Here is a 105,069-nt window from a genome sequence, read left to right as displayed (position 1 = left end):
GAGCCGTCACAGAAGGGTGCCCCACAACAGAAAGGGCCATTTCTGGAAAGAATAGGGAGCCAGAAGGGATTCCTCCCAGCAGCACAGCTCAGCCAGCCAAAGCAGCGCCGACCTGACACCTTTTGCAATGGGAAGGAACCCAAAAATTCTTTCCTTCCTCTCTGGCAGTACCTTTACCCCGATGAGAGCAGCTGCACATCACCTGTTATCGAGAGGGTGGTTGCTGGCCAAGAGACCTGTGTTACTCGCTCCTGGTTTTTAAGTTTTAATTTTCACCTGCTGTGGAGAGATAAAATGCGTTCCAGTTTAGCTTGACGATCCTGCCTGCACAGGTGTGCTGTAAGAATGCCACTGTGGTGTTCAGCTGGGGGAATGTTTTGGATGACTACAGTAATTATCAAAAGTACTGGTTTTAGTTCTGCCTCCCCTCCCCCGCTTTAATCTGGATCAGATTTGCCAAATAGTTTCAGCTGACTTTTTTCCGTAGGTAAATAAAGCTGGAGGAGGAAAAGGAAGGGCTTATGCCTCCTTTGATGCAGTACCTGGCACTTGAACGATGCAGAAGACGGGAGCTGTGTATTCAAGGCCTTCCCCTTCATGAGGTTATTCGAATTCAGATTTTTAATTTCCTACCTAAATTAGTCCTCTAATTATCATGTTATTAGCTTTTTCCTGGGTGGGGTCACCAGTCCCTGATACTGGTGTATTTTGGGTATGTAATTAAACATCCAGGGTGGAGCAGCTCCTCGGTGAGCAGGGCAGTGGGGAGGTCGGGAGGAGCTCCAGGTCATCACCCTGAAGGTTGGTGTCCAGCTACAGGCTCTTCTGCCCGCCTCTGCTGCGGAAGGGAGGCGGGAGCCGCTGCCTCTCCTTCTCTGCCATCTTTTGTCTCCCTTTGCTCCTTTAGCAGAGAACAAAAATGTGAGGGTCAGAAAGGGGTTGGTGCCTTATAGGGATGTGCACAGACCTAATATTTGTTATGTGTTTTATACAGAAGTAGGATGGAAGAGCTGCAGCAGGAGAGACTGAGGGAGAACCAGCTCTGAAGAATCTGTCTCCCGAGGCTGGAGGATCTCTCCAAATTTAACGCAGGTTAAATTGGTGGGTGCATCTTGGTGGGTGCAGCGGCACCGCCGTGTAGGTGTTCAGCAGGGGGAACCCCCAGCTCCTGATTTCTGTGAACTGAGCCCTTTGATCCCTCTTGTTCTACCTACCTCTAAATAAAATAGCTACTTTGCTGTCAAAGGGAACAGCTTATTCAAATTGGGAATTTTTCAGTTTTTCTCTTCATCATGAAAAATGGAAAAAAAATTATTTTGGGTCAGTCTAAACAAATTTTATTTAACTTTTCAGTTTAGCAACTGATCCAAAAACATAATTTGCACATTTCTAGTTCCACTGTTATCACTCAACAGGTTCTATAAATATAGACATTAATTTGCACTCTAAAATGAGTTAGTGCAGAAAAAAACCCCTAGGATACAGAAGTACACCTAGATGATTTCTCTCTGTGTTAGTACCAGCTGTGTCAGTCAAATTAGGCCATCTGTAACATGCTTGTAATCTACAGTTTTTAAATTCCCATCCAGCTACGCTTACGCCACTCCTTTGTTTTCAGTAGCATTAGACAGGATTAGCTGAAGAAGGAATCGAGTCTTCAAAGTTAATTAAAATGATGTTAATGATGACCAGGAAGGCACGCTTAGAAGCTATAGGTAAAGAGATTTAGATGCTCAACGTGGGGTAGTTGTGCCCAGGCTTTCAAGCTCCTGATCTACGGAAGAAAAATGCCTCTGGTTTCTGGCGGCGGTGAACCTGCCAGCTAAACGCCGAGTGAAGTATAGCTGCTTTGGCTTCCCCCAGAGGCTCCCGTCTTCTCCTTCCTCTGGAGGCCCCATCTTCTCAGTCCGGTGCTGTTACATCTTTAATAAGATCAATAATCTTTCTTGGTTTTAGCAGCTTCATGAATTCTGATTAAGCTCCATGACAGTGGCTGTGTATTAAGAATAATAGGCAAGAAGAAGACTTTAGTGTCTCAATCCATGAGGCATGATAGTTTCTTCTTAAGGCAAACTGTTATTGATTTGATCTGGGTTCTCTCAGCGTGGCCTCTGTAAATAAAGTGCTGGTACACAGTACGCTTACTGTACGGCTCCTCTTCCCTGCAGACCAGTTCTTTCTGATGAAGGCTCACTTTAATTGTTCCATGACTACTAATCTGTTTAATTAAGGCTCACGTGGCTAGGTCTTCGGTGAGAAGATTTGACGTGCTTACAAAATTAATATAGTAAGAAATCACAGCTACAATCGTGAGCGAAAAATCAGAATGGTCTCTAGCACTGCCTTTCCACCAAACACTGGTGAGAGAGCTTCTGCACAACATTAAAATTCAATTAAATATTTTGGGGAAAAAAGCGTGCACTGACAGGATACGTCACCTGACCACAGGAAGCTGTGCTGACAAAAATTCATAAAGTGGAAATTGGAAACCCATACTCTGAAGCTTTCCTGTATTAACAGTTTAATGTCCAACTATGTAATATATAATTCATGAGAATTCTTTAATGTTAACCAGCATATTTTGCAATTTATTATTCTTATTTAGAAAGAAGTGAAGACCAAGCTACTCTCTCTGATTTCTGAAGCCATATTTTATCATTTTTAATATAAAAGTCTCATGATAATTTTCCGCAGACTCCACTTTGCAAACCCCTATTTTCAGTCCTCATTAGTGTGCTCATTTGGATTCACTTCTTGGCCACTGTTTTCCTTTTGAAAACGGAAAAATTTCAGGGAATTAGACAATGAGGGGTGGGGAATGATGCAATTGTGTAGAAACGTGGATAGAACTATATTGCTGCTTCACAGTTTTTTATGAAAGTGTCCTCTAAATGCAGTTCTGGAATGACTCCTATGGTCAACGTTTGGGATTTGATCTAACCAAAACCATCCGCAAATCCTCTTTCCATATGCTGAATGTTGTGTTTTCTATGGTCTTCTATATACTTTGTATTTTAAAAGTGGATTTCTTTGTTTCTTTTGGTCCTTTCCTGACTACAGTAGTACCTAAGCATCTTGGTTTAATGACTTCATGGGTTTTGTGTCTTTAAACCCTTTCATTTCTGCTACCTTCTCTGAAATGGATTATGTGGAAGAACGTTCCGTAAAACTGCTTTGTAAATCCCATTTTTGTTTTTTAATATCTGCTACTAGTTGTGAGTATCCACTCCATTGGGAGCCTCAAGAGACATGATAGATGCCAAAAGTACCGTGTTTGGGAGTGAGCCTACAGTGGAACAAGAAAAAAAAATATATCATTAACGTGCTTTATTCGGGAAGGAATCTGGGGCCTTTAAGAAACAGAAAGGGAGAAGAGAGGCCGCAGAGTATGAAAGTATTGACAAGGCTAAAAGGCAGTACCCTCCAGTTCGAAAATATGCAGACATGCCAGGAGAAGGGGCAGGCAGTGAACCCTTCGGTAGCTGCCATGGTAAAGGTGACCGTGCCCTTCAGAGCAGTTACCTCTGCCGTTAGATTGGAAAGCAGATATCCACAGCCCCAGGGAATAGCTTGCGGCAGGATAAATGTGCCACAAAGATGAAGCTAGGGGAAATTGAATCCAGAAACGGGGAAACTAAAATTACATGGAAAAGACTCTGATAAGGAAAAGTGAAAGAATAATCAGTGCACGGAGACTAAAAGAGAGATTTTTTTCAAAGCTGTTTCAAGACGCAAATCTTCCTCCACTAGTTCTTAGTTGCATTTTAAAATAGTTAGATATCTTGGACTCGAGGTATCTAGAAGAGGACTAACCTGCTTCGGGTCAGTTCAAAGGTGACATAGAAGAGTATTCAAAACATGTTTGTTAAAAAAGTAAATTTCACTAAAGTTTACTTTAAACTTTCCCCATACTGTTGCTCCAAGAACTGTCTGAGATTACTGTAACTGAAAAATAGAGGGAGGGAGAAAGCTCAGTTTTACAGTACTTAATATTATATGTGTAAGAATATTCATGTTGCTTTTTTTTTTTAATAAAAACACACCCATTGATTGTCTGGGTCTTTCATACAGCAATGAGGAAGAAAAAGAAATGTTTAAAAAATTAATTGTACAAGCCTGAGTACTTAACGTTACTTTGTAGTCACATTAGAACAGACCAACTCTCAACTGAGGGCATTCTTACAGATCCCAGTATGACAACAAGGCGGAAAGCACCAAAAAAAGGTCTATAACAATACCACAGAAAAAGATCAGGACCTAAATCTGACCAGCACACCACTAACTTCAGTTCACCGTTACTCCCAAGCACTCGGTTTCTGTTGTTTGAGTTTTTTCTTCACCAATTCCATATGTAGAGACACAAGAGCTTTGCCAGTTATTCCATAAAGGAAATTTCCTTCTCTGTCTTTTGTAACGATTCCTGTGTTTCCAGCCTTATCTATCTGGCACTGCTGTACGTGTGCAACAAGGTTTAATTACATAGAAGCCAAGATGAAACTGGAGGAGCCCAGTAACCATGGAGATCAGTGATCAATAATATAATACTATTTGTTTATAAATTATCCATAGCCCATATATCCCTTTGTAAAAGGCAAACAGGCAAGCGAGATCCAGGCAGCGCGTTCAATTCATTATGATTTTCTAAAATCAAATGTGATTATGCTTTCTGTGGGTGACTGCCTTCCCATAAATGATGTTATTTTTCAAATTGTTCGATACAGTATGGATTAGGGGAGGTGACTGTTTGGAGGAGAAATATAAAGCTCCTCAATATAGGAGTCATATAAAGCTACATATATATATATATATATGAGTCATATAAAGCTACGTCTGAAGGCTGTATATTGAAAAGTGGCTGCTTCTTTCAACCGAAGCTCTCAGTAGGCACTACGAGGCCGTGTTACATCTCATGCTGTGATTAGGAAAAAAGTTATGAAAGCACATGCACCATACACAAAACACAATTCACATCCTTATTTCCTTTTCCAGTTAAAAAATCCTCATCACGAAGCTCACTAATGGTGGCAAATCATAATTTGAAGGCTGTCTTAGATAATGATGATGAAGAACCTGGAGGAGGCTTTAAAATCTTATAGTTGCTTTGGATAGCTTAAGGCACGTTCCGACTAAGCATTGTTTATATTCCTTCTTACTTTTAAAGAAGCAACTAATCAGTTTTACTGAGAATATTTTCCACCGGAAAGTCAATAGTCATCAAAATTTAAAGTCTTCACGTGCTTCACTATTCTGGTAATTTTCTACTTGGAAGGAAAAGAAGAGTTTTTCATTAATATCTGTTTCAATGTTTTGTGTTAGTTTGTTTTGAAAATTTCTTTGCCAAAAAATAATATTAAAAGTGGAAAAGATTATTTTTCAGTTTTAAGTAATGCAAACCCATAAGTGACCTCTTTTGTGACTGCATAATGGATTTATTTCCTTTCAATTGGGAATAATTGAATTTTTTTTTTTAAATCTTCCAAAAAATACAAAATCTGTCCCCCCAACAGTTATGTGTACAAAGGGCAAAGCACGGAGAATTAAGGGCAATTTCAGAATAATTTATTGTAGTATTTTAGTATATCCAGAGCGTGAATGGAAATAGGAAATTGGGTATTCTGGAATCAAAATATAGTTGTCTGATCTTCATCGAGAGGGTAAGAGGAGAACTGATTTTATGACAAATCCCACTTTTCTAGCAATTACATAATAATTATATAATTGCCGTAACAAATCCCTGTTTTGTGACTTCACAAGAACATTCAGCAGTTCTTCAGCTCGATACCGTGCTCGCGGAGCTCTTGCAGTGAAGTCCTATTTAAATACAAGGGGTGCACAGATGTTGGCGTTTCCACTTGGGAGTCCCATCTCCGGATCATCCCAACTTACCATGTTCCCGTTTGAATCACGGAGCCATCTCGCAGCAAGCGGCTTTCCTTCTGAATGCAACTAAACCAGAAGATGTGCTTCGGAGTCCAGGGAACATTAGGCCCGTGGGACAAGAGCAACAGTAGCCTAAACTAGAAATGCTTGTAAGTGCGGGTGTTAGACCCTCAGTTGTTTTTTTTTCACTTTATGGGGTAAAGGATTTTTTTTTTTACTTTACAGATCATAGAATCACAGAATGGTTTGGGTTGGAAGGGACCTTAAAGATCATCTAGTTCCAACCCCCTGCCATGGGCAGGGACATCTCCCGCTAGATCCACTCCTCTTGGGCTGCACTACTTGCTGTAGCACGGGCAAGGCTAAAGAAAAGTCTTAATGCTCTGGGTATTAACAAAGCATAGTACCCAGAGTATCATCTTAAACCAATGTCTGTTTAAGAGAATGGATGGATTTTCAGAAAACCTCTCATCCTGCACAGGTGTGACCATCCTGTATCCATTTCAAACCCGGCTATTCCATTACTTGCTGCTTCCACTGCATCCTCGCTCAGCACGTTAAGAAATTGCGATTACACCGTGTCCACTGTGAGACAGCTTGCAGGTTGCCCCAGTAAGCAGCAGATTGATTTTAAGTTGGCTTTGCCTAATAGAGATGGTCCTAGAGGGATGCGAATGTTTGCCTGAGCACCTCCGGCCAAGGAGCGATGCTTCCACAGAGTTGAGATGGCACTGGTCCGCCTGAGGCACCAAGGGAGCCCTGATGTTGCTGTGGTGGACCCAAGCGTGTAGAACTTGTTTGGCCATGACATCAGGCTTAGTTCATCCTTCATTCCAAGCAACACCTGGAAACATTTGTTTTCCAATGGTATTTTATTTTGACTGTGAACAGACTGTACTCGAATGATCCTTCTCAGAATGTTTTTCTTAAAACCTTCTGTTCGTTATAGCCAGCCTCTAAAGGTAGAACACACACACCCCTGCTTGACACAGAGGAGGAAGGCGAGGATTTAACCCCGAGGGTCAAGAGACCCTCGTGAAAGCCGTCAGACTGCTGCCGAATGTGAACTTTGGGAAGGGGTGCTCTGGGATGCGGGATGCTGTGTCCTGCAGCCCTGGATCTCTGATGGTCCGGATGGGGATCTGCTGAAATGCACCACAGCTCCTCCTCTACCCACACACATTCCTTCCAAATGAAGGCAACGTGGGGAAAAAATAGCAGACGCCACGGCCTTGTCTTGATGAGCACCCAGGATAAAATTTGGGTGTGTATCTGAGGCAAGAAGTCTTTCTGACCCCTGAATTAGACGTATAATTACTAGCAACTGTGAAGAAGGAGTCCGTGTCCATGAGAAGCAGGGATCAGAACTGGCAGGACCTTGGAAATGGGAGCAACAACCAGTCACAGGAGCAAAAAAAGCCCCTGGCTCCCAATTGATCTCCTTGCTTCCCCTGAGATCAACGATCGCTCTGTCTCCAGCAACAGCAGGTGAACCCGGCGAGGGGCTGCAGGCTCCAATCTGGGTCAGCGAGATGGGCAATTAGCCGAACGTGCTGGCCCACAAAGCACAGCTCCCACGTCGGCCGCCTTTGAGGAACCCTGCGCTAACAGCCACTTTGCTGAGTTTCTGGAAAACGCTCCAGACGCAGACTGTTCCCCCCAAAGCCGCAGAATTCCCATGCTTAGCTTTGCAATCCTAATGCTCTTTTGGATGAGAATTTCTGTGGCTGAAATTGTCTAGATTTAAATAAGAAAAAACAACCCCAGGACGGTGTGAACCCCCCCTTTCCCCGAAATCCATTACTTTGTCTCGAACTGCCGCCCCACCTGGGCCATCAGCAGCGCTGGGGTTCAGCTGTCTCACCGGACTGGGAGCTGAAACCATCACAATAAAAGCAGAGAAGACTGTACCGGTGAATTTCTCAGATATCTGCTGAGGGCAGGGAAAAGGTGAGACAGAGTTCCCTAAAACTGGAGATGGGATGCAGTTGCCGGGCGAGGGCTGTTGCCTGGAACACACAAGATGCAGACGGGCTCCTTGGCGGGAATCGCACACACAAACAGCGCGATTTAAAAAAAAAGCATGGAAGGCAGCCACGTTTTAATAGACTTTCTCCCCATCCTTTTTTTAATCCTATTTCAAAGAAGAGGTCACCAGAATTCCTTTTCCCCGAGCCTCATTCTTGGAAATACCTAAGTGACTTAGATTTTTTAAAAAAAAAAAAAAGTAAGAAAATGTAGACTAGAAAAAATGAGCTGGATCCCCTACCAAGAGGGATCACTGTTCTTGACCAGATTCTGCCAGCTCTTTCATCATGAGGATTTTCTCCACATTTGACACTTAAAAATCAGACACTGGGAGAGGGATGGAGAAGGGGAGTGAAGGGAAGGGAGCAATCAAAATAATAAACAATTTGGTTCCTGCTAGAGAACGTGTTCTTCTTTAAATGACAAGAAAAAGATAATAACGTATTTTCTTCTGTGTTCATGAAATCAAGTATTTTCATACTAAGTCAGTATTTAAACCATACAACCAGGTTTGTAGTTAAGATGGGAAAACATTTTAAATTGGAAATGTGAATTTAATCCCCTCAATTAAATGTAAAATATTTAAATACTTAACCTGATTGCTGCCAACTGCAATTTCCTATAATAAGGAATTATGAGGATAGAGAGTTGTTCTTAAAGGCACATGGTTTGCATGAAACCAGCAAAGATTCAGGTCTAGAAATTGCAACCTCATATAGGTATATCGACACTTTGCCCCTTCGCGCAAGTTACAATTGGGAAAATTTTAAGTACTATTTTTTATGGGGCATCAAAAAACCAAAAGAACACTTTTCTTTTTTTCTTCTTCTTCACGTGGTAACTGCGTTATTAACAGCGGGTATTGCAAAACGACACAGGTTTCCAGCCAGTAAAGTCAGTAAAGCAGCTGACATCTGAATTAAAGGACATAAGAAAATTGTTCTGCAGAAACTGAAGACCAATCTCACACAATGTATCTCTTTGTGAATAATCGTCTTGTATATCTATCTATACCTACACATATACACACACACATAATATATATCTACATTCTCTCTATGTACCTGAGTTTATGACACATTTCTGTTGGCCAAACTTTTTACATTAATTTTCCTACAGCCTCTAGGGCAAATCCTGTTCGCGCTTACGATGATCTAAATGATAACAACTTTGCTGAAACCCAAGCTTGTGCAAAAATCTCTTTTTCCTATCAGAACTGCTATTTCTGTGTATGCGTACAATACCTCGATGCTGAGGAGATGATGTAGGCACCAACTGGCCACTGACCCTCGTGAAAAGTTACGTGGACTCACAAGGCCATTTTCTCACACATTTGGAGAAAGCAGCAGATGACTGAAAAATGCCGGTTGCTGGCCTACAACTACGCAGTATATTCTGAATTCCACTTAGATCCACTTTAGGAAGTGGTCATTATAAATGAACTTCCTCTATATCCCTCTGCTTTGAACTGCTGTTCACTTCATAGTTAAAACTGTATCTACGGAATGAAGTTTTATTTTTATCTGACTTTTCCCTTAAATGCTGCATATTCTAATTTCCTCCTCCTCCCTCCATGGCTGGCAGCAGACCAGCTCTTTCATTATATCTGGAGCAAAGAAACAGCCCACTGAACCTTTCCCAGACCACATTGTCAGGACTTAAACACTTTGAACAAATCAAAATAATTATTTAAAAGTAAATGAATTCCTATTTGTAATACAGCCTTCCACCGCTAACGACAGGTCTGATCTCTGCAGCAATAATTCGTTGGGAAAGAAGTAGGACAAAAAAAGGCAGAGATGGATAAATTGGTCCCATTTCCAGGCACTTTGCTGGAGCCGTCTCTGGCGGCAGCAGTCACTCTTGGCTCCTTGTGTAGGGAAGGGAGGACAAGCCAGAGGGTGATTCTCATCTTAACGTCGGCCAAAGAGCTCCTCTTCCCCTGCCCTCCTGCGAGCAGATAGAAACTAGGATCACTGGGACTGTAATTAAGCACATCGGCATGGAGGAAGCAGAGAAGAGAGAAGACTTGCATCTCAGAAATTCCCCGCTTGGACCTTCAGTCCTGGCCTGAGCCAGCATAACCACCAGGCACTTACGAAAGGCACCTACAGGTCCAGGTTGGATGTACCCGGGACAAAAGGTTCAAGGGAGGAAATTTTCAGATAAGAATCGTCCCTCTTCTCTGTCTACCCCAAATTTCCTCATCTTAATAATGTAATAAACACTGTAGAAGAGGCTTTCTCTGGGTCAGAGGAGTTTTAAGACCAATAGATATATACAGGGGGAAAAAGTAACCAGAGGAAGCCAAGTGTTGCCGTGTTCTCAACACCATTTCTGTCAGCTATTACAAAGTAGACTCTCAGGATTTTTAAAAATACGAGCAAAGTGCCAAGCAGCCACCTCTTTTTTCCCCCTTTTTTGTGTATGTGTAGCATATTCTAATTTCTGATGTCACCAGTTTAGATTAAATCCCATTGAGGCCATGCCTTCTCTCGTCTTCTAACGCTCTGGCAATGCCTAAGCTGATCCAGTTTGCTGAGATGGTTTTGCACAGATCACCTGTTCTGAGACCAGTTTTGGAGTGAGTCCTAAAAGAGGGTGGACTGTCTTCTTGGAGACTGACAAATTACTGGGTCATGATTTCCAGACTAAAGTGATATATCAGAAGCGAACAGTGTCTCAAAGGAGAACTTTTTCAGCATTATCGTCATAGTTTGTTCCTTTGGGGAAGCAGAATATTGGTCTGTGTAAGAGCCAAAATAACTCTTTGAAGGAAGATGAGGCAGAAGGCGCCAGAAAGGCCGTGTTCAGTTAATTGCAATTTCTCTAAAAACACAATAATCTATTTGCAAATTTCCAAGAAAGATTTTATCCTTCATTTGAATTACCTCATCTGTGTAAGAAGGGTGTACTAGTTGGCTTTTATTCTTCCTAACTAACAATTATTTTTATTTTGGAGACAATGGTCTTTGTACAGCTAGGTTGCTGTTGCAGTGGACACACTAGGAGCACTTTTCCTACTCTGTGCCAGGAAGACAAGGATATGCAAACCAATCTAATGCCAAAAAGTGATTTTTTAGTCACTATGCACATATTCTTATAAACAGGGAGAGACTTCCATTGCTACAGGAGATCCTCGCAGAGCAAGTCTTATCTGACTTCTTTTTGATGTCTACGGTGAAGAGATCATTCTTGGGATGACTTCCTCTGCTAGGAGACAGCCTTTAGCGTCTTGGCCTAAATCTCCCCTTTTGGTCTAAGCAGGGCGAAACGGCCCAGGCAATCTGCTGAGATTGGTGGATCACCAGAAGATGATCTTGCTCGGTTCAAAGTTTTTAAAGGCAAGTTGTTTTCCAAGGAGACGGAGCAGGACGTGAGCACCACTTGCATGCTTAGAGCAATTGTGTCAGGTCTCTGTCACTGCGTGGCTAGTCATGTAGGAGATAGGAATGGAAGTTGGTCAAGACTGCATTGATTTTACCCACAGGGCATTGATGTGCAGCATCATTTTCTTTAAGGACTATCACCCTTGAAATGCCGTTCTACCAGGAGATGCCCCATCCCAGAAGCAAAGCATCTGTCAGGACCCACCTGGACGGAGCAGAGTAACCCCCAGGACGCATCAGACTGATGTTTCTAAAATAGGGAGCAACTTTCTTCTGAAGGAGAGACAGCCAGTGGGGGTGGGGGTGAAGAAGGTTGGTTTGAGAAGACTTAGAGGTCTTAAATATGAAGGGGAACAATTTTGGACAAAGCCTATCACCCCGGAAAGTGGCTTTATTTGTAGAGACTCTCTTAGATTTGTGCAAATCAATAGCTAGAACAACGATCTGCCGTACAGAATTTTTTATGGAAATAACTGCAACATGAATAATTTTGTGAGCTAGCCTCTAAGTAAACAAAAGGACATCAGCGACCTTTGTTCACTCACTTTATTTTTTTACAGCTGTCCTAAGATTTGTCTTCAATTTAATTTATGATATTAAAATTGAAGATGAATCTTAACGCTGATTTCTACTGTAAAGCATTCTGGAGATCTGCAGCAAGGCACTACATTTCCAACCAACAGCCTCGTATTTGATGCCATTTAAAAACCCGATGGCGACTTCCAGCTTTGAAGCAGTTATTTTAACTGTACCCCTGAGTGGATGCATGTACTGCACACTCCATGCAGCAAACCCCTAAAAAGGAGGTAATTTTAAATCCCTGTATTAATCCAGTATCAATTGCCAACATGACACCTTCCCACTTTGCCTGCTCCCAAAAACGTGAGTTAATTTACAACATGAGTTGAACTGCATCGAAAGACAGAGAATATTTTAACCCTGGATGTCCAAGTTTAGCCATAATAATACTAAGACTGATAAGTAATATCTGAACATACTGTAATAGTACTTGAAATAAAATTTGGCAATCCTTTCTGGGATAAATTTACTGCACGTGTTTTGTTCCACCCTGTCAAGCAGATGGAGAAGTGTAAATGTGTTTTATTTGAGAGAGAACTGAAGTTGAACTAACCAAACTGCAAAAGATATAAAAGTCAAATAGCAACAAAAAGATCCTTTGAATCAATTGGTAAGATAAAGCCTTTGACAAAAGCCCTTTCGAAACATATAATGGACAAAATCAGAGTTACAGGGATCTAAAAATGTCTTTAAGAGCAGAGTAAGCCAAGCAGCTGCACCAGTAGTTTCTAAAAACAGCTGAAAAAGGAAATTACAGTACAGTTTCAAAAAACATCACACATTGCTTAATTTTCTTAAGGAAAACAGACAAATAGCAGATCTCTGCATAAAAAGGGTGACACAGTGGTCAGACTAAAGTCCCAAAGTCTTTGTCAGTTCTAACGAGTATCAGTTGCTGTAAATAAGTCATTCCCTTCTCACCCTGATGCTCCATTTCACCTGAGCCTCTTTTTTCTCAGCCCATCTGCTTCAGACTTCTTTTGCAGCGGGATTCAGATGGATGCCCAAAGCTGACCTCTGGGAACAGTCACACGAACATTTGGACGTGAGTGGCTACTCTAACCATAATGCTGGTAGCCACAAACAGTTGGAGGAGGGATGTTTATAATTGAGGCTCATCTTTTTTTTGTTTGCTTGTGAGCAGTTTCTTTTATGTTCTGTTATTGAAGTGCATGTGTCGACTGACTTAAGAGGACAGCCTTGTAAATGAGATCTTTGATCTCAAGAGTTTATTTTATCTTTGCAGCAAGGAAAAGTGAATTGAATTGGCTGGCAGAACTAAGCCCTCTCTTGTCTCTGTTCTACAGCTGCTGCATCCTTCTGGGGTCATCGTAACTTCCACTTCGACCGCTAGATACTCTCTTTTGCCACAGAATTAAAAAAAGGCTTCTCCAACATCTCACCAGAACCTGCAGTACAACGCTGAAAGCTTCACAGCTCCCGCTTTATTGTATGAGCCCTGCAGCGTGCTCGGACTGGTTTGCTTCTGCAGAAGGGATGGATTTGAGGAACCACTGAGCTGCGATACAGCAGAGCTCTTCGAGCTACCCTGATACCTCATCAGAAACCAAACTTTAATAGAATATTCACTGACTTTTTTTTTTTGGAGTAAAACAGTCCAGAGAGACTTGTACACGGAAGGCTGCAGACTAAAAAGCAGTATCTGCTCTGAGATCTGGAAAAGAGTATGTAGTCCGTCGTTACTCTCCCATTATTTATGTTAAGGTACAGCGGCATTAGCAGAGGGACTGTTGTGCTGTCTACTACATCTACACACAAAAAAGACACTATGGGGCACAATCCTGATCTACTTCCTGATCCAGATCACCGGTGTGATAGTGTCATCGTATTCCTACCACCTGCACTTCATTTAGTTTCCACATTTTCATTACAGCCAATGTTAGCTACTACAGAAATAATGTTCAATGAAAACTGCTTTACATGTGTGTGTCCCCTCCCCTTTAGTTTGATGTAATTCTACTATGAATTTTTCCTTCTATACAATTAAAAGAAATAACGAACACACGAGAACGCTGCTGTTTCACGGTAGGTAGATATCTGTAAAAAACCAATAATTTTGAATGGCCTCTAAGTAATTGCATGTAGAACAGCCAGGCTTAGTCAAGATCTATAGCGTTCACCGTAAAGGTAGAAAAGCTTTCCATTAATATGTCTCAGAAAATAAAGTTCAAAATGTTATTTTTTAGGAATTCTATTGAATGCTTAAATATATTTATACACGGAGGAGAATTAAGTTCTGCACCCAGAAAAGAAAGCCCTGCACACAGAGTTTGCTTCCTAAGGACAGCACCCACAGAGGTCAAAGTAGTGCTTTGGATCTTACTGCTTTTTAGTTGATTCAGCCGGCCCGGCAGCGCGTGCAGGAGAATTAAAACAGTCTTACTTATTACCAACAGATAGTGCAAAGAGAAACATCGCATACTTGTACATAGAACTTAAAATTTGTGCTCCAGAACCAAACAGACAGTGAGATGCCGTGCCCAGAGGATCAAGTTTACTTCTTACGCTCCTGGCATCTGAAAAGGATGAAATTCTGAACCGACAAAAATGTCAGTTTGGTTCTATGGGCAGTAATGCTTTCACGTTAACCGACTGTCAATGCAACGGGAACAAGGTAGCGGCTTTCCTCCCCCTCCAGTCAGCACGAATACTTACATTTCTTCTTTTGGATGGTTGTGATTCAGACAGAAGGAGGATTCAGACAGAAAGTGTCTACGGGAACAGATCCCTTTTGCAGAATGAAGCCCATCTCGTCTCTGTGAATGATGTTGAAAAGAAAAAGGTAGTTCTCTAGGAGACTCAAAGGACGTAAATATATAACTGGTAGAGAAAGGACATGGTCTCAAAGGAGGATACAGGGAGATCAGTAATTTTCCTTAATTTAAGGAATCTGACATATTTATGGGAAGAAATCGGGCTGAATGTACCTATTTCTAACTTTGCAAGCTTGCTACAGAATGCCAAGCTTAATGCTGATGAAGAGCTGCAGCACAGCAGATGGGCCGAACGAACACAACTTGGCTTATTAAACCTTCTTCTTCCCATGGCACTTAACAGGAGCCTACCTTTGGAATTTAAGGAGGATTTTCTACCTCTTTGTTGCCGTAACAGACACTCTTCGGTTTCGAAAGGAAATCTGGTTAATCTGGAATTGCCCTGTCATCAGTAGAAGAGTTGCAATTACTTAAGAAGGGAATGACTTACCCCTAGGAGTTGCACTTCTGGTTCCTCCCCATGCTCACTAGGCTGAGTGGAGAAAACCCAAAGCAAGATGATTTATCGTGTCGTAACAAGAGGGTGGTGGTGGGGAGGAGGAGAGCGGTTTCTCACGCGCCAAGTTTTATGCTATTGTTCAGAACAACCCACTCGTCTTGCCCAGGAGGCTGCTCTAGTGCTTTCGTGAAATAACAAGTTCTCCAGCTAAAAATGCAAGAAACCGTGCGTTATTTTGAGATACTGTAATTACCGCAGCGAATATGCTCTTTGCGTTTTTCCTTTATTTGCTCTAGGGTCAAAACCTCTCAGCTGTGAGCACACAAGTGCGTATTTGCCAGCTGCAGTACTGTAGCGTGAGGGTTTGGATCATAATTTATGGAAAACATGAGAAACTGCATCTGTAACCACCTCCTCGACTGACCTGCTGGACACGGCATTGCCTGGTTCCACTTCTGACTTTGCCACCACGGAGTCGTCTGTAGGGACCAGCTCCCGATCAGTCTTCTGTTGGGTTGCTCTGGATGCAATTATTCTTTGATTTACTTTTCAACATGTGGGCTTCGCTCCCCTTTTTCTACCTTTAAAATTAGACTTTTCCAGAACCTGTATTTACAACTTTTCCAGAGGAAATAAGAAGAGTCTTGTTATGTTTGATTTATTAGAAAGTTCCATAAGGAAGCTATCACACAACGCAGAGTACATCTCTTGCAAGGCAACCGTAGAGAACTGCAAATGAAACTCAGAATCTCCCGTGAACCAAACTAACTCGAAATAAACTATTTAATCAAGGAGTGCAGGCCTGCCAGTGTGTCCACTAATGGCAGTGACAAAGCTCCCACTGATAGCACTTGACTGGCACAGGATCACACCTCAGCCTTTCATTATTAGTTCTGGAGTCGATAACCTGTCTTAATTCTGACGTTAATGGCATCAGCTATGAAATACCTTTCAGTTCTGTCTAAATAATTTACATACATATTCTTAACACAGAGCAAAGAATTCTATTCAAGTTCGCATTTTTACATACAGAATACACAGAAAGGACAGCCAGGGATGTTTACTATTTTGATGTCAATATTGATTATATTTTAATAGCTTTAAATTTTTAAAAAATTAACTATATTCCTTCATCGGTAGTCAAATGTTTGAATGACAATGTATAGAACCATTTGTATTTGTTGACAGTGACAGATACACATATATTCTGTGCAATAATCACTTAGTGTATGATGTTAAACATATCTTACACGAACAATTCACATTCTTATATGCACTAAGACTCTGTGAAATCTTTAATTCTTCAAAGATTTTGTGCCATCTTCATGTTATTAGTGGGCAAATAGTAATATAAATAAATCTTACTAATTCATAACAGTTTAAGTGTATTTTTTTCTTATCCCAGTGGGAAGAAATTCACCTTTGCTGTCTGGATACCATTAGGCTTCAATCCACTTTTTATGGATGATCCCAAGCAAAGGGAGAGGTTTGTGCCCCAGCCCTTGCTAAAGAGAGGGCAGTCAGGAGACACGTTCCCAGAACCCTTGCTCATTACTAGTATTCTTGCTAGGTGTAAATTTTACCCTTTACGGAACACGATTAAGGATGAAGGCCAAATGTTCAACCTACCGTCCACATTTCTCATCGTGGGTGAGTACAACCTCCTCTCTACTCTCCTTTGCCTCTCCTTTTCTTTTGAAAGGATGCTTGTGAGTGTAACAGAGCGCGATTTTGACAAGATCTAATTATTTTAGATAAATTATCTAACTTTAAGCAAAAAATGAATGCAAAAAACTATATGCCAAGTCAGCTAGCAAGGGAAGAACAAGTACTGTGGGTTTGTTTGGTCTTCAACAGTGTTTTGCAGTTCTGCTTCTAGACCAGCTGAGCTGCAGAAACATTTCAGATGTAAGATGGACAACTTGAATGGAAACGTGCGATTTGCAGAATGGTTAATTTTTAACAATTAAATATAAAACAATCATGAAAATTAAAATTAGTGCTACAGGTTATGTGTTAACTAGGAAACTCAGCACACAAACCAGTTCTAAACAACTTGGTCAAATTAATTCTTCCTTTTAAGAGGTCTGAGTACTTCCCAGCTCCCGGCCATACTAACCTCAGAGCAGCGTCATAGATGCCACCTAAACCACTGCAAGTCCCCAACATAGCACACAGAATACATCAGATGAAAGTGTGATATTTTTCATTAGAAGGACCTCGATTTTTAAATAACGCTGAGAAGATTTCCAAATTGAATTTCCAGGTTCAAGCTCCCATGAAGTCTGAATGGTCACAGCTACAGTATACAATACAGGTGAAGCCAAGCAATTACTCTCACACATAAAAAATAATTCAATGTTAATTAGCTTTTTTATTTATTGGAGTGCAGCACAGATATTTTCCCTGAAACAATAACTTCAAAACATTTACAAACATAGCTTTCAAAAATATTAAATACTTACATTTTAAAAAAAAAAAATCTAAACCACAATTATTTAACAACCTAAGACATATTCGCAATGTAATTTTTCCATCATTTACAGTATTTATCTCAAATACTGTAAGAGGATGCAAGTCTGAAAATATATGTATTTTAAGCTATCACAGAGCATAGAAAATATATGAAAATATCCACTGACATTTGGCAAAATATAAATATTCTACTCCAAGAGAGAAAACAAGTGTAGCCTTTTGTGTCCCACAGATCATTATTCATCACAAATCGTGATGTTACATGAGCGCGCTGTTGCTCACGCAACGGCAGCTCTGGTTTTAGTCGGGCAAAACATACTCTGAAGTTTGTGAGCAGGGGACGCAGTGGTCTGTGAGAACGCATGTTTAGGTACTTAGCCATTTAATTTAGCTGGATAAGAAACAATGTAATGTTTTCCTGTTGTTAAACATTGCCATCTGTATCTCTGGCACACAAATTAAAAAAAGAAGGGTGTGACCATTAAAAGTACGTGTCCTGAGATTTCCTTCTTCAGGGGGCAAAGAGGTTAAAATGGAAAAGCTGATCCGTGTATAAATCAGGAACACATGTGGTACTGAGAACAAACAGCAGCCAACAGGCAGGCGGGGAGGACTTCTCCAGGCACAAAGCGAGAGGGACAAAAATACCATCTACTGGAAAGGGAGCGGAGCAACTCAGTTTCACATTGAAATTGGTAAGTTTAACCAATTCTATTACGTCTCCATAATTATCTAAGTACTTATAATTAACTCTGAGTTTTAAAACTTGGTTCAACTGGAAAGCTGTCTGTCCAGTAGTGCAAAGCAGCATTGCTTTAGCATTAATACTAGTTTCTATCTGTAGGAAATCAGAGGTGATCTTAAAGAAACACGTGTAACAGGATCTATGTGTTTGAGTGAAATAACAAAATAGTGCAGATGTGCGTAGACTTCATCTTGAAGTTATGAAATGTTTGTGTCTGCAGCCTACCTACTGGAAGTAGATACCAACAGCCAGTCTCCTATTCAGGCTGAAACAGTTTTGCTTGATTTCTTTGGAGATAAACAGAATGTTTAACATAGTAAGTTACAGTCCACGTAAAGCTAAGAAATATAACACAGTAATAATCCTTTTGATCCAATGCATCTGATGTACCAGTGGCAGGCCCCCAAAATATCAAGTCAATTAAAATAAGTCTTTATCTTCATCTTATGACTTCTTCCTTGACATAAACAGAAGAAATAAAAAACCCCAAAACATTAAGGATCACAAAGCACTGAATTTTCAAGCGTAAAGTCATACCAAAATCTTGATAAATTATCATTGATGTCGTAGGTGAGCAATCGGTCAGGAACGTCATTATGGGTGCCCTGTACTGCTAACACATGTGGTGCTAGGGCAAAGGGTACGTCACTCAGAAGATCTGACATGAAAGGGCTGCTTTCCAAATTTTGACTCCTTTCATTTCCCACCTCTGCACTTGATACAGTCAACTGCGATCGGTGCCCTGTATTTACCTAAAGAGAACAGAAGAACAGAAATTTAGACACTACGAATCAGGCAGCTAAGGCTTTCTACTTAGAACCATCATGACCTATTAATAAATGAAAACAAAAAAATAAATTAAAAAACAAAATCAGTTTCAGATTTTGGATCAGGCAGATATAAAATAGCAATTCTTAATGCATCTCGATATAATTCTTTGGGTCAGATTGACTTGACTTAAGGCTAAAGCAACATTAGATATTTTTGAATGATTAGTGTGATTTCTCCACCTAATGTTACTCTGCATTTATGAAATCCATAAGGCTGGTAGGACCTTTTTGTCATTACGTCCAGGCCTGTTTAGGGGAAATTACTTCATGTAATTCCTTTCATAAACTGATGAAGTTCCATCTTTTGTTCCCCCTGTGCCTTTTCAGAAGTTGTCCAACAAAGGCATGACTTTGACGATTAAAAAACACTCCTATCCCACTTATTTCGTAGTGTTTCTGATGTTGCTTTCAAATTTGAAATGGAATTGTATGACTGGCTGGTGAGGTCTATTATATGGCAATATATACATTGCCAAATATGTGTTTTGTAAGAAAAAAAGTTATCAAAACTTACAAAAAAACCTAAAAAAAACCCCTGAACCAAAACCAACAATGAAATAAAAAACACCGCCGTACAGAAGAAATCAATATAATTTACAGAAAATGCCAGGAGATAGGATGCCGGACCAGACAGACTTGCAAGCTTTGATTATTGGCCCACCAATATGACCTTATTAAGTGTCTATCCTAAAACTTGTACTGTTTAAAAAAAAAAAAAAGAAAATACTATTTACTCTGCCTCTAGAAATCAAATCTAACTTGTTTTACTATTTATAGCAATAAAATGCTATGCAAACTGATAGCTCTCATATCATCTCTAGAAATAAGATGTTTGTTATATGGATTTCTATTTTGTATAAGCACACATACAGAAATATTCAATAATTTGTTCAAAAGTGCTTAACAAGTCATGTCAGAGCCAGGAACATTAGACATGAATTTCTAATTGCAGTCCTGACTTCTTCCTTTCAACCTCCACACTCAGTGCACAGCCAGAAAAGTCCAAAGCTTACACTGTCATTAGGAAAGGGGGAGCACTGAAAGATTTAAAAGCTGATTTCATGTTCAACCGATCATGAGTTAAATGGATCTGGTTTTATGGAGGTCGCTTTCATCCTAAATCATTCCATTTTTAGGGCAGCTGTGCTGCTCAAGATCTGACCTGTGTTGGAGTTGAATGTTACAGGTCGTGGTCGTTATGGAGAACCTGAGGTTGTGGCTGTTTGACAGAAGGACAGTTTGGGTGGTGGGGTGGGGTTGTTTTCTAGCCTGGGAGTATGTGACACAGCCAAGCATTTATCCAGGTAAAAGGCCCTCCATCTCCTTCTCAAAGGAAGGACCGGATTTGACTTGAACACAATCTGAGCGCTACTCATTCCTTACACAGCCCAACATTTCATCTAGTAGGACAGATAAACAAACATTAAACCTTCTATTAAACTATGAACAATGAAACAGATAATCTTGCCAATCTAAGTCAGTTCAGAGTCAGTACTTCTCTTAGGTGATGGAGGAAGCTTGCTCCTCCGTAAGCTACTGGGACAGAAGGGGTTAGTGGCGCTGCATGCTCTGAAATGGACCCTCTTTTGGAAAATTTCGTTTACGCTCATGACGATTAGAAACCTAAAGCTTAAGATAAACTTCACAAGATCCGTTCTATTATGTCACAGGATAATAATGTAAAATTTCCTAAGGTTAAGAAGTTTTATTAAAAGGAACGACTGCTAGATAGAACTACTAAACTTACTGGTTATGATCCAAAACAGAAGAGGAGCGAATGAGCTCCAAAGGAGGCAAGTGAGGAAAGCACCTTCCTACTGAGCTCCTGGGATTCACTTCCCAGTATACATCCTGTTTGATTTTTTTCCCCTCCTCTTTCAGAACACCTTCTGGCTAATTGGTATAAGACATTTTCTTTCATAGGTATCAAAAAGGAAAGAGTAGTCTCATTTTGTCTGTTCGTCTAGGCCACTTCAGAGCCTTCTGGAGATAGACAGGTTATGGCACTGTGTTTCTCCTGCTGTAGCAATATTCCCTGAGCTATTGTAATACTGACATGTCTGGACTACAGAATTCCTACAGCTACAGTTTACTGATATTTCTTCTTGTTCTCCATTTCCCTTAGCTTTCCTCTTCTCAGTTGTCTATTCTTATTAGTAGCTGACAGCTCTTCAGAAAGCTACGTGCAACAGCAGAGGCAAGAGCTGATAAAGAAGATTTCTTTTAGCTTTCCTTACTGATGCTGGTATCTTTAGAGGGCAGGGAAAATAGGAAAGCTAGCAGAGAAGTTAGGAATACAGCCTGCATAGTTCTCTTACTGCAGCTTTCCAAGCTCTGAGCCATAAACCACAAGCAACAGCACCATAAATCTATAAGTTCAGGAAAAATCCTAAAACCTCTTGTCTGTTCTAACCAGCACAGTTATCTTCAAGTCGAAGGTCAGCAGCTCTCACTTTAAAAGGAATCTTAGTTTCTATAGCTGCTAATTGATAACGCTTACAGAAGTCTTCCTTCTTGTCACGCCCAAATAAGCTCAAGGTGTGCATCGCAATAAAATTCATAAACATCTGCTATAGACATGTTCTCTTGCTATGAACACTGCCAAACACACAGAACATTTATTGATGTTAATGATATTTATCTGAGAAAAAAAAACAACACCCCACAATAATTTAAATAAGTACTTAAATTGGGAGCTGCTGTAAACTTAAAAACTTGCCTTAATTTCTACTCTGCACAAATTTGTTACATTCCCTCTTGAAAGAAATAACCTGCGGGGCGTTTATTGAGGTGCTGGTATTTGCTTATATTACATCAGTCCCGTATTCTGAAGGGGAGAGTGGAGCCAGAAACCCCAAATGAAAAACAGGAAAAGGTTACATCTAGGAATCAATTAAACAAGATCTTCAAAGACCCTTCTGCCTCTCCCCACTCCCACATTCCGGGGAAAAATGATCCCTCGCTCGCTGTCCTATTCCCATAGCTCAGATGATAATCAGAAATCCCTAAAATCTAATGTTTATTTTGTTTGGCAAATTATAACTTTATGAACACCTGTTTATATCTTAATTGTCCCACAAGCTGGATGAACTTTATTTACAATGCAAATTAGACTGTCATGTGGCAAAACTAACTTCAAAGAGGAAAAAAAAAAAAATAATCGGAAAGCACAAACTAGCTTGGATTTTCTTTTTTCCTCCAGAAACCTTACATTTCTTAGATGGGTGCCAAATGGGCAGCCCCAGAAACTAAAACCCTTTCTGCACGCGGCAGATACTGTGTATTGACAAGGACAGAGCAAGAACCAGGTTTCCTCACTCTCAAGTCCCGCTCCACGTTTCAAAGCAATACTGCAGTAAGGAAGGATGAATTACATCAGAATTATTTTACTGTTAAACATCATTTTACCATACTCAATCTCTGCATATTGTCAGGGAGGTTCTTAATAGTCTATAGATACTGATACTATTTGAATAGTCAAAACAGTACCATAAATAAAGCCCGAAATGGCCGGGAGCAACATAGTACAAATAAGTCGGGAGCAACATAGTACAAATAAGTCAGGAGCAAAGAAAAGTGTCACATCAGTATAACAAATGCCACACTCTGATCTCAGATCCAATGGTCTTTGGGTCCCAGTCTACCCAGCCCCTCATGGGAAGGTCTTGGGTCCAATATGACAAGACCAGTTCACAGCAGAAATGAGAAAAGTACTCGAGATTTCCTATTTTAGTTTCACACATAAACCACTACTGTCTCTCCCATGAAAACGGCTATTTTTCACTATCTTAAAATGTTCACACTCACTTTTTCATTTATAGCAAGTCGCATGTTACGTCACTATTATTGGACTGATGTCCCAACAAATTATGCAATGGGAAAAATACAAAACCCCGGGAGGACAATTCTTTAACGAAGTATGCAAAACCCAAACATGGTAGAAAAACGCTGGTCAAAGTTAACCTGGAGAGTTAACTGAAGATATGCTGATGGAAAATTCTGTCACATTTGCAGTTTAACTCCTTGAATACTGTGGAATCCATCCTTTTATCTGGTACACAGTGTGTCATATGTATTATGGCATATATTGTATTATCTATGTATCATATCGACTACTAGGTATCTACATACAAAGAAAAAAAGTTTCTGTATATAAAATTTTCTCAGCATTTCAGGTCGCAAGAAGTAATTTTTCAATTCTGCCTAGTGCAGTCATTACAGGCAATCATTGCCCTTTGCTATTCAGAATTGTTTCTGAGCGTTCCTGCAGTGATACTTAAATAATGGCCTCATGTGCAAGATCTTATCAAGCTAGACATATTTTTGTGCTTCCAAATCATAAAGACATCCTTTAAGGGGGCTAAGACATATTTCACTCATATGCTGGAGAATCCACATCAGTGAAAAGACCTTGACGAAGCCAACCTGACCAGCAGGCTTTTATAGCGACTGTGGTAATGTAATGAAGAACTGGACACTCTACTAAAGAACATCAATCACCCATCAATGCTGAGATCGCCCAAGCTGGTTCCAATGCAAACACCAGCACAAAGCTATGTGATGCAATCAAAGCCAAGGTTATGAAATGGCTTATGTTTTCACGTATGCATTCTTCAAGCATATATAGAACTGCAAGTCCTACAGAATTTGATATCCCACATTAGTCACACTGGTTCCTACTTAAATGCCTAACTTATTTATCCAGAATACAATCTATTCAGAGCATATTCTCTAGACATTAGCTAAACAAAGCACTGCCAAATGCTATGACACACAATCCTGCTATGAGAAATATTAATTGAATGCACTGCGAAGATCACCAAACAATTTACATTTCACCAAACACCAGGGAGTCAAAAAATCAGTTAAAATTACGGAAGATATGGTAATCAAATTTAATTCAAATAAGCAAGGTGCCTTCTTCATTCTTGGTTTGCAATCCAAATGAACAGGGATAAAAGAAACAGTGTGTAAATATATATGGTAGCTGGCCACCAGATACTTATTGTGCTCTGACAACAAGGGTGTTATGTGTTATTTCAAAACTAACTAACTACAAAATTGTCCTCTATGGTAAATTTTTCCTTTTTTTTTTTTAGATCTTTCTCGGCTGCCTTTAAAAACATCTAATTTGCTGCATCTCTGTGTGCTAACCATAAAGTCTGCCAAGAGTCTCGTAAGGAAGAAAAAATGCATAGTTTATAATGTACTGAGAAGCTGGATTTACAGTGCTCTGAAGAAAAATCAAAGATCAGTACTATCATCCAAATTGTTCAACAAGGTTTTCTAGTAAAAAGTGATTCATTTCAAGAAATTTGTACTTTCTGTAAAAAAATAAAGGTTTGGGGTTTTTTCCAGAAGGCCCATTTTCCTTAAAAAGACAGCCTTGAGGAACACACTGTATGTTCATTCTTCCAGAATATTTAGTAAGTATCCAGCAATATCATAATTATGACAGAGACCTGCAACACTATTGATCATTTAGAAATATTATCTTTATTTCAGGCAATTTTGCAGTATTACAGCAAATAGTGTACCATAATGTATCTCAGAATTTATGTAGCACTGTGAAGTTATTTCTCACATATCTAGAAATGGAAATTGTCTTAAGGGATTGTTCTTCCAATTGTGTTTCAATTGATGCTTTCTTTTTAGGCCTTTTTAGAAAACTTGTAGGAATTCCAGAGCGAGTATTGATGACAACGATCCACATTTCAAGTAAGATCAGTAATGGCAAAGAGGAACAGAGGGGAAGAGAAGAATTACTCACAAGGCGCTCTGAATGTTTAGTACTTTGTATTAAAAAAATTAAGCTAGGAGAAAAGGATCAGTAAAACCTTGCTGGAGGGGGCAAAAGCGTTCATGACACGACAGTTTTTAAATGTCACAAAAAACCCAACCCAAAAAAATCAACAGCAAAACACCCCCACGCTCAACACAGCAATAAGTATGTGAGCTTACAGAATTGTAAGAAAGGAAGAAACCCACCCGGACAAGCACAATACGGATGCCCCTGAGATGGTTCAGAAAACCTCACGTGAATCATGAGAGCTGCTATTCTTTCAAGGCTCACTCAAAAGTTTAGTCAGCATTCCCTCCAGGGACTCAAGAAAAAAAGTTATTTCTAACTGTGAGAACAAAAGTAAATGGAAGAAAAAGTGCTGGAGACCTTGCAGTAGCTCATCGCCATATCCAAATGGCTTCTGGTCACTTCATTTCTTTCTTAACAGAACTGCAGTGAATGGGATTGTAATACTAGCCTAAGATTGGTGTTGTCAGTGGTTGTGACAGGGCAGACTTCCATGCTGAAAGCTTCGGGCTAAGATCAAGTCCTTGGAGAGGCTTTTAGAAGCAACAATGGCTGTCAATGGAAATCAGCTTTCCCATTTGCTTTGGGCTCTTGTTTCCCAGCTTCTTATGACTCTCATTCGGCAACACAGCAGTGATTTGTCTTTCTTAAGGAGCTCCTGCTACCTGTACAAATTTTGTGTGATTAGTAGGCAGCATGTTTTTTCTCCATTTGTCACTAATGCTGTTCAGAGTAAAACAGAACCAGATTTTAAAATAAGCATTTAAGTATATTTTTACTGATTTGTGACACAAATTTTAGTTATTCTTCTTTTTCATTTTCCACTTTAAAGCATGCTTTTCAGCCATTCCTTAGACTACAATGGAATCAAGGTCAAGTTAATGTTGCTGAAATCTTAAATAAAAAAAATTCTAAAGAAACAGTGAAAAGTACCTGTGACATTCTACAGTTTTTCATTATTATAGCAAAGCTCCCCACCGAGTATCCTGGCTTGCAATGAACAGTAGGGGAATCTTTGCTAAACCACACTTTCAGTATCAATAACGATGTACATTTGTACATCCTTATTGACATTAAAGCAATTAGAAAAGTGCAATTATTTAGAACTAGCTTTTTCTTTAATGTAGGAACAATTTGATAGTTTAAATGCAGAATGAACTTTCTGTAATTAGTCCTTGCTCTCTCAAACACATAAAACTGTTAATCTCTGCAGAGGGGGAGATTTGCGAGGTTGCCATTTGAACTCTGGATATTCCAAATGTTCCACAATGAAAGAGTGTTAGTTTAGTTATCCTAGTAGATACTAGAGATGCCTGTGAGTTTCATTTATGAAACACTTGTAAAACACAATTCTACCCTGAAAAGTATTCTTAAGTACCACAAATGACTGCGTAACTACTGCCTAAACCAACTATCTCATTTGTTCATCCTGTAAGAAAAAAATTCTTTTTCTTTCCTAACAGTTTTGCAAACTCAAACCAGAACAAGATTAAGGTTCTGGTTTCAGTCAATCCCCTATAATAACAATTAGGCACAGAAAATATTTGGAGGGGGGATGGTGATAAATTCAGCAAGTATATTGAACTTAATGTAACTGAAATTGTATAATGATATTTTTATTCCTAATTCCTATTATTTAATTATTTCATTCAATAATTGTTTAAAGACAGAGAACCATAACATCTCAAACGTGGGCATCTATAATGACAAACTATAAAATTGTGAACAAACAGGGGTAAGATGCAACATGAAGAAAGACTGTAGAATTAAGGGAAAGCAGAAATAAGAAGCAAGCAGAAATAAGAAGCAAGCAGAAAAGGATTCTAAATCTTTATTAAAATTCTAAGTCTTAATTTCCCACCATCATGAAAATAATTATTTGCTTATTTTTCCTTCTATCCCAACCGATTTTAGCACTTTTGAATCTGACAACTGAAGAGGTGTATCAGCATTTATACCCCCTCAGTAGCAGAGTTCCTGTTCTTGCTGCCTCCCTCTGCCTCTCCGGAGGAGGGCCCCCAGCTTAGGGCACTGTCCTAACAGCTGAATTTTGCACAATAGTCTCCTCTGCAACATGAATATTTTGATAAGAATTATCTTAGAAGAAAGGGAGAGACGTGGGTTCAGTAAGGAATGGTTTATCAAGTTCCCTGTTCCTTCGAAGTACTATGCAAGCTATTCATAGAAAAGATCTCATACATTATAATAAGCAACATGAACAATATTCAGCACGTTGTGCTTCTGCCAGTGCCAGGAAACGTTACTAACTAGGCCAGATTTTATTTTTTCTGTAGCACGCGTGTTCAAAGATTAAAAAAGTTCATGCAAATTACTACAGTAAGTAAACTGCAAGCCAGAAGAACTGTAATTGAAAATGCAGGCAGCTCTAGACATCCAGCAATGCATTCCGCAGCCACAAATCAGAACTGAAGGACAAGTCAATATATTATAAAATGAATAGATAAGTCTGATAAATGCTGATAATGGATTTGTTCTGTAACTTCAGTGTCATCCAAAAGCACAAAGTACTCACATTTATTTTGCCACCACCTGAACTCCTAATGTAATACAAAATTCAGTTATTAACTGTTCAGATTCCGTTATCTATTGAAGCAAATCGGAACAACTGGCAAAAGCTGCGTAAATCAGAAGTTATTGTTTTGAGAAGAAAAGGAAATCTCTCCTTGAGTAATTGAGGTAGTCAGCAACATTCGTGAAATGTCTCCCTAGAACATTAATATCAGCGAGAGGAAAAAGACAGAGGGATAACAATTTCCACCCACAACAAGAGGAAAGGAAAAGGAAATGATCTTGGATTTGGTTTTCAGAAAAAAGCTAATTAAGTACAGTGAACACAAAAGAATTACTAGTCTGAACCCAGGTGAAGATTCCTCCAGTGATACCTGCCAACAACGTCCTCAGCGGTGCTTTCAGAAGTTTCATTAGGTAGCTAAACCCCTGGATCTTCCTAATGGTCTCTCTCCTCTATCTTGAAGAACATGAAGGGGTTCTCAGGGAGATGTGTGAATAAAAATTACTGTACTAAGTGACTTATTCTGAAGGTTTTATTGCGCTGCTTAAAATCCAGACATGTGTCCAAGACTAGCAATGTGTCCTATTTACAAATTTAAAATATTCTAATGCTGAAAAACTGAGTTAGGCAAGTATCTCCTAATCCAGCTTTCCAACTGCTCTCTCCATAGAGATTCAAGTCAATAAGAGAAAGCAAGGATGGATACTTGACCTTAAGTTCCTCCATACACAGTGTGTAGCTGGAGCGCTTGTCAACAGCCCCTTCAGCAAACAGCTTACCGGGAGCCAGAGTGTAAAGCTTCAATCCACAACCAGTAACAAGACTGAGTTGTCCTCAACACCTACTGCTTAGGCTTTTGGGATGCAGGAATAAAAGTACAATGACTTTTAAAGCAGTAAAGGACCAAATAATTAATAAAATAAATAAAAGGAAACAAATATTGGTCATCTCGTTCAATCAAGGTGGCCTCTTTCAGCCACCTGGTTCGCTATGGAAGGAAGATAATTGGACGATAATGAACAGGAAGAAAAGTACTTTATTGGCTTTTAAAATAGATTATTTTTTTTATCAAGCAGGTCTATTAATTGCATTACAGCACTAGAAAAGTATTCTTAAAATTTGTTATACTGTGGAAGGAAAGAAAAGAAATTTGCAAACAAATAATTTCCATTTTATCTTGTATTTTTAAAAAGGGCTTTAGAACAAAATTTGACTATGTGCTACCCAATGCACCGTCTTTCACAAGTCTGATTCAACTAAGGAGTAGTGAAGTTTGGGGGATTTTTTTAAGGCAGAAATTACCGCAGCAGCACATTATGGTGAAAGGCTCAAAGCACACTGATGGCAAGTACAGGTAAAACACATTCCTGTCTTATCAGTATTAGCACTTTAGACTGAAACGAGACAGTTTTCACGTTGTATTTCCTTTCCATTAATATGCACTGTCCACTGTTGTCTGCACTTTTTGGGTTTTTCTGCTGAAAGTGGCAGTGAAACTAACCTATAGACATTGTTGTCTTCCATACTTGGTGTTTAGAGTAATTATTAATAAGCTGCCCTATACTAATCTTTCAGACACCATTTTACACTAATGCATCATGTTGTAAATATCACTGTACCATCAGGCTGTATTAGCACTCAGTCTCATCAAGTGATGTATTATCTACATTGCATTTTAGATCAATTTTAATATTTGGAAAGCCCAGAAGGGCTGCTCCCAGAGGCAGGATGAGTGACCAATCAATTTGTTGACAGCAGCAAAGTGAACCAGCATTACTGGCTTTTAGTCTAACCTCATGGGTTTGGGCAAGAGATATAGGATAATCAGTAGTTTTATCTGGGGTTAAGCTAGTCAGAAGATCCCCAAATTAGAGAAAGGCTAAAAAATGCAATGGGAACACCTGGGCACCCAATTTGAGCATCTCCTGCTACAAATAACCATCCAATGTAAGTGAATAAGCATGCAATTAAGTCAAGCATGCAGTGACTCTCTGCCCAAACTAAATAGGGAGGTATGCAAACTGTGCTTTTGGATACATGTGCTTGGTCACAAAATGAATTGCCAATCAATCAGGCCAATTTTACTATTTTATAGACTTTTTACATGTGGATATGCACATTGCTATTTATACACCCTAAACGATGAAAATACACCATACTTGTGTGCTATTCTTTCCCTGCGGGAAGTGGTTTTGCCTTCTGTTGCTCAAACCTCACCAGTCCTACAGCCTGACCACAGCACTGACTCCGGACTCCACAGGCAGGGCTGTGGGAGGGAGAGATGCTCCAGTCAACCCAGTTGCTGTGTTTACATGTATTTTCTGGCCAGACAGAATATTGAGCTCCCATTCTAAAAGACTGTAAGGCTTCCTTAGTTCTTGTTGTAATGAAATCTCAGCTGAAGTTAAACAAAGGGTTTAAAAGTATCTCACACTTAAGAAGTGCTATAGAAAAACTCTTTGTAAGAGTGAGCTGCATTACTTTTTTTGAAAATTAACTGTTTTCTAAGTTCAGAGAGGAAGTTGGTGACAACCGCTTTAATTCACATCTCTCAACTCCCGCTCCAGTTCCCTGTATCTAAAAATATAATACTTCCCTTTAAGAAAAAGACAATTGACATAGCATTCTTGATGTTACTGTGATTACTAAATATCTGAAATGACCTCAGCTGTGTATCATGTTACACAGATAAAAAGTCTAACTAGTCACTTTTAGAATTGAGAAAAACCCTACAAGGTGATAGTCCTACAAGACCCCCCCGGGTCTTACTGGTTGACCCTGGGTCAACAGATCGCAGAAATCAGAGTTCATAAAATGTTGTTTGTGAGGCCATAGTAACTTATCCATTGTGTCGTGCAGAAGCAGACTTTCTTATGAATGATCATGTTTGCTTAAATTTTACACGAGTGTGTACATACACCTAATATATTTATATATAATATGTACATCCACTGTCCCCCGCAAGTTGCTCAACTGTTGAAGGCAGACAGAAGTCCACTGATTCATACATCCTGGAGGTCTTCCGAATATGAAAAGACCTCTCAAATATTTTGGTCAGTTATCGAACAGAGAGCAATATGAACATTACAATATAATGAAGTTTTATAAAGTAAATATACTATTGCATAGTAATAGTTGTAATGTGTAACGTGTGATAGTTGTTCACTTTTTTTTAGCTGACTGGGCTATTTACCTTCGTTCTCAGTAAGATCACAACCATGCACAACCCTTATCATATGGCAGCTCTACTTCATACACACTTTCAATCTGTGGCTGCACATGGATGCCCCACAGAACTGCCAGCTATTTACTATACATGCAAAGGATGAAGGGAACTAAGAAAGGTGATCTCCATTGCAGCTGCCAACACCAAAAACTAGTCATCCTTCTTTAAAGGTAATGTTAAAACTTCACTTCCTATAGCTTATGATCATACACAATAGTTGAGGAAAACATAAGATCTTTCTTCTGACAGTACCAGCATTCAGAGAAAAGAACGTGCTTGATGACCTGACGCAGACTTATTCCAGTCCCTTCTAAGACTGGATAATTTCATTAAGTGATTATTGCTTACATACCCAATTAAGAAGACAGAAAATATGGAACAACATGCTTTAAGGGCTTTGTAGGTGAAAAAGAAGATCTTGAAGTTAATATGACATATGACAAGCAATTAGTCTTACCAGGCCATGACTAGAATTCTAGCTTATGACAGCTTAAAAAACCAAAAAGACAATTTAAGCAGCAACATTTTCTGTAGAAACTATATTTTGTCAAAATGAAGCAAATTAATCACAAACATTGGCCAATAATTCTGAAATATAAACCCCCTTCTCTAAGGCAAATGTAGGGAATTTAAAATGGTGCAGTAAATCTATCCCAGAACAGCCTTCTCGAGATTTTAAATATGGGTCCCTCTGAACCATAAACTAAGAGTTGAGTGACTGAACAGAGACATGATCAGTAATAGCTCCTTTTCCAGTAACGTGTAAAAATAATCCAGTCAGCTAAGTTTTAGTAAAAACTGGGCAATTATAGGTCTGGAAGAACCAATTAATTTTAATGTTATCTTTTTTTTTTCTTAAAAAAAAATATTTAAATTATCATTATTCATACCCTGGAATTATATCAGGTGATCTGCTCTAAAGGATATCTTAATAGTCTTCAGCAATACTTGCTAATTTCTCTACATGAGTAAAAAGAAAATTAAATTAATTTTTCCCCTACTCCATGCACTCACACCTACCATTATCTCTTCCTTGATATTTTATATCTCATAGTATTTCTGTCTTTCCAATTGACTAATATGACCCCTAACCAGATGCCTAGGAAACTCTTATTTACATCTATTCAGAATCCTTATATAGCAGCTTTACAAAGGATCAATTTAATGAGGATATTATCTTCCAATTCAGATATAAAAATATTTTTTCTAATTTATTTAGATACTTGCCCAAAACAGTGCACACCACTATCTATATGCAGAAAACCATACACGATTTTAAATTTAGTTCAGGAAACAGGGACTTTCTATCTGCTATGTTCTCAGTTTATAGTAGCAAATTATGAAAAGAAAGGGCACAAGAACCATAACAGAACTATTGCAATTCATAAAGAAAACTATGTCCTATGACGATAAGTATCACAGCAAGGTATATAATTAAGAGTGGCTATAACAACAACATATAAATTAGATAATTATGGATTAAGCAATCCCTTGGGGGATTCTCTCTTGCCCTAGAAAACATGCACACAACAAAACAAGCTCCTTAGATAGAAGGCAATAACTATTAAGTGTTTGAGGGAGAAATAGGACTATAAAGAAAAACAAAACAAAACAAAAGAACACACAGCAAGAGAAAAATCTTAATTTACAATCTAAAGACAGCTCTCATTTTTTGGTAGTTAATTTTAATACACTTACTGGTACAGTTTTCACCCATTAAATCTGCTGGTATCAGTTGGCTAAAAAGCACGTCAGATTATCAAAATGTGCAATATCAAATCAACACGAGCTGCTTCTTAAGGTGACAGTAGGGAGACACAAAACACTGCAGCTATTACCAGAAATGTAATTTTTTTTGTTGTTGTTTCTTACATCAATTTAATAATCCCAGGTGTCCTGGACACCAGACATACAATAATCTTCATAAATCCTAATTCACAGCCATACCATCTGTCAAAAATATTTATGTCTCCTAATAGATATGCTACATAATTGCTCTCACAGTAGGACAAAAATACATGGTTGCACTAATTTGCTTCACCAATGGAATAGCTCATTATCAAAAATAACCCCACCACATTTCTAGGGTTTCTAGCACTCTTCATATATCAAAACTAACCTTTCCATTATGCTATTTTCTATAACCTTAAATTCCCAGTGAAAGCAGATAAAGATTGAATTATCTGAAAAATTGTACTATAATAATGGAAAACTCGCAAGCATGATAAAATAAAACATAATATCTCTTTCTATTATGATGGTGTTGCAGTTAAAATTAGAAGCTTTGTATTTCAGCGTCACAAAGAGACTAATTTAAGTTCTTGGCCCTGCAGAGCGCTAAGTATTCTGGCCCCAATCCAGAAAAGCACTTAAATGTGCGTATGACTTAGTTCATGAGCCTGAAGCAACTTCAGCAGGATCATACATGCCTGATTAGGTCCAGAGCACTCATTACCATGCCGGACAATGCATCTCACTAGGACTGACTCGGCACTGGGAGATGACCCTCCCAAACCTCCATCCATACCTGCCGAGATGGAGATGATACTCCACATGGGATTGGTCAAAGCAGGAGCTTCTGTTCCAACTCTCTGCAGCAGAAGATGAAAAGTTTTGACTAAAGTTGGCCTTTGGGAACACCCTTCCTCCAACAAATTTCTAAATTTCTGCAGTTCCTCTAACATGCATGCAATATCAAAACCTCTTAAAATAATGCAGACTGCAGGTATGGCAGTTGTTACAAGAGGTTCTGTTACATATTGCTAGTGGCAGCAAGCTGATCTTGGTGTAAACTTTTACTTGTGCATTAGGTTAAATAATTTATGTGCAATTACACAAAAATACGTGCTTGAGAATTCAGTAATTGTACAGCAAACAAATCCAATAGTACCTAAGCAAATGGGAAATTCCAAAGATGACGACAGTTACTAAAAAATACTCCGGAAGATACTTACTTCAAAAAATCAAACTCAACCTCATTTCCCTTTTGAATAAGGAAGTGACCCATGAACAACGTATTACTTCATTCTTCTTTAAATCACATTTTTAAAAGCCCTTTTCATGTTCCAAAAAGTCTGTATCTAATAAGTTGTAAAATAGTTTATATTTAAAAATAAAAGCAAGTTCCCAGCAACTGAAAGATGCAGTTGAAGAACTCAACATCTTCTGTTCAACTTTGCATGACAAATATCTGATACTACTTTGCAGCTTAACAAATATCTTTTAACATGCTGTACTATGTTTATGAAGTATTCTTGTTTTAATGCTAAGTTTATTATTTCAATTAACGTTCTATGTCTCGATGACATATTGAACATGTAATACAATGCTTTTCCAGTTTCACTAAATTGGTAGAATTCTTCCACGAATTTATAAAAATATACTCACCACTGCAAATAGGAATATTGCTTTCCTAATGGCCGGAATTATCCATTTAATTCCCATGATCCTCAGTTACTCTATTTAATTTGAGAAACTGAGAATTCCTTCAAGTAAATGTGAAGTCAAAATACCAAAATCTAGACTGGAATTAATAACTTAGATACTACCAAATGCTGTGTCATAATTTAACTGTTGCTGTCGCAAGCCAGTTCATACCAGTATTTTTGTGTCAGATAAGTTTTTTAATAGAAAAGTTAAAATAAATCTGTGTTTCATTTTCACTGTAATGTCTGCTATTTTATTTTGAAAGCTTTGCTTCTTTCCTCTAACTCATAAACACTTAAAATCTACACAAGTTCCTATTTTCCTGAAATTCCACAGAATTGAACAAACCACTGACGCTACAATAACTGGCGGTTCACAACACCTAGCAAGAACATCACATTAAGAGAAACTATGTTTGTGCAATAGGTAACCACAACATCAATGCATTATACTGCCTCAAAACTGCAGGACTTCGGTTGCAAAACACCCTGGCTCAGATGCGCACGGATCCAGAAGTCAGACTAAAATTTTGCAATTAATTGTAACAAATTCATACTCCCACGTTATCAGAAGGCAAACCACTCATTACTTACAATGAATTAAAGATTTATGTATCAGATACAGTTTTTAATTTGAAATTAAAAAAGGAGACTACTGATCACACACATGTTGACCAGTCTTCAGGATGCAACATTATCTGGTATGCAACAACTCTGATATACCAAGGGACTTAGCAATAATAAATATTAAAATGTCATTGGGAAGAGAGAGAGAGAGAGAGACAGTTAGTTCCAAGGCTAGATATGAGAAAGAGACAGAGAAAGTATAGGTTAAGCAAAAACAAAATCACCACAAAAGCACAAAAAGTCCAAGCAAAATGTCTCACAGTTATCTTGCAAATATCTAAAACTATATGGCAAGGGAAAAAAGGCTCATACTCCTTGCAAAATCATTTTCAGAGGAGGTGGAGAAGAAAATATGTGCACATCATATGCAGAAATATTCTGAAAAGCCCTCTTTGGTAACATGGATTAAATATTAAATAAACCAGAAGAAGAAAAAGAAGATTTATAGCCACACAGTACTGAGACAGAAAGCAAACACACAATGAAGACAGTCTATTATACTCACACGTTTACAACATGTTACTTATAATGGTAGCTGTGGAAATAAATGACCTATGTAAATGTTTGACATTTTCCATTACTACTCACTACGCTAATGCTTCTATGCAATTCATTAACATTCCAGCTACAGTTTCATGCTTGCACGTCTCAAGTATAAAAATAAGATACTCAGCAATACCATACACAGCCCAGCCTTCTTAGTCTTCCTTTTTCAAATCAATATCGGTGGCCTTGATAATATTGCCCTCTAATTACTAGCAATGCTTCTTTTTTGACAGATGACAATGAAGGCTGAGTAGGCACTCATTCTATGGAAGATGTGAGTGTGTTGAAATTGTCTCCTGCAGGACATTCATGCTTCTTAAATGAGCCGCTATGGAAGTTTCATCATGTGTGCATAAAGAAATAGTCTCTTACCTGTGGAGGTTGGTTGTACATCTGTCTGGTCTCTGGAAATGAAGTTTTATCCTTTGATTCTCTACTTTGATCATCAATTGTCTCTCCTAGCAAAGTAAAAAAATACCTATTAAATCACTGAAATCCTTCATATTTTATATGGAATAAGAAAAACTCTTGAGTCTTCCTAAAATCAAATTATACAGTTCCCTGGGAATGGAGGAATTCTGTTGTCAAATTTATATTTTATAATTTTGAACGCAAGGAAAGAGAAAAATATTGAGAAGCGGTCTGCAAAACCTGTGAATAAATCTGTGCCAACTGGTTAAAGGGAAAAACTCAGAGGAAAAAAAAGAAAAAGAAAAAAAGCAAGGCCCCTATTTTTGCACACTTCAGGACCATTAAGTTCTAATACTGGCAAAGTGTCAAACAAAGGAGACATAGCAGTATGAGTTTCTCAGACATTGCAAAACAAATATCCACCTAACCTATTTTCTCCAATCTTCTTTGTCGGTGGGAGGTTGTAGGAGAAGTTGTAAAGATTTTGTGGATTATCTCCTTCTGCTGTTAGTGCTACTCAGCAAAAAGTTTGTAAGAGGAGACAACTTAGAAAGACAAAAGATTTAGTCACAAAATTCTGACTTTATCTTTATTTGAACTGATACTGCTTTCTGTAATGGAGTGTTTTGAAAGTCTGTATCCTTAAAGAGTCCTGCAGCAACAATTCCAAATGAAAGGGTTCAAGTTACTGTAGTTTAACTCCTTTGCTAAGCCTGTGTTTTTGCCTTTCCTGTTCCATTTTCTCCAGAGGTTTAGTTAGAGCCGGTGCACCTGGCAGAAGCTGTCGGGAACAGCAGCCAGCTTCTGCCCGTGCCCAGTTAGCCTGGAAGCCAATGACACCCAGGTCCACGCATGCTTGCTCCACGCTGTCATCAGACTCCAAGGACTGACTAGTCAGGTCCCTCAGGTACAATGCAGTATTTGGTAACGTATCTTATGAAAACAAGCAGTAATATTTAGTCATCGGGCATGCTTTTTAATCCCCAAATATCCCCTAAAAGTGTATTCTGAGAATCATCAATAAATTATCTTTGTTATAGGTCATTAATGCCTATTAATTCCATTAGTGTCTACACTTTTCAAGATCTCTTCTGGAGTTGAAAAACGCTTCTCAATAAACTAGTAATTCGCTACATAAAATACTCCAAAGCATTTGTATTCACACCTTCTCTTAAGAAAAAAGGGGGGGGGGGGGACACAGACCAAAGGAGATGGGGAGTCATTTCATCTTCAATTCCACCCCACGATACTGTGAAAAACAAAATTTACAAGCACCTATAAGATAATGAGGTAACAGCCATGAAAATAAATTATGTCAAACCAGTAGTCTCCATTTGTAATGAAGTAAAGAGGCCTGCAAAGAAAAATTATTAGAGGTCTTGTAAATGCGCTCTGCAGTGAAAGACTGCACAAACTTGGGGAGGCATGAAAATGGTTAACAGATATATGAAGAGGACAGTAAGACATATCTTGGGTACGTTTGCTGTGGATGAGAGTGCAAACAAGTTTAAATAGTACCAAATTTAGCTAGATCAGTCTCTCCAGGAGTAAGGCTACTTAAGCACTTGAAACAACCTATGGAAATGGTCTCTTTAAACATCGGTCCATCTCCAAAAGATTTCAGAGGTAGGTTGAAGAAACATCTATCGTGAAGGGTTTCAATCCTGCCAAGAGAAGGAACATGAATGACCTTTTCTGTTCCCTTCTAGTCCTACATTCCATGACGGATGCAGGAGGAAAGACTCCACAGGATACCCGTCCCTAAAATCAGTATTTCTCAAGGGAACTTATGCTGGCTGCCCAGAGACTTGTGAAGATGCAAGTCGGCTGCAGTGAGCTGGACAAGGACTCATCAAGCGTGTAAGAGAAGAGCTGCAAAGCCAGTCAGTAGCAAAGGGACAGCTAGTTGAAGTCAGTGAGATGACTCATACTGGGTAAAGTTGGGTGTATGCATAAACATACTGAAAGAGAGTTACGCTGGAGACCTAAGAAACACAGGAACCAACTTTTTATTCCTTGTCTTTAAATACTGCTCCTGAGACAGTATTTGGAAGTTTTTATATGCAAAAAGCAAAAGACCAAATTCATGTGTGTTAATGCTATCCGGAATATACTTTTTTCCTGTGATTAGTTTTCCTTAAGATGAAAAGAAATCTTTGTTTGAAATCAGGACCAAGAGGTCAAACATGTAAAACTCTTCACAGTAAAGGAAGAATAAGAACAGCTCATTTGGAAAGAAATGAAATTTTTTGACTTAGAATTTTCACATCCAACTCCCAGAGGTCATAAGTTCTTAAGGAGGCCAAAATGTAGCAATATCTATAGTGTTTCACAACTCTAATTGCCTTTGTAAACTGAACTTTAATGAAGAGCTCCTCTTTGTTTAAAAAAAAAAAAAGAAAGAGCAAATGGGAAAACCCCAACATCTTGCCAAATTTTCAGGCGTACGGTCCTGCAAGGATAAGCCATGAATCTGTGTATGGACTGTTATTATTTCAGTTGCCCAAGATGTCTGCTAGGACAGAATAGTTTTCCAGAGAAATCAGTATTTTCAGTGTACTGGTTTCACCAGTTCCTATCTCAAATATTCAAACAGATTAGTCATCCTTATTTCTAGTAGCCCAAATAACGAATTAACTCTCACATACTTCCCCAGCTCCACCAGTTCCCAATCTTATCAAGTTTGCCATAGCTGACCCATCTTGTTTAGCCACTCCCAAATTTTTTTTGTTCACCTTGCCTTGGTTTCCCGTTGACCTAAAGTGGAAGTTACAGTTTCTCTCCCCTCTCCAGGTTCAGCCTTTCAAATGCCTCCCTCTAATCTGGCTTTTCCTCTTCTCCACTGCAACCCTGCAATCTCCTCTTCCCATCTACCTACATGTTAGGAAGGCAGACGAAAGTAAACACCGAATGGACAAACATTCCATGAGAGCACAGACCTTTGGGAGCAGGAACTAATGTGCATTCTTTTGACCATTTTACACGTTTTGGTTGATAGTTTTTTGACTGAGGAAAAAAAAGGCAACCAACAAAATCACTCTTCCCCCCCAAATGCTCCGAAAAAAAACCCAAATTCAAACAATTCCCCTTACACAATCTTGACGGAAATAGGTACATAATTACAGTTTTGCCAAACTAAGCTACTGAAATCTGTCTCTGAAAAAATCACAAACACGTTACCTTAGTAGGAAGCGCTACCAAATACCCACCACCACTCCCCCAAAAAGTCTTTCATCAGAACTGAACAGCAAATACATTCATAGATGAGGCCAGAGGGACCACCGTAATCATATAGCCTAACCTCCGGTATAAATATAGGCCATATTTCTTGAATTAATTTGTTTGAACTAGAGCAAGTTTAAAGCTGTATTTTAACCAAGAGATAACAGACAAAATGATTAATCTTACAAAACAATTAGATTCTGGATCATATATCCCTTGGTTTAAAAGCATTATGCAATATTTTAGTCATAAACTTCCTATTAAAAAAAAAAAACCTAACTCATATATCTAAAAATGTCATATAATACTTAGATACTGTAAGAATTAGAAACGAAGGGTGCTCCATGCAGTGTAATATGGTTTAAACATCAGCAGCATAATTTGTAATACACACAACATTACTGGGAAAATTTATCAGGAAAAATTAATCATGCTTATTGCTGTAAAATATTCCCTTACTTATCAACAGAAAAATATTTTCAAGTTTGAAAAGAGAGCACTAGATCCTACTGTCCAGATAAGCCCATATTTCAAATCCTCTGTCCTGGGAGGCTGTTTTTAAGTTATAGTAAGCCTCTTCCAGGCCCAAATGAATGGCATCGCACTCAAAGGTCAGACAAACGCTTCTCCTTTCACTGAGCTGGTGCTGGATTTACACCAACATTCCCCAAGTTCCACTGGTATCTTCTTTTTCCAAGAGCTCCAGCCAGGTGTTGCACAGGAAAGAAATACGCAGTCCAGTCTTCAGTATGCACTATGTCCATCCTCCCTCAGACCTCAGAATTTTTTGGTTTTTTTTCAGAAATCTGTATTCGGCTGCCTATCTGGACCTCAGCAAACTCTCATAGAGAAAGGTTCAACCACAAGTTTGGCTTCTACTCAACAAGGAAGTGGGGTTTCTATTTATACTCTTCCCTCTTCCAGCACTTTGTTATCCTCAAGCTGTGTAGTCTCTTGATCGACAGAAAACATTTAAAAGCCTGTCCCACCCTCAGTTTAAAAAATTAAAACCAATTTTAAGTGTATTTTAGAGTCTTCTATAACTTAGATTGCCATTTGTCCTGGTCTGTGCAAGAGCCCTGTGAGACAGTGAAGCATATGCAACACAGCAAGTAGTAACCAGTTATCAAATACATGGATTTTAAAATCTCACCTTCAGCTTCAAAAGGAAGACAGCTATTTTGCATTATATTGCAAAATAGCTGTTAGTTGCTTAACTCCTTGTTGCCTGTCATTATCTTCTTTATCCTGCATAGAAATGGCAAGAACGAAGTGTATTCAGGCTTCTACTTGGAAGCAAAAAGACAAAAAGTTTTAAGAGAGGAAACCCAACGCAGTAGGATCTGAAAACAGGAAAGGCTGAATCTGTGGAAGCATCAAGGTTTTACTGCAGTTTCTTGCCTCTCTTTCTTACTTGTAAATCTTCCTCTCTCTCCCTGAGACAAGGAAGAAAACCAGGCTAGATACGCCAATTTTAAGTCACCCTGCTCCAGAATTAACTAACAGAACTTCAGGCTTCAGTCCATCGATAGTGGCAACGCTTTCAGCCTAGGGAGGTATTCAAGAAGTACTGTAATTCCCCCTCCCCTCTGAACGTCTGAGTCTCAGGAGTCCCTACAATCGCACTTGCATGTAAAGGGGTTTGATAGTATCACTTTTCTGAGTCCTGCTCTTCCCAGCCTTATTTAAATAGCCTCCGGCTCCTTCAGCAGGGATGAAATGTGTTTCTGCTCAGTCTCTCCCCAGCCCTGCTTGTTTCTCCAGCACCCACTGCCACAGCTTCCATTTACTTCCAGCACCACTGCAAGCTTATTAGTAAAAAGTTCTTTTCCTTTCTTTGTGCGTACAGCAGACAGGCAATCAGCAATGGATGTCAAGTGGTGGCTGCTGTTCTCCTCACTGACACTTCTATCCTTGAGCCTCATCTCATTCACCCTGGTTTCTTTCAAGAAGAGTCCATCGTTACATTTAGTACCACAGAAGAGTGCTGAGTTGCCAATCCAGAAGATCAGTCAAATATGTTTACCAGCCAATTCCTACCCAATGAGTGACCCGGGGACTCCAGTGGGGTGGTACCAGGGAACACTGATGGCAGTACCCAGAACACAAAATTGTGCTGGCTTTATGGAATCAAGACAATTAACAGAAGACAAAGGGAAGAACTTTAGAAATCTTTGCTAATGAGCATAGAATCACAACATGGTTTGGTTTGGAAAGGATCTTTAATCTAGTCCAACCCCCCTGAACGTATATTACACAATTATAGCAAAATACAATAAGCTGTAAGTAATTTGACAGTTCCCGTTGGTGATTAACAGACCACTCAATGATCCATCTGAATGAAATAAGGTACTGGCCAGTTGCTGTCCTGTTCAATGGGAGAGATGGCGCATTGACGGATAGCTGGTTCTTCTCTTTGCTTAGAAGTGGGACTACCATTCTATCTGGCATTAATGTTATAAAACCTACACATTAATCCTCATTAGTGTCCATGTGCACTTGGCCAAGACATAATAGCCTTATAACAATACATATAGTTGGCAAAACAATGAAATCATCCTAGTTTCAGGTCACCTCATCCTGGTTTCATATTAAAGCTTTTCGTATCAACAGCAGTTTCATTTCAACACGCTAATAATACCCTCTAAAAATCCAATATATCAGCAAAAAGATTCTCCACAGCTGCAAGTTTCAGCAAAACAAGAGTTTAAGAGTTTATGCTGCATAAGGGTGAATGAGAAGGAAGTCGTGTAAACTCGTGTAAGCCCATGCTAAGGCAGAGGTCTGTGTTAACCTAAGCAGGCACATGGTAAGTCTTTAGCAGCCTTATATTGAGTTTCCAGTGTTTTCATAGCTGGGTATTAAGGGGTCCTACAAAAAAATCTTTGATCAGGAGTAGAACTTACCAGTATCTTCTCTAATTATCCTGACAAATCATTAGAAAAATCTATATAAACCCTGCAGAGTGAGGACTCTGAAAGACTGATTTCTTCAAACTTGTAAAAGGGAGGGGGGAACTCCCCCCCGTAACAAGGTAAACATTATCCCAACTGGTTTTGCATTTACAGACATGAAGCAAGAAGGTTCAGTCCTTTCCCAATTAAGGGGGACAGCAAATCCAACTACAGCACATGCCACTGAAGATTATGGGAGTGGCACTCCAAATTGCCACCCATTGTTTTGGTATCCCAACCTTCTGCAGGTGATCTTAATGCAGAATCTCCATTTTCCTAAACAATTCTGTCAGGGTCTTCTCAACCTGCAGCCCACTATCAAGATAGCAGCAAAAGCACAGATTAAAAACTCCCCTACAGAAACCTTTTTTTCCCCCACAAATGAGAACTTTTAGGAAGATGACAACAGAAAAACAATATGAGAGGATTAGAGGCTCCTGTAGAGTTCCAGTATCCCGTTTCTACATACTTTTAAGTTTCCAAAAAGCTTTTTATTTCTGTGCTTTTTCATATTTCCAACTTCTTAAAAGTTTGACTTCTTTCAAAGCTTTCCTGGATCCTAAAACAAAAGACCCTTAGAGTTTAAATCCAATTCCATCTCCAACCACTTCACTGAGGCTAAATCATTCCAACTCCCCTGACACCCATTTATATGGCTTGCTTTTAAGAGGTGCCCAACTCCTTATGAAAGCTGCTGATGATCAAAAGCCAAAGTTTCACAGGAAAATTTTGGTTGGAAGAAATCCCTGGAGGTCACACTAGTCCAACCTCCAGATCAGCACAGGGCTAACTTCAAAGTGGAAACTATGTTCCTCGGGTGCTTGTCCAGCTGAATTTGGAGTCTTCAAAGATGGAGATTCCACAGCCCCTCTCATCTCTCATTTATATCTATCACTCTACTATTTGTTACCTCAAGGTCCACAGTCACAGTCAAAGAAAGCTGTAGAATTCTCTCATCCATGAGCCAGGAACCCCTATGACGAAATGTTATTTTACTTTGGTTTTAACTTATGATGCTTTCATGTCACGCATAAAGAAATGCTGAGGATCAATCTCATTCTCTTTTACTGATGTGATGCATCCATGCAAGTACTTTCTCCTCAATTATACGCGCATACCAGCCTTTCTAAGTAGCTCACAAAAACACTGAATCCCCTCACCACAGCCTATCTTTCAGTAGATCTCACTTTTCCGTTTTGTTATTTGGAAATACCATTCTAGAGTTCATTACCCTAGATGCTGCCGCACCTTTCTTATCTAGTTTTGCTGTCAGAATGAGCAGGTGATATGACTTACCAGACACTCAATACATCCTTAGTACTGAAGCAACCAACATAGTACAGATCCAAGTAAGGGCTTATGACACATTCAATCATTTTACAAGAAAGAAGTTGAAAGCAAAAGCTACCCAAGAGAAGTGTACATCCTCTAAATCTTCTGACCAAACAATTGTGCTTACCTGGGCATGTGTGCCCATGCCTCAGGGAGAACCTCAAAACTATTCACTCCTCTTCCTTTGTTTAACTGATACTGCTCTGCGGATAAGCCCCCAGCATATCTATTACATGTTAGCATTTACCATTAACACTGTCCCTAAAAAAAAAATAATCTGCAAAACTGCCTGGAAGGCATAGATTAGATGCCATAGGCCAGTCTCTACATGCATTAAGATGCAGTTCTTGACATTCCTAGAGAACTTTTAAATCTTCCCGTCATTCACTTTATTTCTCAATTAAGCCCCTCCCCTTTGTATCAAAACAAATGCAACCTTCCAAGCCCAAATGAATCATACTTTTCTGAGGAAGTAAAGCATTTCATCTACTTTTTTGAAAAAGAAAACTTTTATAAAATGATTACTTCTTTTTTTTTTAAGATTTATCATTTACATAATCACTGAGTGTTAGCTTATTGTCATGGTCATCTAGAGCAGCTCAATCATCCCACAGAATAAGTATATTGTTTTCAGGTTAAGAATAAAACAAGAAGTCCCTTAAATTTTTAGACATTTGGAGAAGTTTAGTGTTAATTTATATAATCTCTTTCCTTTCCACTTCACCCTCAAATCTGCTTCCTGGGTAACGAAAGATGTCTACACTTAGAATAATCCAACTTCGACATATGGATGGATTGGTACACAGCAAGTGCAAAAGAAGCTGCAGTTTGAAAGCTAGATTTTCTTCCATGGTTACAGTCTCACCGTAGATCCTTTTTGCTTTTCCAAAGGATAAAGACAATATTATTTGCCTCTATTTGCTCTGTTTCTCTGTTTCTCTTGCCTAACTTTGTCTTCTTTACCTTTGATGAGAATACGACAGTCATGATCTTCACAATCCTTCCTGCATTTTCTTATTCTGCTTGGAAGGATGATAAAAAATTTAATCTCAAAAGAATAAAAGTCTTTACCTCTTCCATTCCTGACAAGCGGTAAAAAGCTTTGGGGAAACATTAGTAACAACATCAAACTCAGTTGAAGACAATAGTACAGCTCACACAGAGTACTGCTGGCAAGCAACCTCCCCTTAAACACATTTTAGCAGTTATTAATTTTCTTGTCACTAGTTAAACCAATCTATAAAACTTATCTCAGATTACAGGATCAGGTGTTGTTCAAAAGGTAAATATTTCTTATAACACTGAACTTTCACTATGAAATTAAGATTATTTCACTATCCTCATTTAACTATGGGATTAGGACTCTCCTCCTCCCGTTTTATTAACGATGTGGTTCCAAAGGCAATCCTGTCCAGAATGAAAACAGCACATTGAAGCCCACTTTGACGAGGACAGAGATTTTCCTAGCACTTAAAAAGATGCAGTGTGGTCTGCCTGCTCAACCTCTTGGTTACGCTGTGTAACTTGCATGCCAGTAGGTCCAGCATGCATTAAAATTATTTGCCTGTCAAAAACTGAGGTGCTGCTAGCCTAATATTTGCATATGAAGCTTGCTACATAAATGCAAATCAAACAAATAATGCAAATTTAAGATGGTTTCCTAAGGAATTAGATTTACATGACCAATCTTCTGTCCCTGATAACGCAGGAAAACATTGCCAAATGTGGTTGAAACTGGCACAGATATAGAAGACTCAAAGATGTTTACAGAATATAATCATCTGTAGCTGGGTAGTAAAAAGAGACCACGAGTAATGACCCTGCTGAAGGAAAAAAACATTGCTCTCTGTTCTTCTTGGCCAGCTAGCAGGTCAACTGGCAAATATTGCTGTGGTTGGCCACTGGGAATGAAGGCAAAGGAGGCCACTATAATAATGTAGGGAAATAGCCAGGGCTATTGTGGCAGGATAGAAGAACTAGGAGATCCTCAAGAAGGTCCTTGAGAAACTGGACTTCGTCTTTTCTCCTATTCCAGGGAATGCTGTGTTTTATTCTATCTTGATAACATTTTAGGCATGTTTAAACAAGAAAAAAGTTTTACGTAATGAAAAAATAGGGAAAATCCCTCTGAAAAACGTGTAAATCAATCATTCAGTCTACTCATATTAGGGCCACTTGCATCTCTGTGCCACTAGCTGCTGTGGGATGGCATCATATACAACCTCATCCCAGTAACTAGGCTTCCTGCGTGAGCAGCTGCCTACGACGCTCATGTTAGTTATTAAAAATGGTTTTTCTCACATCTAGAAACTCTGAAAGTACCAGAAAGATGAGTTAATACTTTGTGGGAGAAGAATTAATGCATAGGACAGAACACTCATTTAAGGTAACTTTTATGTGACGTAATTATAAGAGATCTTCTCCAAAGTAATAATCATTTCATAGTTAAAAGTGCTACCATACTCTCAGAGGCATGGAAGCCCCCACTCAATTCTGAAACAAAGTTAAGCAGAATTAATTTAAAACACAAACACCACACACAGTTATATAGACACACTCATACACAGCTTACATGTGTCTGTGTGACATGCAGGCACCGATATATCTAATGCAGAGAGTTAAATCACAGTATCTAAGCTTACAAACATCGTGGCTCAAAAAGCTTCCCTCCCCGCATTTTTCTGAAGGTTATTTTCTAGACCACAGCCTGGCAATCTTATGTCACCGTGACAATGTAGACAATGTCAATTCTGAGGAGAGAACCTTATGTTACATCCAATGCTGCTTTTGCATTTGTGACACATGCTCGCAGAGTATTTCTGAATACAGCATATTTTGTTTTCCTCTAAACAGAAGTATAAATTCTCTGTTTGGATTTTGTGTAGTAACAAGTACAAGTTTATAAACATACCTAAAATTGTTACACAAATGTTCTGAATATCAAAGAAAGAAAAACCTACATCCAAAAGCAATCTCAACAAATAATTCAATAAACCAAATGAAATATCCCTGCCTCCAAAACTCCTTGAAATATTACTTTTGGTTTACACTGTTAATTCTACTGTATTACGACCGTCTTCTGATCTACCTCAGTCTTAGCAAGGGGATCTAAAACTAAAAAACAACCAAACAAAACAGTTTAAGAAGTAGGTAGTCTCCTCACAAAATAAAACATACATCCATTTAATCTGTCCTCAAAAATGGCAAAAATCAGCACAGTAGCTTATCTTTGGATCAGACCTCTCTCATGAATAACCAGTTCCACACAGATGATTAAAGAACTACATAATTTTATTTATTTATTTATTTATTAGAGCACATAGGTCAATAATGTGGATTAACAAGGATTAAAGTGTTATTTTCCGATTACCTTTGTGCTTTAAGCTGGTTTAGTAGTTCTAGGAACTTTATTTTAAAGCCAGCTTTGTAGAAGAAACTACACTATAGAACTTCTTGTTTACTTTTGACTTGTGTGTAAACAACATGGAAATGTTCCCTTCAACATATTACTGTTAAATTGTTTGATTTTAAAGGCAAAGAGATAAATGGCATTAAATATTCACAGATTTTTAGTGTTTCTGGCGTTGGTACATTAAAGCTTTTCTAACCGTTGTTTGAACCTTCAATTGCATTTTCATATTACACAAACCTGGTAGTGGAGATGTGTTAGGAAAAAAATTGAAGTATCATCACAAAAAAGCACTAGCAGAATTCTTTAAAAGTATCCAAAGTGGAGGGCAGGAGTTATTTTGGGGGGGAAAAGAGACGAATGAGAATTTCTGAATAGAGGTATTTAGTTTAAAAAGTCTAAAAGAGCATCACCATGTTAAAATATCTATTTATAAAGATATGAGGGCAACGGATGTAAAAGTCCAGTTGATATGGTTTTGGCTGCACCTTTTAATGAAATGTCCAAATGTTTGCGTGTGCATCAAAAAGTGACATTAACACTGCTCACAAAACAACCAGAAAAAAAATAAAATTGTGCAGTACTTGAATAATTAGGTAAAAAACCTAAAACCCGCCAGGACCATATTCTTACCATACATGGAAAAAATGAAGAAAGGTTACAGCCGGCTGTAACTTTTATCCTCAGCTGTTAATGGTGTGGAACTGTCTGTGGGCTACAATCATTTATGCCTACATTGTACATCAGTCCCTTCCCTAAACACTGCACAGAAATGGCAGTTTCCAGCTGAAACCAAAACATTTAAATTTGTCAAAAAAAAACCAACAACAAAACACCCACATAGGATCACACCAGCTTCAAGAGCACAAAGGCAGACAAGCAGTTTTCAAAAAAAGAACATTTCTTGTTTCCTGAGATGGCAACCACCCGCTTCCCCAGGGGCCGTGGGGAGCCAGCGGGGTGAGCTGCGGTGGGTTTCAAACTCTGCGGCCAGGGTTTCAAGGGAACTCCAGGCTTATGGGCACTCATGATCCATGGTGAAGTGTCAGCTATGTTAACAGGGGCTACCAGATCTTCCAAGAAAAACTTCCTGATGTTCAAAGGTGAAGGACCGCTCTCTGTCTCAGGCTTTCAAGCTTGCAACGTTCAGCAGACCAGAAGTAGAAAGGTTTCTGAATTCCCCAGAATACAACAGGCAGATTGTCCCAGAAGCTGCAGTACAAATTTTTGCAGGTTCTGTGGCTCCTTACCAACTTGCTCAACGTGAAGTTCCCAGACAGGTCCGCCCTGCACATGTAATTTTTCTGCAGTGCTTTTTCATGCAATAACACAATTAGAATAGAATAAGTATCTGTTTCAAAACACAACACACCAAAAACAGACAAGGCCACCCTACAAAAACAAACCACGCACATCTGGTAACTCCCTTCTGGCTACTATTTGAAGAACCGTCAGTCAACTTGTAGTGTGAACACTGTTACCTAAGGGTGAGTTTTCACAACATGGCTGAGTCAGGCTAACAGCATGGTGCTGCCAAAAGGAACAGTCCTGCCTCTCCTCCTAGCCCTGGTGCTCCTGCTCTTTCCTTTGTCGTGGTTTCCAGAGTCTCCTGAGGTTTTGCCAAGCCACCTGAGCTCACTGAACTGCTTAAAAAAGATAAATACATATTCCATTTCTTGCTGTGTTAGTTTTCTGGCAGTTGAGTGAGCTAAATCACAGACGTCAAATGAGCCCCAGAGCTGGCACAAGGATGGTGGAAAATAATTCTGCTTCCAGATGCAAGAAGCAGGATGATCCATTCTTGAGATAGTTAAGTGGCTCAGTTGTCCTGTGGAAATATACCCTACCACAGCAACAGTCTTGCCTTCCATTGTGGAAAAAAAAAGGCAGTATTTCAGACCTAAAGGTAGACTCCACTCTAGACATTATAGAAATCAAAATGGGACGTTTCAAAAGTGTGCTAGCACTCACATATCAAAACCATTACGAACTTCTTAAACATACCCCAAAACCAAAACAATTTATTATATTAGGAAATGCTCCTTTTTGTTATTATCAGTAGGGTGCAGGAAACTAGAGATTAATACCTGGTTTTAGTTTTCTTCCTTTTCTTCCTAAGGGGTCAACAGTGCAACAACCAGCTTTCTGTCTTCTGCTTGCTCCTCACAAGAAACTTGTTTTCACTTTTACTTTGGCAGCCCCAGAGAATCAGACAAGTGAACACCCACTACACAAAGCTGAACTGCTGTGTCCAAGGAGCCATCTCTGGAAGCAAACAGCATTAGTCTGGATAAACTGGCTTTAATAATTACCATGGCAAAATAATTTTATGAAAACTCTGAAATTTTACTTGATCAACGCCAAGAATCCAGCCAAGTATTTAATTTCTTGTGGGTATAGCAGTAAAAAAGTAGGTAAGGTCACACAATTTTTATGAATTCTGTTTAAGATGCACTTAGATGAACCCTGAACATGAGGGATTTTGCGAAGACAAGACCTGAAACAATCATATTGATATTCTTTCCCATTTCTAGCCACATTCCTTACAACCTCCATTTTCAACTCAGTACTTGGAGAAAAGCACAGACCAACAATGTCACCCTGCTGTCTCCCTATAAAACAAGCCAACGAACCAACCCATCCCATGCACAAAGGGCAGTGTTACCAGATACCTATTCAACTGGTTGAAAACTGGCAGATGAAATTCTAGGTCACAAAGACCTGAACTCCTGTATCTGATAGGCAGCTACTACGGTAGATTAATGATTTTCACAAAACAAGAGAGAATTCAGTTTCCATGATGCAGTTACTGCTTTACGTGTGCTCTACTTGGAAATGTGTCCTATATTCAGAACCTGAATTCCTCAGGATCTGCCCACAATCATTATGCAGCCTGATGTGCAGAAAAACTAGAAGGAAAAAAAAATCCAGGGCCATGAACGCAAAATTACACCACTTTCTTCCCCAAAGACACTGCCTCTGTCTGGAAGAAAACTGATTTTGTACCTCCTTTGAGAAGAGGCGAGGATCACAGGCTTCATGCTTCGAGGTTTATGCACACGAGCACTGCAGTGGGACAGATACCGTACATGGCTACCATCGGACCAACTCAATGCTGCCAAAATGGGTGGATCCGTCTCTCCTCTCTGCTCTGAGCTGTTTGCTCCTGCCATTCCCCTCATCTGTTCTGAGGCTAGCCTGGCTCCTCAGGGCGTTAGCTCAGCTCTCTAATGCAGAACTGTTTCAGCTGGCCGAATTTGCTCTTACCTTGGTAAGGAGACCTGGCTCCCCCTCAGGTATCTAAATAGTACTGAGTGATGAGACACTAAGAGGCAATTGAGCAGCTTGCCAATGCCCAAGGTTGTGTTTCCATTCACATCTCCCATTTCTGTCTTCCCTCTTACCTTATCTGGCTCCATCACTCAACCCCTTCGAACCAACTCACCTTACCAGAACAGCACAACATGAATCCAAAGAAAGTTCACAAAATTGCAGAAAATTAAATGGAAAGAGTGTAGAGTCTGAAGTGGGATGAAAGAACTGGCCCTCCCTCAGGGGGGCAAAGGATCGGCCCAGCTGCATGCAGAGCTAGCCTAAGATGGGGTGACTTTCTCAACAGAGCAACTATTTCTGCATGCAGTATGATCAATCATCCTTAATCACCTGAATGACGGTGATGTTGCACGAGACCACACGAGCTCACTGCCATTAAGGAGGGGAATTCCTCTTCCTCTCACTCGAAGGCCCAGCCCTTGCACTGACTCTGACAAACATCAGACTTTGCGCTTATTAACCCATCTTTTTCTGGGAATTCAGCTGATTCACAAAGTCCAGCAAACACTGGAGATGGGGCAAAGTAAGATTCACTGAAGCGGAGGAAAGTAGCACCTTTGCTTTTGGGTGGCAGCAATCTGATAAAATCAAATTATCCTCTCTCCCAAAACCACTACTGGCCAAACACCTCTTAGATGAGTAAGACCAGACATGGGAGAAGTCAGCATACAGGATTTTGCCTTTCAGATATTCCACACCACTTAACTTTAAAGCTTTTGTGGTTAGAAAAAAACTGCTGTGCTTTACTGTCCTGCCCCAAAGGGATTAATTAGGAATGAAGGCCTCAAAACCAACCAGTCTCAAACTTTCTAAGCAACATGGAGGTTAGAAGACTGTGCCTGTTTTGAGTTTGTTAAAATGTAGGTGTGGTGTACAAATGCACAAAATGTTTTGGGGCTAATTTACTGGGGAAGGGGAACAGCTGTAACATAGACCCCTGAATTAAGAGATTAGACTCCCCGCACAGCCATTGCTAAGAGGCTTCCCCAAAAAGTGACCAGGAGGCACCTATGTTAAACACCTGCTCCGTATGCAGAGAAGCATCTTTCCATCCAATGACTAAATGGGAACAATTGCTCCCAGAGGAAGACATCTGAAGTCAAACACTTCTATAAGCAACCTAATCCATGATTTCTACACCATTCTCCAACATGAAGGGCTGGAGCTCTCTGAAAGGTTACAATAAGAAGAAAAGCACTGCTACAGTGAGCAGAGTTTCATATATGGGATGTGAGCATGCCTCTAAGAGCATCTCAGCAACTGAAGTGATTTGGGGAGGAAGAAAATGCTCTGGCCCAAGACACACTTTGACCCCCTTCTAGTTACCTGAGGTCCATACCATATTGCAGCCACCCCACATATTTTTTTTTTTTTTTTGCATCCGTGCAGGTGAAATGATTCCTGCAGTGAAGGAATGAAGTGAGAACAGGGGTCTTTGCCTTAACCATGGGAAGATCCAAGCCAGAAACACCAGGGGACAGGAGTCTCCTGGACTTCAGTGTATATGTTGAATTAAGGTTTAAGAGAGAGATACTGAGTCTCTTTGCTTGAATTTGTTTCTAAATTAATAAAAAACATTGTAAAAAGTAAATGGACTACGAGTGGGTTCTAAAGCTGTTTCCTTCTCCCCATCTGCTGCTTTAATCAATTTACAGTTATAGTTGCAATCAAAAGTAATGAAAATACAATACATCTTAGAATTAGTGTCTCTTTATTACTGTGCCAGAATCACAACTTAAAAGCTCAGGACAGACCATAGAAACATTACTGCTGTATTAGTACCCAATCAAACCTTTTCAAAACTTTGTCACAAGAGGTCTCGGATTTTAGAACGGGGCTCTCAGTTGCACAGACATGCAAATAATGATGTTCTTCCACCACGTTGCTTCTAATGCGTGGGTGTCAGGTGAGCATATCCAAAGTTCAAATCCCCAGCAGCACATCAGAGAATGGAGTTCAGAAAACAACCTCACCACCTTTTGATCTACTACATGTGAGTTTAAAATATCCCAGCCCTACCAACATTTTCACAGTTTCCAGGGGTCCAGCAGGAAAACAGGATTATTTTCTTATCTCAACCCACACGGCATGGATTTATTCACCTGTATTAACCTGAGACCAGGCTGTTCTCATCTGAGGTCTGCATTACCTACCGTCCTCCCAGCTTGCTTCCCACAAAACTAAGTGTCATTTGTGCTAATCGGTGCTAAGTGAACCAGAAATGAGAGAATGGCAGGGATCCAGCTGACTCATTAATACAGTGTAATGGATTAACCCTTTTACATTGTCTTTCTCCCCCCCCTCAATTAGTCAGCATCAAAGAGGTTTGAGACTGCACACATCGGAAACATAAAATGGGACAAAGTGTTTGAAAACAAAGGAGAACATCTAGGAGCAATATCATATTCCGCCACAAGGACCGTTATTTTCATATTACTTGGGAACAGTTGGGGTTTTTTTTTTAAGTTAAGCTAAACTTTATGTAAAAGGCAGCAAGAGAATGGAATGGCCTGTCTGGAGAGAGCAAAACATTCTAATCTGTGTAATTAATCCATAACAAACTTGTCATGTATATAAAGAATGTATAGTTCAGCATGAAACATACAACTAGGCAATCCAAGTTCAAAATAGTTATTAACTGTGACTATAAAATTACTACAAAATGTTAAAACTCAGCCTTTTTTTTTTTTTAACATATGGCCAGCACTTTCTGATTTGTGATACAAAAGAAGATATTTTTGGTGTAGTCAAACACTGCTATTTAGAAAAATACCTTCTAAAACAAACTGTCAGTCTGAGGTTTTACATTATACAAGATGGAGCACTTATTTCCCCAACAGTTACCTGCTTTAAAAAGTTTTTCTAAATGTGTAACTGCCATAACTGCCACCAAAGATTAATGACTCCTCTCGGTGCCTCTGGTAGGTTTCTATTTCATTTGATAAAATACAGGCATCTATTTCTTAAAATAGGCATATGTACGAACATGTCACATGTATACCTACAATCAGACAAACAATGCATCCCAGACAATTTAAGAAAGAGACCTCAACTGTATTTGTAATAATGTTTTTGGAAAAATGGGCATTTCTCCTTATGCAGTTACGTACACACTTCACCAAAACCCGGATTATTGCACTGTATAACATGAATGCTAATGCTGAACTTAAACCCTGTTTTATGCAATGTATGTAAGAACAGCTCTATACATAAGATGTTTCATTGTGTAGTAAATTCTTGCCTGTATAAATGCTTCTCATCTTTTTAAAAATTCAGCTACAGTTTAGTGAATATTTTGCTTTTAAGACATCCATCCAGCATTTATATTTGCTTCACATAGTCTGTCTCAATTATACTACAGCTGTCTCACAGGGCATAGCTGGCCATCTCCATCACGAACAACCACCATAGAATCTGAAGTTCTTGATTAAAAAGCAAATGGTTTTGTGAGCCAAGCTAAAACTACCGCAGCTGCTCCATTTCACAAACCAAGCGCCATTCAGCTGGGAAGAATGGCACCGACTCTGAATTGTTCTTCCTGAGAGTTTTCACAATAAAAACAAACCACACGACTTCCAAATTTTCAAAGACTTTAAAAAAAAAAAAAAAAAGTCTTCACTATTCTGGAAACAAGTGTTTTCTTTTTACTCCGAGCTTTTGATTTCTACGTCAGTGTTCCTCTATGAATAAAAAACAAAACCAAAACCAACCCCTCCCCCAAGCATACACACACCACATGGGTTCCTGTAGATACTTTTAATGGCCATCTACAGCAAGTCTGCAGATGTATTAAATAGAACCTGCAATTCTTAACTTTAAAAAACCCAACAAACTGAGATATGGCTCATCAGCTGATCACTGCTGAAGCTATTAAATATCATATTCAGTGACAGGATAACTCATACAAATTATTATTATTTTTATTGTTATACATTAACACAATGATAGAAAAAATTGTAATTTCCTTCATCGAGATAAAATATCAATCAACTCCTGATGACCTGCTCTCCAAGACCATCCATTTCTTATATGAAATAAAATAATCTGAACACAAAGTGCAGCAAATTAAGTCATAATATGTAATCTGGATGAAAGTCATGTTTAGTACAACTTGCAATGCACAACCTCTGTATGTGTCACCTCCTGTTTTTAGATAACCACAACAAAAGGTAGGTGTTCATAATAATAAAAAACATAAGACAGCCAAAACACACCCACAAAAACGCTGAAACAGAACCAAAACTATTACATGTGTTTCCTACAATATCCTAATAACATTTTGTTGGCGGTCAGGCTTGCATGTGTCCAGGAAACATTCTACAGCGAAGTTAACTTTTATACTTCAAAAACAGTGAATGGCTACTCAGATTTCTGGTTTTTAGTTATTTGGCTACATGAAATTTAGTTGATGTTTTAGCCAGAAATAAACTGGAATAAATTTTATTCAAATGAAATTATTGAGGATTTTTCCCTAAGCTAATGTTAACTGATTAAAAAATGAGAACCAACTCCTTGAAGGTGTTTAAATTTACTCATTTCCCAGTAATGAAAAAAAAAAGCTGAGCTGCATTAAGGATTTTTCTTTAAATATATTGTCTTTAGCTTCCCTATCACCATTTCATTTGCCTTTATCCCTATTGTACTTGAGCTAGATTAGAAACACCAGGTTAAGTATACACTAGACATTACACAAGGTTTCAGAATATTATATTTTTTAGCATATAAAAAGAGGAAAACCCAAAAACTTAGTCTAATTTACTTTTCATTCTACCTTTAGGAGTTGGAAAAGGCTTGATTTTGTGTTGCCAATTAATGAGGATTGGTTTTAGGCTACATGTATGACTGCAGCGTTTTAGAATGATGATAAGCAAATTTTACATCTTCGTTGCTTTTTTAACGTAGTCTGAAAGTAATAACTCAGGGTAACAAACTAACAACACTGAATATATTTTGAGTATTTCTTTAAAATCATCTCAGTATTTTAAGAACTAGTTGGTGGATTTAGCTTCAAAAGTCAACACACTCCATATGAAAAGGTTAACAGATTTGTAAATTGTTTTTAAAGGTTTTTTTTAGTCTGTTCTGTAAACAAAAAAAGAGACTGTGAAAGATGAAGAGAAAGCGAATGTTTAGCTGCAAATGATAATTTCCAATTTCAATGGAAACACTACTTTCACTTTAAAAACCTTGTATTTCATAGTACAGAACTGATTTGTTTGGGGCTTTTTTTGGTTTTTTTCTTTTTTTTTTTTTTTTTAGGTTTTCTGTAGACAAGTTCTAACCCTAAGAAAAATAAGATTTCATAATGGTCTTTCCACAGCTCCTCTCCCAAAGTTATTGTGCCACTTCCCGCTGGTGTTTTTTTTTTAAAGTCTTTGAGGCAGTTAAATTCAGCACAACTTTTGAACTTCTTGAAGCAAAACTACTAGTTTCATTTTAGAAGTTACTCCTTAGTAACTGTCAAACTGTATGTTCACTTTGGTAAGATTGCATATAAAATAGTGTAAGCATTGAATATCCATACTTCTAGGAGCAAAAGTTAATGATTGGAATCTACATTTGATTTTTACTCTAGGATATACAGGATATACATGTATCCAAAGGAAGAATCCTGCCCTACTTCCAACTTTCAGTTCTGTTACTTGAGCAGGCAGGGAAGAGACAAGCTGTTTGGAGGCCACGCAAAGTTTCGAGAAAGAGACTTCAACTCGTTACTGCACCTGACCAATCCAGGTCAATGGACCCAGCATGTTGGCGTTCCCTAGCCTGTCCTTTAATATGAAAATGTTTCTGAAATTCAGGTAACATTGTAACCCAGTCAAGAGACAGTGTTTAATTTTTTCCCCAAAGTACAGTTTCCAGCAATTTTCAGGCCAGATTAAGAAAAGCAAACCAAACCGTGATCAACACAACAGCCCCTCTTTCAGTCCGGTCTTCTAAGAGGAAAAGGCAACTCATTTCAACCACATGACACAAGGATATAAGTCTCAAAAATCATTACATCTTCATGAATTTCACAAACAAGGAGAGCTGTGCAGAAAGAAATTAAGCTTCCAAGTGTAGAAAAACCTTCAGCCAGATTTTGCAATAAATCCTGAGAAAAATCCCTAGGTGTCAGGACTACAAGAATTCTGGTCCTCCCAGAAACCTTTTTTTGTGTGTGTTTTCAGGAAAACTGACATACAAGGAGCAGGGGGAAAAGAGGGAAGGAATGAGTGGACCTACATATTAAGCCTATATTACTTTTTTTTTTTTTGTTTCTTCAAAAAGTCATTTCTTATTGTAGCACATTTCCTAATAATACATACTTGAAAAAATTCTAGGATCCTTGTGTCCTCCAAGCCCTCCAGTGTTTTTATAAAGAGGCAAAGTTAGTTATTTGCTGGCTGTTCCTCCATTTTGAATCTTTATTTTCAGTCCAGATGGGCCAAAGCCTTGCACCAGCAGGAAAAGATCTCACTTGAGTTCATCAGGGGAGGAAACCATTACAAGCTTTTACTGAAAAACTCATTTGATGTCTATTATGTGTGCATATCACGTGTCAACATTTTCTTATGGCAACTGAATATTTCTAGATGGGGAGAATGAGAAACTTAAAAGAAAGTCTAATCTTTAATGGATCTAGTAAATGTTTCATCAAGAACATTATCTAGTCTCGGGGTTTTCAGTTAAAAGAAATGCAGAATCAGCTTTAGGATGCAAATTAAAGAAAGTTGTTTCACCCATAACAGAGTATTATGAGACTCCTTTTGTAGTTTTTACTTTTGGTAATACTTTCCAATGCACTCAGATGGAAGAGCTGCAACTACAGCAATGTTAGTAAGAGAAATCAGGTGACATTCCTGAAGGGCTCAAAAGAAAGCTAGTAAGGAAACTAAGGTCAAAAATCTAAGTAAGACCTCAAAACTTTCTTGAAGCAATATTTTCAAACATATATGCTTCATACATAGCTGCTTCAAAAGGAAGCTAAACTTAGACATTTAGGTATGTAAAATGAAAACTAACTACAATCAATATACTTTCACAAACACCAAAATGCACTATGCGTATACAGCAGTCATTGTGTTAGTCATGTAGCCAGTATGAAAGTTTGTACTGGGTATCACAAGGCTATAAAGTACCTTTTCTGAAATCCCGGCTATTTAAGATTGACAGGGATTTTGTGACAAAGTGCAAGGCACAACCTGCAAAGTCTAGATCAAAAATAAGATCAGAATCAGAAATAAGCAGACCTAACAGTGTTTCAAGGGGGGAGAGGGAGTGTTTGGATTCAATTCCCCCTTTGATAAAACACCCTGGGAGTAATGGAATCAACTGGATACTATCATAACCTTTGTCAGGAAGTAAATCTTGATAAATGTTTGAAACAAGCTAGATACATTGTCATTTACTATGAAAAGCAGTAAAATCCCAAGCATTTCCCTCCCACTTAGTATTACTATATTTTAAGGTTGAGTTCTGACTGAAATAATCCAGGATTAAAACCATTTAAATCACATGAACCCTTTTTTCTCAATCATCTGCACTTCCATTAATTTGAAAGTGGCAGTGATATTTGTGATAGTGATATTTGAAAGAGTATAATACCACCAGATTCAAAAGCTACATGTTTTCCATTACAAAAACCCCTTATAAAAGTCCTCTTCAGTGTGGACAGCTGAAAGACAGACATAATTTCAGGAGGCAATAGATTAGCTTCAGTACTACCACACTAATATTATCAATAAATGGATATATATTGGAAAGCAACACCAGGTTCTTCACGCTGCAATGGAACATTTTCCATATTGCATAATGTTTATCCTCTCCTTCCCTTATGACTGATCTCCTACCAGGGATTGCAACATTCAGGGCATGGGGGAGCAACTTAGAGCAGTGGCTGTGTATGAAGTCAGGATGTGTTTTATAGCTTGAATTTTTTATTGACAATGATAAGGTGATACAGTTTTTCTTTTTTTCCACACAGCATTTACTGATACAAGTTTGTTCTGAAAAGGTAAAGTAAGTATAGAAATAGGCACTGTGAGCGGCAAGCGAAAGAGCTGGAAGACAAGACTGAGAGGCTGAACTCACTGACGTACAGGGCAGGAGAGGAACGCAAAAGCACAGTGCCTTTGTAATACAACTTGCGTGTGAAGGCTTTGGCCAACATTATGCGAGTCGCCATCCTGGACAGGTTTCCACTTTCAAATTTCACAAAGACACTCATCACCCAGTCTGCACAGTGACCTCCTTTCTCCAGCATTAGATTGGTGGCCGAGTGGCTTCTGTATGCTTTCATTCCTACTTCTCACTAAATATGCAGCATTTCAGAGAACTGACAGGGGCTGATTTTATCACGTGCACATTTTAGAGATTAAAAAAGTGAAGTAACCAGTACACAGAATCAGCTAAGTACTGCCTGCAAGCTCCCATTTAACTAATAAAACATTTGTTCAGTGATCAACTTATGTTTTAAGTCTCTTCAGACGCAATGCAAACATGAAGCTACTGGATTTGAAAGGGCTAAATGTTTTCAAAAAATATATTCTATGGTACAGCAGAAAAATGTGCAGTATTGCTGCTTGGGCCTATGTAAAAGTTAAGGCAAATGGGAATCAACATTTGGGAAGACCATGTTCTTTTGGACTATCAGCCACAGCTTAAATCAGCTTCTCTCGATGGCAATATTTGCCTTTGAGGGCTATTGTTAGCAGAACAAAAAAGCCACCCCTTTGTTCAGTACTTTCCATTTTCTTTTGCTCTTAATGAAGCTCTTCTAGGCATTTTTATCTCCCAGTTATGCCACTTCCTTTCTACGCTCTCGTTACTACTCTCCATCTTTGCTCAAATACTTGTTCAACAACAGCAGAACATCTTTGCATTTTTGCTGCAACTCAAAACACATGACCTCTGAATGGTATCTCAAGCTGATTTTACAGAGCATTTACCTGAAGTAACATGATTCTGTTTCTTATAAATGATGCACCACGCAGTCATTCCTAGCCTGTCATTTTAAGACAGCTAAGCCAAGGTTAGACCTCACTAAAGGAGCTGGTCCTTCAAAATGCCTCTGCTGTTCGTCTGACGCTTTGGTGAGACAGTTCAGTCTATTAAGCAGGCAGGAAACCCCAAAGCATGTGTGTGTGTGGGGTGACTTGTTTTTCACCGGCTTAGTGAAATGAATCAAATCACCAAGAAATCAGACAAGTGGCTAAACCGACTCAGGTGCAGGGGAGCAGCAGCCAGCCCCTTTCAGTGACTCTGATCTGTCAAATGAACCCATCAGTTCTACCTGTACCTTAAACGGAAGCCTCTTGGGCAAAGCTCCACAAGATTCATAAATTACCTCTCCTCTTTTTTTAAACAGAAGGACGTTGTAAGAATGGCATTTGAAGATAGTACTGGGCTGTGCCTCAGAAAGGGTGTGTGTGAATACTGATGGACGTTTATTGCAGATCAACTAAAAATCAGCAATTCACTGAGCTCTAAAATTTCATCACTTATCACACATAACGCAACACTGTTTATTGCACAAAGTTTTAATATGCAAATATACCAATCAAAAAGCCCCGTGTCTTTGGCACTGGAAGTCAGCCATTTTACATGAAATATTTGTGATGCTTTCTCTAGAGGCATATATGAAGGGTTGTTTTCAAATTCTTCCTCTTGCTTTGAAATTATCCCTACGTAGAATGTTTCTTTAAAATTATTTGCAGCAGAAGCTGCTGGCATTTTAAAGTTGCAATGGCAGAGTAGTTATCCCCACAGAGAAAAAAGACTATTAGAACTCTGCTGAAAATGAAGTAGGGCAATCTAAAAAAAAAAATAAATAAAAAAAATCACTTTATGCATCTCCAATAGAATCCAAATTACTTTTTTAAATTGCAGCCTGGGATTCAGTATGAAGTGTCACATTGTGCATACTCTAAATTTCATTTGCATCTGACTTGATAATTCCTCTAGATATCAGTACATTTTCAATCTCTTATTGCCAAGTGTTTTGGGGCATTCACAATTTCCGAGATGTTGCTACTGCTTCCCAGTATTACACTTAAAGTACTTCTACAGTGGACAAATGTGTTAAAACATTGCAGAAGAAAAAAAAAAATAGTTGTAAACATACAAACCAAAGGCAAACCAGTAAAGTTAAACATTAACTGTTGGACAAGGTTTGTATGCGCATATCTGACTGCAGCACCACTATCAAGCATATTACACTCTGTGTATGACTGTTGGATTAGATTGCCATGACTAATGAAAACTGTGTTGCTGCACTGGCCCAGAAGCAGATATAAAAGACATTGAAAAACCCAGCAACTCAGACATATTTATTTTGCTTTTTTTCTGCTCTGAGAAGGATCACTTTACTTAATTTCCAGCAAGTCCATATTCTTGTTGGCAACATTCCTCTGTGGGTAAAAGAGGCGATGCAGCGTCAAGTTGTTCTCCCCCAGCTCCCTGTTCCCTCCTTACCCACTGTTTCTGGAATCAATTTACATTAGCCTTCATCTCTCTATTTTAAATGAGGCCCAATATTTTCTTTTTTGTTGTTGTTGTTGGGTGTGGAAAAAGAGGGAAGGATTTGGGGTTTTTTTTCCACATAACCAGAGGAGTGATACCAAGTTACATATGCTTTGTAACAGGACTTTCAAAATACTAAGTAAACAAGAGTAAAAAGCAGCGCCATCAAAACACATGGTATCACTAGCCAACTTAGCACTTCTATTAAAAATTTACTGAATATCTATTTGGCATCAGCCTTTTTCAAAATAATTCAAATAAATCGAAACATGGCTACGCAGATCCCCGCATGCTCTCGGAAACTAAATGGAAAGGTGTACCTTTCCCAACAGCCCTGACATGTGATGTTTGGAAAAGCTGCGGAGAAGCCAGAAATTCCAGATAAGGGAACGTTTCCAGATAATGTTATTTCTTCCCTTAATTGTGTTACCCTTAAAATACCCTTGTATCCTCTCATGAGGTTTGACCCTGATCCTATGAAAAGTAATTAACTTTAGATGCGAGATCAAGCTTGCTATAGGAAGAGAATGGTTCTGCTGTTTATATACTGAAAATAAGCTTGTCACAGATATCCACGTGATCCAGTACAAGGAATTCAATGAAGGTACCGGAATTGGAGTCTAGCGAGTTAACATGTTCACTGAAACTTTCTGGGGCCAATTCAAGGTATTAAAGTAGAAGTGCTAAATGTTTTATGGTAAGATTTGACTTGATTTGACTTCAAATCAAGCTTGAACTCTTGATTTGTTTATAACTGTTTTCTTTCTGCATCTAACACAATGCTGCTTTGCCTCTCTGTTTATCCAACTTACATCACTTCCATTCTGGTACTGAGGAAAAGGAAGGGAAGAAAGATTAATCATATCCTTACTAGCTAACTTTGAACTGATACTCTAAGTTTTTTACAGTTAGTTTGAATAATGATAGCTATGCCTAGGTTATCAAGCCTACAATTACATTGCATATGTTATTTACCACAACATGCATACCTAACTGTGCATTGTGTACGTGCTTGTTTTATATAAAATAGCATCATTCATACACTATTTGAAAACATTTAAAATCTATCCATTATTAAAATGTACAGAGACAGATTTCTTTGCAAAGAAATACGAAGTCAATCCCTGCTGTTTTAATTCATGACTTATGATCTACTAATTGTCTCAGTTTTGTGATTCTTTGTATAGCCTTTATGCTGTAGAGACAGATGATGTTTCTTTGTTAAATGCTTTGCTGTTTCCCGTTGTGAGAAATTAATTGACTGTTACTATTCAAGTCCTAACAAACAGCATTTCTACTCTCCTTTGCTAATTATGCCATGCCTGAGTTTTACATAGTATTTCACACTACATTTGTTTTTCTGATTTATATTTTAGGGCAGCTTATTTGTAAGAATGTGCATTTATGTTCATATTATCTTGACCTAACAGACCAGATCTGATTGCTTTTTAAACGTATGCGAGTAATTGGCTTAGAAACAACACACAAACACAAGTGTTGCATTTAGTGTGAATGCAAGAAAAGTTAAATTGGGCTGGTACTTTAAATAAGCTCAACTTGCCAGTTCAAATGCATGTTTTGCTTTGGGCCCAGTAACAATACAACGGACCTATCTTTGGGATAATAACAATTATGTCTACTTATCTCACTGAAAAACAAGCCTGACCTGCTGGAGATCCCAAATAGTAGATTGTGTTAAATGTAAAATGGTGGCCAAGAAAGAGTGAAGGGGGAAATATCCAAGATGACCTCTTAGTATTTCCACACACGCTTTCAGACGACTACCAGAATAAAATAAATCTCTGACAGAGAGACAGAGACAGAGTACGGACAAATAACAAGCAACTTCAAAAAATAACTGCAGTGGTGGTTTGATGTAGTTGTAAAGGTCTAAGAAATGAGGCAGGACAAAGTCTATAAGCAAAGGTAATATATCTTCTTAGATCAACTAGAGTAGACAGAAATATTGGTCTTTGGGTCACAGAAGTCCTTTAAGCCTAAAACCAAAAGCAATTAAGCTTTTAAAATGGAGTATGAATGCAAAATGACTGTCTGGAGTTGACTATAGGTTTGCACATAGTTTGTAAGTAGTATCTGTTATTTTCTCTGAGGGACATTAATATTCGTGGCCTCAAGAAAGATCTTTGTTTTACGGTAATTCTAAATCCCCATCCCCTACTACCCTCTCCCTTCCATAAAAATCTGGGTACCTACCACCTTTCCCTCCCACCCACACTAGCTCTTCCTCTGCTTTCAAAAGCATCAACTCTCTTTTCTTCCCAGGATGGTTTAGTTTACCTACATTTTGAGCAACTGTTTCAGATACTATCGGGCTGAGAAGCAGCAGCAGCAGCTTTCATTTTCACACCTGAAGAAGGGCTGGTGTCGCCAAAAAGCTGGTCTAGTTTTTCTAATGATACAATGGTTAATAGGAGACACTAACTCTGGCTATGAAAGCTGTCCTGCCTAGGGGCATTTTACCAAATAAACATATGAAGCATGTAAAATAAAACCTAAATGAACCAAAAAATAATTCTGAAAGACAAACGCTATGCCAGTCACCAAGAGATCAGGTTACCTCAGAGTTACAACTGTTCAATATTTCCTTTGAGAAGCAGAGGAGAAGTACAGAAGCTTTCAATATAACATGTATGTATGTTCTCATATACTGTGTTTTAGGGAGAGAGATTCTGAACTAAAAATTCAAAGACTAATCTGCTTTTGAAACACAAGGCAAATTCAATTAAATTTCTGCAATTTTAAGTTCAAAGACATTAGAGCAAAGAATCCATAGCATAAGGCAGAGATCATTTTTAAGCACAGAAAGCAAAGTACAGGCACATCTTTAACATTTATATTTTAAAATAGCCTGTTGTCATTAATTAGAGCCGTTAATATGATGTGTATGGATAAACAGTTAACGCAGTGTAATCAAGCCTGAACTTCTGCATTTGCTGAGTTCGGTTCTTGGTTCCATAACTGACACCATCTGGCCAAAACCTCAAGTACAGTCTTGCACGTTATCGCAGTAAGGCTATTGCACACCAGTTGGAGCAGCTCAAGCAGTTCCCATCCCCACAGCTGCTGGTCACCAACCCTGCAGACCAGCCAACAGAAGAGACCATACTGATGCACTTCATCTCTTTTCAAAGCAAAATCAGAGGCCTATTTGCCCTAGAACATACTGCAACTATGACTTGGAGAAAAATTAATAACAATTAGTGTAACTAATTGAGTTTCCTGTACTTTAAAAGGCAGCAATGACCTTAATATAATGGCTGATTAGAAAAAACCTTCATAGGTAACAATCCAGTCTGAAAAGCAGTATTCGAAGCTCAAGTATATGCTAGTCTGAGGCATAATAATCCAAAACCCATGTAATGGGCAGGTCTCAAACCTTCTACTGAGATGACAGTCAGGTTGAGAAAATTGGTTTTAAATTCATGATGGCTGGCAACCCACTGCATCAGTTAATACAGTAACTCTGTAATTAAAAAGTCTCTATGAAATGCACAAAAATCTGTAGTCATCACTAGTCTCTCCAAGTTGTCCTTATGCATGGTGCAGACATCATTTTAGCTACAACCACGAAGATTTGCTCCAGACAACTTAATTAACAAATTATTGCTGATGCCAAAAATCATTCTGAGCTCCTTTTCTGACTACATCTCACTGCCAACCTTTCCACATTAGCTCCTTAGCTAAATAAGCCTTCACCATTTGTATTGCTGCTATTTTTCTTTTCCAATGTGCCCAGGAAGATAGCATCAGCTGGTCTCTCTGATGAACTCCCAGATGCCATCAGCCATGTGTGGGAAAAATTGCAAAACAAAATTCATAAAGAGTTTTCAAGAAGATTCCCAAAATTCTGCTCCCTGGAACACGTACACCAGGTTGCCGTTTAGCAACAACCATCTCAACTTTATTTTTAAAAAAGCAAAACCCCTCCACAATCTTTCATATTTTTCTTCATTTATGCAACTCTTATCTACCCTTCAGACAACAAATTCTTGGGTCAGGAACTTTTTGTGATATGCACGCACTCTCCATAACACTGTATCATAAAGTTGGCTACTAGACAAAACAAAGTTATTACCAAACAGGAATTACTACTATACACCGATTTTGTTTAAATCAGAGGTGAAATATAGTTTTTATTACAAAGACTAAAGGCATGGGATGGAAAAGAGAATAAGTAATTGCAACTGCAATTTTCTGAAAGCTATCTACAATCTTTTTTATTCCATCTCTATACTGGAAAATGTCTTGCTTTGGCATTTAACATGTCCATGTCTAAAGGAGAAATTAAGCCAGTTTATTACCTTGTATTTCCCTCTAATAGACTGTTTCTTTTCAAGCTATAGTCCCTGTACTAACAAAATAAAATCTCCCCCCACAAAAAAACAACCCACCAACCAACAGTGTTTTGCTTCAGCAAGGACTTCAGAACTAGATGCTCAGAAAATAATCCAATGTCCCTTCCTCTAACGACTAGCCAGCAGGAGTGTTCACACACAGCATAATCACTCCTCCAGCACTATTGCATTAAACTATAATTTAGTTGTTCTACTTCTGGGAGTCATTTATTACATTCCGAGTTCTGTGGATAGTGATAGGGCCATAAATGAAGCTATAAAAAACAAACTCTTATCAGCTGGACATCTATTTCTATTACATGAAAGTTTGGTAAATATGAAGATGTATTACTTGAGCAATGCTCTGTGAGAACATTGTTTATACATAAAATGGAGGTGATTTTTCTTTCATTCTGTAGTTTCCTTCATTTGTTGCTTGCACAGTGAAAGTTGAACTGGTTACAGATTTTTAACGTACATGTATTTCCAAAGTGAGACTTAATTAATTCTTGACAAACTAATGTAGTGTTTTGAAGCACGTCTGATCAACCTTGAAACGATGGTGTCAGTATCTGCACAGTTTCTTCAGGTTAGCGAGCAGTGACAATAGATGAGAAATTCTACTTGCCATATACCTAGTCCCCTGCTCTGTGATCAGAGCTATAGGATTAGATCGAAGCCCAAAGCTTTATATTGGTCAATTAAAACTGTACATTCTGTATGTGTCAAATAGGTATTAAAAAAAATCTGCTTTTTCAGTTTCAAGGAATAAATTATTTTTGCTCTGTGTTTAACAGAGCCTTTTGGTAAAAACAGATTTTGAAACAATCTGTCATTTAACAGAAAGTTGTAATACACTAAGTAGACAAATCAGACAACCTCCCAAAATATTGATTTTCTTAAAAACATCTGTATTATCACTGTAAACAGAGGTATAATACCACACATACGAAAAGTGTATGCATACATACATTTTCATTGACATTTAAGAATCTGCTCCATTTATATGATTTTAAGCAAAGATGCGAAGTACAAATATGTGATTAAAAATTGTTCTGAAGAAACATGCACAAAGCTGATTCCATGTGGTAAGTTTTAGAAGGAGAAAATTAAAATGGTCATTAAATAACTCCACTAGTAAATTAGAGCAGCAACCTTCTACAGTTGAGATGGGGAGGACATACATACATAAATCTTACATCTGCGCTAATGTTGGTTACCTTGAAATATGTTGTACAGCACTGAAGCATGGTGTAAGGAAGCAGTTAGTTTTACTAGAGTTTTCCTACATATAGCTCCCTAATTTTGCAAGATTTTCTATGAAGCAGTATGTCCTGGTTTTAATCTGCTAAGTGTAACTGCTTGAAATCTTTACAGTAAACCAGCTTAGGGAAAAAAGAAAGTTTTGAAGGTTAAGAATATACTAATCTTTAGGCAGTTTGGTGATGCTCTATTGCAACAATAAAACATGAAGAAAAAAAAAAAGATACTGAATGAAAAACAAGATTACTTAGTCATACACAAATTGACAAAAATTGAACCACAAATCAATGACTCAGGACTTTTCAGCTGGTATGTGGGGTTTTTTATGGAAGAAAAATTCCTGGTTTCATACCAAGAATCTTGCAGCTCCTTAAAATACATTCTTTGCTAAGAAACCAAGGTTCACATTTGCCTTAAACTGTGCCAGGACAGAATTTTGCACCTACAGAAAATTCTGACGAAGCCTCCAATGGGACCCAAAAAAGCCTCAGAGATGTGCACACAGATGTACCGTGGTCTCTATCTCCTCACTGATTTAACCTGATGGATCTAGCTGGGTAATACAAAAACAAGGAAATTCAGTATAAGCAGCAAGCCAAACCAGTAAGAGAGCTAACTACTGAATAACTCTGTTAGCAGAATCAATACAGTCATGATACACAAAGTGATTTTTCATTTATGTTAAATACATTGTCCACTTAATTCTAAGATATATTTCTAATTACTTTCTTCTATGTTGAGTTTTAAAAGTGACCAGTTTCCAGAAAAAGAGCTACTATTGAAAACAAGCCTCTCTTGCATTGCCTACACCTATTTTCTGATTCACACTTGTGAAAAGACAACTGTAATAACGATCTTGTAAGAAGCACTAGACTTTCCTCAGTGCCTGTTTATTTACAAAAGTGTAGTAACTACACATATGCTCAATAGGTTTACCTTGAGGGCTGGTTTCACAATCAATTTAACCAACATTAAGTGCAAGCTGCAGCTGAAACCCCCTCTCTCTCCACCCGCATCCCCATCCCAGCCAGACAGCATCATCGCCCTCAGGCCAGACTCTCCACGTGTACCTCATTAGTTGATCCGTTCTCTGATCCAACTTGTGTGCAGCCACACCAGCAACGTTGGCACATGAAAGGTATGTGGCTGCCACTTGTCAGGGGATACACACGTAGGCATGCAAAAAGCAACCATGGAACCACAGACTAACAAAAACTATCTGCCAGCTTATCCCAAAATATCGTGCAAGACAGCAAATGTAGTGGATATGATATATAGATTTTCTTTATATATCCTCTATATCAGCCCTACAATCCCCTTACAGAAAGTTTAACATTGCATGCACCAAAACCTTACTTAAAATAACCCATAGGCCTTATGACAGGTTTCTCTCTTGTTTGCTTCATTTGAAAGTAATTAGCTGAAGTCTAGATTCTAGATGTCCTCTTCTCATAAAGTATCAGAAGTGTCCTTAACTGGCACACTTCAATGAAAATTCCTGTTTAGTCTATTCCAGAGTCTGTACTGGGTCATTGAAACTATCCATGATAGTTTCATTGCTATTGAACTATTGCTATTTAGTTGCTGATATAAGTGTTGAGCCTTTACTGCAAAAATAATGCACTGTAGCTGAGTCCTGATATATTCGGACAACAGACAGCTACTAAGTTTAATATTAAACAGAGATTTAGACTTCAATAAATTGGTAAGACAGAAATCAGAATTTTCAACATTCAATTACTTCTTTTCAAGAGTACACCACAAGGACGTATGATTAAAAGACAAAAAGAGATCTTAATCATATAGTAACAAACTACAATGACTCACTGAACACAAATGTCAACAACAGATCTCAGTAAACTTAGTTTATTTTTAGTATGTTATTCAGGAGCAGCCGAACACAAAAGTGAAAGAGAAAGATCAAGGATGAGATTCTTTGCGAGCTAAACATGCTTATCACAGGATGTAGTGGAAAACTAACATGGTTCACCATATAAATTTACAATTAAAAAAAACCCAACAACCCAGAACATAAAACTCACTAATCAGGATAAAAGCCTTCGGAGGGAGACAATTAGTGCTAAGAGCCTGGATTCTCTCATACCTTCCAACCTGATAAATGTGGTCCTTGATATCAAACAGTAAAGAATCAGACAAGATCTTTAGCAGACACAGATTTAACTATTACAGATAAACTGCACCACTGTTCACTAGAGCAGATTTGTGCTAATTGCCGAAGAACATATCTCTTGAGCAAACAAAGAAAAAATTCACCCCCCAAAAAAGAGTCTTTCAAAATATTCCACATCTGCAATTTTAGTGGCTCTCCTAAAATCCACAGCTGGCCAGAAATACCATGGCAAAAATCAGATGTAAATATACCTGACAACTATTTACGACATGTTGTATACAACTTTAACTATTTTTACCTTTAAAGTTGACATCTACAGGACTTTCCAGTTAATGGAAAACTTCTCATAAGACTTCTACATCAAGCCCTGCCAACCTGGCTAATTTTGCTATGCTATGTTAAACACAATGGGGGGAAAAACCACTGTCCTCCCTCCAACTTGATTTTTTTTTTTTTTTTGATAGCTAATAATATGAAACACTTTTAGACCAAGATAAAATGGAAATGACTGTAGTCTTAATGTTAACAGTGTTAAAAATAAATCTTTAAAGAACATGACAGCACCTACGGGAAAATATTCCTAGGTATCCCCTATCAGCTTGTATTTTGAACACCACAGACATCTGTAAAAACCAAGCACAGTTGTAGCCTGGTATCAGAATCACACAGCAGAAGAAGCCCAGTCTTTCCAACTTCTCTTGGTCACGAAAGTTTTCATATCCAGTATATTCAGCTATAAAACCTGTGACTTACTTTTTTCTTTTAAGGAAGTGCTAAACATAACCTTGAGGAGATGTTAACAATTTATTTTATTGGCAAGTCTGAACACCCTCAGATGTTCATTTCCATTCTATTCTGGACAACCTGTTTATCTGAAGAGTGAGCCAGAACTGTTGATATCATTACTATAAACCCAGCCGATTTCAGGTAGGCAAATAAGAAAAACAGGAAAAGACACACAGATACACTGCTGTGTAAGATACTACAGTGTGTCTGGATAACGTGCGGGATCTACCATTAAAAATAGAGATCTAAAATGAGGTAGAATCTACATACAAGTATTTTTTCCCATTTCTTCTGTTTACTCATGCATAGGAAAAGAAATAGTACATGCTAAAAATCAAATGATCTGTTCTGATCACTTAATGATAAGATGCAATATAAAACAAAAAAAAAAATCAAAAAGCATAACTCCGCTTTCAGTTTCTAAAGATGGGACACATAACTGAGGGAAGAAAGCTTATCATGACATATGCTCTTTAAGAATGACAAACTGTTAAAATTGTTCGAGTTTAAATACTGAGCTTTAAGGAAAGCTCCCAATTTCAATTAAAATGCTTGACTAAAAATAGTCATTCCTAGGAAAATGACAGTTGTTGAGAAGAGATTTAAGTGAACTTAGTATTAAACTAGAAGTTTTGGAAAAAGACTGCCCAAAAAAAGCATTTAATAGGACTTCCTTTTCTTGAACATGCTTAAAAGATTGTAAGACATATGACCTTTAGTTCAAATACAGCCTCCCTGTGTTACCTTTTACTGGACTGACATTGTAAAGAAAGTTATATTCTAAATTCTGTAGCAGCCACTAGTCACAAATTAAGTTTTTTTTAAGTTCTATTGCTCTCTTGAACCTAAAGAACCACCTCATCTCAATAGTCTTTTAAACCAATCAGTCTCCAGACAGGAATGAGTAACACGCTTGCCCTTGAGATGGAGGATGTGCCTATATAGTTACATGCTGACAGACAAACTCCTTTGCCAACCCTTCTACACTGGCAGGAGTCAAGGCAGCTCCAGCCTAGACAATGTAGCGCCATGACCGTGTCACTAGTGCCAAGGTAATCAAAGCTTTCTTCTCAGCCAGGTCATCAGCTCAGACACAGTTCAACACTTTTGTGTTTTAAAAAGTACAGAAGTCCCATGTCCAGACAACCTGCCAAGTTGAGGCAAAATTAACTGGAATCTGTCTGGACTGATCCATACAGACAAGCTCAGACACACTGAAGATATAACTTAAATCAATCGCAAAAGCCACAGGCCATCCAGGCAGAAAGGTTTAAGAAAATTCATAGCAGTATCACTAACATTCTCTTTTTCACAAGGTTTTACTAAGGCAAAGGTATAGTAGCAAAAAGTTAAAAATATAGAGATGGCCTTGCTCTTTGTTCTAGAGTACAAGAAACAACCTGCCACTCCACATCTTGATTCTGACACACTGGGGTGGCAACAAGGTATTGTAGTCCCAGATGCAAAAAGGCTGGCCTAGCCAGACCCTCTGCTGGTGTGCTCCTCTTGCAAATTTTGGTGTTCACCTCCCCCTGGTGGACTATGTACAGAGAGGGGAAACTTTGCTACACGTAGAACAGCTCCACCTAGAAAGAACTTTGCTCCACCTATAAAGTCCCCCTCTACGATCAACACAACTCCATTAGTCTTCCAGTTATTAGGAAATCCTCACCTCAGATGCAGCAACAGGAAAAACCAGAAAGCCCATCTAGAGTAAGTGGGTTCTGAGACACCAGTGAGGCCAGCATGGGACCAAATGGGCAGGTGCAGCTCTCTTGCTCTGGAACCCACTGTACTGAACGCTTAGAAAAAACAATTATTTTAATACATATACACGGATTTCTCTGCACTTACCTGCTGTGTCACTGGAAGACAGAACTAGAGTTCAGTTTGTACTTGGACCGGATGAAATGGAACAAAGTATGAAAGAATATTGGTAATTATTATAGACATACGATATGAAATCTGGATCAATAACACATGAGAGTATACAGTCCCAGAATTCCCAACAGCTTTTCTTACATTCTTTGAAAGGCGCCAAAATACCATACCACTACCATTGTCCAAATACAACAGAACACTTCATCAACTGAAGTGCGTAACGACAGTGAAAGACAAGTCAATCAACCTTTCTTGGCTGATACTAGTATTAAGCGTTGGTCAGCAGAGCCAACAGAAGATCTCTATGCCAGACCTACGCTCAACTTCTAGACCTACTCAATACAATCCGTCTCATGAATTTTTGCAGCTCCCTCACTTTTATATTGAGCATGTCTTTGTATTACTTTGCCTCCGAATTCTCCGAATTGCCTCTGCCCTTAATCAGCTATTTCCAAACATCTACTTTCAAAGTGTGAGTGGCACACTTGAGACGAAGCCTCAACTACAGGTACATTTTCATTTACAGCAGAAATAGATACATGCTTTCATTCTGTGTTTTCTAGGCCCCGCAAATTTAGCAGTGTTTACACACTAGGACATACAGCAATGTAGACAATGTAGATGGATGAACTCCTTCAGTATCAAACCAGATCTACCAGCTATGCTGTTTCATTCTCACAAGTCACCATGGTGAACAGATAAACTAGAATATATGTCTCCTACCCAGTCGGAGTCAGTACAAGCTAAAACTTGCCCCTGTAAACTTTCAGGGTGACAACTGCTCTGTTCAACACTTGGGAATTCTTAAGTAATTACTTTTTACTAAAAATAAACTTGAAGGTACTATCTATAGGCAATATTAAACACCTTATCTCAATGTGTCAAGTACACAAGACTGTTTAACTTTCTAAAAACTTCACTTAATCATATCAAGACTTTGCAATTCTTAGTGAAAGCTAACATGGTCAACACAGAGGAAGGAGAAAAAAGACGAGCGCATACAGAGCAGAAATACAAATATGACTACTTTTTTTGGAGAGTTACAGATTTTTTTGCAGCCTTATAAAATGTCCTAACTTTATCTGAGTCAGCTGATAATCAGCCATCTTTTGTACTAGCACTGGAGTAAGTTTTCCAACCTTCTTCACCCTGAATTCACTGTAGGACACAGCACATGTACTGAATTCATTGTGGAAAAAATCTGCTTTCACTCCACTTGTGAAAAAGTTCTTATTTAAAAAAACATGTTTTCTTACATGTATCAAGGTACTGTAGTAAGCGCCTGAAACATACCAGTAAAACTACCTGAACTACAGTTGAAAACACACTGGAATCTACCAGCTTAAACAACAAACTTACAATAGCTATACAGATGTATCTGTAGACACACAGACATTATGTTAGTATTTTCTCCAACAATATCAATCAATTTAGGGATCTGCTTTCTTTGGATGATGCTTGGCTTTAAAAGTTATGTGTCTCTGAAGCTATCAAGCAATACCTCCGTAGACTTGACTTCTTTCTTCCAATATGTATCATACTTCACCCCTCTACCCTCAATCACCTTCACTGCAATACCAGGTGGCAACTTGTGTTCTCAGGAACAAAGCAGTGGCATCCTGCTCCCAATTTATGGAACTTCTAAAAACTCTTGTTTTCTCTTGTATACTTGCCTTTCCTCCCTTTTAAAGGACTCCATTTGAGATATCAAACCATCCAGGTATCTAGCTAGCATGGAGATTTGAAAAAGCAAGCAACTTTCTTTTATGGAAAGATGCATCTGTGAAACGTCATTGGCTTGTCATACTCTTAAGTCAGCTTCTGGCATATGGTTGCTCTCAGAGAGGTTGCCTATAGTTGTTTCCACTCAAATGAGTGATCTCACCAGTGACAGGCTTTGAACTCACCTAATAAGATGCTTTTAGGGACAGCAAAGTTCATAGCTTTATTTCTACGGAGAGTCACCCTGATCAATCTGCATTCCAGCAGATTTATTTCATTGCATACTCCCTTGTTCTTGATGTCTTGCACGCTTTCTCATACACTTCAAATTTGGGGATTGCAGCAAGTTTCATAACAGGAAGGCACACGCCTTAACATCCAGCATTTATATGGCTAGATGGCTTGTCATCTTCCCCCGGCATGGGCATAAATGAATGATGGAAAACTTGCTTGCCACATAGAACAGTGAGAACCAAGTCCCTGGGAACAATCAGTGCCAATGTCTTTCTCAACTGAAACAACATATGACCTTTTTGCAGCTCTCCTGAAAGTTACTTTCTTGGTAAGGTAAGTCAAATATAGACTTGACTAGTTCTTATTTAAAAAAAAAAAAAAAAAAAAAAAATCAACACACACAAAATCTAACAAACTAAGTTTGGGGTAAAACCCACCAGAGTTTCATCAGTTATGTGAAATAATTCCAAATACAGGATAAAAACAGTATCAGTCAAAAAAACAAAGGAATTAGTACCAATCCAGTATCACAATACTTCAGTTGCGTTTGTGGAACAAGCTAAGCTACAGCTACTTGAGTTTTTGTAAATGTAAAACTAATCTACTAGACCTTGTGTACATAAATGATACTGTTATACCAATAAAAGACTACAATGCTGAATCACCCAATTTTGAAAGCAAAAGTAACAGCGACTCGGCATGAAAAACGACTTTTCCCACTTTTAATAGAGTTTTCTGTAATGGTTACAACAAAGGAAAAGATTTTTAAAAAGTTTAGAAACATTTCTAAAAGAAAAAGATAGTTTAGAATAACTGCATACTCTTTCACAGGTAACGGGTACAAAAAAACGCTAGTGTTTTTAAAGCTTCAAGCAGTTAAGAGTTCTTTAAAAAAAAAAAAAAAAAGGCTTTTGCAGTTGGATGGCCTGTGTGTTTTCTTTTGTTATTCATTAACAACTTTTGTGATCATTGGCCTGTGTCAATTAAGCTTCAACCAAGTCCCTAAAACAAAGCTGCTAAACCAGATCAGTGCAGCCAAGAGTTACATGGCTGTGAGCAGCCTCTCCAGTCAGTTGTTACCCACCAGCGACATAAAGCCAAGTGCTCTATTAGCCTTATCTGTGGGTGGCTACCATCCCGCGTGCTGGCTATATGCTGGCTACGTGACTTTGGACCAGCACACCAGCTAGCCTCAGAAGTGCCATTTCCTTGCCAAGCCATTAAAGGAGAGATTTGTGGGAGAAGGGATGGGACCGAAGGAGGATAAGGGGGGCGGCTATGGCTAGTGAGCGATAGGAGAGTAAAGCCATAGGAGACCAGGCTTATGGGGTTTGCTCATAATGGAACAACAAACTCTTTTGAAAGGTGCTTTTCCTTTCAGTTGCGTTATATATTGCATATTATTGCAGCCTGCGCTTATCTGACTCACAAAACGCATGATTTTCATAACTAGTTATAAGCAGGCAAGTCACACTAGTTTAGCAGATGTTGATACACTTAGCATAACTACCTTATTTAAAACTTCATCTTTTTCACCTAGAAAGGAATATTAAGTTAGACAGACTGTAGAATTATTTTTATCTAATTAGCTGCCACTAGAATAAAAAAAAAGGTCTGAAATCTGTATTTTTCCTTTTAATGCAGAACTGTACTATTTAGTTCCCAAAATAACTTTTCATGTTTTTAGCACAAGAATATATTCCATTCTTGCTTTCATCACTATTATCTGCAGTAATTAAATTCTCTACCTCCCTAAAAAATGATGAGCAAAACACGCCCAAAATTTTTGATAAGACGGGCTCTGTTTTGTTATTATTTTTTTCAAGTATGGGCACCACTCTGTGTCATAACTTTGCATTTTTAAAATGAAAATATAACACTCAACTTTGATTACATCATACAGATTTTTAAAGAGCCGGTAAGGCATATGACAAAAATGTATGTGGAGAGGAAATGAAGGTATTTTCTAGAACTATTTATAGTAATCCAGTCATGCTGAACTGATTGTATTTCCTCCTATATTGAAAACGCACAGACAGTTGCATACAAAATAGATGTCATCAACTTTCAACTTACATCCAATGCAAAAATAACAGGTAAACATACTCGTAAGTAGACTAACATTGCTTTTGTTTATGCAGGGAAATAAAGCCTTTCTGTGGCCAAATCTTGAAATCAACAATTTATACAGATAATCATATATCTCTGTGAAATATATTCACATATAAGAACTGCTAAAGATTAGGCTCATTTTCTTAAGAACTAAATTTTCACATTGGTACAATATTTATTTTAATGAAAGCACTTAGTCCCAAGTAAATTGTTGCCAACATGAAGGTTTTTTGTTGTTTGGGATTTTTTTTTGTTTGGTTGGTTTGGTTTTTTTTAATTAAAAGAAGCTGTAAAGGGTAATTATAACCTAAAATTTTGCTCAAGTGTCTGGAAACTGGCCAAGAGCTATTGGTTTCTGTAAGATATAAGTCTTATGAACAACAGAAGCTGAATTCTGAACAGGGACAGCTAATACTTTGCATCATGTCTTTGATAAGTTATGCTTTTTCTATCTGTCGACCTCTTAATTTTAAAATTTGTTAGCTTTGGGGTCAAAAGGGCACTCTAATTTACATTGACAAATGAACCTACTGGACAGGCCACCTGAAATCAGTTATTTCAAAGGTAAATTAAAGACATATTTGGTCCCTCTCACATTTCCTCTCATGTTCTAAGGTATTAAAAGAGCATTTAGTTGCAGTGGTTCCATCATATGCAATGTTTAATGTCCTGAAATTCCCCTTTGTCAAGAGGGCATGATCATGGAAGATACTAAAACACCTGAAGTGAAGAATACCAGGATGCAAGAATTTAATGGTGTTATGAGACTGGACCAGATATTCAACCTTTTTCAGCCTTTTGCTGTTCTGTCTATCTGTTATTTGGCTGTTTGAAGATCTCCACTGGAATATCTCACAGGACCAAAAGCCATGGAGCTCTGCTTCACTTGATTAACTCCACATTTAGCTTTGAATCTTTTCAACTTTAATACTATACCAAATTTATCTCCAGTGCACACACTTAATTGAGGCTATTCCTTCAATTCACTGTTCAGAAAAGAACTGGCCATAGAAAAGCATATACATATGGCTTGCTAGAAATATTTTGTTCAGAAGCAGGTGGTGCACATGCAGCAAAGTTTTAGTGGTGTTCCATAGGGATCAACTCCACAGTCCAGTATTTCCTCTACAATATGTAAGCAGGGTAGAAGAGGCAACAATTCACCCTCCCATGCTAAAATAGGGACAGAACTTAACGGGGAAAAAAGGTAACCAGACACTCAGTTTACAATAAACTAAATATAACAAAGCCTCTCCTATCCACAATGCTGTTTATTCAAACTGTATTTATTTGATCTATCTACATCAAAGTTTACATCAAGATCTAAAAAATCCAAACACTTCCACCATGACTATAGCATGGATTATGCTCACTGGCAAGAGAACCTCAACAGTTTTACCAACAAAAATAATTGTACATAAAGCCATCTTGGGAAATTAGGAAGGCCATAGGCATGACCCCAAACAAACACATCCCTAAGGTTCCAGGGGAATCTACAAACTGTTCCTGAGATTCTTTACCACATCTCTTAGAAGAGTCCATCATGCTTAGCTTCAGAATGTATAGTAATACGTAGAAATTAGATGTTTCCATTTAAGACGAAAAATTACTTTGTATTAGTACCCCACTAGAATGTCGGGAACTTAAGAATACAGAAAGCTGTTTCTTTGGTTATCTTTTTGTCCATAAGTGTACAAGCTGAGACTCTTCTATCTGTCTTCCGTTAATGAATGTATCAGAAGCTAGGAATATCTAAAAGTAGACAGGATTTTAACAACCGGCAATAGTAAATGCACTTCAGGATATTTCTGCCTCTGCTTGACTAGCATTTCAGCGTGTTTCTAAAGCAGTGAGGGTGACATTACTTATCATGATTACCTGCACATTGTACTTCACAACTAGGCTTCATACACATCGTTCAATTTATAATTCAGAATATAAGTTCCCAGTTAGAAGTGGTGTTGCTTTGAAGGGAAGAAGGAAGGACAAGGACCATGTTACATTATGTTCTGACCTTCAGATGATTTCTGGAGGCAGTTTATATGGCATTTATTTATTTAGTTATCTTAAAGAATACACTCAAAATCCTGACCTCTCAAAAACTGTCTGCTTTTTTCATTTCAACACCAGTTCTGTTCTTTTGAGTGGTTTGACAGTAATAAAAAGCATCCCAGACATACTGGCAGAGTAAAACTAAAAGCAAAAGTCAAACAACATCCCCACAGTATACCGGCTATTATCTTCTGCTTGCAGCGTGTCAGCACAGCACATGGTTCAGTCCTCTCAGAAGGGTCAGAATACACTGGGCTCCTAAAACACTGCACATCAATAGATTGGTCCTTAATACTCCAGGTATCACATCAGAGCACTTATGCTACTTTAAGTGACACAGACAGACAACAAAACTAATTGTTGGTTGCTCTCCAGTTGGCAAAGGTAACAGAGGGCATACATGAGGAAAGTCGCCAATAGTAGAATGGAAAGAAAAGTTTTAAAGCAAAAGCCTCTGAGAATGTGTCCATTTGCACTTCATGTTGAGCCTGATCTCTAGAGTCAAGATCAAAAGTGCCTAGACATGTTCTCACCAGAAATGTCTTAACTTCATAATTCATTCTCTGCACAAGAAGTTCATTGACTTTAGGTACAGAATGTAAGCAAACAGATGGCTTATACTGCCAGGAATGTGCTGAAGACTTAAAGGAATATAAACCCCAAGAATTCAGAAGTTTCGCTGGACCCAAGGGAGAGCGTAGAAAAAAGAGAGAAGGGAAGCACTTGAGAAGACCACTTACACGTATCACACCTTCTGAAATAAGAACACAAACGAGTAATGCAGACATCCTTAGCTTTCCACCTGATTCATGAAATAGAGGTTAGAAAAGAAAGTATTTCTTGCTCAAGAGTAGCTGTTAAGAAGGTGAACGTGTAAGTCGTGCAGCTGAAAGATACCTGCTGACACTAAGCAGGTATGAGCTGTATTGCTTAACCAGTAAAAGATATCACGAGAATACTGGGGGAGGGTTCTTTAAAAAAGAAGAAAAAAAAATGCTTTGCTTTTTTGTTTTAAAACAGAAGACTGCAAAAAACCCCAAACACTGCAAGATAAATTTGCTTGGGGTATAAGGATAAAGAGCGGATCAACACTATTGCACTATGGCCCTGATCAACTTTAATCTCCATGTACTGTGCGCTTCGGGTTTAAAAAAGCAAGATGCAGGCAAATACATTTTATAATCTGAATTTCTCAATAACTTCTTATAATCAAACCTGGAATCAGAATGTGATGGACAGCTTTTACTATTATTTTACCTAGAAGATCCCATTTCTTTTACCAGCCAGCGTTGCCGGTCCCAGCCCCCCGGGTGGCCAGGGCCCGTGCCCCCCGGATTGCTAAACTGGCAGAAGGAGCAGGCACAAACAAAACGCACCCTCTTCCGCCCAACAGCTGTGCCTGCAACACACCTCCCAGCAACAAAGTAGGGCTTATTTTAATCAACTTTTGACGGATAATGAATGCATTCGTGGCTGTGACAAGTTGAATATCACCGAAAATATGATCCTCAATTTTTTTTCTTTGAGTTCTCCCCCTTCTTTCTTCTAATAGTTTCTTAATACTCCTAAAAAGGTAATTTAGCCTAATAGCAAAGGCTCACAAGTATAGAATTTGACTGCTGCTTAATGCTATTTAAAATGAAAAGCATATTATAACAAACTACGACTCATTATCTTCACACAGTACGCATATTTTGCTATCAACAAGATTACAATGGGTATGATGCCTGGAAAGGCATACTCAAAACAATGATCTAAAAAAGCAGCTGTCTCAGAAGCCACAAAACGCATTAGGGATCTAAATTCATTAGCTGTCGCTTCTGCACATGAACACAAGCATCCTGGATCTGACTGAGAAGCAGCTTTAACTCCTGCCTCCCCCACAGCATGCTCCAGGCACAACGGGCACCTTTTCCCTGGAAATTAAAACAGGGGAAACCAGAGCAGATCCCGCTTTTCCCCTTACCCTCTAACTGGCCCACTCAAGAAGCAATGGACCCAAGATCTAGGCAGCGTAGTCTGAAGGTATTCAAGCTCCTGCCTCCCACGGGGAGCCTTCCCGGTCAGCTGCACTTTGATTTGCTTGGGGCACCTTTCTCCCATTTGCAGCTGGACCCAGTTCACCCAAAAAGGAAAGGTTGCCTGGGACAGAGGTAAAAAAATCAGAAAGAGTCTGAGCCTGATGCCTAAGAGTTGGCAACACACTCTTGCCTCTTCACACTGGTTTTTGGGGTTTGCTTGTGGTTTTTTTTTTAACCTTAAGTCATTTAGGGTTAAGGAAAAAAAGCACAAACCTGCAACACGCACAGGCTAAGGAGCAGAGAACAATATTCCAGCCTCCTTACTCCCAGGTCACTGTAGTTCAATGATTAATGCAGTATCAGAGAAGCTCCTACATCTTGCATTATTGAAGTAAAACCACTGTGCAGCCAATATAAACAGTGGAAGTCCTCCCAACTGGACTATTTTAGACTTCGATGTTAGAAGATGTGCACCTGACAGTCCTGAGCCTATGCAGAACTAGATTTGAGGTCTCCCGCTTCTCAGATGAATGCTTGAATAAGCACAAGTACATCAAATATATTTCAAGAAGAACATGCTGTAACTTCAGCTTTTGGTTTTGAATCAAGTGGACAGACGTGCTTGATGTATGGCACCTTGATTCAGACACTTCAGCTTCAGAGCATACCAAGAATTCAAGCTTACTGCTGGTCTCTGCTTTTGCCAGTGGGCCATTTTAGGCAAATATGCTCAAAATGCATTTTGTAAAACTGAATTTCAGAGATGTTTAATTCTACTTCTTGGTTCACTCTTTCCTTTTTTTTTTTTTTTAAAAAACACAATGCACAAGTTAGAAACTACTACTGGTTCTTCCCTGGGTCTCACCTCTGATTCGCTCAGTGGTAAAGTAGGAGTAAATTTTCTTAAGAGTTGGTATATCCAACTGAAGTTTATATTTATCTGGAGTCAGTGTGTTAAATTTTGTTTAAATCTAAGGAAAGTTCTTTGTGCATCTTTTTGTAAGTGTTGACATTACTTGTGGGTTAGTAAAAGAAAACAGTTCTAGGAAAAAAAAAAAATGTCCCCCCTATTTTTCTCCCCTAATGAAAGGTGCATTGTTATGTGTATTTAATATCTATGTTTTAAAGATAATATTGGCTGCTGTCTGCTATAATATCTTTTGTAATGCTTTTGTAAATCAAATCTTCCTTAGTCATAACCTTCCCCTTCTGCAAGACCTAAGGATGAAATCATTCAGAAGAAATTATGTAGGGAAGTTCCCATTGAAAAAATAAAATGGCAAAGAAATAGCCATAAAGTCCCATTCCCTCCCCCTCAAAAAGCTGAAGTTTCATATAAACTGAAAGAAGGATTAATTTTAATCTTGTGGGTTTTAAGTTGTTTCTCTCCCTTATTCACCCTGGAATAGAAAAGCTATGAGCTTAAACTCATGAACAACTGCAGTATATTGCTGGTCTAGACAGGTCTCAGCAGAAAGAGACTTTGAATGATATGAACTAACAGCAAAAATCTTTTTGGGACTTTGGATCATTTTAGGGAAGCTTGCCCATTTTAACTGAAAAAAAAATATTGTACAGGTTTAATGGTGGTCATATGCTCAAAGACCTCATCATTAACCTGGGGGTAACTGAAAGAGGGGGAAAAAAACACAAACAAAAACTCCACCAAAACAAATAAACCTCAGCATCGACAACTTAATACTACCTATTGTGAGAGCTCTCTCTACAGTTCGTACTTGCATTGTTATAGACAAAATACAAAATCCATATTCACCTAACTTCTCCTAGACACCCTGACAAAACCAAGAAGGAAATGAAGAGACTGTATACATCTGCTGAGTGCATTTCAAGTCCCACATTTATCCCAACTCCTGGGAGTGTATCAATATTCCTGAGTTAAACTCATTTAAGCTCCTGAATGATTTTCTATCCATTATCATTTTTGCCCCATACACAGTTTTTGTAGATAATAACCATGTAAACTGAAGAAACAATATACAGAATTAAGACTGTGATTACATCCTGTGATGTACATGGTTAACTGTAATAACAGCAAAGTGTGTGCCAATTGTTAAAGAAATAAACTGCACAAACAAAGCAGCCCACTACTTCTAGGAGGTCTTTGCATCCCTCTTTATTTTTTACTATCACATAGAATGACATCCCCATGACAATGGAAATAGCACTAGAATAATTTACTAAAAGACATAATAAGTACAAAGTGAAGTGATCACAGTCACAAAAAATTATTACTGTATAATTTCCCCAGCAAGCCATGGTCAATGCTGTGAGCAAATGCTTATTTTTGACTGAAAGAAGAGAGAATAATTTCAGAACTGACTCCACGCAGCCCTCATTTATGGGGGAAAAGCGGCACGAAAAAGCTGAAGATCATTCAGCTGTGTGAGCAGAGATCAGAAAGCACATTAGATTTTTGGCAACCACCAAAGATGTGTTATGGCAGAAGTAGATGAAACAGCGCTGAAGTTCAAAACAATTGACCGGATAAATCACGTATATCTTTTAATTTCTTTGGCCCTCACTGAAAGGTACTTAACCCAGTATATCAAGAAAGAACAGCTAAAGAAAAATCACCTTTATGCACAAGGTGACAAGCCATCTTTCATTTTATAAAGAAAAACCTTACACTTACGTTACTATTTCATATTGAGGCCTATGACACGACTGACTGGAAACACTTGTGGAACACAGAGCAAACCTTCTTGAATTTCTTTATACTACCTAATTAAAAATAAACAAGACAATGTATTTTTGGCAAAATAATTTTTCACCTTTCACTGAAAAAATGTACAAAAACATTTATTTGCCAGAGATAGGGAGGGGTTTGTGTAAAATCAGCTCAACATAACATTTCCTTCAGAGAAAATGAACATTAACATCTGTAGGCTGAATGACTCCAACCAGACGGGCAGTGATTGCATGGGCTAATGACTAGGGCTCTCCTTGCAAAGAATGATCTTCTAACTACGCTGTAAATTGCTGCAAGAGGGACTTCAACCTGAATTTATCACTTGCCAGGATAGCAACTTGCACTGCTGCAACACATTTTCCACCTCTTGTTTTTCAGTTAGCCCTAGCTGTAAGTTCACCTTATATAGGAAAATCAGACTTGGGCTTAAAATATATTATCATATCTTGAACTATTTTCTTTGCATCATAAAGCAAAGAAGCTTTTCATTCTAAGAGATATAATGATTGATATATGTTGCCAGCATATTCTGGCAACAAAGTTTACAACCAACACTTGAAAATCCCTACTTTTACACCACATTTTGCTATGTTACAGTAAGTAATCGGTATTTTCCTTTCTTGTATTTCAACTGCGAATTGCTTTAAGAATGCTACATGGACCAATACACTAAGGCGCTACTATTAGAGAGTAAAATACTATGTATGGGAGTAAAACTGTCAGAACCCAGGTGTCAAAAGCAATCACCCTACTATAAGCAAAGGTTAGAGTATTATGTTGACTATGTAAATACATCGCTGCAGAACAGTCATGTCCAAAGAATGCCTCCATCTTTTCCGAGGATAAATTTCTAGCAAAAAAAGGATTTTCTTACTTCAGCATATTCTACTTCCATCACTATTTGCAATAGTTAAAATCAGTAGGACAAAACCTCTCAGGAGCAGTTTGGAGACCTGGACATGTAGAAAGTGGCTATTATACATCAAGTCAGAAGGCAGTTAATATGAAAAACAGGAATGCAACTCCAACCAATATTTTCTTAGAGGGCTGGCAGCAAACTGTCAGATGCATGTGTGACCTCAAAACAACCTTTTGCCAGATGCCTCTTTAACCTCTTACAATTGCATCAACTTCTAAAGACTGCTACATTTTACCATTTTCCTCCTTTGGTTATGCAAATTAAGAAGATGTGCTGAAAAGACAGATTGAAAATGTTTGTTTCTGTGCATTTTTGTCTGTCTTAAAGCCCTAAACTAAATACAGCACGATAATACAGCAGCACATTCTTTAACTTCTTTTTTCTCTCCAGAATTAAAACTGCTGTGTAAGTTAAGCAAGAAGACTTCATCTTCTTTCTCTTCTCCTCCTCTGAGTCAGTGTTCAAAAGCAGGTAACTTTTTGAGATGGCTGTGAGTTAGGGGACAAGACAATACTCAGCCAAAGCAATCAATAAATAACTTTTAATACTATTTACCATTTTTAAGTAAGTAACTTTGTTTCATAAAAATTATGTGAGACATCTTATGTCGCAATCAATAGAAGCCAACACAATGATTCATATTCCGATTAAAAAATGGCCCATATGCTAACATTTCAAAAAGGGCATTTTTGCAAGTTAAAAAACAATGAAATACATAGCAAAGAGCACCATGAACGTGTTTCAGGGGCTCAAGCCTTAGAAAGAAAAAGAAAAAAAAAAAAGAAAAATATAATGGACTGAAAAGTAAGTAGGTCATGTATACTAAGGTGCTAAAATTACTAACAGCTGATTTGTGGCCAAGTGAACTGTTTTTAAAATCTAGAGGTGTACAAGTAAATGAAGAATTGAATAGTCCTTTGTCAACAAAAACATGCTTTGATGAGGCATTAAAAAAAGATTCCCTGTGCTGTACAGAATCCATGAAAAAAATATTTCCTTCAAGAAATACACTTCCTTACACAGCAAAACAATGAATTTCAGTTGTTCTGTAACCCAGTTCCTTTAATCTGCATAAGAGATGCTGACTGAGTTCACTCAACCAAATCACTACTGGCTTTCAGAATACAATCAACACATGCTTTTCAACAGTATTAATATAGCATGAAGCTTGTGCTCCTAATTATTCATGTTTTTGCATTCTGTTTTTTCCCCCTGCTGTAAAATATGCAAATTTACCTCTTTGTGTTATTTAGGTCCCACATGGGCCTCAACAGATCTGTTTGGAAGGAATTACAAGCCAACATCTAGATACATGCTGTCAACATTTCAAGCTTCATTATTTTTATTAGGTTGGAATGCCATTATAGATTTGATATTAGGATTTAAAAAGCTTTTTATAAATCTGTCGAAAACCTACAGTCTAATAAAATGGTGTACTGATAATTACTACTACTCCACTTTGTGTGTGTGTGTGCATGAAAGAGAGAGAGAAAAGCCCTACAACTCTTGAATACAAGAGAAATCCCCATCTAGCGGCACTATTGAAAAACGCAGTTTGTTTTTGTGCAAAATTAGTACCCAAGAGGATTAGTTTGACTTCATTACTGAATGAAGGGTAGCCATTACCTCCTTATGCAACTAAGGATCGGTAACAGGAGAGGACTGTTTCTTCTGAATTCCTTTTCCTCCCTTTTCAGTCAAATCTGACTGTAAAATTCAACACCCAAATGAGCTACTAACGATTTTTAAGTATAAAACCCAGAAAGCAGCACTTCAAGAAAACAGGTCACTTAATACAGTAACATCTTGGTATGCATCAAAAGTGCTCACTTACATTGGCATAGGCTGACACATCTAAAGTATTCTTTAGATAAAAAAAAATTTAAAGATTTCTCCAAATCTCATATTATTATAAAGTTAGTATTAAATACTTCTGAACTTAAACAACATAATGAAACAGTAGCTTAGTTAGTGGAAAACTGCAAGGTTGGAAATAACTACACAAGCACTTACTGTTATATAAAAAAAATACGTAATATAAGCCCATTGATGCAGAAAGTAAAAGGACACTGAGACACTGCTTTTTTCCAACTGGCACAAAGCCTTATGCCTTTCTTTAATGCAATAGTATATTTTAAAACACTGCAGCAGCCCAGCCTCCCTTACTAGCATCGCTAAAAGCTCCTTAAATATTAATGAAAAAACAATGTAGAGATTCACAAGAATCTACTACACATTACTACCGGCTCCTAGAAAATAAACAGCAGCAGCAACACAATATTTTACAAATCTCTCGATGCATTTAATTTTTGCAGTGTGTACACAGAGGGGAGAAACGAAACAGCTATTTGAATTGCAGTAAAAATCTAGTATGGGGTAGTCCTTTGATTATATATTAAATTAAATTGATATTAAATTTTCTTTTATAGCATACTCACTCTTGAAGATTTTAAAACGGCACATTTCTCTCAGGAACAAACATTTAAGAAGTTCTTAAAAACATATGTAGAGGTCTGTATTACTAAGATCAATACGTAAACAAATAGGTCTTTATTACACGCTGCCTGACAGTGGGGGTGTCCCTTAATTCAAATATGCGGTTTATCCAATTCTTCCTTCCACAATAAAAAGTACCCCAAATACTTTCTGCATGCAGCATACATTCATGTCATAACAGAAATAGAGAGCTGAAGGGAAAAATATATATGTAAAATTGCTCTTCAGAAAAACAGAGTCAAGATTTCCAGAACAAGAGACTGACTAGTGTTATCATTTTACTTTTTTACATCTTCAATACAGAAGACTTCCTGCTTTGTTAAGGATGTTATTTTGCAATATAACTTCAGTCAATAAAGGGAAACATTCACTTGGCTGTAAATCATACTTTTCACAATCTCATAGCTGAGTGAGGATGCTCCTGCCTACAGATGAGGATGCCCCGTATGAAGGAATTATAATACTGAATTAAATCAGTAATACATATACTGGATACAGTAGAGTAAAGTTCATGTACCTCATTTAAGATAAAGCCAAGGTTCAAATGCCTTGCAGAGATTAGCTTAAAAAAATCATAAAAAGGTCATATCTGACCACCAAAATTTTCACATATGAATATTTGCTATCATCCATCATAATTTATCAAACTTGTGTATTCTTTTTGCAGCCTGTTATGTACTTGACTTTGTTTCAGCATGTAACAGCAATAAGTTCTACAATACCTTCCTTCTTGCAAAAACATTCCTGAACTTTCCACCTTTCATCTAATACCAGTTCTCTTTTACTTCCTTAATAATGAAGAAATATTTGCCTTATCCTGTTATTTCATCTCACGGGATGAAAAACAGTAGATCCCACCTCCTTTTCTGTGAGGTTTTAGATGTCGGTGTAAGTCTGACCACGTTTGTTCTGTAGAGCTCCTTCTCTTCAGATACCAGCATTGAAACAGAAGGTACATTTTGGTTAATTCAACAGGAGTCAAATACCACAAGTCCTTCTCCACATTGGGAAGAGACTTAAGAGACCCTTAATTTCTTGTCTCTGACTATTTATGTTTTCTTGAGAGGAAACACAACAGGCAAAAATCATGCTTGCTCCAAGTGAAAAGCATAACCAATAAGTGTTAATACAAAATTTTCTTACTAGTTCTAGGTGGCCTCCAAGCATCTAGAAAAGCACAATAGGGAAAAGGGAGGTTTACAGAGCAGGAGTATATCTTCATTGTAAAATTCCTGCTGATCATGGCAATAGTCTCCCTGTTATCTGGGACAGTCACTCCACTCTGACAAGAGTCCCGTGCCTGTTCTTTTTTCCTTGGGTACTTTTGAAATTTTGAAAAACTCTACACCAAAATTACTGAATCTCAGAAAACAACCTTCAGGTGGCAGTCAAATGCTCCCTCGAAGTCAATAACAATGCTCCCTACCACCTGTTAGGGATGTGCACCTGAGGCAGAGCAGAGCTCTGACTTAAAAGCCATTGGTCAGTATTGAAAATCCATGTTAATTTACACGTAAAAAACTGAAACAGGAAGCTTTCCTAAGTTCAAGGAAGAAACAGAAGTTAAATAGATTTACAAGTCAGGCTTATCAGCACCAGCTTCTCCAAGCCATTTACTCCATTCCATTTTACCATATAAAAAGATCCCTGAAAGAAAACACAAAACCCAACAACTCTTAAATCCATGAAACAGATTGCTCTTTAAAACACAATTTAAAAATAAACAAAGTAGACTTGAACTCAGGCATGGTTAAAGGCTCAGACCAAGAGCTCCTCGGAGAACCGTGCTGCCTCCAGATGGTAGTGAGAGACAATACAACCAAACGGGTTGTCCAGCCCCAAGTGCACCGAGTGCTCTTCTGTCCTTGTTTAGGCAAGATGGGACTGCAGCCCTTGTTGGTGAGGTCTCTCCCCAGGCCCTTGGCCTCCTGGCACCCTTGCTTGGCTGCAGGCTCCCCTGCCTGGCAGAGCCACTGGCACTTGCTGCTCCCACACTAGCTTACTTCAGATTTTTCTGAAAAAGTAACTAAGATCCTGCACAGCAGCACCTTGAACTAAACTTGAAAACAAAATTAATATTTAGCAGTATTTTTTAAAGATCACATACGGAACAATATTCTGTGATAAGTGATTTTTTTATTATTATTTTTCTCACAATGAGGGTGATGGGACACTGGAACTGGTTGTCCAGAGAAGTTGTGGATGCCCCATCAGTGGAAGTGTTCAAGGTCAGGTTGGATGGGGCTTTGAACAACATGATCTAGTGAAAGATGTCCCTGTCCATGGCAGGGAAGATGGACTAGATGATCTTTAAAGGTGCCTTCCAACTCAAACCATTCTGTGATTCTATGATATTTCAGTTGTCTTCAAGAAAAAAGGACTCACCACCCACCCCAGAGAAACCATCAGTACCATGTGGATGTTTGCAGAGTTTCTGACCTTGCAAAACACACATGGGAAGCAGCATTGCTGCCTCAGTTTTTCAATTCCTCATCTTATACTGAGGTTAGGACTACCAGTCGCATGCATCTTTGCCATCTGATGGGAGATTTTTAGCTGTGTGCCAAACCAAAATATTAGCACTAACCTGTCATCTCCTCTGTGGCTAGCAACAGTAGGAACGGATGGCAATCTGGAATTTATTTTCTATAACAAAAGCCACAAAACATGAGAAATTCCTTAAAAACTACTACTCTTCAAAATTCCCAAGCTAACTGAAAATTTACTTGTTTTCTGAATTCTGGCATTCAGAATGTTAACTTTAAAAACAATTTACGATGATCAGGCAAACCTCTGAAACGTTTTTTGTATTTCTGCAATTGATTCACTCATCAAAACCAATTGCATGTGTTGTGTATATTTGATAAGCCTCTTTTCCCTTTTCAGAGTGATAGTTATGCTTGTTACAGAACAAGCACTACTTTTACAGCTTCATGAACAGATGAGATGACCAGTATCTGGAAAATAAGTGAACTGGTAGTTAGACATAAAAATGCTTCAGTCCCTGGTAGAAAATTACATTTTGTATTTATTTGGTAGTAAGTGAATTATGATTTTTTTTTTCTTGACTCCCACACAAGCAATATTTGCCCCAAAAGCTAAAATAGAGAATTTCTTTCAGCTACTATACTGCAAAGTTGTTTTTGTTGCTTCTGGTGTTTTTATGGATCATCTTTCTAGTCAAAGAATAGGTATTCAGATACTGAAAATCCAAATCCATTGGTATTCTACAAGCAAAGATAGATTTAAAGTATCACAATATATAACAGGACTTGGAGGAGTTAAGAAAAAAATTGAAAACAAAAAAAATGATCCTCTAGATTTGACAGGGTGATAGCTCTGGTGAAGCGTCAAACCCTCTTCCCTCTTTTTCAAATATCAGATGATATAGAAAGAGATTAAAATAATTCAATACTGTTAGGAAAATCACAATTATCTACATTTAATTGTGATGCTCAGTACTCTCACTACATTACTGAATAGATTTCTTTCATACTTTAATGGACAAGGCATTTGATTTTTTCTTGTTAGGTCTCATTCGGACTTACAGTAAGACTCCTGGCTGCTCTATCAGTGGTGCAAGGTGTGAACAATCTTGCAAGGGATTTGTGACAGACAAGCTCTCCTGACCACAACAGTGGATATCAGGAGACAGCATCCCCTAAGGATGCATTTTTTCTCTTCATTCTCCAGGAAAGGAAAGCAAAGCACTTCCTCCCATGTCCACAGATTATCAGCAAACTAGGCTTTTGGTTCTTACATGCTTTGAATGAAAGACTGGGTTTAGGAACCAACTTAAAACATAAGAAATTAAATTCTTACTCCCTTCAAGAGCGTTCACAGCCTACAGCAGTATTCACACTAATGGTCCTATAATCCTACTGAGATTTATTAAAGACATTTAGTGCTGGTATTCTAGAATATTTTACACCCAACTTTAAAAAAAGCTTCAAAACCTCCCATCTGAGTAATAAAAAAGTAACTAGCAGAATAGCTAAGTGTTGTGGGTTTGGTTTTTGTTTTTTTTTTCTTGGACTGCCACTATTCCTAGACAAACAAAACTTCTAGATAAGTACCTACTTAAGTGCTGACCTATAATTCTGCAACTACCTCCATCTAGTAAAACAGTGATATGCTCCGCTGACAAGGTTGACAGCAATTCCTCTGCCCAGTAAAAGTTAGTTAAGATGAAATTACAGTCCATTTCGTTGCAGATCGCTAAATTAACTTGTCTGAGCAAAAAATAATAAAAAATAGAAATAAAAGAAGAGAAGATTCAAGCAAAATTAATAGTACTTAAGTTTAATTTTACAGATTAATTTAATATGAATTTATACGAACAAAGTTTAAATAGTTACTGACAGCATTTCAGGAAAAAGTAGTGAAGCTAAATTGAGTGCAGAATCAGGATCAGCAATTGTGGGACATAATTAACGTTTGGGCGTAGAACTCTGCCTCTTACAGAATTTGAAACTCTAAATGGTCTCCAGACTTTTTTGGGACGACAATGTGTGTCCTTTGACCCTTCCACAATGCAAATGCTGGAGTGATTTCATGTAACCATCAAAACCAGTGCAGATGAACAAAACCCAGTGGAAGGCAACCACTAAACATGACAACACAGAGTCACAGATGTGAAACCAGATTTGTTTTAATGGAGTGCTATTACAAAGAATGTAAGTAAGTTCTCCTCAGAAAGAGTTCCAGTAGTCTCTCATATTGTTAGCTTTTGATGATGTAGAGTCTTTCATGACTTGAAAATGCTCAAGTAACACTTGCGTAGAGAAACACTGTAAGATTCCTGATAAGAACAAGTCAGTACACCAGAGCAGCAGAAGCTGAACATTGATGATGACAGATTTACAAGGAGGAAAACACAAATTTTCAAAAGAGGAAAAAGAAAATTATCAGTTACAGCACGACAGCAATAAATTCTTTATTTTCTGCATGCTTTAGCCATCCTACAAGACTGTGAAAGAGCTTGATTAAAGTTGCAAATTTAGCCAGTTCACAGGTGAGTACACTTCAGATTAGTTTTCAAATAACAAAAAGACTTTGAAAAGCCTATACTTCTTAATTTCCATCAAACTAAGCATAAGTCAGATTGTGAAAGACACAGATGCTTCTTGGCTTCTAACATAAAAAGACTTTGGAGGTAACACTAAAAGCAAGTAACCTGAAAAAAAACAGTCCTCTAACGACTGCAATAAGATTTCCTTTCCACAACTCTAATCATAAAGCTAGAAGCCTCAGCTTTGAGCTTCCTTGTTTTGTAAAGATGTAACTTCTTGCTCACAACATGAGAGGAAAACAAGAAACTACATTTTCAAGGCTCCTGAATAAGAGTTCGTACCCATGGAAATAAAACTTCTGCTATTTAGTCCAAATGATTAGACTAGGAATATGAACTCCTTCAGGAAAAGTAAGAATTCTGAACAATTTTTATCATGGCTTCTCTTAACATTTCATCTGGTCTACGCATCTCAAAGAAATTTTTACCTTTCAAAGATGAAAAGAATCATTTTATAGAGAAGCACCACTTACCCACAATAACAAATCCATCTGCTTCTCTCTCTGGCACTGTAACCTTCTTTGAATCTTGACTTTTTCGGAAGAAGCTGAACATAGCCTCTTTTTTTCTTTTTCTTCTAAGTCGTTATCTAAAATGAAGACAAAACATGTTAAATAAGATAACATAATTTACCATAAGAAGTTCACACCATGCCAAAGGCCACACACATGATATTACAGCTTAATTTTTATTACCATATTTGAAATATCAGGCATTTGTATGTCATACAGATTACCTTCTTGATGTAGCAATTGACTTCAATAGGCAAAAAGAAAGTGAAGTATAAAAGTCTCTTCTGTAAAGTTATGAATGGAGTGGAACAATCAAAAAAAACTCAAACAACTTCAACCTTTCTAAAGGAAAGTGAAAGAAGGAAACTCCCTTCAACATTTATCCAGTATCTTTCCATATTTTTCTGCTACTTTGATGAGAAAGTTTGTGTAACAACGTTTCGGAGTTAGTTCTAAAGCATCTAAACTTTGAAGTCCAAAACATGGTCCTGTAGAAAATGCAGCTTTATAATGCAGGAATACTTAGGTGTCTGTGCATCAATTAAAAAGACCTACTAACCCCTACAATATTAGCATCTTATCTATTTTCATTTTTCCAGTTTGCAATCTTAGAGACAGGTTAACACTTGGGTATATTTGATTAACAGTTACCACTGATTCCCTTAAAAGAAACTGCAACAAAACTATATGTTGCAAATTTTTCATAAAAATAATTCATTAAAAGAATCTTCCAAAGCAGCTAAGAACTCTGAGTTTACAACAGCTAGAACACAACAAGGAAACCAGTGGGATAAAAACATTAACTGCAAAAGATTATGCTCAGTATCTCTTCTCTCTCAAGACTGAAAGATTACATAGAAGCAATTTGGAATAGCTTAAAAAGGACAAATTCATATTAAAACCCCCACGAGCATTAGCCAAAAGACAGGCAGTTGGGCCAGCTTTTACAAAATTCAGTCCTATGAACCAGTCCATAAACATGGATACATCATGGAACATTCTTCTAAGCAAATTCTCTAATTATTCTGAACCTTGAGATGTAGACTTAGGAAGTTTCTCCCAAGAAAAGTTAAAAGAAAAGCTTTATAAGGAAGCTCTTGCGAAGAACAACCAATAGAACTATAAAGGCATGGCAGCAGCAGCCACCCCTTGAAGGTGTGCTTCCCTCCAGCCTCCGAGGGCTGAACTCAGACCACTTGGACCACTGGACAAGGCCAACCTACAGAGCAGCCTGTGGTCTGGCTGAAACACGCTGTGTGCCAAACACAGAGAGGAAGGTTTAAAGTAAGGTACATGAAGCTCTTCTCTACTAAAATACCAATATAAAACTGGGAGAAGTAGAATAATGTCATTTCACGTTTGAAGTAGAGTTTGAGGAGCAGAATCTTGATTTACTTTGCAGACACCAACATTTAAAGGAGAAGGGACTGAGAACCCTATAGCAACATCTAATAAACACCTCCAACAGAGGAAAGGAGTCCAGTCTAAAGAAAAGGGCTGTACAGTGTCAAGTTTTGATAACATTATTTCACACTAAATTTAACAAAAAAGAATCTTTAGAAGGTGGGAAAGAGAGAACAGTGCTACCATGTAGTGTTTGGATTTAAAGAAAAATAAAAGAAAGAAAGATAAAAATCCTGGATTAATTATTTGCCAGAATTCCTCACTTCCCACCCAAATATTCATGGTACCACAAGCAAGACACTTTTTCCCCTAGCCAGTGACCTGTAGCAATTAACTGCACAATCAACACTGACTACTCAACAGATATAAGCTGCCTCACACTCTGCTGTTACAAGCAATAGCAAACACTTCCATACTCCAGATCACAGAAAGTCCAGTATGAAGTGTAAGCACTGGCTTTCAGAAACAGTATATAAAGAGAACATGGCAAAAGCAGAAATGATTCAAACTGTGGCCTGACACCTGAGACTTAAAGACTGAATACCCTGCAGGCTGGCCAGCTACTGCTTGCTTACACTGACGCAGTGCCATTTCTAGCAACCAAATAAACTACACTGATGTACAGAAGAACAGAACAAACCATCCAGTCCCAGGTATGCAGTAATTAAAAAAATGTTACTTATCTGCACCTTACTTCTTTTTGCTTGTTTTCCTACCTTACCACATGAAATACTGATATTTCCAGTTCTGTGGAGATTACACAGTAGAAACTCCTAATTACCTCATTTATTCGTTACCTTCCCCCACACCCAGGCTCAACACATGGCGCCAGCAGCATATTCCTTTTTCAGCCCTCGGGGAATAAGTCTTCTCCTGCAACCAATTAGGGTTGTCAGTCCCATAGCTCAAGTGGTAAAAACCTGTGCTGTAATGCTCAAGAGTCAGGTTTCTGCTCCGATGATGTATGAAGGAGAGGCAGTGGTGGAACAGTTTAAAATGCAATTTAACCTTCATCCTAAGTGTGCAACAACTAGAAGTAAAATCAACTTGATGCATTAAATCTTACAGATAGCTTTCGTAAAGGCTCAGATTCCAGTCAGCCACTTCAGGTGCCAGTGCTGCAGTTGCTCCAATCCCATTTTTTTCTTTGAGATCTGCATTACTGTACAGTCTTCAGCTCTATCACATAAGTGTTCCTCTTCCCTTCTTTCTTGCACAAAGAAAAGCATCTTAATCTGTATGTACATGGCACAAAAGAGCCCTACAGGAAACCACACATATGTCACCTTTTAAATACTGCATATTTAAAATACCTAAATTTCACTGCTTAAAGGACAACAGACATTTCAGTTCAGAGTAAATTAACAATCAGTACAATCTGATCTAGCAAATTAATGTTACAAGCACTTTCACATACTAGATGTTTTCTTTTCATTGACAGAAGGCAGCCTGAGTATCTCAATCTTTTCTAAACTCCAGAAAATTCATTTTATCTACATACATGAGTCTTGATCTTTACTTTCTAGTTTTCAGTTTCTGAAGTAGCTTTAACTTAAGTCCACTGCCAGCAGTATTTCTCAAACAGAAAACAAAACAAAAAACCCTACACATCCTTTTGCTTGAAGCAGAAAAACAAACAAAGCAAACAAAAGTACCCCCTAAACTCAGGCCTCAAGTTCTTACACTGTTTAAAACCACTGGTCCAGCAGTAAGAAAATAGCGTTTGTTGTATTTTGTGATTGTGAATGTTGGGGAGGTGGTAAGGAATCCATATATTAAAAAGACTAACATAGTGAGGCTGTTTCCTTCTCTGGGTGTTCACCACTTAGAAATAAAACTTGTGCTTGTAGATCTCACAGGTCTGCGTAACCAATGTGGAGGAAGGAGCTTGCCAACTACTACTTGCAGTATTTCAGCACCTTTGCTGAACACAATATTAAGTTTAAACTAAGTAACAAAGAACAACTAACAAAATAGAAAGGGGCCACAAACAAAAAGTAGAGCTGTATACGGTATGGCATAGGTAAAGGAAAAGCTGTAGAACAAGCAATGCTGAGACATTTGTGATATTTGCTCTCTTAAGAATTTTATCAACTGTGGTGCTTCAAAAGTAAACATAAATCTCTCCAGCAACGGAAAATGCAACCACTAAATTTCTTGAATTACATGTTAAAAACAGAACAAAGCCCCTGTCCAACAAAGAAACACAGAGTTGAATGGAAACACTCAGGCTCTTGAAGATAAGAACACAGTTTAAGCACTTGCAGAATCAGGCTGGAGTTTTACTACTTCTAGATAAGATGAGGTTTCAGTTAACAAAAGCTGAGAAAAACCAGTTTCCGCACAAGTATAATTTCAGAGTAAAAATTAAATTTGAAGTTTGTGGACCTGCATGCATGGTCACACAGACTAGAGAAAAAAGCACTTAGCTGTGTGGGTTTTTTTTAAAGCTGTCAGCACAAAATCACAGAAAATACACCCGCCATTCAGAGATAGTGCCACGTTCCTGCAGTAATTTCTCCTATATAGCACAGCACTTTTCCCTTCCAGATGGGATTAATTTTATTTCTATAGGAGAGCTGAAATTGAATTCACTGCCTAAAGATAAAAATCTCCCTTGGTAGGAATATGCAATTCCCTTCTCCTCATGTTTCCCCCTCACCAAAAAGTGAACACAATTTTTTCTTTCTCCAATCTCAATCGCTGATAGTTAAGAATAATGCTTTTGGCACCACTTCAGTCATTAGCAAGTAATAAACTGTGAACTATAGCAATTCTGTGACGCTGCAAAAAATATTTTGTCTTTCTGTGAGGCTCTGAGAACGTACTTGGGATTGGACAAAGATGAGTTACAGAGCTGCACAAAGGGGTTAATTTATTCCTCCTGCATTTTGTCAGTCTCCTTTGACAAGAAGTATGGGTGACCTTTGAGCCAAACCGATACCTTAAACCCAATAACATTTTTCTATACAATGAAGATCCTAGCATATTTAGCATTACTTTTAAGCTTTTTCCTGCATGTTCACAAGTGATAGGAGGAGAAAGGTAATTTAATATTAAAAACACCAAAGATGCAGACTAAGATAAAGAGAGGATGCCCAGGAGTACAGCAAAGCAGAATTGCAGTGGCACTGCCGGTAATTGCATAAATGATGAAATGAGGTCAGAACAAGATACAAAGCTGACCTTAAAGAAAGAACCAGAATAATTTCACATCTAGTAGTTTAAACTATATAATCTATGGAAGGAGAAAACAGAGGGCGTCAGAGCAATTCTCTCTTCCATATTAGCATCTGCTGTGATTTACCAATAAAGTAGCAATCAGAAAAAGAGCAAGATGTTTACAGCCCTGCTTATGACATGAAAACAACCAATTTAAGAGCCATGAACATGCATGTCGAGAAGATTTCTCTGTGACACTGAAAGAACAGTTTAAAAGCTTTTGGCCTAGTGTAAGTTACTACATAAAGAAGAAAAAAAAAACCACAGCAACATATCATTTCTTTTATCTGGCATTAATATTAGTCATATTCCTTTAGTTTGTGCTTCTTGAAAACAGAAGAAAGGAATGTTAGCATCAACAGAAACACAAATACAAAAAAGGTATATACATATAACAAAACACTAACAAAGACTTTTTTACTTACATAAAATGGGAATATTTAAAGTTTTCATAAAATTTAAGGGAAGCAGAAAGACAAAGAACTATGCAACCCACGTTACCATAGTATAAAAACACTCAAAGATGCTGAATCATAAAAAATCAACCACAATCAAGTCAGACAATAAAAGCATAGGTGACAAAGGCAGAGCCAGGATTGAAATAACGGTACTCAAACTGATGTCAACATTAAAAAACCTGAAGACAGAAAATGCTAAAATAGAAAGCTAGGTGTTTATTAGATACAATACTCAAGAGGTTGAAACTTCCTTGTTTTCCTGCACACTGTTCTCTCTTGACTGCAAACCTTCAACAGCTGCAAAGTAAGCTGGAAGTACGCACTTCCACAACATGTTTTTCTAACAGCTGACCCTTAACATGTTGCAGACAAATAGCCCTAGAAGAGACACTTTGCAGCAGTCTGCTGCATCTTGCTCCAACTGTTACATTTATAACATCTCTCCTTTAAAATCTCTAAAGATATGCTAAGGAGATGAGGATATTCTCTTGCAAATAAACTACTGAAAAGGTGAATGGCCTAGTGACACTGAGGAGATGAGGACCAGCTACATCTCATCAAAGATATAACCCCACAGCACACCCCTTCCTGGCCACATGGTGGTTCTGCACAGTTTCTGACGGTAATGATTGAGCTTGCTGAGCCATCACAACACTAACCCAGCCAACAAACAAAACCCCCTTTGTGCTGGTTAGCAAGCTGAACTAACTTGCCGCTGGTTAGAAGAGACAGCTAGCACATAAGCAGCGTTGGGATCACCCTTTTAAGTCAGGACAGAGTTAGATTTTCTCAAGTATTTCCTGAAACACTAGTCCTGGAAATGGAAAGCAAATCACAGAACCACAGAATGGCTGAGGTTGGAAGGGACCTCCAGAGGTCATCGTGTCCAACCCCCTGCTTAAGCAGGGCACCTAGAGCTGGGTTAGCCAGGACCACGTCCAGATGGCTTTTGAATATCTCCTAGGATGGAGATTCCACAGCCTCCCTAGGCAATCTGTGCCAGTGCTCAGTCCCTCTAACAGCAAAAAAAGTGTTCCCTTACGTTCAGAGGGAACCTCCTGTGTTTCAGTTTGTGCCCACTGCCTCTGGTCCTGTCCTCTGGGCACCAATGAATACAGCCTGGCTCCATCCCCTTTGCATCCTCCTTTCAGGTATTTATACGCATTAATAAGATCTCCCCGAGCCTTCACTAGTTTAAACAGTCCCAGGTCTCTCAGCCTTTTGCATACGTAAGATGCTCCAGTCCTGTAATCATCATTGTGGCCCTTCACCGGACTCGCTCCAGTATGCCCACGTCTCTCGTACCCAGAACTTGGATGCAGTGCTCCAGGTGTGGCCTCGCCAGTGCTGAGCAGAGGGGAAGGATCACTGCCCTTGAGCTGCTGGCAAGGATGCATCTAATGCAGCCCAGGATACCATTAGCCACCTTTGCTGCAAGGCAAATTGGGAGGAACCTCTCCACACAAGGGACAGTCGTGGAACACACATGGAAAAAGGCAAGATGCATGGTGAGAGTGCCATGTCCAGATGCTAGCTCTGTCCTATGTCCATCAGTTGCTCTGACCGTGGGGATGGAGTGTAAGCTCTTTAATGGTGAAATGAAAATAAATTAAATTAAATTAATACAATAGAACAGAACATAATAGTTCAGGTGGAAAGGATCAGTGATCATCTAGTTCAACTGCCTGACCACAAGCTAAAGCATGTTATTAAGGGCATTGTCCACATGCCTCTTAAACACTGACAGGTTTGGGGCATCGGCCCCCACTCTGGGAAGCCTGTTCCAGTGTTTGACCACCCTCTTGGTAACGAAATGCTTCCTAATGTCCAGTCTAAACCTCCCATGGTGCAGCTTTGAACCATTCCCACATGCCCTGTCACTGAGTACCAGGGAGAAGAGCTCAGCACCTCCCTCTCCACCTGCCCTCCTCAGGAAGCTGGAGAGAGCAATGAGGTCACCCCTCAGCCTCCTTCAGCCTCCTTCTCTCCAAACTAGACAAAGTCCTTAGCTGCTCCTCATTAGGACACTCCTTCCAGCCCTTTCACCAGCTTTCACAGAATCATAGAATCTTCATGGTTGGAAAGGACCTTTGAGATCATCGAGTCCAACCATACACACACAAAAAAAACCAACCCTACAATCTCTGTCACTAGAGCAGGCCCTGAAGTGCCAAAACTACATGTTTCTTAAATACCTCTAGGGATGGTGACTCAACCACCTCCCTGGGCAGCCTGGTCCAGGGCCTGACCACTCTTTCAGTAAAGTAATTCTTCCTAATACCTAATCTAAACCTCCCCTGCTGCAACTTCAGAACATTTCCTCTGGTCCTGTCATTATTCACCTGGGAGAAGAGGCCAACACCCCCCTCTCTCCAGCCTCCCTTCAGGTAGTTGTAGAGGGCAATGAGGTCTCCCCTCAGCCTCCTCTTCTCCAAGCTAAACATGCCCAGCTCCCTCAGCCTCTCCTCATATGACCTGGTCTCCAGACCCCTCACCAGCCTGGTAGCTCTCCTCTGGACACGCTCCAGCACCTCAATGTCCCTCTTGTACAGAGGGGCCCAGAACTGAACACAGCGCTCGAGGTGAGGCCTCACCAGTGCCGAGCACAGAGGCACGATCACTTCCCTCCTCCTGCTGGCCACGCTATTCCTGATACAAGCCAGAATGCTGTTGGCCTTCTTGGCCACCTGGGCACACTGCTGGCTCATGTTAAGCTGTCCGCCCACCAGCACTCCCAGGTCCTTTTCTGCCGGGCAGCTTTCCAGCCACTCTTCCCCAAGCCTGTAGCGTTGCTTGGGGTTGTTGTGACCAAAATGCAGGACCCGGCACTTGGCCTTATTAAACCTCAAACAGTTGGCCTTGGCCCATCGATCCAGCCTGTCCAGGTCCCTCTGTAGATCCTTCTTACCCTCAAGCAGATCATCACTCCCACCTAGTTTGGTATCATCTGCAAACTTACTGAGGGTGCACTCAATCCCCTCATCCAGGTCTTTGATAAAGATATTAGACAAAACTGGCCCCAAAACTAAGCCCTGAGGGACACCACTGGTGACCGGCCACCAAGAGGATTTCACACCATTAATCACAACTCTCTGGGCATGGCCATCCAGCCAGTTTTTAACCCAGTGAAGAGTACACTTGTCTATGCCCTCCTCTGGATGCATTCAAGGACCTGAACATCCTTCTTAAATTACAGGGCACAAAACTGCAAACAGTACTCCAGCTGAGACCGCACCAACACTAAATACAGTGGGATAAATGTGTCTTTTGACCAGCTGGTTCTACCCAGGATGTGTTTTGCCCTCTTGGCTGCCAGGGCACACTGCTGACTTACGTTGAGCTTATTCTCAACCTGCACCCCCCCGATCCCTTTCTTCGAGGTTTCTCTCCAGCCACTGCTCTCCCAGTTTATACTGGGAACGCCTGGGTATCACAGCCGTTACGCGCAACGTTTCGAATGTCAACTCCGGCCTGCAAAAGACGCCAGGGGTTGTTAACAGGCCGGTGACGGGAGCGCTCGGCTTGGGCAGCGGTGACCGGAGGGGAGCGAGTATTTAAAGGGTGAGGGGAAACGGTGCCGTTAGGGGAGGGAAAATAAGGGGTAATTTAGGGGGAAAAAAAGGATTAAATGACAAAATATACATCGGATGGCGCCGCGGCGGGGAGGCCGGCGGGGGACTGAGCCTCAGGGGGAGGCTCAGCCCCCCGCCGGCCTCCCCGCCGCGGCGATACCCGCTCCACTGTCACAAACGGACCCGGCCACCCGCTACCGCCGCCGCCGCTTACCGACAACCGCCGCCGCCGCCGCCGCTTCCGGGTCGCGTCAGGCGAAGAGGAAATCCCGCCCCAATACTTCCTTCCCTCCCCCCGCCTTCCCGTTGCCAAGGGTAACGCCCCCCCCCCCTCCCCGCCCCCCTTCCTCCGCCGAAGGGCGGGAAATCGCCCCGAGATGGCCGACCTGTATGAGGTGCCGCGGCGCCGCATCGCCACCGGCCACCTGGCGCAGCACATCGGGCAGCCCGTCTGCTTCGTGGGCCGCGTCGAGAAGGTCCGTGGATCTCCTCGGCGGGGCGCTGCCGCCCTTTGGGCCGCGCTGCGGGGCCTCGGGGGAGGGGGTGGCTCTGTGTCGCCTTGCTGAGGCCCTGTAGGGAGGTGGGGGGACACCTGTGTGGGTTGGCTGTCGCCTTACCTGGCGCGGCTCGTTGCCCCCTGGTCTGAGGGAGGCTGGCGGCTCCAGTCAGGCCGGGAGGCGGCCGTTAACGGTCGGTTCTCTCTGAGAAAGGCCCGTTGCGCGGTTCTGGTTGGGGCACTGAAACCCGTAACCGCTTACGGCTGCCTTTTGAGCGCGCGGGCGTAACATCTTTTGTAGATTCATCCTTCTGGGAAGCTTTTCGTGCTTTCGGATGGAGAAGGAAAACATACGACTGTGGAGCTGAGCGAACCTGTAAGTTAAGGAATGCTTTGGAAGTACTGGGTGTTGCCTCTTGTGGATGCCGGAGGTGTCGTCCCTCCTGAAACCTGTGCATGCCTTGCACGTATTGAGTTTTTGGTCAGGAAAAAAATACATCTCTTCTTTTCCTGAGATTTTGTGCCTTCTGTAACGTGTGCGTGCCTTGGCATGTAGGACATTTTTAGTCAGGAAAATAAAATAGTCCATGATTTCTCCGTTTTCTGCCTATGTTTCATTGCCCCTGCATCTTACTAATTCTAACTTCTCACTAACTAACTTTTAACTAGTTACAACTAACTTGCAGTCTTCGTATTAATGACCTGCTTTGGTCTTCATCAATTTCAGCTGGTGTTAAGAAAGAGAACTCATTCCTTGTCAGACACATCCCTGTCTGGCTACTTTGCCTCACTCTATTCATTGTTTACAGTGTAATATGTTCCACTACAGGTATTAGCTTTATTTTAATTTCACTTTTTCCTCCCTCTTTCTTATTGCCTTTATATGCCTAACAGAATATTTTGTGATGATAATCAAAAAAACCCAAGAATATGGTATTCTCAAGTTTTTTGAGTTGACATGTCTGTATCCTCATAGAACACTTGCCAGAGCATTCCAGTAAGCTTCAGTTAGTTTGAAGTATTCTTTCTTAAAAAAAATTTTAAAAATCAAGTAATTAATACAGTGGGTATAAGCTATGTTTATAACTACTGCACAAAAATACTGCTTTCTGGGTTATCACGTATCACTAAAGGAATAACACCCTGGCATTCTCTTCTGTCTTTAAGTATTATTTTTTTTTCTCTAGCAAATGTAATTAAAGAATTATTTTCGTTGTGATGGCAAATGCTCTAGATTAACTGAGCATGTCTGTAGTCTTTACATCTTTTTCTCTGAATGAGTTGTTAAACACTGAGAAATCTCACCATTTCTGTGTGGAATAATTGCACTTTCAAGACAGGAGTCTCTCCTTGTTGATGAAAAATGACATTTGATCTGGCAAAGAGTTTTGTCTTGTATATGTGAAGTTTGCTGACTTCATTTTCAAACTGCAAGAAAATGTCTTTCCTACAAGTTCTGCATTTCTCTTAACTCTTTTCTTGATCTTGTGAAAAGGTTTCCTCCTTGGGTTGTCAAAACTTCAGATGTCAGAATCTGACCAATGATTCCACAACTTGCCATAACGAAGTAAATGGGTGAATTTCATAAATGCGTAGCTGCGATATTGGGCACTTCACAGTCTGTGTTCCACTGCTGTATCAGTGTGTAGGGGAGGAGGAAGTGATGTGGGCAGAAGCAGCATGTGGGCTTCATCTCTCTGGTTTGCCTTATGTAAATGGAGGAATTCCAGGATTTGCTAATCAAAATGCCTTCTACTCTCCCCCCGCCTTAATAGATTCTTTTGTGTGTGTAGTTCCTTCTTTCAACAGGGAACCCGAAAATTATGGGGAGGGAATGTATTGCCGTATTCCAGGAAACTTACTAGGAAGTGAAAAGTTAGAGTTAGATATTGGAAGAACGGTACTGAAATAGTACCACAGTCTTAAAATGGGTATCTTAAAAAAGACAGAAAACATATTCAAGCTGTATGATTTTGGAGTAAGATTTAGCCTTTTTTTGTTTGTTTGTTTCTTTCTTAATTCAACCAAAGGCTTGTTACTGTCAATGTCTTTGTATTCTGAACACTTACTGACAGGTTACTTAAGAAATCATTTCTTCTCCTGAATCTGGAATACTGGAACTGCTCTCTGGCATGTGTGATAAACTCCTTAGCTCTTACAGAGTTCAGTAATCAACTCAGGTTTGAATGCAGTGCATTAAAATCTGGATTCTTCTGCCCTCTGTGTCCTAGATTAGTCTCTGTTCAGTGATTAAAGGACAGAGTTTTATATAATTATAATAAAATTTCCTGATTTTATTGAGTTGGTACTGAATTGCCGGTTACAAAAACTGTAAATCTGTAAGTGGCTCAAGGCTTTTGTGGCTTTTTTTGGGGAGGGAGGATCTTCAGTAGTACTGTATTGTTTGACATGGAACAAAATCTGTTGTCGTGAACAAACCTTAACCTTCAGTTGTGAAGAGTTCCTAGCTCAATTGCCGTGCAGTAGAGACAGCAGCTAATTTGGTAAAACCGATTTCAATTTTGGTATGTTTTCTAGCTAGAGGAAGAGATCTCGGGAGTTATTGAAGTAGTGGGAAGAGTAACAAACCAGGCAACCATCATGTGTGTGTCATATGTCCAGTTCAGGGAAGATAAAAGTCCATTTGGTAAGTAAAAATATACATTATGAAAAATTCATTTTGTGTTCTGAACTCTTCTTTGATAAGTAAGAAGGGAGAGCCAGATAAGGTCTTCAAGGTGCCAGATATGGAGTAGAACATAGAAAAAGAGAGTGTCATGGCAAAAATTCTGTACAAAATATACTGGTTTACTGTCAAACTGTAGGGGCTGACTTGAAGCTGGAGCCAGTCTAGATCATTGCCACAATCTGGTCATTCTCCCACTCCTGACCGTGTGGTTCTTTCATTGCACTGGACCTTGTGTGACTAAAAATAATGCTCCAGAAAGCAAGTAATGGGAGCACGGCTGCCTTGGGAAAACTGGGGAGAATGAGAGGGAGTGGGAACACTCAGCTATACTGCTTTAAAATAAGCAGTGCTTTAATGCTGTCACTTGCTTGTGGGGAATTTAACTTATGCATCATAACCATTTTCTTTGCCCTGTTTCAGATCTGGAAATCTACAATGAAGCACTAAAAATTATTCATGAATTCCCTGAGTACTTCCCGTTTGGTACTGGGAGGAACAACTGATTTTTCTTAGCATATGTTTAGAGCTTCAGAGGGGACAACAGTACCGTAGCTTTCTTGCCTGACAGGATGTGAAGAGTTGCATTTATTTCCAACAAATATACTGAAAAGATGCTGTTATGTGTCTGGTGAAGAATGTTTTCTTTGAAAATTAATTTACACAGCAAGGAGAACACTTCTGTGGGTATCTCACTGTATGTATGTAACCCTTTTGCATCCATGAGGACCTGTTCCGTTACAGGATTGGACTTGCTAGAAATTGAAGTTTTGGAGGTATCTTTTTGTTGATTTTGGTAGAGGTTCTAGGATACTTCACAGGAAATTAATACTGAAGCCATTTGGTGGGGTTTTAATGTAAATATTTTTAAATTTCATTTGCTTTGATACAAATTTATTGAATGTGGGGAGGGTATTTTGCATCTTGAAAATGGTCTCTTCTCCAATAAAAAAATATCTGACTACATTTAATTATTTGTGTCAGTATGATATGTTAGAGTGCTGTTTTCTATGGTGGTATATGGTGACTCCTGTTCTGCTTTACCAGATACAGGTGATTTAACTTTGTTAAAGTGGAGTACGAGGTACTTGCTTTTTGCACTGATATTAAACAGTTGGAGGATGTCTAGTTAGGCTCGGGGATTTCAGCCACTGTTGAGTTCCCACCACAACCTTCATTCTTGGTGGGAGCCTAAGCAGGAGTACCAGGATACAGCCAGCATACCGGGATGACTTTAACTGTATAAACTTCCACACAATTCTCAATTTTGTTACCGTCCAGGCTACTTACAGCACTTTGCAGAATTCTTATATCTCTTAAGTTAGATTTCACTTTGATTATGTTACCTTGAAAATATTCTTTGTGAATTAATAAATATTTCAAAGCTTTAAAAATCTTTTTTACATATATGTTTCATACAAACAGGTTTCAGGTTTAGTAGCTAGATTTGGTGCCTTATTAAGATTGCTAGCTTTGTGCTTATTTATGTACACCTCCATTTTCAGTCAAGGAATTTCTTTGTTTTTGAAGACTTCAGATTTATCAAAGTTACTATAAAGTGACCAGACGATCAAGTTAACAGTGATTTTTTTTTTTTTAATTTTTTTTTTCCCCTCTACTTAGAAGACACAGTGACACAGATATTGTCACTGGGAAGGAGGAGGACTTCTGAAGTATGAGAGTCACTCTCATACAGCAAACAAGAACATGAGGTCAATGTGGCATGCTATGCCTTGTCCTGTAGTGCTGTCACTGGTATATTCTAGTGCTTAACATGACACTGTTAATAACAGCATGCTTGTTTTCCCAGCATTTAACAGCCTTTTGTATCATTGCACTTTGGAAAATTGGTATTTTGTGCATGTATACACATTATGTAAAATGTTACGTGCGAATAGTTCTCGGTTACCAAGACTACCCAGGCCTAATAAAATAGTCTGCCACTAGATGGCTATAGCACTTTACCCCCATTTAGAGACCATCCTTGGATATGTGGTCTTGGGTGTAAATATTTGCATGCATCTGAGTGGTAAATGCTACAGTTTCCCTTTTTTAAGGAAGACTCCTCTTGTTCATCCAGTCCTGCAGGGATGATACAAGGCTAGGCAAGTGGTATACAACTAAAAGTTTCTGTTATGTGCTTGTCATTCATCTGCTCCTCTAGACTGTATCAAGGTTTGTGAGTAAATGGCCTGCCCTGGCTATATGGCTATACTAACAAGACAGCAATGCAAGGAACTGTAAAACTATTCTTGAGATTAAAGCAATGCTCAGGTCATATATGCATTTACCAGGATAGCAATGTGGGAAACTGCCAGCCATTCCAGATACCCAAGGGAAAGGAATAACCAAGGGGCTGCTGATTCTCAGGACTGCGCTAACAGATGAAGGTATGAGAAACTGCTAGACCTTGTAGAGAATAAAACAGGAAAAAGTGGCTTTGTGGGTCTTTGACCAAAGGACAGTCACCACGGCA

General features: G+C 38.8%; 2 protein-coding genes across 4 annotated transcripts; one reads left to right on the top strand and one right to left on the bottom strand.

The window, feature by feature from the left end:
* Positions 1-16,916: 16,916 nt before the first annotated feature.
* Positions 16,917-100,197, bottom strand: UMAD1 (UBAP1-MVB12-associated (UMA) domain containing 1). 3 transcript variants are annotated; one of them, XM_063324898.1, is made up of 4 exons: positions 100,029-100,197; positions 90,717-90,832; positions 35,699-35,784; positions 16,917-19,082 (listed from the first exon to the last, which is right to left on the bottom strand). In XM_063324898.1, exons 2-4 carry the CDS (start codon positions 90,796-90,798, stop codon positions 18,825-18,827), a joined length of 426 nt encoding a protein of 141 aa, XP_063180968.1. In that variant the 5' UTR covers positions 90,799-90,832; positions 100,029-100,197; the 3' UTR covers positions 16,917-18,824. The 3 variants fall into 3 exon arrangements, with proteins under 3 accessions (XP_063180968.1, XP_063180969.1, XP_063180967.1); XM_063324899.1 differs by lacking the exon at positions 100,029-100,197 and adding an exon at positions 99,174-99,198; XM_063324897.1 differs by lacking the exon at positions 100,029-100,197 and adding an exon at positions 99,626-99,684 and having other exon boundaries at positions 17,362-19,082.
* RPA3 (replication protein A3) lies at positions 99,758-103,564 on the top strand. Its single transcript, XM_063324900.1, has 4 exons — positions 99,758-99,887; positions 100,209-100,283; positions 102,446-102,554; positions 103,017-103,564. Exons 1-4 carry the CDS (start codon positions 99,789-99,791, stop codon positions 103,097-103,099), a joined length of 366 nt encoding a protein of 121 aa, XP_063180970.1. The 5' UTR covers positions 99,758-99,788; the 3' UTR covers positions 103,100-103,564.
* Positions 103,565-105,069: the final 1,505 nt, after the last annotated feature.

The sequence above is a fragment of the Chroicocephalus ridibundus genome, chromosome 2 (assembly GCF_963924245.1).
Source record: "Chroicocephalus ridibundus chromosome 2, bChrRid1.1, whole genome shotgun sequence".
Classification (NCBI taxonomy): Eukaryota; Metazoa; Chordata; class Aves; order Charadriiformes; family Laridae; genus Chroicocephalus; species Chroicocephalus ridibundus.
The sequence above is the reverse complement of the archived record's forward strand: the minus strand, read 5'-3'. Positions and strand labels throughout refer to the sequence as shown.

What these genes read in the sequence shown, in the direction of transcription:
- UMAD1 (XM_063324898.1), bottom strand. Translation starts at nt 90,798, where the DNA reads ATGTTCAGCTTCTTCCGAAAAAGTCAAGATTCAAAGAAGGTTACAGTG. An exon ending in AGATGGATTTGTTATTGTGG is followed by an intron (nt 35,785 to 90,716) that starts GTAAGTGGTGCT and finishes TTACTTTGCTAG; the next exon opens with GAGAGACAATTGATGATCAA. An exon ending in TGTACAACCAACCTCCACAG is followed by an intron (nt 19,083 to 35,698) that starts GTAAGAGACTAT and finishes TGTTCTCTTTAG; the next exon opens with GTAAATACAGGGCACCGATC.
- RPA3 (XM_063324900.1), top strand. Translation starts at nt 99,789, where the DNA reads ATGGCCGACCTGTATGAGGTGCCGCGGCGCCGCATCGCCACCGGCCAC. An exon ending in CTGTGGAGCTGAGCGAACCT is followed by an intron (nt 100,284 to 102,445) that starts GTAAGTTAAGGA and finishes TATGTTTTCTAG; the next exon opens with CTAGAGGAAGAGATCTCGGG. An exon ending in GGAAGATAAAAGTCCATTTG is followed by an intron (nt 102,555 to 103,016) that starts GTAAGTAAAAAT and finishes GCCCTGTTTCAG; the next exon opens with ATCTGGAAATCTACAATGAA.